The sequence below is a fragment of the Thunnus albacares genome, chromosome 19 (assembly GCF_914725855.1).
Source record: "Thunnus albacares chromosome 19, fThuAlb1.1, whole genome shotgun sequence".
NCBI classification, from domain to species: domain Eukaryota; kingdom Metazoa; phylum Chordata; class Actinopteri; order Scombriformes; family Scombridae; genus Thunnus; species Thunnus albacares.
The window spans coordinates 7,923,768-8,045,663 of NC_058124.1; the positions used below are offsets into that span (position 1 = coordinate 7,923,768).

The 121,896-nt window shown below is 40.2% G+C and overlaps 7 protein-coding genes and 1 pseudogene across 12 annotated transcripts; 5 read left to right on the forward strand and 3 right to left on the reverse strand.

Moving 5' to 3' along the window:
* Nucleotides 1–35,180: 35,180 nt before the first annotated feature.
* On the forward strand, nucleotides 35,181–38,991 carry cckb (cholecystokinin b). Its single transcript, XM_044335985.1, has 4 exons — nucleotides 35,181–35,265; nucleotides 35,945–36,065; nucleotides 36,195–36,350; nucleotides 38,550–38,991. The coding sequence occupies exons 2-4, from the start codon at nucleotides 35,945–35,947 to the stop codon at nucleotides 38,684–38,686; spliced, it is 414 nt and encodes a 137-aa protein (XP_044191920.1). The 5' UTR covers nucleotides 35,181–35,265; the 3' UTR covers nucleotides 38,687–38,991.
* Nucleotides 38,992–43,499: 4,508 nt separating this feature from the next.
* Nucleotides 43,500–60,895, reverse strand: LOC122969436 (trafficking kinesin-binding protein 1-like). 5 transcript variants are annotated; one of them, XM_044335097.1, is made up of 18 exons: nucleotides 60,702–60,895; nucleotides 59,321–59,515; nucleotides 54,314–54,390; nucleotides 54,022–54,138; nucleotides 53,591–53,691; nucleotides 53,254–53,359; nucleotides 53,083–53,161; nucleotides 52,865–52,995; nucleotides 52,697–52,771; nucleotides 52,437–52,574; nucleotides 52,279–52,355; nucleotides 51,308–51,556; nucleotides 50,923–51,200; nucleotides 48,172–48,290; nucleotides 47,250–47,457; nucleotides 47,015–47,120; nucleotides 46,171–46,296; nucleotides 43,500–45,877 (listed from the first exon to the last, which is right to left on the reverse strand). In XM_044335097.1, exons 3-18 carry the CDS (start codon nucleotides 54,362–54,364, stop codon nucleotides 45,283–45,285), a joined length of 2,556 nt encoding a protein of 851 aa, XP_044191032.1. In that variant the 5' UTR covers nucleotides 54,365–54,390; nucleotides 59,321–59,515; nucleotides 60,702–60,895; the 3' UTR covers nucleotides 43,500–45,282. The 5 variants fall into 5 exon arrangements, with proteins under 5 accessions (XP_044191032.1, XP_044191031.1, XP_044191029.1 ...); XM_044335096.1 differs by having other exon boundaries at nucleotides 50,923–51,203; XM_044335094.1 differs by lacking the exons at nucleotides 59,321–59,515; nucleotides 60,702–60,895 and adding an exon at nucleotides 55,527–55,979.
* A 5,144-nt stretch (nucleotides 60,896–66,039) lies between these two features.
* On the forward strand, nucleotides 66,040–66,187 carry LOC122970574 (annotated as a pseudogene).
* A 2,878-nt stretch (nucleotides 66,188–69,065) lies between these two features.
* Nucleotides 69,066–77,136, forward strand: si:dkey-166k12.1 (solute carrier family 22 member 13). The gene is made up of 10 exons (XM_044335099.1): nucleotides 69,066–70,215; nucleotides 71,299–71,402; nucleotides 71,918–72,072; nucleotides 74,333–74,501; nucleotides 74,698–74,812; nucleotides 75,378–75,484; nucleotides 75,593–75,804; nucleotides 75,909–76,017; nucleotides 76,136–76,348; nucleotides 76,741–77,136. The coding sequence occupies exons 1-10, from the start codon at nucleotides 69,877–69,879 to the stop codon at nucleotides 76,841–76,843; spliced, it is 1,626 nt and encodes a 541-aa protein (XP_044191034.1). The 5' UTR covers nucleotides 69,066–69,876; the 3' UTR covers nucleotides 76,844–77,136.
* Nucleotides 77,137–78,115: 979 nt separating this feature from the next.
* zgc:110239 (uncharacterized protein LOC550326 homolog) lies at nucleotides 78,116–89,622 on the reverse strand. Its single transcript, XM_044335098.1, has 11 exons — nucleotides 89,442–89,622; nucleotides 88,635–88,694; nucleotides 88,463–88,555; nucleotides 86,471–86,643; nucleotides 86,083–86,344; nucleotides 85,795–85,990; nucleotides 84,634–84,827; nucleotides 84,457–84,548; nucleotides 82,547–82,708; nucleotides 78,764–78,953; nucleotides 78,116–78,672 (listed from the first exon to the last, which is right to left on the reverse strand). Exons 1-11 carry the CDS (start codon nucleotides 89,485–89,487, stop codon nucleotides 78,485–78,487), a joined length of 1,656 nt encoding a protein of 551 aa, XP_044191033.1. The 5' UTR covers nucleotides 89,488–89,622; the 3' UTR covers nucleotides 78,116–78,484.
* A 2,787-nt stretch (nucleotides 89,623–92,409) lies between these two features.
* Nucleotides 92,410–105,798, reverse strand: LOC122970191 (SH3 domain-binding protein 5-like). Its single transcript, XM_044336259.1, has 9 exons — nucleotides 105,427–105,798; nucleotides 104,841–104,903; nucleotides 101,607–101,735; nucleotides 96,951–97,115; nucleotides 96,654–96,784; nucleotides 96,349–96,391; nucleotides 95,535–95,751; nucleotides 95,051–95,398; nucleotides 92,410–93,752 (listed from the first exon to the last, which is right to left on the reverse strand). Exons 1-9 carry the CDS (start codon nucleotides 105,508–105,510, stop codon nucleotides 93,577–93,579), a joined length of 1,356 nt encoding a protein of 451 aa, XP_044192194.1. The 5' UTR covers nucleotides 105,511–105,798; the 3' UTR covers nucleotides 92,410–93,576.
* Nucleotides 105,799–107,390: 1,592 nt separating this feature from the next.
* Nucleotides 107,391–114,871, forward strand: mturn (maturin, neural progenitor differentiation regulator homolog (Xenopus)). 2 transcript variants are annotated; one of them, XR_006399201.1, is made up of 4 exons: nucleotides 107,391–108,326; nucleotides 111,561–111,683; nucleotides 113,265–114,056; nucleotides 114,659–114,871. XR_006399201.1 is itself a non-coding variant. In XM_044336582.1 (3 exons), the coding sequence occupies exons 1-3, from the start codon at nucleotides 108,168–108,170 to the stop codon at nucleotides 113,370–113,372; spliced, it is 390 nt and encodes a 129-aa protein (XP_044192517.1). In that variant the 5' UTR covers nucleotides 107,391–108,167; the 3' UTR covers nucleotides 113,373–114,871. The 2 variants fall into 2 exon arrangements, 1 of the variants encoding a protein (XP_044192517.1); XM_044336582.1 differs by having other exon boundaries at nucleotides 113,265–114,871.
* Nucleotides 114,872–115,948: 1,077 nt separating this feature from the next.
* On the forward strand, nucleotides 115,949–121,659 carry LOC122969718 (E3 ubiquitin-protein ligase ZNRF2-like). Its single transcript, XM_044335652.1, has 4 exons — nucleotides 115,949–116,695; nucleotides 118,352–118,447; nucleotides 120,356–120,461; nucleotides 120,735–121,659. Exons 1-4 carry the CDS (start codon nucleotides 116,374–116,376, stop codon nucleotides 120,790–120,792), a joined length of 582 nt encoding a protein of 193 aa, XP_044191587.1. The 5' UTR covers nucleotides 115,949–116,373; the 3' UTR covers nucleotides 120,793–121,659.
* The last annotated feature ends 237 nt before the right edge of the window (nucleotides 121,660–121,896 follow it).

Sequence of the window (121,896 nt, forward strand, 5' to 3'; positions counted from 1 at the left end):
GTGAAATGCTAATAAACCATTCTTGACATATAGACCTAGTAATATCAGAAATATAATATGATTAAAATGCGTGTTAACTCTGACAAAAGCTTTTAGTGGTGGACTTCTAGACCTCAGGAAATGGTTCCCCTGTTTCAAGTTGATATATATAGGACTTTTTCAAAACATTTAACAAAAACAAAATGGTTCACCCCCATGTATATATTGTACACATGGATAAGCACACAGTGGGCTATCATCCCCACCTAGTGGAGACGACAGGAAAGAAAGCAAAAAAATGTCAAGTATATCCAGCTGCAGCATGAACGTGCAGTATCTATACAACACACCCACTTTACCACATGACACACCCAGTTGGTTAGGTTTAGGCATGAGGAGGGAGATGGTTAGGGGTCAGATGGGGTGTGTCATGTAACATGCCGTTAGGGTGACAACATCAGGGGATGTGTCATAAAGGGTTAGGGTGAGTCTGCAAGGCTGCAACTAAACCTTTCTCAAAAATGTGGTTGAGTCTCTTGGATGCCATTAGAGAGGTCAGAGGTCAGCTACACAAACTTCAGCTTTTTGCTCAACTTCACTTTAGCCGGGTATATAAGAATATTATGCTCCTGCGCAGAACCCTCTGATGCACAACATGGGTCAAAAGTGACCCGAGTGAATGACTTTGTTTAATATCTTTGCATTTTTTGCATTTTATTAGTCAATATTCAATGAATTCCTCAACTCAGTAATTTTTTAACATCACAATTACTTATTTTGATGTTATTTTATTTTATTTTTGCATAAAAAACATTTTTTATCACTATCCCATAAATGCACAACATGGGTAACAAATGCCCCGCATTAATATTCAAATTTATTTGATACATAGCTGAATGTTTCACTGTAATATCTTTGATGCAAAATCATGTCAGCACCAGGATTCTGAGAAATGATTATTTTGTTTTTATTATAAGTCATTATATAATTTTTTCTGTCTTGCTATGTAGAGAAAAAAAACATTGTTTACACATCTAACTTAAATTTGCAGACATTGGTCAAAAATGACCCACCGGGTCATTTAGTGTTTCTAAGTGTTATTTAACTGTTTTGTCTCATTTTACTGTTGTAAGACATTGTTAAAGGTATATATCACGGGCACATAGTGGTGGTTATGTCTATGATTACTTATGTTTATTCAAACTAAGAATAACTGTCATAGCACCAAGATCCAAAGTGCTGTCAATGTAAGACTTAATGCCTCAAAGCAGTGGTGGTGTGACTCAAAGCAGTATTCCTTTGAAGCTCCAGTTTTTTAAAGTTGAACTTTGCAGTATTTTCTTTTAACCTGCAATACTGAGTCTGAGACAAAACGACCTGCCACTTACGCAAATATGGGTCATGGGTCAAAGTAAATGCCCCACTGTCCAGTCAAACTGAGTCATAGGTCAGAATTTATGACCTCCCTCACATGTCAGTATCATTGACCTGTCAGATCAAACTGTCACAAGCCAGTGACATGACAGTTGACATGGCTGGTTGCAATCATGACAGGTTTTTGTGCGACATGGTTATAGATGTGCTTCTTGCAGGACAAGTACAAGTGTTAGTGGCATCTAGCGGTGACGTTGCAGATTGCAACCAACTGAATACCCCTCCCCCTCCCCTTCCAAGTGCAGGTGAATCTGGCCACTAAACTTGCGAAAACACAAAAGGCCCTCTCTAGAGCCAGTGTTTGGTTTGTCTGTTCTGGGCTTCTGTAAAAAACATGGCGGACCTGCTCCCTCTGTAGAACACAACAATTCTTATTTTCAGGTGATTGTACACTAATTAAAACATACTTATGGATTTTATATTCCTTTTATGCCAAGTCCATTCAGCTAGATGCCGCTGAATTCTACACACTGCTTTGCAACCTTTAATGGTTATTAAAATTGCTGTCCAGATCAATAACACTGTAATCAATTATGTGATGTGATATAGTGATGTGTATTGTAAAGGGAAAGTCACAAATGAATACATTTCAAGCACTAATTGTTTTGGATAATCAGAATTATTGTAAAAACAATAAATTTGAAACAAGTATGATTATGTTTTTTAATGCTCTTTGAAAAAAAACCCAAAACAATACTGTCGTCTTCCATCCTGACGGGTCATTTTTTACCCATGTGTGCAAATTTAACATATTAACATTTCTCTACATAGCCAGACAGTTTAAAAATGAATATAAAGATTGTTTCTTAAAATCCTGGGTGATGACATGATTTTGCTTCAAAGATATTACAATGAAACATTTAGCTATATATCAAATAATATTGAAAATGAATGTGGGTCATTTTTGACCCATGTTATGCATTAAAAGGTTTTGAATATGTTGTGCATCAGAGGTTACTTCAGAGTTATTTTGTAATCAGTTGTTTACTGTTTGGCTGTGCCCACTTCACCTCAGTCTGCTTTGCAAACTACTGCAGTGACTGATTTCCCACATTTCACAGGAAGCCTTTTCAACAACCCCCAGCATTTTGTGGCCTGTGTGGGAATTTGTGAAAGAGTTTTTTCAACTCAAAGACAATGTTGAGACAGAAACATGCTATACATACTGTGTCTGGTTGTTCAAGTCTAAAACAAAACACAGAAGAGATGTATTTCACTTGGAACTGATGAGAGACTGATGTAATTGTTCACAAGTGTAACAAAAAGGTCTGTCCATTTACGTGTCCCAGTAAGCCACATGAGTGATAAGGCCCAATTTCACATGTTATTAATTACACTTGTGCTTTTCTTTCTGTCTATGACATATCAAAATGCAATTTATTTTGAGAGCAATTATCTGCTTATATACAGCAGGCCTTTCTCACAGTGGGCATTTTGACTTGTCATAGTAGCAAAGGTGTTAATAATATTAACAGTGGCTCCGTTGTATTCTGAGTGTCCAAGTGAGGCATGACAGTGTGACAATGAGCCAACAAGCACAATACCAGGACAGTGAAACTGAATCAGCTAAATGGAATTCAGCCATCATTAATTTTATAATTTACACCCGTGCTTTTCCTTCTGTGACATGTCAAGATGTCTTCTGTGAAATCGGCCTATTGAGCATCCCTTATGATTCACATTCTTAGTGAGCTGGAGTTTGATTAATATTGACCAGACAAGTTTCCCCACATGGACAGTTAAGTGTATCAGGAGCAGACTCAGTTGTAGTTCCCTGCCTCCACAACTTGATGTCAGCAGCGCTACATTTCACATTCGCCCCGTGAGCTACATTGTGGGCTAATTATTTTACAAAAGATCTGTGGCACATTTATGCATTATCTTCAAGATCAAGAGGAGGATGGGATGAAAATGTGAGCTGTTTGAAATGACACAGTGCTCACATTTTGATGGACATCTTTTGCTGTGCAATGCATTCATTCAGCACTCAGGCAGAGAGAAGTTGGAGGCAGTGAGAGAAGTGTCGTGAAATGCAGGTTTGCACAATTACAATGACAAGACACAACACACCGCTGCTGATCAAACACAACAGCAGGCTGGTGGGACCTCAAACATCTCATGAGCACTGGGTTGAGAAAGCAGGAGCAGAGGAGCACCTGTATGTGAAAGCCCCCCCCCCCCCCAACAGATGGCTGGGAGGTCCTCAGTTGTGTATTTGCATGGATGTCTGCATCTCCTTGTGTGTGTATGAGGCTCTCAGAGGAGCCAATTAACTGTAGCAGACTGAGAAGGCACCACAGAGCTCAGAGATCCAGATTGTTTCATTTTGGTGGTGGCACAAACCCCGGCTGCTCTGCCAGAATTAGCCGAGAGCATCAGTCACCTTTAGTCACCAAAGAGCTGGATTACGTGTTTGTAATTCGTTTGTTCGTGCTGAACATTGAGAAGGGGCCACAAAAGCATCTCAGAATCTTTTTTTTTCTAAATAAAAAGTGAATAAGTCATGTGAAATATGTGACACCAGTATGCTCCAGCAGGTCTTAATGAGACATTGTATGTTTTTTGACCTGTAGACAACTTGGAGTAAATACTACAGGTATGTTTTAACTGCACTGAGAGATTATACTTTTTTTGGACTGAGAAGTAGAACGGAAGACCTCGCTGGCTGTCTTAGCGTTCACCTGAGATACCGAGGCGTAGGCGGATTTGACTGGCCTGACGTAAAGAGCTGAGCGGGCTGCTGACGTCGTCTCGATGTTGGGGTGACGGAGGCACGACGTAGTCGAGACTCTAGCAAAGAACGTGATTCCCCGAGGGTGCCTTCACATCCGATTCAACTCTGGTCGTGAGGAGAGTCATTCCTCAGAGTTGAGGAGGTGTCAGTAGGGCGGGAAGAAAAGGTTTAGATGTGTGGCGGCAGCAGAAGGGAGGGAAACAGGAGGAGAGAGACATTGATTTTGTCTTGTATCTCACACTCTTCAAAGACTTTTCAAGCATATTGACTCCAACTCAGAGCTAAGAGATGTTTACGCTCCGTCTCATCACTGAGACAACCAGAAAACAACCCAGCACTTCAGATAATGAGGCTCTTCACCCAAAGTGAAAACAACTTTTTGTTCTTGAACATCTTGCCAGCCATTTTTGTTATTTCACTTCACATAACATTTTTCTTTTCTATTTTTCTTATATCAGCTTGACTTCACTCACTGCCATATTGTTATTGAGTCCCCCTCTATGGTTTGGTATGTGTAGAGTCATGTGATGTGTGTAGTGTCAGTTTTTTTGGTTACCTCCTTCATGACTGTTGTCACACCAAGAACAGAACTGTGGACAGACACGTACAGACAGATTCAGCTCTGCAGGGAGCTAAAGATAAGGTGTTAGTATCATCCTTATGTCTTGCAGTGACTGTTGTTTATTCTCTTTTGCTACTGCTGGGCTGATTTGTTGCAAGCCAAGGAATGAATGTACATCTCCCCTCCTATTATCCATACTTTTCACATGTATTCTGATCTTTTTTCTTTTTTTTTTTTTTTACCCATGATTATACTTTTATCGGCATGGGAAAGCCTTTAGAAACACCTGCAATATTTTTCTATTGGTGGTAAATATCAGAAAAGAGTACCCACTTTTAAGCCAATCCATTAGTCTCAATCACATGCGCAGACATTCACACTCATACACAACCACTTCAACAAACATCCTGAATGCACCTACATATGCATGCACCCACTTTCCTCCACGGGCGACAATGATACTCAATGGAGGCAATTGATTCAACTTGAAAGATGATGCCCACTTTTCTGCTGAGGCAGATCAAGGTGACATGCTGAGTCATACTTTGGCTCATTTTCTTCCAGGAGACAGGAGCCCTGCATGATAGTTTTTTGGTGAACCCCTTTGAAGACGAGGAGGGGACGGATGAGTTTGGATGACATTGTATTGATGTAGCAGCAGCAGTGGTGGGACATGTGGTTACTTATAGCCATCACATTACCTGATGTCCTCTGATTAATTTCTTCCAAAGACGAATTGGATCATGACATCTTTGTCTTCCTCCCTTCCTGTTAGGGAGTCATGGCAACCCCACTATAGCAGCGTTGTCAGGCAGAATGTGATTGAATGTGAATAATGTGAGGGGGTGGGGGTGGTGGGACATAAACCAATGACAGGATTACAGACTCACTGTGGCCTTGTAACCTCAAGTTTTATCTAGGCTGACCAGTACTCTACCTAGTCATAATGCATCAGAGAAGTTTATTAGACGCATACACACGCACACACCTGAGCAGGCCATTATAGCGAGCAGTGGCCTGATAACCATACAAAGCGACAGATGCAAGATGGAGCCATGTAAGAGCTCATTGACCTCTGCTCTGTTCTAGGCGCTGTGTTCGCTAGCGCAAATTACCTGCCCATCCATCCCCTGCATCCTCCCAGCAAAATGAGACCGACTGTGGATCATCTCCTGCATAGATATAGCCCTCTCCTGTTCACAAATTTGAGTCCTTTCATGCATGCGTGACAAAGAGAGAAAAGTAACCACAGAAGAAGTATGAGAGAGAGGATAAGAAGAGTGAATTCTAATAAAAGACAGCAAAGCGAGGAGATATCTTAATCGTCTTTGGAGTTTTTGCTGCTCCGATGTGTCCTTTCTAGGAACTTTGTTTTTTAAGTGAGGGGGGGGGTTGTCTTGTGGTGATGTGTGTATATTTCTTGCTTTCCCATTGCACTGTGTTGCTTTGTCTTATCTGTCCGTGCGCTGTCAGTGTCCTCTTTTTGGCATTTCAGCAACAGTACAATCCTACTTTTAGCTGATTTAAAGTTTGGCTGAAGTGCTATGCTATCCTATCTTTTCCCACATTCTGTTTTTCAGTCAATGATCGTAGTTAAGCTAAATGACATGTTTCTCACCTTTGTAAACAGTTAGACTCCTGTGTGGCTTGACAGACTGTGGTTGACAGCCAAAGCATACTGTGGCAAACTATCAGCAACGGGTTCAACTCAAAGGGTGGTCCAAAAATGTGTTATTTTTTATTACTCGTTTTCATCAGTTGCTGAAAATAATAAAATGATCATTTCTGTAGGCTGCTTAAATATAATCACCTGATTGCGGAGACTGTATGATGATACATTTATTTTTTCAGACAAAACCATAACTTTGTTCCCCCAATTGAATAATGGGTATGCATTTGCTCCGTTTGCTCCATTGCTCAGGCGCCTATCATCATCAATAATACTTTTAGTTTAATGTAAAAATTAATATAAAGCTTTGTAATTCTCCTTTAAACTCCACATAGCTTGTAAAATAATTTGTAAAACTTAACTTTTATTTTTCAAGTAAAGGGTTACTACATTTGTCAGTTTTGACATTTGAAGTTGTAACAAGATGAGAAAAAACTTAATTATTCCAACAGCTTGTTCATACCTATGTGTTTTCATTTTAAGTATAAATATTCATATATTGATTTGTTCTTTTTTTTTTTTTTTTGGCTTCCTTCAAGAAAATCTCCCAGACTCTCCAGAGAGTGGTTTAATTTCCCCACATTTCTTTGTTTTTGACTGTTTAACCAGCCAATTTGTCAGTCACAAAACTCCTCATGTTTGTAACATCAACCTCCCAGAAGTCAGTCAAGCATAACAGGTGTGCTGCTGTCAATGTGATGATCTTATTATTTATTCATTGTGCATGTCTGTTTGTCTATCTTTCTCACAAGTGTGTCGCAAACTGAAACAATGAGGGGGAGTTGAACTTCTCTTAACATATGAAAAACAGATTTCCCATGTCGCCACGGTGTGAAAAGGTCGGCGCACACATACACACATACACACACACGCAGGTCATTACAGGAACATATTTTAAACACAGGCAACGTACTATATGTCACCCACGATCTTTCCTCTTGCAACATACTCATTCTCTACTTTCCTCCTTGTGTTCGTTTCAGTCTCTGCCTTCATCTCCCACTCATTCATAGAGTTTTCTGTTTGAACAAATGTATTTCTTCCACTTTGACGAAAGCAGAGGACCCAGTGGTGAAGCACATCAAAGTTTGTTTCATGTTGGGTTTCAAATGCTGAGCTTTTTATTTTGACTCTCTGATTGGCTTTGGAGGAATACATGAGACATTTGGAAGATTGGCATTCATCATTCATCCAATGCTAACACTTTAGCGACATGTTGAATGAACTACGGGCAACATGCATTATTCCAAGTTAAGGAGACATTTACTGATAAAGTTGTGGGTGAATGTGGTCTTTTGATTCACACATTTAAAAAAGGAAACTATAATCAATGCTGCATAGCTGATAGTGCCCTGCGTATTATTGGGACTGTTTCAGGTAAGCACTTTGAGTTTTACCTGAAGCAAAGCAAAATTTCTTTGCATATGCAAGAGGGGAACTGTCAAACAAAACTAAATACTTCTAGTTGACCCCATGCATGACCCCAGACTCTTGTTTGTGTTTTTAGCTCTTTAATTCATCAGGATGAAATTGAAAAAAACAACAATAAATCCATCTTTCCTGCAGTTGTAAATATTAATAAGTTGCTCATAAACAGATTTTGGTTCTCCAGAAGGTCAAAGGTCAAATGGTCTGTTGGAGCAAAAAGAAAGATGAAGCAAGTGTCATACTAGAACAAAACAGCAGCCGAAGGGAACCTAAAAGCTGTACTTATTAATTAAGCATTAGTAAATTATTTATTTACCAATAATAACATCATTAGTTACAACTTATAACTACTTCATTAAGGTGCCTTATCATAATTAGAATTATTTTCTTTAAATCTTCTCTCATTTCATACTTTTCAGTATTTCTAAAGCAGCCCAACACGTTTTCTGAAGTGTTGGCATGGAGCAGCAGTGTTAATTATTGACAACAGACACGTGGATAAGTCTGAAGTCTCATCCCAGTCTGCAGACAAACAGCACATTGAGCTGAATGATGTGTGCACAACATTTAAAAGTCATCTGATAGTGAGATAAGGGCTGGAATGGCGTCGTTGCTTCTGCTGGATAATGATTTAATCAATATCAATTGAGTACAGCAAACACAGTGCTATTGGCATAACAGATCACTGATCGATTAAGTGACAAGCCACCAGTTACTCTTTTGAAATTAAATGGGTGTAGGATTATTAGGTATTAGGTACATTTGTTGCATTTGGTCTATTAAGTTGGATAAAACTGGATAAAAATCAGTTTAGTTCAATTCTAGAGAAATTTAAGGGAAAAGAAATCGTTTCTGGTAGAAATTTAAAGCTGCACCTATAAATAATTTTATACTAACAATAGTTTAAATGACTGTGTGTAATATGAATGTTTGTTTGTAGTAAGAAAACCAGAGTGAATTATCACAAACATTACACATCCCCTGAGTTCTAAAGAGCTTTTTATCCTCTTATAACTCATTGTTTTGGTTTTAAGGCCTGCAGCTTTACTGGTTTTGTTCTCGCCGCTCTCATCAACCTTGTTTCAAGAGGTGGCAAGCAGCTGTTATCAAAGAAAAAAAATCCTTAAAAACTTACTGTACGTTACCTGCTCAGCACCAAACAGCAGGCAGACAAAGTGAGCGACAAGCTGGTGAACATGGAAGAGCCAGATATTTCCCTCAGGACTCGGGGGAGACAAAAAACAGCAAAAAGGAGAGTCAATATTGGACTTACATTTGTCAGGTGGACACAAACACAATTCCAATTGAATGCTAATGCTCTCTGTCTGCTCTGTGTGTAAATAAGGAAACTGTTTGCTCACACATTTGCCACATCAACTTTACAAGTTGATAATATGTCAGTGTTGTGTTTACTTGGTTAGAAAATTAGGGAGACACAACATGAAAAATGGAACATACAAAAAATGACAACAAAAAAAAAGTGGATCCTTATCTCTTGCCGAGAAAAAACAAGCACTTAAAGATTGAGACGTACACTTTAAAACTCTGGGATTTTCCCCAGACTTGTACAGCCAACATCTGTCAGCTGACGCCACAATATCTGTGAAGCCTCTCGGCTCATTAAATATTGAAGCGATGCACATTAAAAATGCACGAGGTTAACAATACTGTGTTTTTTCTCTGATCCTCCTCCTACTGATCATCTTTAAAGGACCTAGACAAGAAGCTGCTCATAGAACAAGCAGTGTCACAGACATCCATCAACAACCACATGGTTTCTAATACAGTTTCACTCATTCTATTACATTTTATGTTTGGAAAACATGAGGGTTTAAGAGGGTTTATAGCTTGCATTTTTTATCATGGAGAAGACAATATTGGAGGTACATTTCTACACTTCTTCCACTTTCCTCTACATCCTTGAAACATTTGACACTGTGGCCATCTCTCTGTGATTATCAGTTCAAGCTGCAGCTATAATTATACACTGCTGGTTTTATGCATATTTAAACATTACATGTCATTACTTGTACCTATAGAAAGCTGCAGTTCTCTGTGTTAAACGTGCCCACAGTTTAACAGAGTTAAACACATCAGTTCTTCAGTTTACTCTCAGACTGTATGTCATGTTTGAGGAGAATGACAGAGGTACATTTGAAGTGCAAATCTACTTTAATTTCTAATGTCTCTCTCATCTCAGCCATCTTCCTGTGTCCCCACCTCTTTCCTTTTCTCTCTAGAGTCCATTTCCTCTTTCTTTATTATTCCCTTTTCTCTTTCTCACCCTCTGCAACAAAAGTTATGAATAAAATCTCTAATGAAGACCAGAGAGACTTCATAATCGTACTCTGCTACAAAAATCCGCAGGCATACATGAAAACAGAGTGACAAGGACAGACTTTCAGCTAAGAATAAACTTCATTATAATGATGATTATTTGACTTGAGACATATTTTCAGAGCAGGAGATACTTTTGATGTTGGAAAATAACTGGGGAAAGGACCCACATTTCAGTTGCAAGATCCAGCAGTACAACTGTGGCAGAGCGATACCTTCCACTATACATGGACCCCTCTATCATACTGATCCCCCTGAAGCAGCACACTACCATATGCTGTTGTGATTTGTCTCAAGGCTGCAGTATTTTGACATGTGGTGATGGCGTGATGCATCCATCAAGCTGAACAGGACAGGGATGGAGAGATTAGAGGCTTTACTGCTGTCTTGGTTGTCAGCAATGAGGACAAGAGATTGTGATGCTGCCGGGGGAACTGTAGTAATTTTTAAAGATCCTGTTATGGATGGGTGTGTGTTATTTACATACACGAACACACACAGTTTTAAATCTTCTTGTAACTCTCTCTTTGAGCAGACTCCCTTCGGCGGTAAAATCATTAATCATCAGTGGCACAACAATAACACCACCAGCATGGAAATACTCCAGGGTAAATGTTAAATATTTAAAATGTTGACAGTGAAGTTATTCTTAATGGAAAGCTACAATTTGGCTTGTGTTTATCTGTGGCTGAAAGTTAAAGCATTTGTTTGTTAAGTGAAGTACCTCTGAGTCATACTGGATTTGTAAAGGACCACACCAACTTTGTGGAACTTAAGCTCACTATAGAAGCATTCAAGCGTGTCATATTGTCACTAAAAGTATGCAGAAATATTAAAATTGGTGTGGAATTGTATTGCAGTCTTATTATAGCTATAACTACAAAAACCTAAATTAAAAAACTTTATTATCATTAGATTAGGCATTTTGAACACCCCCCTGGTTGTATTAGAAAAGACATTGTAGCAGAGAAGAGGCTAAAAAGTTTGGTTTGGTCTCCATTAAACACTTGATAAAATATCTGGCTCTTCCGTTGCTTAATGCTCCAGGATATTCATCAGCTAGTCACTAACTTTTTCTGTCTGCCGTTTAGTGCTGGGCAGGTGGCGTACAGTGGGTTCATCACAGCTACTGAGCTGAAAACAGCTGCCTGCTGTGGCTGGAAACAAGGTTGATGAGAGCGGTGATAGTGAAACTGTTAAGTGGCAGGCTGTAAAACCAAATGCTGACAGACGCTAAAATGCTCTGTAGAGCTGAGGGGAACTGCAGAGACGAGTGATAATTCTCTGTGGGTTCTTCCACATTACACAACATCATTTGATTAATTAACCTGTGCAACAAATCCACAAAGCATCTCTAAGTTTTTCAGTTTAATGACAACAGGTTGAACAATTTGTGGCAGACACTTGGAGATGGGAGACTTTGTTGTCAAATCTCTTGTCATATGGTCACAAATTGGACAAAAGCCAGTGTTCCTTTGATGATCTGTTTGCTGTAGTATCTGTTTTCTCTGACAAACAGTACAGAACAAAAAAAAAAGAACAAAACAACAAGATGGGATGGAGGGATGGATGCTGTGCCAGACAGAGAGATGTTATCATCCCCTCTTTCTAATTAACGGCCCCTCAGACAGACATCGCTGCAGATTGAGTTTGGTCTTAAGTGCTCCAGGGTCAATTTGCACCATCTTGCCCTACATGGACTGATAATCAGCGGTGCTGAACGTTAACAGTATGAGGCGTCCACTCAAATGACAAGTATTCTGTCTAGAGAGGCATTCCTCCCCAAATAGCACAAAACATTTGAGACATTTTCTCATTATTAAAGGTATTTCAGAATTCTCCCAAAGGTGAAGCATGGATGAACCGAGTTCATTACAGTAATGTGAGGAAGTCTGGTTTACACTGACATCTGAAGGATTTTCATTGACACTGCATTAGATAAGATAGGGGATTTACTGACAAATTTAAGGGATTTATTGGCTCTCCCCTATGAATTCAGCAACTTCTGTTCATAAGTTGGGAGTTATCATCAATGTTGATACATACATTCAATTCAGGACAAGCTACAGTACAATATGTTTTCCTTTTGCTGTGTTTTAAATATCTCAGGAAGAAATAGTGCCCATTCCCAAGCTGCAACAGCACATCTGGGGGAAATTTACAGGTTTTAATTTTCTCCAGAAAAAAGAATGTTTCCATTTATGCAGAAATAACCTTTATCACTAAAACATCCAGATGTTCACAAAAACCATTTGGATCTGCACAAAATTAATTTCATAAAATATTGAGTATAAAATTACCTCTTATAACCATGTAGTTGAGTGTGTCATACAACTCGCCGTCTCTGGCAGTCATTTCACCCATGCTGTTCCTGGCCCATTACTATATATGAGTCAAATGAATGGGTCAAAGTAGAGAGCATGCTGTGAAAACTGTTGTTTTGGATTTTGCCACTCTGAGTGGAGGAACTCGGCAAACCTTCACAATTAGCAAAGCTTTCAACAACAAGTTCTAAGTTGAACCAAGAATATCATGTCATTTTAATGAATACAAGTGGGATAATACCAAATAATTAATTTATTTAAAATAGTTGAGGACAAAATCTGGCAATATCAAATGATTATTTTTCATACAAGTTACAAAACACTTCACTAGAGCTGCAACAAATGATTATGTTCATTATTTTTAGCCATGCTAGGGATGACAGTGTCGGTCTTTTGGTTTGTCGGTCCACTTTGGTCAAGACTGAGATATTCCAACATTGGATGGATAGCCATGAAACTTTGTATGTGCATACACTGAGGATGAATCCTATACTGATTGGTGATCCCCTGACTTTCCCTTAAGCATCACCATCAGGTAAAAATTTTACTTGTCCAAAACTTTTTCATTCTAATTGGCCTCAGTTGTACTTTGTGTTTAGTGCTAATTAGCAAATGTTAGCATGCCATCATGCTAAACTAGGACTATGTCTACTTTAAGCCGGCTAAAGTCTAAAATGTTGTTTAAATGGGTAATTCTCCCCCTACTGAGCATGTGTGGAGGACAGACAAGCAAGTCAGCCACAGAAAACTGAGGAAGAAGCTGCTTGCCATTGTTACTGATGTTTCTTCTTCCCCTTCCAATGCTATACTGACATCATCTGTTTTGTCACCGATATGACAGCATTTCTACAAAGCTCTGTTTCCCTGTACACACTACAACACAATACTGAATTGGCATTGTCAGATTTACACACTCTGGAGGTGGTTTTGGAAAAGCCTGGTTTTCAGGTGAGAAGAATGTTGTTTTAGTTTGGACAGATGCCCAAAAAAGAGAGAAAAAGATGTGTTACTAATATAGCCGGCTTAGCGTGGTCTAAACATGGTAAATATACCAGCATAACATTAGCATGTTAACACATTATTTTGTGCATGTTAGCATGCTGATGTTAGCATTTAGCTCATTTAGCCCTCACAGAGCTGCTAGCGTGGTTGTAGACTCTTAGTGTTGTGTGATTATTCGATCATATGTTTAAAGGAGTCTATACTCAAATGTTTAAAGGAGTCTAGTCTATAAAATGTCAGAAGATAGTGAAAAATTACAATCACAAATTACCAGAGTCCAAGGTGATGTTTTCAAACTGCTAGTTTTGTCTGACCAGCAGTCCAAAACCTCAAAATATTGCATTTACAACAATATATAACACAGAAAAGCAGCAAATCCTCATGTGTGTAAATCTAAAACCAGGGAATGTTTGGTGTTTTAGTTTGATAGATTACCGTCAGATTAATCCATCATACTTTTCTTTCATTGACTAATCAATGCATTGACTATTTTTTCAGTTTTACACTTCAGAAAAACAAAATCTGCAGCACAAGTCATAAAAACAAGTATAGTAATACAATATTATATATACACATATACATATAAATATATCACAGCAGCAGTCAAGTTAAAAATCATTGAAAAGTCAAAAACAACAATAAAACATAAAAGTAAAGTGGTATATTGGACAGATTGAAATGTAAAGGATTTAACTGTCTCACACTCTTCCACAGACCTAAGCCCCATCACTTTTAAAGAGGTTTTCTTGCAGCAACAGAAGCTTCATTAGTTCTTTAAGGAATTTTGAAGCATACACCCCCCTAACTGCTTGTAGATGGAGCCATCTGGGAGATGGGCGGCTTGGCTCCTCTGAAATCATCTGTCAACCTTTCGTGCAGCCTCTCGCATTTGGCTTCATATCTGTGGGATTCTCTGTCGATCCAGGTTGCTTTTTTCTTCTTTTTTCCTACTTTTGCATGCTGCGGACCACATGGCTGACTAATGGGATGCCCGTGGTGACTGACAATGACAATGGTGACTCTGCACAAGAATTTATCTCTATTAACAGCCACCCTGTGTCCACTGTGCATGTAAAGACAAATGGAGGTTTTACAATGACTTTCTTATATTTGACCTTGTAAAGTGGTCTAGCTCGAATGTCAAGGAAGGTGGTAGGATGGCAGACTCAGCAGAAATCTTGATTTCACAGAGGTAAATATTTATTTACAGTTCTCTCCATTACATGTTTAACACAGGCAAAATAAAAAAATGACCCCAACCCTGATGATGTATCCAAGTTACTCCACCTCTGTCTTGGCGATGTGACATTTTAGCATGTCGATGACCAGTCCAGCTTTCTGTTTCTGGATCTGTTGAAGGACATGAGAGAGATGTTGAATGTGGTCCTCCCATGTCACACTGAATACTACAGTGTCATCAATGTATGCCGCAACATAGCCATCAGCTCCTCTCATGACTTCATCCACCAGCCTCTGAAATGTAGTTGGAACTCTGTGCAGTCCAAAAGGCATTATTCTGAAACCATAAAGTCCACTAGGGACCCTAAACGTTGTTAAGACTCAGTCAATAGCACCTGCTGATACAGTTTACAAAGGTCAAGTGTTGTAAGATACTTGGCATTTCACAAATGCTCAATCAACTCCTTTACTCTTGGCATTAGGTAGGCATCAAAAGCCAAAACAGCATTCAGTTCAGAGAAATTTATACAAATCTCTGTTTTGTGTCATCTTTCTTGGGGACCAAGACCACCGGACTACACCACTCACCTCTAGATGGCTCAGTGACCCCCATGGCAAGCACGTCTTCCACCTCCTACTTCAGTGCAGGCATCAGCTTAGCTGGAACTCTGGAGGTGGTATCCCTAATGGGTTGTTGGTTGGGACAACAGAGCCGTATGTCATGTTGGATGAGGTCCATGCAACCTGGCGCAGTGCTGAAGAGCTCAACAGGCATGATGGCCTCTTGCTCCTCTTGCTGGACTACTGCAAGATGAGTCAGAAATGGGAATGACTGCTCTTCACCTGCGGAGGGAAAGAACTGCTCCTGTGGTTCCTCTTCTTCAACCACAGTGCAAGCCCACAACTATATTGATGATGCAGGTCTGTCACGCCATTCCTTCAACAAGTTAACATGGAATACCTGATGCTTCATGCAGCAATCTGGCATTTACAGTTCGTAGGTGACAGGACCTACTTTCCTGTTGATCACATAGGGCCCCTGCCACTTGGCTAAGAGACTAATCTCTGATGTTGGATGAAGAAGCAGAACTTTCTGGCCGTCTTAGAAGAACCTCCAGCGAGCCACTTTGTCATAGCTCTGCTATTGACACTGCTGAGCATTGATCAGGTGAATACTGGCCAGCGCCTAGAACTGTTCAAGCTTGTCTTTCATCTTCAATACATATGAGAGAATGCTTTGTCACTTTTTTGTAAATTCTCCAGCTAATGTGACACAAGAGTTTTGACTGTTAATCCACAAACAAAACTGGTGTACCAACAAATTAATCCAAGTAATCCAAGTGTTGCTGGCTGGATGTAATAATGGCTTCAATTCCAAAGGGACAAAGTACTTCATATTTTAAAGTGAGCCTGTCCTCCCAAGAATAACATCATTATAGGTTGTAATGTCAGTCACCAAAAACAACCGGCAATTACATATAGGTTGAGTGACAGATGCCATCTTGCAGCCGTAGCAATTATGATCTGGAGAGGAGGTGCAGTCCAGATGATGTCAATACAAGGTGACAAATTTCCATATTAAGAGGTGATGGTTTGGGTGGCTGGTTAGATCCCAATTTGCAAAAAATGGACTTTGCTGCAGGAGACTGCTGTTTGCTTCTAGCTTCCAACTTCGAGGTCGGGACAGAAAAACTTTTTTTAAAAACTGTAACTACGTTTGTCATGATGTTTACTGTTGCCATGATGATGAAGTTTGCCTAACTTTAAGGACGGACTGTGATCTGTGGGCCGTTCTGGAGTGCATGGTCAAACAACCTATTTGGTCATTTAATTTGGAGGACTTGTTGTTTAAGGTTTATATTTATAGGACAGATCCCATTTGAGACTGACAAACAAAATCTGGTGGATTTCGGGAAGCAATTGCGCAGCTGATCTCATGTTGTCAAACCAAACTAATCAGACTTCTCCTGTAAAGTGAGTACATACCATGGCTTCAGACAGAGACAGATAAAGAGAGAGAAGGACCAAGATAGAGGGACCAGACATTCTTAAATGCTAATATGTGAACGGGGTCCAGGTGCACAGGAGACAGGCAGAAGAGGTACCATCTGCTTATCCAGACAAGGCATGCCAAATATGAAATATTCATTATGATTCATAGAAGCACACAAGCGTACCATGCATACTGTATTTCAGCAAGGCCCGAGGCTGTGTACATCCATATGCAATAAGCTGGATGTACCTGTCAGCATGTGTGTGTGTGTGTGTGTGTGTGAGTGAGTGAGAGTGGTAGCATGTGTGCTCAAATAAATGACTGCCTGGATTTCAGTGTGGCTGTTGACATGGCTGTGCGACTAATTCCTTCATGTCAGGTCTGATTACGGTCATTTGGTATCATTGCCAAACTTACAGTATCTCAACAGTATGATTGGGTTGTTCCAGTGATGGAGAAATGTACAGTTGAATTTAAGGTTGCCCTTAAGTGACTTTCAATCAATTCTAATTCATTGGTAGCGTAACCAAGAGAATATTTAGTCAGTACACAGTAGGTTAGCTGAACATGCAAAAATGTGAAATTAGTCCACGTCCACGTTTCCAAAAATGAATGAATATTTACTTTACTTATACACTCCGCTGAGTAAATACTTACTAAAACCACAGTTTCAGACCTATGTATCATTTATATACAATTAGTACCAATTTAAACCGTTCTTTCCAGGAAACTTCCCCAAGGTAATTATGTGGAAATCACTCAAAAATTATAGACCTGTAATATAACGCATTACTATTCACTGCACTCAGCTCATGATGCTCTTGCTGAGTGGTGCTGGGGGAGAAAACTTATTAAGAGACATTTTGCACATGGCTAATTTTAGAGTCATTATAATAGGTCGGCAGAAATGCAATAATGTCCATGACAAGATTTTGTCATGGAGACAAGACCTTTGAAAACAGCGAGATGAAAGCAGAACGGGTCAACATCTGGTCAAAGAGAGACACAGATCCACCTGATCTGAGGGGATCATCATTAAAAAAGAAATACAGGGCAGTGAATTTAACAAGGTACAAATCTGGACATCGACTCTTTTCTTCACACTGAAATTCATTGAACATTCAACAATGAAAGGTCATCTTTGTTTCTGCACCTGTCAATCAAACAGTGCTCAGCAGTATGGCATCCATTTTGGGGGGTTTTCAGAAGTTTCTGTGGGTTGAGCTCTTATTGTTGTCTGTGTTCATGCTCTTTACCCACTACTCAAAGCAGATAAAAAAGTAGATTTTTCCTAAGAAACACATAGAGGCAGGTGTTTGAAACAGCATATATTATGAATATGAAGTTTTACAGGTTGACTCACTCATGTTATAGCCCATTAGTGCTAAAAAGTAGCAAAAAACACAGTCACTGATGTGAAAATGTCAGGGATGAATAGTCTAAATTATTACAGCTGTACTGTGGCACTGTCAACAGGTATGTCCATTTAAGAGGCACTCAACAGATTTTACACAAAGGTCATTTTATTAGTTGTTGGAGGTTTACTTAGCCTCAGCGTTTAAGCCAATATGGATGAGAAGTGCTCAGAAAAATGGAAATTTAAACATGTACTTTTCCATGACAGCAGGGGTACTCCATCTGCAGAGGATGATCATGTGAAACAATTGAAAGGTCCAGAACAGCTACCCAGATGTTATCCAAGTAATCTTGGCTTGGTATGGAAGACTACAGATCTTTATCAGATAGCATGTGTTACCAACTGGAAGATGGAGTATTAAAGATGTGGGCATTTATCAAACAGTAAACGCCTAACAAACATGCTTTGGGAAATGCATTGTGGGAAATGTAGGATCAGGAGTTTCTGGAGCTTGAGAAATAAGTCTGTATGTCTCAGGCACTGCTACTTCTTTTCTGTTAATTTGTCTCTTGTGAGTCCCCCAACTTTATGAAACTGCAATAACAAACTGCTGGAGTCTCTCCCAGTCCTCCCTGCGTCCATCTTCAACAATTACAAATGAGCCATGTGTTCAGATGCCACTTTTTTTTTTTCAACTTTATTGAGTAAACAACGTGCGCATTTGTTTGGGTCTGAGATGCTGTTACTCTAGCACATCTAGTAGGGCTGAATGTCGCATACAGTACCTTTAAAATGAAACACCTTCAAATACACATACACTGTTTGACGTTATATAACACCATATGTTTACCATACATCTCTGCACCCTCCTTATTAATTGCTGTGCATCATGTCTTTTTTCTTCAAAGGCAGCAGGGTGCTGGAGTTGGTACAAACATCCTCCTTCAGTGCGGGACTGAATATCTACCAGCTTCAGATGTCGTGCTGTGAAAGTTGCCCTCAAGCAAAAAGAGACTTTCCCCGGAGGGGATCATAAAAGTATAACATAATCAGAAGTAAACACACTTGGTTTCCTTCCTCAAACGGAGCCACAGTGACATTATATACAAGCTCTGAATGTCATCAAGGTTCAAAAAGTGTTTACTCCCTCCACAACCCAGCAGATCTTTTGGATTTGAAAGACTGAATTGATGCTAGTTAGAAACGCTAATGGCTGGTTTCCCATCACTCTGAGTTCCTCTGTAGCAGTCAAGAGCATCACTGACACCAGTAATCTACCTCACCACCACACACCAAAGCTCTCTCTCTCTTTGGACAGTGCATGTCTTCCCTTGGAGCCCGCTTGGACACGTTTCCTCTGGTAATTGCCAAATTCGTGTCACATTACAGCTCTCAACTCTCACAGAGCCAATGGCTGCCAAACTCCACTAACGCCTAATGAATTATACATCCTGTGGGAGGGAGAGAGGGAGGCAGTGATAGAGGAGAGGAGTGTGTGAGTGTGTGTGTGTTCAAAAATCATTAAATCCCCTGCTGTCTTCAGTATTCAACAAGTGTCTAGAAAATGGATGACAAGCCAAAAGAGCAATATAATAGATAAAGAAAGAGAAAAGTAATAGTGTATGAGGAGTTTAGAGAAGAGCTAAGGGAGAAGAGAGAGACGAGAAGGAAGAGGTTAGATGTGTGAATGACTAATACACAGATGTCTGACACTAATTTCTACAGTAACATAGGTGTGAGACATGCAAAAAACAGCAGATCAGGATCCTTCACCCATTGACTGTCTTCTGCTCATTCAAATTCATCAAAGCTGACAAGCAGTGTGATACAGGCCAGCAGTGACATAACAGAGCAGTCACAGGCTGCGATCTGCTGAAATCACACCTTCAGTCTGTTTTCTTTGGTTCAAACCTGAGACAGTTTAGACTCTGTCTTTTGTCCTTTATATGCTCATTCTGCTCAGTTATACAAAGCAAGGTTTTAGGACAAAACTGACATGGAAAGATAGCTTGTTGATTGGTCAGAATGATGACCTGTTGCCTTGCCAAACTGGATCTGGGCACACCGGTTACAATAACACTATACTCACAAAAGTAACTGCTGACAATGCAGCAACATTGTCACAAAGACAGGGGAAGAAAATCATATAAAAATGATTTACATAATATGAAAACACATCTCTCAGGTACATTTAGTATTTGCATCAAGAGCTCTGACAATCATCACCTCGGTTTTTAATTTCAATTTTAATTTTTATTCTACTGAAATATCTTTGCATGATTTACAGTAAAAAAAACCTCCTTATTTAACTCATACTGACCCTTTATACAACCCCTGAGTTCAGCCTCTGTCCGAAACAGGCTGTTTTAGCTCCTGTCTCTTTAAATCCCCCTTCCCCTCCAGGCAGGCGTCTTCTGGCTGCGGAGGCTAAATCAACAAACACTGAAACAAACTATAGTGGTAGTACTCCAAATATTAACTTCTCAAATACATCCGTACATGTTCAAGCCAAATCCGATACGAAATATGCGATAACTCAAACAACACATGGAAAAACCTTAGCAAAAACCTTAGCAACCAAGGCTACAGAACAGATGACCGTTTATGAGCATGTGCGATGCCTGCTGACATCAGCTCTTTGGTAAGGTAGAAAAAAACGTTGCAAATGAAGCATTTAAGGCAGATTGTTTAGCATAGATATCCAACAACATAACAGTATATAAATAACAGAAAACCACGAAAAGCATATGTCCTCTTTAACGTATATGTCAAGATCACAAATGTGGCAATTATGCAACAAGAACTGTGATCATATGATTAATTTTCTTTGTCATGTTTTCCAATAAAGACGACCTGTTGGATATGATGTAAACACCATCTTGTGTTTTGTTTTGTTTTGTTGTTGGTTCAGATTTCATTTTCACCAGTAACCAACTGCAGTGCACACCTGTTGAAAAATCCCTGAGAATCATTTTGAGGCATCCTGATGCTGTTACTGGGTACCACCTGAGTTTGATTAATGTTGTTATCACCTGGACAAACAAACCACAGTAAACACTCCAGTTTCAATAAAAGGCTCTAAACACGTATGGTGTGAACATGCTGTGATACATAACAAAGAGACAAAGTACATTACCTTCACAGAAAAACACTCAGTATTATGAATTTCCTTCATCAAATGAAAAGACCATGTCACTTGCAATGAATTAAATGATCATGTATCCCAAAGTGATCAATATTTAGTCATTTTGTTAAGATTATGTTTAATATTTGCAAATGCAGAGATCAATAAAGATTCTGTGAGGCAGTGTTATATCTGGGTAATGGTTTCCTAGAATGAGAGATAGTGATAGTTTATCTCCTTTTATTGGCCAATTCCTTCCTGTATCATAGATGTGCATGTGCATACAGCACGTTGTGTGTGCACCGTCACATACACGTATACACTACGTCCTCATCAATCCGAATGATGATTATGGCCTGTGTTTAATATTTAATGATTTGTTTTGTCTAATGGATTTGTACTTAACTGTTGTGATGTGAGTTATGGAGATACATTAACGTGCTAATTTCTTCTCAGAGGATCAGAGGAACATCATGAGGTGGGAAAATGTGAAAAAAACACCAAGCGCACTGAAAATATGATGAATTAAGTAAAATTGTTCAAAACCAAAGTGATTAGAATCAGAATCAGAGCTACATATACAGTACATCTGTGGGATTTTTCCAGTGGTGTGGTGGTGAATGAAAAGATGGATGACCTCTTTGAAATAAGGCAAAACGTCAACATTATAAAAAAGTCAGAAAAAACATTTGTTATCTTTTTTCTAAACAAAAATAAGCTTTGGATTTCTCGACATGCTGAAATTGTGTATATTAGAGATGTTCAGAATATGTACGAACAAATCTTTATCAACAAATCTTCAAATAGTGGCAGCTCAGCTGTGATTCACAGTACGTTACCTACTCATTAAAGCATATTAAAAGACTGAAAGCTACAGAAACATGCGGTAATGTGATAACTGTAATAATTAATAGTTTGCTGAGCTTTTAAACTTATGTGCAGTGCTAGTGTTGTACTGTACTGGAAGTGACAGCTTGGACTAGTAACAGACTGAACCTACTACTGAACAGAAGACAATCAGAATCAGTGCTGAACATCAGGCCATGATGAATGTTGATGAATCTGCTTAGCTTAGGGAAAACATGAATGAACTACATAGTCAGTGACAAAGTGATTTGTGATTTTCCACCTCTAGTGTGTATGGGGCTATAGGAGAGATACTCTGCATTTAAAGAGTTTGTAGTCCTGGGCGATTGAATTCAATTATTTAATTAGAATTTTTGCTTTTGCTTTGATGTGTAAAATGTCTAAATTGTGAAAATATACACAAAAGGGTTATTTTTTGTGAAAAAGTACTGTAGATCCTAGCTGGCTACATTAGCAGTTAGAAGTCACAACAGTCCCATATACCTTGATGTAATTTGTTTCACTACATGTTCACCAGTTTACAGGACTGTTGTGACTCAAGGCTGCTAGCTGTCTCTGGGTATCTGGTAGTGAATTTAACAGTATCTATGTATAAGAGAGGACTGAAAATGACTACATGCTGGCCTGCGATCTCAGTTTGTGTTTGTTGATGAAGTATCATCTCTGGTTACGAGAGTTTAAGTGCTGCGAGTTGACTGAACAGCAGTCTGCAGATATCAGGCTGATGTCATGTGTAGAAACACAAACAACAGCGGATCAATTAATGAGCGGACCTTTCTGCTCCATCTGTGCTGAAATTGGAGATAATTTTAGCCGAAGTTCAGGAGCAGCACCACAACTCAAACACTCCTCTTCCTGTCATATGTCAATAAAGGCCTTCCTGCCCAGCATACTTGTTTGTTCTTGTTGTCCGTACCGCACTCTCCCTCCCCTTTTCTCCGGCTCCCTCTATCTCATAGGTCCCCAGGGGGTCCTGAAGAAGCCTTCCCCACACTGTAGACATTCTTCTTGTTCTGTCATTCTCATCCACCAATTACCATTCCCAAGTTCATAATCATTAAACGATCATTTGCATTTCATTGAGGTTGTGGTCCTTGCTCATGAACTGATCATTAAAGTTGATGTCCATGCTCTACTTGTATGGGATAAGCTGTATTTTATGTATAATGATGACAGCTTTGCAGGTGGTGCAGGTCTTTTAATATTCTGGCGCAGCTGTCTAAAAATAGGTTAAAACAGTGAATCAACCCAAAGCTTAAAATGCTTTTTTGTCCATATCACCCAGCATTAGTTTGGAGGGTTAGGTTTTTTCTTTCTAGACTTTCCAAAACCAAAAACACAAAAGCAAAATTGTAAGAAATGGATTAAGCAGCTTGTTTATTTGATCTAACGTAAGTTGTAATCGTTAGCATATCTGGCTAACTAGCTTCTACCTACCCACAGTAGTAACCGCTGAGTTACAGCTTACAATAAAAAAAACAACAACAACAAAAAACTGGTTCACAACTAGCACCCACTGTGTAGTATTTCTCCATTGTGTGAGAGCCAGTTCTGAAGTTTGGGGTAATATTAGCAGCTCTGTCCTGCTCTTCATCGCTTTTGGGGAGGTTAACCCAGCCACTTACCAACGTTGCTTAAGATAGTGTTACATTTGCTGAACACACTGGTTAGTCTTCATCCTAAAAGCCAATTCTCTTGTAAAGTTAAAGTGATACAAATTGAAAATATAAGTTTGGAAACTTAGCAGTCAAACAGGACTACTAGGACTGACTAGTTCCATGCTGTAATACAAGAGCAATGCTGTTTCTTTATTTCCATGGATCACCAACTGCTAAGGATGCTGACTTTTTGCCTGGGACATGCTTCACAATATTATATATGTAGCCATGAAGTAACATTACATCATTAAGACCCCTTTACAAGATTTTCACTTTAAATTAAAACAAGCCAACTGGAAAGATTAAAAAGTCTGCCGCAGACAGCGTTTTTAACCAACCCATGGAACTAACAGCTTAATTAGCTAGGTAGCTACAGCTGATAAAATCTGGTAGTGAGTGTCCTTTCAGATGGCAAAACTATGCCGGCTGGCTGGAAATGAGAAGCCTTTTGTCTACATTGGTCTGAAATAAGGGACCCATTGTTTCAAAAATTACTTAACATTTTAGTAGAGGTAGTGTTAAATATGCCTCTATTATCAATGTACACTGCATATGTGCCCTGCAAGAACAGAAAGCTTGACAGGTGTAGTAATAGTAACAAAGGGGGATAGGAGCTAAAGTCCACCTAAAAGAACAAGATGAAATCTTCATTCTGCACATAAAAAGCTACAGTTGCGTACCTGATTAAGGTGAACTGTGGGCATTCTCTCTGTATTCATATTTGTTTTTCCTGACAACAACAAAAGGACAAAAACAGCATCTTCTTGGTGTGGAAAAAACACCCAAACAAGACTTTTCTGTCTTTATCACAGCAGTTTATTCATTTTGACATGAGGACACGGCCCTCAGCACGCAGCCAATGCCCCGGTTTGCCACCTGTCAGATGCCACCTGCAAATTATGCAACATTTTTGTGCCCAATGATGTAAAACAAACAACATGTAGCTATGGTGTCTGAGTGTACATCTGTTGTGGGCACTTGTCAGCAGCCATTAGATATGGAAGATAAAGATACTCTCTCTTATATTGAGTAAAATATTGAAAATCGTCTTGCAAAAAACCTTTGAATAATTTGATAAGTTGTAAAGTGACACCATCGCCTCTTCCATTCTTCTGATATTCTTTTACTGTGATCTGATTGCAGCTGGGGGGATTCAGATTTCAGAACTAGTGTTTGATGATGAGAATCAGATTGTTTAATTTATGTCTTTGTTGAATAAAAAAGAAAATACAGTTTCACAGCTCTTGCAAGCTGGTTTCGAAGTAAAAGTGAGGCAATAAATTCACCACGGATATCTTTTCCCTGTGTGATGCTTGTGTTTGCTCAGTGGGAGTAACCTATATCCACTCTCCTCTGTCAGCAGTGACACACCACAGGATCATTTATAATTCAGCATGGAGACCAAGTAGAGTCAGAGGAGGCACACGGATGGCTTTCCTACAGACAACACCGGAGTGGAGCTACAATTACCAGCCTCTCATGCCTTTCTCCACCCATGTATGCCTGTGCATAGACATGTAGGCACACATGCAGTTGATGATAGTTCCCAGCTTTCATATAAGAGCTGACACAGAGAGACGAGAGGGTTAACATCATTAGACCTCTCTGTCTCTCAGCCGCTGACTAGTGTGTTACACAAATGCACCAACACACTCATTATTGTTCATTTTACATGTTGGAAATATTTTGCTCACATGTGCAGGAGGCTGTGGCTCTTCACTGATAATAAGGTTTCAGCTTATGTTGTCATTGTAATCAAACCCTCGTGAATGATGAACTTGAGTGTTTTCTCTACAAGCCTTTCATATCTTTGTCTAACACTGCCCCTTCATCAAAAGCTTTTTAATTGCACCAAGTTTGGAAATGTGGCATGATTTAATGAACCCTCATCAACTTAATTGGATGCCAAATATTCACACACCTTTGATATAGCTGCTGACTGCACAAAAGTACACACACGTACACACAGATACACATGCCCAAGCATACAACATATACCAGGCAAACACAAATGTGCACACAAACATACTCGCACGATGGATCCGGCTTTTCCTGAGCAGCTAAGGAGATAATTTGTTATAGTGACACTGTGGATGTGCAGGGAATAACATCTTGGTAGAAGTCACACGTCTCTGAGTCCATAATTGGGAAAAATACATGTTTGAAACAGCAGCCATAACTTCAGCTCTCCTTGTTGAATGTCTTGTCTAACTGGCTGTCAAAGAAGTATTGATTAGTTAGCTATCATTCACTGAGAGCTATTCTTCATCTAAAACAGTGGCGGCATGGTTACTGGTTACTGCAGAGGAGAATGTATACTTTTTATTGGTAAGTTACAGGCCAAAAGGTCTAGAAACTTATTTATAAAAAGCGAGGCACAAACTTACACACACACACATTACTGAGCTGCTGAGATTTATTTGGACAAAAAACAACAGACAATGCTTCTTTTATCAGGGTTGCGTCCCCTGATACAAACACTTTTCTAAATAAGAAAGTGCTGGTGTTATACAACAAGTCATGTAGAGAATATGCCGGAGATCACAGCATGCAGAAGCAGTTTGCAAGAATGTAGCCAGGGGCAAAAACCTGGCTGCTCAGTGCAAATATAAATATAAAATCTGTGTTGCTGCACCTAAATTCTATCTTGAACAAATTACACTGAAGGAAAAAAGATATAGAACAGATGAGATTTCTACCACAGACCTCCATTTGAGAAGAGTTTTACCATTAAAGAAGGTGAAGATGAAATTTGTATTTTCCATTTATCTCTGTTTGATGTCATGTAATGTGACTGTTTAAGCAATCACAGACACATTTAATAACATTTGCAGGTGAGTGCGGTTGTATGAGTCGACAGCAACATTGCATCATGAGGACAATAAAGATTTGACCTTGGATCAGAAACATCAGTCTCTTTTAGTGCTAACCTCATTAAAGGACAGGTTCACAATTTTTCAAGTCCCTCTTAAAACAACAGTCAGGTGTCCATACGAACACTGAAAGAGGTTTTCCTCACTGTAACCATTCCTCCTGGCTGTTAAAAGATCCCCTTCAAATGTGCTTTCAATGTAAGTGATGGGGGTCAAAATCCATTAATCTGAAGCTTATATGAGGCTTCAGCAGTCCGAGTTCCTCATATCAAGTGGATATCTGACACATTTACAGTCTTTGTAGCATCAAATTCCCTCTTTGTGTTTCCTCAGACAGTTGAGCCCCGTTGAGCTGCGGTGGAAGTATAGCAACAAAAAAGAGGGACTTTGGCACTAAAAAGACTATAACGTTGAAAGAAATCTACTTGATTTGACTCATTTGGATGGCTGAAGCTTCATGTTAGCTTCAGATAAACTTTTAAATACATTTTTGCACAGAGAGAGGACTGTGGATTTTAATGGCCAGTATGAGCAGGAGGAATGATTATGGCAAGAAAAACATGTTTCAATGCTCATTTGGGCTCCTGACTATTGTTTTAAGACACACTTGAAATATTGTGAACCTAATTGAACCTATTGTAAACTAAGTCATATTGTTAGAGGCGTGTAATGAATTGAGCCTTTTTGAAGAATGTCTTTATATCTATATCTGCTTTATATTATTGGCTGGTTATGTGTGGGTTTATATATAGTATATTGGAGTGTAATATAAATATGATTAACTCCTAATTGCCCAATTATAGTTTAATGTTATGGTTTATTAATGTTTGCCCTTATATTATGTAAGAATGACTGATATGTGCACTTTCTGAAATGGTTCTGTGATCTAGACAACATATAAGCATAAAAGCTATCAGTGAAAAAGACAATAAAATAGGAAACACCATCAAATATAATAAGGTAATATAACCTGCTTTCATGTTATGTGCTGCAGTGTAAAAGGTGCCTCAGGCTGTAAATCTCCCACCCCACCCCCCACCTTCCTACAACCACTCTCCCTTTTTCTCACCATTATCCTTTGACTGTATGGGAACCTTAGCTAGAGCATTAACACTGACACCTGCCTGAGATGTGAGCGAACAGGTTATACGGTCAAGTGCTCATCTAAGCTGATATACTTTGGCGTGCAGATGGATAGCAAATCACAGGAAAACCTGAATAAATGAGTGTGAATGTTCTGTGACATGACATGTATTAAAACATGAGCAGGCCCTGTCAAACTTGACTTTAGATCAAGATGCTGAGAGGAGGAGAGGATCTACGTGACTTTTAAAAGGGGGTTCATCGGTGGGGCACATATGAGCCTCAGTCACAAAGACTGTTCAACTGGTTTGCTGCTAGTGTTGCAGTAAGAACAGTGACTAAGTGCAGCCCTGTCTCCTAGAAATTACTTTGATGTAATACTCATTTGTTTTCCCAATTATGTTGCAGTGGGAAATGTAATTGCTACCATGATTATGTTCTCAGACAATATTTTTGCTTGTGAAGGAAATGTTACATTTATTGCTTCTTGTTGTTGTGAGGTGGTTGAGGTGGATAGTGGGCGTAGAAGGTGCAGTAGTTTATTCAGAAATCATATTGCTGATGGGCAAAGAGAAAATCAGATGGGTCCACATCCAAGACTGTGAGGTAAAGTATGTTTGGGAAACTGTTACCATACTGGTTAGTTTAATTATGTATCAACTGTATGGCAAGAGTGGATATTGTAGGATAACAAATGAAATATCATATGTTCTCATACATTGTATACATTCAATATCAACATGTTTGTGAATTGCCAAATGCATTAATTTTAATGTAAAGTTTACTCATCATGTCGATAAAAAAAATGTAAACTGGACAGCACTATTTTTTCTTTAAGATGTATTTGCTTTTTCAAATTAGGAGTATATATGAATGTTATTTACATGCATTATAGATCTGTGGGGAAGACATAAGTAGTAGTAAATGGTTTGAAAATCGTGGTCGAAAGTGCATTTGTTGACCTAGATGCCCATGTGTTGCAAATGAGGGGAAATCTTTTGGAAACTTGAGTAATGAAGCTGTTTTGGCAGCTTGTGGTGGCACAGTGCCTTACTAACAAGTTTCATGTACTGCAGGTTTTCCTTTTAATTTGCCATCCATCTATATATTAAGTGTTGATTATAAAAATGTGGCATCTAATGTGCATGCCTGAAAAGTGTAACTGGACTGTTTTCAAAGGTGGCGGTTTTACTGGAAAACAGAAGGAAAAAGTGTGTTATTTAGATAAGACTTTATTGATGGTTGATTGACTGATTTGAGCCCATTAATGGATTTCTTAAGCCGTCCATCTGATGAGAGGGAATATGTGTTAGCTCCTTGGTTAGCACGACATCAACTAATCTGACAGAACTTCTTTTACTGCTTTACTACGACTATCTCACGTATGATACCTGACGATGTCTGATCAAATGAGAAAAAGGTTTCATGATCCCAGCAGCCTTCTGGAGCTCAAGCTGCAGAGAAAACCCCTAAAAGCAGGTGAGACAATGTTTTCATTACTGCTAATCAATAGTATCGACCATCCTGAGACGCTTTGAGTCTAACGGAGCTAAAGTTTCTGGCTTGCTGTTAATTACTAAGTGATAACAAAGACCAGTCACTCCCTCCCCTCCCCACCAGTCATCGCCTCTTCTCTTTTCTGAACCATCCTTCATTCTCTCCTCCTTTTCTTTTATTCACATCACACGTCCCTCAAATCCTCCACTGTCCACAATGTCTCCCTTTTCTCTTCTCTCCCAGCTCTTGTGCATCTTATTCTTAAATGCTCACAGACACACAAAGATGATCTTGATGTTGTTTCAGCAGTTAATTTAATTTCTCTCTGTCAATTGACACATGAGGGAGGAGGGAATCACAGATAAATTAAATAGTCTCTCTATTACAACATTTATATCTTCCAGTTTGCACATTTGTATGTCAGTCACAGGAGATGAGAAGAAGAGTAACACGGTGAAAACCCTGAGAACAAGAAGATTCGAGCAATTTGCACATGATAATATGTGTGACCATCTCCATCATAATGGGCCCATTGCTGCGGTGAAGCAAGTTCGGTCTCATCAACCCGTGTGTCAGAACAATTGATGGGAAGCACACGGTGTAATAGGTCTTCCTGTCCTGTCCATACTGGTGCTTGATCTCCAGGGAGATTCATTCACACAACACAGAGAAGTCGCCTAAAGCTCGGGAAAGAAAATGGAAAAGCTTCATGTGTGGAAATGACTCCTCCACATCCAGCACAGATAAAAAATATGTATTTTTTAAATAACTTTTCCGTCTTTTTCTAAGTTTTTTCAGAAGGTTTATACAAAATCAAATTAATTTTGACATGTGGAATTGAAAAGCGAGCTTGTTTACAGGTATGGTAATTTAAAGATGAGGGGAAAGAAAAGATTAGGAGCAAAGCTACTGAAAAGACATCTGCATAAAGATACTGTGTAATCAGTTTTTACTATTCCTAGCCATGCAGCATGTTTGTTACGGATGTATGGTTAGAAATTTCTTGATCGATTCCTTCCAGGTGTGTGTTTTTGCATGCATGTGTGTGTGTGTAAAAGGGTAAGCAGCAGAGGGTCCAGGTATCTTTTTCACATTGCACTCCAAACTGAATTCATTGGGATTCGAGTGCTGCTGGACCACCTCTGTACACCACCGGCACCATGCACACGTTGGGATTAATCAATAACAAGCGTGCGTGTGTTTGAATTGTATAAGAGCAAATGTACTTGCACATGCGTATACGAGTGCGTGACTGCGACGGTGTTGTGCTGAAGCAGCTCAGCACTTGAGTTGAGGACGCAGCTTTAAGGCTCCACATGGAGAGGGTCACTGACAGTGCACTTTGTCATGCATGGCAGCTGCTCTACATACAAGAACTCAATTATGAATGTGGCATTGGCATAGTGTGTGGTTTTTAGAAGTTTTTATTTTCATATTCATTTCAATTTCACTAGTATTTTGCTTTCAGTGTGTTTTGGTTTTTCCATTGTTTGATCTCAGTGTGCAGTTTGAAGGTATGTCAGACTGTTAGCTCAGTGTAGCTTAGCTAACTTAATGGAGGTCTATGGGAACAGTAGTAGCTCCTTATACACATCAAAGTATTCTGATACATACATTTAAAGGAAGGAATTCAACATTTTGGGAAATAACACTTATTCACTTTCTTTCTGAGAGTTAGATGAAAAGAATTCTGAGCACTAAGTATGGAGCCAAAACCAGGAGGTGATTAGCTTAGCGTGAAGACAGGAAGCTGGTTGAAACAGCTAGCCTGGCCCTATCCAAAGTTAAAAATGTGCTTACCATTACCTCAAAAGCTTAACAAACATATTAACACATTTTATTACATTTGTTTGTGCTACTATATACCTATTTCCTGGCAAACAACAGCTGGGCACATGGTGTCTTAATTATGCCAACAAATAAACAATCAGAAACAGGATTTTTACAGCTGTGGTGTAAAGCAGAGAAAAGGTATCAAAACTGATGGCGGCATCATTCTCTTTTTCATTCATCCCATGATCTTGAAAGCATCTTTACATCAATGTTTTTTTAATAAATAAAATTATAACAAGATAGCTTTGATCACTTTGAATTTTTTCACAATTTATGTCAACTTTTTGTATCTTAGCTTTGCTTTAAAATGACAGCCTTGATTTGTGCACACCATGACTGGATTGTCTTTATTGTCTGAGCACACACTCTCTCTCACTCTCTCTCTCTCACACACACACAAACACACACACAGCTATTTCTTATGGATACTGAGAGATGAGTGTAAAGTATGTAATGTTCCTGATGACATGAGGCTCCTGCTGAGCTTGAAATTGAAGCACAGTGACGTACGGACAACCACAGCTCACTGGGACATGTCATGAACAGTTCAACTGATTTAAAAAGTAAAACCATCAGTTTGCTAATATATGTGAAAGAGCACTTACCTTTTGGGCAAAATGGTCCTCTGAGATTGCTCTGAGTGCACGTTTGTGTGTGAGGAGACACTGAGACAGATGCATTAATTGATCTATGCATTATTTAGCATGTTTACTAACTGTATACCAAAGCTGGAGTGAATGCCCTCAGCAAGGGGTCTCTCGCTGTCTCATAATTGCAGATTTAAGTTTGGATTTTTGACAGAAATGCTTCCACTGTGTCCCCACTTAGACACTTTAAACAAACATTCAAACTCAACCTATCAGTCCAGATGTGTGTTACGTACATTCAGATATACATTTAGCCCACAAGAGCGGCAAATTTTTGCTCGCCTACACTGAGAGGTGAAAGAATAATTATGTCCAACAGGTTGCCTGGAGGCTGCGCACACACATATACACACACACATACATAAGGAGCAACCAAAAGTATATAACTCGAAGTAAAACTCACAAACACACACATTTCACACACATGCACGCCTCCCACACCACATGGTTAATTAATTCTAATTTGAACGCCCGTGGCCTCACCTCCTACACTCATGCCTTCTGATGGTGCCTGGAGAAAACGTTACAGCATCTTCAGTGCGCAGGGAAGACAGGCAGACTGAAGCAAAACGATGAATGTGAAAGTTTTTTTAAAAAACAGCCGGTGTGAGCTGACGTGATCGAGAGCGACTCATCGCTCCCCAGTGACAGCTGGGAGTCGTGGCCCAAAGTTCGCCAGGCCGCTTTGCATCTGGCAGCCAGAGGGGGTCAAATTGAATTTGAAGGATTTTCAATACTGTGAAATGCTGTAATGTGATCATCAGTAAACAAAACACAACAGGCACACAACCTTTTATCTTGTTCACATCTTGTATTACCGCAGAGATGGAACAATGAGTCCAAACTTGCATGGACAGAGGGCCTTCTCACTGCTGTTTGGGAAGAAACTTTGAATTTAAGTTTCAATATATCACATCCTGTTAGCAGAGAAGAGTTCATACCTCAAATCAGAATGGCATCTGGGCTGCTCTGTCTGTTCAGATTCATGCAACTGTGCTTCATAGAGATTCACACTGACTGACAATATTATTGATGTTCATGTGGTGTGGTGAAAAGAAAAGGTGCAGAGGTCGGGGTGGTGAATAGGCAGCCTTACTTGTCTTGAGTTGTTGACACATGAGCATTATAGGACTGATCGATGCCACATCAAGGGTGATCTGGTGTTCATTTGAAATCAATTTTGCAGCTACATTCAATAGGAACTTTACAAATATGTTGAAAGATGTCAAATCTGATAAGTATTTTTTCCCCAATAATGCAAAATAGCTGCATGTGAACATGATTTGATTTTAATAATACAGGTGTATTTTTACATAACAAATATGTGAATTAAAGGCCTAATCTGTATTTTTTTGATGACATGAACTAGATATGTTCACATGTTTAAACCTGCCATAATAGATTTTTGGCCACTAAGAGGCAACACAAGCTGAAAACACAACACTGACATACAGTATAATCAAATTATAAAGTTGATATGATGAACATGTCAACACAGAGCAACATTAGCATTCATTTAGAGTTGTGTGTCCATCCACCTGATGGATTTAAGTCCAATTTTCTCACTTTTCTTTTTGCTCCTGGCTCTGTTCCACTATGTTTACCAGTTACTCACTAACTGTGTCTGCTGTTTGGTGCTGAGCAGGTAGTGAACACTGGGTTTCTACCTCTTTATATAAGGTTTCTCAGTCTTTTGCTGAAAACAGCTACCTGTTGCTGACTGAAATGAGGTTGATGAGGATGGTTAGAGTGAGGCAAAACATTTAAGTTGTGGGCCGAAAAACCAAAACATTGAACTGAAAGACCCTAAAATGCTCTGTAGAAGACTCTAAGACTCTATGTAAATGGAGGTGAGGGGAACTGCAGAGTTCAAAAGTCTTTTTGGGTTCATCACTATATGAGCAACACCTTTCACATTACATGTAGTTATTTGAGCCATTGAGCCACATAATATATAAAAAATATTATTAGTTTATTAATCCTGTAATGAACATAATAACATGGACATAATTTGTAGACATTTGGGACAATAGAGATAATGAAGTCAGGAAAGGGGCCCCTTCTCTGTAACAGCCTCACTGTTTAGACTAACAAAACAGATACATTTCTATATAACAAAGTTACTATAGTGCAGCTTTAAAGTCCAATCTGTATTTCTCTGACCATATACATTGTAGGTATATTCACATGTTTGATTGGAGAGTTTTAGCTGATATAAAATGGGGATTTTGTGTGTTTCTTAACTGATTATGATAGAAAGTTTGGGCCTGTTTGGAATTTTTACAAACATTAATTTGTTATATTAATTTTTGTGTAGTGTTAGTTCCTGTTTTGAAATATCTTTCAGTCCATTTAAAAAGAAAGTTTCAATACTTTGAATTTGATTTTAGTTGTGAGGGAACCCCTCTCTTTGCTTTTGTGTTATGGATTGTGCCTTTAAACACTTCATTCATCTGCACTGGCAGCATTTGAACTCAATTGTCAGGGGAACAGTTACTGATTTTAACTGAAGCACTTCACGTACACTTTTACCTTTGTATTTATCTGGCACTTGATCCATATTTCATTGGAGCTCTCCAGGAGCAGTATGAAGTGCGTGTGTGTGTGTGTGTGTGTGTTTGTGTGTTTCTATATATATATTCAGGAGGCTCACTGAACAGAGAACAGCTTTAAACTCCTCTCCATTCCTGTCGCTCATTTATCTCTCCTCATTGGACTACAGCAATAAAAAGATGTCTGTATTCATCCTATGTGATTCCCCAGCTGATGTTAACCTTAATTAACTGCCTCGCTGATGCCACGTTTTCCCGTCCACATAATCTCAGCAGGTAAAAGCAGCTCCAGGGCCGTGACAGAGAGCTAATCCTGTCATGCAGCAGCAGGCTGTCTGCTTCATTAATAAAAACATTAACTCACAATAGCTGATCAATAGCTATTGACTCAGGCTGATTTGCTACATCTGCATGACAGATGAGCCAAGTTAATCCTGCGTGGTTGAGAGAGACTGTGGTGTGAGAGACGGTGGAGATGTCTCAGTTTGAGCTCAGTCACCTGTTAAATGACCAAAACTGAAGATTCTGCAAGTGTGAACATCCACTGACATTTAATACATGTGTGGGTATGTATAAATACACACGACCACGCATGCCTGACCACATAGCCATCCCCCTTCCCATCACCCACCCACCCACTCACACATACAAACCCATCCTCCACATGACATCAGCTAAAGTGGATTATTTTATCAGTAAACTGAATAAAAATATGCTAATTTCCAGCAAAAGTAAAGAACTTTTCAATATTTCAGCAGTAGTTTTAAGCTCTACTTTTGATCCAGATGATTCACTATGTGCACACACGAACGAACGCACGCACACACACACACACACACACACACACACACACACACACACGATGCAAATCAGCAAGACAGCTCCTGATGTTGAATTTTATGATAAGCAAACAGACAGTATTGATGAGGTTGGAAACAAATACTCACATTTGGCTTGTAAACACACAGAGGAATACACAGGATGTACACTGACACACACACACACACACACACACACAAACACACACAGGGCGCTGAGCAGGGAGTATAAAAGGGGCATCCTTCCCACTCAACAGAGAAGTGCTCTCCTCAGTCTCACACACTCTTCTAACACGCTGAACCTCTTCTGTAAAGGTAAGGAAAATACTTTTTTCTTTTTCATTATATGACAGAGTAGACAATATTATTGCATTTTATGAGTTGGTTTTTATTTTAAGCCTATAGTGAGAACATTTTTTACTTTCTAATCAGGCTGGAATAATATTGAGGATATTCTTATAAAAGAATGGGGGGAGGACAGAATAAATGAAATTGGTGGCAATTTTATCTTGAATATTTGATGCTACAGATTTACTATATCTTGTTCTAAAATTATTGATAATTTAGAAGTTAGATTAGATTTTATTCACTTGCTTTCATTGTATTACATTCATTTATTTCCAGAGATGTTTCCTTAAAGCAAATTGGAAATGAAAAATTCTTTCAGCTTTGACAATCGGGTCAATTTGACCTGCTGAAATGGGGCTCGGGATATTAAGACTAAACAGTCCACAGCGACCAAAGCTGTTATGTTGCGTGCTGTGCCCCGGGTTGACAGTGTGAATATGCTGCTCTGATTCATGTGCCTTCTCCGTGCAGCCAGAGTGATCATTAACTGTGAAAGAGCAGTCGTCTGGCAGATGACAGATGGTTGTAGTTTCTCAGTTTGGAAGATGACTGTTCAGTCAGGAGAGGAGAGCGCCGTAAGCTCAGACTGGACCGGATCTCAAAATTTCTCCTTATTAAACTTTTCCTGTGTGTCTCTTTGTTTCAGATGACTGCTGGGCTGTGTGTGTGTGTCGTGCTGGCAGTCCTGTGTACGAGCTGTGTCGGGCTCCCTTTATCCTCTCAGCCCCTAGACGAGGGCCAGCGCTCTGTCTCTGCTGCCTCTGAAGGTACGGGTTTGTCACCGCAGGCGAACACAAGCCCCATAATGAACCGGAGGCGCATTCATTAATATCACAGTGAGTTTTTTAACATCTGACATCTGCTCTGGTGTGTCTCTGTCTGTCCATGTTGAGCAGCTCTCCTTGAGGCTGACACCCACACCTTGGGGGAGCCCCACCTTCGACACAGCCGCTCTGCACCCCAGATGAAAGCTCTTCCTCTGGCTGAGGAGGATGCAGACTCCCGGGCCAACCTCAGTGAGCTGCTGGCAAGACTCATCTCCTCCAGGAAAGGTGTGTGTGCAGGTGTATATGTGTGTGTTTGCGTATGTTTGGGTATATATGTTAAGTACAGCTGTCATCCTTGGTCTATCTGCATCCTTGAAGTATATATGTGTATTGTGTGTGTGTGAGTATATAAAGAAAAGATCTGGCAACAACATTATTATTATTGCATTATTATTATTATTATTGCAACATTAGTTAATTTTCAGAGACAAGTGCTTTTTCCCTGCCATTCTCCTCCCCTCAGTCCTGCTAATTACTGGAATCAGTGCACAGCCAGCTTTGTAAAATGAATTAGTGGCTCTGAAAAGCTTTTGTGGTTTGAAAGAGCGTGCATGCCTTCCGGCCATTCCATACCCTCTTCACTTTTTTCTCCTCGTTTGAATCCCAGTTGCTTGATTTTTTTTCTCCTGCTACGCCAAGAGAACAAGCCGTGAACCCTGTCATAGCTCCTCATATTCAGCTCTCTGATCTCTCTGGCGGTGTGACAGGACGGGGGAAATATCTGGGCTTTCACAGTACACACACACTGTTAAGATCTGAATAATCAGCTTGGGCTTCCAGATGTGTGTCCATACACGAGGTCTCTTTGCAGAACAATTGCTGGAAATTTTAATGCACGTTTTTAGAGAGCAAAATGTTTCAGCGGTGGATTAAAGATTAGAAAAAGAAAAATGCTCTGAAGAGATGTTTTCTGCATCTTCAGTGGGTGATTTACAAATCAAAACTAATTATTTTCATGATTTGTTCACTGCCAACAGACTGGAAGAGGAACACTGAGAAAATAATTGAAAGTGTGCATTTAATTTCTTGGAAACAGGAACCCTTTTGGTCTATGTTTCATTAGACATTTAGACATTCACACACACATATATTTGCATGCATTAGAAATATTGTTACATGTATTCTGTTACATGATATTCAGCTCAAATTTGGGAACAGAAAAAAGGCTAAACAGACTTTGAAACTTTTCACTCAGACACTGAAGTGTATAAAATGTCAAAGGGCACACTGAAATTAACATGGAACATCTCAGGGTACGTGTGCGTGTGCGTTTGTGGGCGTCTGTGCTCGTGTGCTTGCTGTTCACTTGCATGTTGCGGTGTAGGAGGTGTCGTTGTCGAACCTTCTGCAGCCAATCTTCTCAGCACACCAGGGAACTGAAACACTGTGTTTATGTGTGTGTATGTGTGTGTGTGTGTGTGTGTGTGTGTGTGTGTGTGTGTGTGGATGTGTGTGTGGTGCGTAGGAGGATGTGGGCGGAGTGAAAACAGCATCTCTGTGAGCGATTTCTAACCAAATGGATAGAAATCTTGATTCACTTCATTTAAGAAAGATTCAGAGATCAGAATCTGATTTTTTTTTTTTGTAAAGGATGGGAGGTCACAGTGTGTGTGGGGGGGGGGTAAGGAAAATAAATGAGGGTTCAGTGATCCTTTCAAGGGAATGGACACACAAATTTGTGCACACATACACATTGAGAAATATATATGCATGAGTGCACAAAGGAAGAGAGGCTAATAGTACGTTGTCACCCTAAAGTCCAGCTGTTTGAGAGAGAGAGAAATAGAGAGAGGAGAGAGAGGGGATGGAACCACTACTGGGCAATTAAAATGATCACAAGCAAACAAGCTTTGGGAGGCAGAAACACCATGTCCATTAAAAATAAAGTGTAAAATGGTAATGAACTCAAGTGTCATTCGAGGGCAGAAAATTGGATCCAGAAAAAGTTGTAAAAGTGATGAAATTTTTAATATTAAAAGCATAAATCACTGAAAATGCATTTCAGTGCAAGTAGACTATCAAGTCCTTGGTTTGTGAGAGCATCGTTTATGTCCAATCTCATCCCAAATCTACTACATTTAATTAGATGTAACATTTCCAATAAAAATGTGATGTTTTAGTTATTAAAAAACACTAAATACATCATCTCAGCTCAGTCAGAGTGCCTCACAGAATCAGAAATCTAATTCAAGGCTCATTCTCTGTGTTATTGCAGCAATTTGCTTGCAAAATCAGAGCAGTGGTATTTCAAACTTTTTTCCACCATGCAGGAACAAAAGTAGGACCAGGTTTCTCTGAAAAATACTAATTTCCCTCCCGCTCTGTTTCTCCTCCACCCACTCGTTCTATCACTTCCATCTCTCCTCCTCACTCTCCTCCGTGCACACCAACAACCTCCTCTCTCCATGTCTCCTCTCCTCCCAGGTTCCGTCCGTAGAAACTCCACGGTGAACAGCAGAGGCAACGCACTGAGTGCCAACCACCGGATAGCAGACAGGGACTACTTGGGCTGGATGGATTTCGGCCGCCGCAGCGCAGAGGAGTATGAGTACTCCTCATAAAAGGCTCATAACCCTCTGTACGGGCACACGAGAAAAAGAGAAAAAAAAAAAAAAAAACCCACGCAAGCTGGCCCCTCACTGTCTCACAATAAGAGTCTATTTATGATGTTTTTGTTGTACATTTGTTTGTAAAACTGTAATAATGCAATATACATATGCCAAATTTTGCAGAAAAGCTCTCACTGTCCAATGGTTTGTTTGTTTCTGGTTTTCTCTGGTTTCTTTCTCATTTTTGGGTGGAAAGGATCGGTATGGTGTCAGGGTCTGTTGAGAGTAACTGGACTGAATAAAGATTGAAAATATCACTCTGTGCATACGAGTTCTTCAAATGCAGTGCATGCCATTTAAATTAGATCCCATTCATTAGGTTCATTCATACAATATGTATGTCAAAAAACAGGATTATCTGCTACAATCTCATGCATTTTTATTGTAGTATTATAGTACTAAGAATACATCACAAAACAGATTTGGGATGACAGCATGAGCTGGTCTACAACTGAAACTCATCACATATGGATAAGCAAACACAGCTGCTCTAAAAGTAATTTTGGTGATAGTTTATGAGGGTTAAGGTCTTCTGAGAAAAAGAGGATTTAAAATAATCCTTAAACATTGGACTAAATATTTGATTATGTTCCAGCATTGTTCCATATTTGATAGGGATTTATGTAACACATCCAAAAATTTGTGTCAAAGTCCTTTTCTATTGGATTCATTTTTTTTCATTTCTTCCTTTTACTCCACAAAGTCAGCCAGAATATCAAATGCGAAAGAGCGAGAGGGATTTTGACAGACTGGTAGCTGACTGTGTTAAGCACAGTCTTCATGAGCATGCAACTGAAGGGAACTCAATACAAAATTCTTCATAGATTACATCTAACTCCCTCTATGCAGAATAAGACAGTTTATCATCTCTGTGTGTAAAAGGTCTCAGAGAACGAGGGATTCATTTTCATCTTTTTTTGACAGTGTAGATATATTTCGCAATTTTGGAACTGTGCAGCCAAAACTCAAATTAACAAAGCTCCTGGGCTCTCTTTGATGGGTCTACCCTCTGAAGACTTCTCATTTCCTTCTCTGAAATTTAAATTGCTGGATAGATTATTGTTTTTATTGTATTTTGTTGGAATAGATTAAGGAAACACCTTCCGCTATTGCCTTGTGGAACAAATAAATCTTTAACATGAGGATTTGGATGCCAGTTCTGAACTATCTCCTTCCAGATAGTTTTGACATATGATTAAAGGAAGTATGCGTATTAAAATGCAATCGTCAGGACTAAATACTGTCACTGATGTCACTCATTTGGTCACTTGCTGAAGGTGGATGAACTGAAAGACTGGATGTGAAAGAAGAGGTTTATTTCTTCTTTTGCTTTATATTTAAACTAATAAACACATTTGAAAAAATAAAGAATTATATGCTTTGTATGTTTCACCATGAAAGAGGAGACCACAGTCTGCAGATTGTCCCAGGGAACTTATAATTCATGTATTATTATTATCATTATCAAGTTGATTTTCTCCATTATTAAATATTAAATGTGAGATGTACTGAAATAAAAAGAAATCACTGTCACCTTGCTGCTATTCAAATGACAGAGGTGTGACATACAGTTGTATTGCATAATCCTGGCAAATTCGTGACAATATCACAGTCACGCAAACAAACACATTGAATCAACAATTTTCTGCAGTGTCAAAGGGCAGCATTTTTTCTGATGCAAAATGATGAAAGCAAAAATCATACACATAAGAAAAAAAGTGTCCAACTATGGATTATGGTTAATGATGCTGGTTTTAGAGTATGATGAATGTATCCTGGGAGAAAGGGACAGTGAGCAGACACACAAAGGAGATGAAAGTCAGTCAATGCATCATTCAGGGTGCAAGCCAGAGAGTGTTCAAGAATATCTTCAAAAGAAAAGCAGGATGATTATGAGCTATAAGTTCTGTGCTAAATATTGAAAGAGCTTGAAGCGTTTGGAGAAACTGATATCGATTAAATTATTAAAGCAGGCTTAAAATAAATCCTAATAATTGCTTTTGGCTCCACTAGAGAGACAATAACAGCTTCTAGAGAGCAGAGTATATGTTGGCATTATGAAGACATTTTGTGTTATGAGAAATGTGTGATTAAACTTGGAATTGACACATTTTGAGCTCAGTTAGAACCCTTTTATTGGGATTATCTCATAAGCAGTAACTCTGACCAAAGCCAGCAGTTACAAAAGGCTGCTAAGTTCAACCTGATGAAGGTATTAGTAAGGGCTTTCCCTTACTAATACCTAAATCCACCGTGGTGGTGAATTGTGATGAAGCAGCCAATTATGCTGCTCCTGGCCTTGTGTGTTAAGTGAAAGATGTGTCTGTGTGAGTGAGAGATGGAGAGAGAGATCGATGAACAAAGCAGGCTCGGTGAATTATTCAGGGAAGTGGTTTTGGATGCCTTGGGGGAAAAGAGAGAGTTTGCTGTGTGTTTATGTGTGTGTGTGTGTGTGTGTGTGTGTGTGTGTGTGTGTGTGTTGGGCATTGAAGCCACTGCCTTGGACTGAGGTCGCACTAAATAAATCAGGAATTTATTGATACTTGAGATCCTGAGGGGGCCATGGGAATTGACTCAAACTTTCTGTTTAAAGAGCCGAGGCCAAAAGACTTCAGAGTTAAAGGCTCTGGAATGGTTTAAATATTTCTGTGGGACTGCTAGTTAATGTCTCTACTGTGTGTATGCACCATCAGATGTGTGATTATGTGTGTGTGTGTGTATGTTTGGACCCCTGTGAGTGAAGATCAAAAGGCAAAGAAGGCCAAAAGGTGAAGGCATGTGTACGGCTTCTTGCATGGTGAGATTCAAGCTCTCATACATGCATAAGTGCTCTGGTTTTGTGTGCTAATGGGCGAAGCCACACACTTATGAAAGGAACATGAGCTCCAAGAGTGTGTCTGTAATGAAGATCCAGCAATAGTGTCGAGCAGATGGTCCTGGTCCATCTATGGAACTGGCTGGACATACTGTCTTTCATTCTCTGTCCTGTCTGTCTCCAACATTGCCTTTCTTTCACTTCAAATAAGCTTTAGACAGCTCAAAGATATGATCCATCACATCTTTGATGCTATGGACTGTACTCTAACCAAATAAAACCCTGTAATTTCAAGCTCAAATGCGACTGTGACCATGTAACACAACAGCAATTCTTTCAAAGACAGCCATATAGGAAACATAGCTACACTTTTTAAACTCCAACCAACATCCATTATAAAGTGCTGTGAGTATTACTGAAAACGTGAAACACATAGCTATGTGTATCAGATAAATGGTTGAAATGTTGCTCTAAGAAGTGGACAAATTTAATCACACCTACAGAAACAAGACTATAAGAGTCTACAGCCACGCTAATGGCTCACTGAGGCTGCTAACTTCAGGTCAACATGCTCACAAGGAATAATGTTTACCTTGTACACCATCTTAGTTTAGCTTGAAAGCATTCCAACATTCCCTTCTCAGCGCTAAACACAAAGTATAGCGGAGGTTGATGGGTATAATTTTGCTGTTGGTCATAAATGAAAGTATTGGACAAATCAATCGATGATTGGAGCTAGATGGAAAATCAGGGATCAATAAAGTTATTACAATTCATCCTGAAGAGAACATAAGTGTAGTTGTACCAAGCTTCATTGAGGGTCCATCCAATTGTTGTAGAGACATTTCACTCAACTGTGGCGCTGCAGGAAAAGTAAGAGGATCACCGAAGTAATTGAGATTCATTGTCTGTGAACCATGAATGTCTGCATACATTTTTGTGTTCAGGCGGCTCAGCAGCCAGTCTTCAATCCCGCCTGGCTCCAACTCAGATACTCTGATGGCCATAAGCAGCCCAGACCACCCCTGGGGCCCTGGGGCCTTAATGGTCATGCCCAACCATGACTGGATAACTCCAGTTCCTCCTCATTTCATCATGACCAAAAGGGGAACTGAACCTGCACAGCTCACACTGTGAAACATTCATGTTTAAAGAATTTTGTGCCAATTGATGTAGCAGATGTCAAGCTATTTCACTGAATCAGTGAAAACTTTGACCTGCTGGTGGAGCTAAAGTAACAGTTAGAGGATCAATAAAGCCATTAGGAGTCATCCCAAATTCCAAGGCAATCACTTTTATAACCGTTGGGATATTTTGTTCATTCCAGGATCACTATATCTTGTATAACAAATAGACAACATCCCTTTTTATGTAATACATTTGTATATTTGTAAAACTGTTAAATAACATCCAGTTTAATATCGACTTTAATGAACAAATTTAGAGCATTATGTGTGGTGTTGATGAGGGGAAATAATTCTATTTATCTTGTGATAAATAAGATTATCCAAATGCTATTCTAATACGACCAATATCCAGAGGGAGAGATATCACTGACATTTGAAACAGAATTCAATTTAATTTCTTCTAATTAGACTCTTTGGCTGACATAGTGGCATTTTTTGGTTATTGCTCACCCCTTGTTCACCCCGTGGCTAAGAGAAGTTTAATAAGCTGCTCCCATCATATCCCTCATAGCAGAAGAGATAATGGATAATGGATGGTAATAGATTATGACTGTGCCAATGTGGACAGACGGATAAACGCAATGTACTTCACATGCTGACATGCTGAGTTATTCGTGAGCACCATCTGCTGGAGGAGGTTAAATTATGATTTCCTGTCTAGAACTCTTGTCATGATTGCCCCAGTCTTGAATGAGTCATGTTTTTATGTAGAGATAGAAAAATAAGAATTTTATGATACCACACAGAGAGGAAAATTACAAAATTATTGTTTGATGGCTGATTTTTTATTTGGAAAAATCCCTGATTACATGCTCACCCCAATACTTACGTAATCTGTGGTTCTTGGTTACGCGCTACACATAATGATTTCTTTATAAGTCATTACTGACATTTCAGTGACAATGAACAGTATATACAGTGAGCACATGAGACAACATCATTTTTCATGAAAAATAGTTTCAATCAAGATAAGATCTTCAAAATAAATAAGTGTAACAATCGACAGCTCCTTCACACCCTAAATCCAACACATGAAGAACATAAATCATCAATGGTTGAGGCACTATATTGCTTCATTTCACAGATGAAACCAGAAGGAAAATGTCCGAAAGCTTCCGAGCACAACGGCCGATTAGCCACAATCATTCCTCTCATACCTCTCTCTGTCCTCTTTGTGAGCTGTGGCTTCAGCATATTGATCTTTCATGTTCTGTGGAAGCATCATCATCATCACTCCCCTTGTAATGGCCAATTAGGAAACTAAACCAAAGCATCTTCAATACTGACATAAAATCTATTCAATGACTTGTTGAAAGGGACTTGTCGGACTCACACCCAATCACTTCAGGAGGGATATAGGAAGGGGTAAGAGAGTGAGAGTAGGGAGGACATACAGTAATTTCACTTATTTGGTGTAAATGTTTAATCGGTTATAAAATGTGGATCTTAATCCAATAACAGAGAGGAAAGGAAGGCATGGTTTAGCGCTACAGTGATACAAATAGCCAACTTGTGTGATGGCAGATTTGATAGAGTGCACCTGTCTGGATGTGTGTAGGATTTATGTGGATGTGTTTCAAAAAGGCAAGAGTGGGAGTACTACATCTAGCCAGCAGAGTCAGTCTCCAAAGCAGGGATCTGAGTGGACAGCAGTGTGAGATATTTGCAGCTTTCACTACATCATTCTTGGATTTCTACCAGACAGAAATCTCAATAGCTCCCTTTTTAAGATATTCTACTTTCCAAAGGGTCAGTTCACCCAAATTACATAAAATAGTTTTTTTGTGCCCAGATTTTAAGATTTTTGTCTCTGATCCCAATGCAGTGCTGCAGTTACATTACACTAGAACTAGTGTCCATCCACAGAACAAACAGTTTGTATTTCATTTAAAGAAATAGTTTAACAATTTAGGAAATACACTTTTTCTTGTTCTTTTCGAGAGCTAGATGAGAAGGTTGATACCACTCTAAGACATGAGATTAATATCAATCTTCTCATCTCGGAAAGCATATTTCCCAAAATGTCAAACTTTAATTGGTAGAAAGAATTATAAACTGTTCATGGCATGGTCTGTGGAAAAACAAAGTAAATAGAGCTTTATATCTTGAAAAACAAGTTACTGTTTAAGTTTCTAACTGTAATTTTTAGGCTGTGAGCAATATGAGTCAAATTCCATTCACCCGCATCGCATCTCAGAGATATCTAAAAATCTGGGCACATAAAACCACAACTATCTATCTGCATGGCGAGATACCTTTAGTGGCCAGTTGGAAATGTTTTTATTTGTATTTTGGGTGAACAGATCCCTTTAAGTTACTAGCTGCTTTTAATTCAAGCATGAGTCACCACCTAAAAGCACTGGAGAGTGGATCGTGTCAGTGTCGTACCACAGTAGTGATTAGAAACTGTTCAGTAGTGCCACGTTGTTGTTGTAGAGTATGAACAGTGTCAGTCAGTGTTTGGGCTCCAGGTGACTGCTCAACAGCCAGTCCTTGGCCCTGCCTGGCTCCTATGTGGATACCCTGATGGACAGAAGCAGTCCAGACTACTCCGGGGGCCCTGGAGCCTTCATGGCCATGCTGGCTCCAACCATGGCTGGATAACTCCGGTTCCTTCTTATTCCATCGGGCCCAAAAGGAGAGCCGGATCTGCGCAGCCCGCCCAGAGGCCCCAGGATGGGGCTGGGACTCACTGCTCTGCCCCCTTGAGCTCCGGCCACACCCAGCCGCTTCACCTTATCCAGGAGGTTGAGGTTGTGAACGGTCACGCTAACGTCCGTCTGGCTTTCGCAGTCCCTCCCTCTCTGCCTGCCCCTCATCCCTCCCGTCACTTCTTTCAGAATGGAACGGGCCGGTTTGGAAGCCAGGAAGTTGTCATAGGAGGGGCTCTTGAAGTCGAAGCCCACGGATATTGGCACAGCTGAAGCTCCCCGCCCTGTGGGGGAGTTTGGAGGAGTAGAGGGGCGCAGGGGGTCAGGGTTGGGGGCTCTGTTGGGAGTGATGGACGTGCTGAATAAAACCCCTTCGCTGCTCTTTCCATGCTCCAGGCCCTGACTCTGGTGATACATTGCTGCTGAGATCCCTCTCTCCTGGAGAAGGCGCACTAACCCCAGGGATGTGCTGGTGGTACGTGTTGCATCTCTGCAGAAACATGAGAAACAAATGAGAGTCAACAACATATTAACTGGTAACTCCGTAAAATAATATTCCTCTAAAAAAAAATCTTGAGTCTAAAAAGTTTACTTGATCCTAGCTGTGCAAGCTGATCTTTTGCCATATTTTAAATGGTCAGCACCTTTTTGTAAATAACCTCTGAAGAACTTGAGACTTTGTAGAAGCAAGTAAACAGATTTTTTCCACAGTAGTAAGAAGAAGAAATATTTTTAGATATCTGCAGAAGATTAAGTTGTTTCCTGGTGGATTTGGAGCCTTGCCTGAGGTTAGTTGAGGATTCAGAGGGCCTGAGACTGAGCCTGCGGGGCGTGCAGGGTGTAGCAGCAGGAGTACCCAACAGAGTGCTGGTCATCACACAGGAGGACGACGCTGGGACTGGGTTTAGACTGGAAAGAAAGTGAACAAGAGGCAAGAATAAAGAGACTTAGAAACATTGAAAAAAATGCTACTTCTTGCTGATTTCACCAACTTAAATTGTTCTTTCATGATATTGCATTATAATAGTGCGAAACTGGAATGTATTGTGCACAGGGGATGTTGTTTTTTCCAACCATAAGCACATGCATGTATTATTTAGCGCCCTCCGAGTATCTAGCAGACAATATTGACTAAATGTTGTTGCTTGGACAAAATCCCAGCTCAACAACAGCTGTTTTGGTCTTATTCGTCCTCTGGGATTTAGTCAAATTCAGACTGAGTGAGCACTGCAGGCTTCTCAAAGCCAAACAAATCTGAACAACATAAACACATTTAGCTGCATCATATGTCTGAATTGCATTAATGTTTATATGTGAATTTTCAGTGTCATTGCAATATATGAAAAGTAATAAAAGATGCTTTTTAAAAAGCAAATTCAAAAGAGAAGAAAATGTTTATCCTCAGGGAAAACATCTGAGAGTTAAACATCATTTTGTCATTTTTTTTTGTTTCATAATAGGTCCCATGTTTTTAAATGGCTGCTCTGAGCAGAAAAAAAAACCTTTGGAATAGTTTAATAAGAAATAATTGTGGAAGATCAAAGAGAAAACTTCAAGAAACTCAAGGGGACAGGCCACAAAATGTTGACTTTGATCAGACATTTTTAAGGCACACCATGTTGCCTACCTTGGTGTGACCCGCGTCTGCTCATCAGTTGGGTGGAGGATCCGACAGGTAGTGAAGGTGTAAGTAGAGCTGGTGTGAGCCATGCATTTACCTGGGTAGTATGCAGCTGCAACACACACACACACACACAAAACAGATCATTAAAGAGGCCATGATACATTGTAGGTGTTGTAAACAGTTTTAACAGTATGAAGGTTTACATATATGTATGTACAAATGTACAGTATGTCCTCACCCAGGGCGTCAGTGTTGCTGAGATGTGGCGATGGGGATGGAGAGGGAGGAGAAGGTGGAGCGAGGCTGGGCGGTGGCTGACCGAGGTTGGTGCTGCCTGTGCTGGAGGTGGAGGGCACGGCTGGGGAAGCGGAGGCCGTGGAGGTGGGCAGATTCTGGAAGTACTGCTCCCCTGGTTCATCTTCTTCAAAGCCACCCCATGGATACACCTGCAGACAACGCAGCAGAGAGATGAGTCCACAGAATTATACATGCACACCGTACAAGTGTTACTAGTGTCACACTAATATTACTACAAGTAATTAGTAATTAACAGTTATTAGGAGTAGGGTAAGGGTTATTTTGCAAGTAACAAGTCAAATCATACCATATAAAGACACACAAGGTGTTATTTATCACTTTTCTCCAAATATCAATATAAAGTTGAGTTATCCCAAACCTATCCATACAAATTTCCTGACTCTTCTCTTCAGTACGTATTTTATTCATCACTGTCCTCTCCAACTGAACTAATTGAAATGGGAAATAGCAGATAAGATGAAGCAAGATGGACTGCTAATTTGATATTATCAAGGAAAAGGAACATCTTGGAGTATCTCACTGCACAACACAGCAGTCTAGTTACATTGATCCTGCTCATAGGTGTGATGTTTTTGCCCCTACAATAAAAGAGGACAGTAAATTCCAATTTTAGGGATGCGATAAAAAGTTAAACATTTACCAGTGAAGCTAATTACTGCTGCCACGGTGAGGTAAAAACTAACATGATTTTTGAAGTAATCTGCGTAATAAACCCAACACAGTTGTACACACAGTAAAAATCCAGATATAAATTAAAATATATATCTATCTATATTATAAAGGATGACCATATTGTGGATATAGATATGAAATCTGACACACAAACACATACACACACAGACCTGCTCCAGCTCCAGTTCGAGGGGTCTGTAGCCCTTTGACACGACTCCAGGCCTGGCGTCCAGAATCACACCGAGGTGAGGCTGGGCTAACTGCTGCCAGTGGTGCAGGGTGGCAGAGCCTGGTGGGAAAAAACGAGTAAAAGTGCTGTGTACTTGTGATTACCCTTTCAATATCTTCAAACACATACATATATGCTGAAGTCAAAAGAATGCTTTGATATTTTCAAATGGGGCAAGTACATTCATCAGAAACAGCTTGTTAGCAATTCTTACTTACTTTTTTTTACCTTTTCTTCTTGTGAATGGGAGTGCATTGTGTTATTCACCAACTATAATAAATGTGTATGAACTGGTCTTGTGACATCGGTACAGAGACAAAGTCACAACTGTAACACAATGTAATAACAACAACCAGCATATGAGAATATACGAGATGACAGACAGGTAACATTAACAATAGCTCTGTTCTATTTAAGTGTCCCAGTAAGTCATGACAGTGTGATAGTGAGCCAACATGAACAATAGCAGCCCTGAAACTGAAGCAGCTAAATGAAAGTCAGCCATCATTTATTTTATTATTGACACTTGCGCTTTTCAAATGTCTTCAGTGAAAAAAGGCTTAATATGTGACAAATGCATAAAATCATAATATGTCTTCAATGCTATTAAATCTAGTGTGTAATGTCGATCTAAAAAGCTGAAGTTCAGTGACAGGTTGTGTGATCAGTGATCAGGATGAGCAGAAATGGTAAGTTGGAAGTGGAAAGTGACATAAAAAAGCAGCAGAAGGAGACGTAAATGAAATGAAATGGAGAAGAATTTAGAATGAGAAAAGTTTTTTTTATTGGTCAGCCACATTGAATTGAAAATATAGATAGCAAGAAGTGATAGAATGAACAAACTCAAAAAAACAAAACAGAGGAGGACAGCCAAATATAAAGAAATACATAAAGACAGAATAATACAGATAGAAGAAATGAGAAGGTGGAAATACAAATAAGCAAAAAGAAAATGTGTGTATGAAAACAGAAGCAATAGGAGGATATATATATCTCCATGATATATATCATGGAGATGTTTGCTAAGATAACAGTATAAATTACTACCAGCAGAGAGCAGCACAGGCAAACAACAACAACCTTTCAGGTTAAATCAACACTGAATCATAAAGGGGATAATAAAACACTGCTGTGACTCTCTCTGGCTTCAAACTTAAGCTAAATGTGAGTAAAACCAAAGAGATATTTATAGACTTTCAGAAAAATAGGAACAAGCTCAATCCCATGGAGATAAACAGGAAGTGGTTGAAAGGGTGGAGAACTTTAAATTCTTGGGCACAACAATCTCAAACACCCTGAAATAGGAAATTAATATGGACACAATAATCATGAAATGTCACCAGAGATTACACTCTTTATGACAACTGAAGTAGTTCAGGGTTTCTAAAGGGGCCATGAGGCTCTTCTATAAGGCAGCGGTGGAGAGCGTTCTGACGTTCTCTATCAGCGTCTGGTATGGGAATACAACAGCACAGGACAGGGCACAGTTGGAGAAGATAGTGTGTACTGCAGCCAGGTTAGTTAGCTGCGATCTCCTCTCTGTGTCCTCTATCTTTTACTCCTGTATCCAACGCAAGACCCTCAAAGTGTCCTCTGACCCCTCTCACCCAGCAAATTGTCTTTTTAACTTACTCCCATCAGAAAGAAGATGTCAGTACATCGGTACCAAAACAAAAACAGTACATACCCTGTGGCAATTTGTATACTAAACTCTTAACGATTCTGTGCCCCCCTCTATTTGGGGTCCTTGCACTTTATATTTGCATTTTGCACCGCAACTTTAATTGTAATATGCACTTTATTTTGCACTTTCACTTTTCTGCATTCTGTAGCTATGCACTGTGCACTTTATATTTGCACAACACAACTGTCCTTTTTAATCTATGTCTGCGATTAGGTTGGCATGTAATGACTGAGGTCAGGACAGGATGTGGGAATATTTTAGATAAAGATATTATAAGATATTATATGTGTATGCATGGACTGTATTTTATTTTGAGCTGCACTGCACTAAATCCCAATCAACTTGTTGAAATGGCAATAAAATATTGAATTGACACAATACTTGACCACAACCTGATGTAACATCAGTAAAGGTGAAGGTCTGTGACATCACTAAATCTCTATGCATATGTGGTAAAACAAGTATTTACAATTAAATACTGGATAGCTGTCATATGTAAATTGTAATTTTAAGTCAGTTTTCCCTCATCCCAGAGGGAAGTCAGGATTATTTAAATATCAGCAGCAAATAATTTGGATGCATGGCCATCCGCTCTTGTGTTTGTCTACAACCAACCTCTGGGCTGTGTCTCTTTGTAATATGAGAGTGGAGAGGCAAAGCTGCCTGACTTGTGATGGTGCATGAGAGACCAAAAAGAGCTGAAGAGCATGAGTGATAGAGGCCTGTCATTACTCTCTTCTGCTCCCTTCTTCTTCTTGCTCCCAGCCCGGTCTCTGGCCCACCTCCTTCCTCTCTCCCTCTCTATCCCTGCTCCAGTCTTCCTCACCCAGCCCCATCCCTTCTCTCTTTCCCCCTCAAGTGTCCGCCAATGCCTGCTCTCCTTCCTCCTCTCCCCCTCCGTCCCCCAGCCTCTCTTGCTCCCTTTCTTTGTCCCGACCCCTCGGTGTCGATCGACTTCCCGCTTCCTCCCTGCCTTGCAGCTCAACCCGCGCTCCCGTGCTCCCTCACCTTCAAGCGGTTTGACGATCTGGAGTTTGTCAGGGAGGTAAGGCCCTCTCGTGGCCCACAAGTGGAGGTTCCCAAGGGACATGATGCTTTCTGAGGGGGTCATCGCACTCTCCTGGCCCAGGGCATCGTGGAGACCTCCATGTCCTCCCCGCCTCCGCTCCCTCTCCTCCTCAAAGAAGCGCCTCTCACTCAGGTTGTTTTGTCTACGCAGAGACAGGCGGCGCAGGGCCAGCCGCAGGTCCTCAGCCCCACTCGCCTTCTTCTCTCGGCCCTCTGCACTGCTGCCAGAGCAGAAAAGAAACAAAAGAATTATGAATTTTGAGGATTTTCTGGTCAAAAAGGCCCTCTTATTGACTATAACTCTGTCAAGGCCACTCCTCCTCACCTATCTTGATTGGATGTCGTCTCCATCAGGATGCTCTGTGTCCGGTTGTCAAGGGCAATACTGTCTGCGTTGATGTCACTTCCATATATGCTGGAGCGAGGCGTGGAGAGGCCGCTGGACTGTGGCGATGTGCGAGCTGACAGAGACTGGTTGGAGCCCGGGATGTTGGCGCTGGTTGGAGTCAGTGAACGCTGACGGACAGTCTGATTGACGTTCTTGACTGTCTCAAAAACACGCTTACGATGGATCCTGCACAAAGTCAAACGCAAGTGTTTTAATTCAATGCAATGTCATTAAAATGTAGTTATACAGAAGGTCTACTGTACTGTCTACTATTGTTGCTGTTGTTGTTGTGACCTATTGTTGCTTCTTTAAAAACATTTTTTTGAATGCAATTTTTGGAATTTAAAATTATACAAATTTCTTGTGGGCAGAGCTGTGCTGTTAAACTTATATGAATGACACTGGAGTAAGTAATACATGTTTGGTTAGCTAATTAGCCTAGCTGATTTCCACATCTAAACTAGCCAAACATGCTTTATTTGGCCAATGAAGTTAGCTAACTTGCACTGTTTCTGGCTAATTTCTTGATTCTTAACTGGCCAACTGAAGTTGGCTAACTTACTGTTTTTGGCTCATTTTGTCATTCTTTCTTGGCCAATGATGTAAACTAACATTCTTTTTCTTTCTTTTTTTTTTTACTCCACCCTCGTCAACTAAGACTTTTTCAGAGCTGACAGTAAAATCCACTAAATTCTTTTCTCTAATTTTGCTTTTTCTTTTCTTCTATTTTTCCTAGCAATAATTGATATGTGTCTATCACACACTGAAAATGTTACTCTTAAACCAAACTTTGGTAAAATGTCAAAACCTAATGGGAATCATTATAAAATTGAAACTTTACTTTCTGAAATTTAAATAAGATTGTAAGACTATGTTTTTGAGTGTAATATGAAGCGCGTAATCCATACTTCTGTTCCTCGCACTCTGGGTCGTCCAGACTCAACTCCTTCCTCATTGTTCCCTCGATCTCAGCTGCCAGAGAATCCTGCAACACACAAAGTCATGTGAAGGAACAGATGATTATAATGTACACACACACGCTCTCACACAGCACACACTCCCTCACCATGGGATACAGTCCCAGGGGATGGTAGCGTCGGGGGGTTCCTGCGGGGTAGTTTCTGTTCCTCAGGTTCTTCAGCTCCTCCTGGGCTTCATGCAGCATCTCGATGCACTCCAAGTACTTCTCCTCCAACTCCTGGAGCTGTTGTATTACAGACATTAAACTTAACTTTTAAAATCAAAGTGAAACAGTCTGGTGTTATGATAACACTAAGAGAAATACAGTCTTCACAGTGAATAAATTATGATTTGGAGACCTCTTACCTCTGCTGTAAGCTGCCTCTGGGCATCTTTAGCTGCTATCAGGTGCTGAGAGAGCTCCTCATTTTCCACCGCATACTGGACACACACGGTTTGAATGAGCAAAATAAACAGAGCATTGCAGCGCTAATCTGTGAAGCTAAACAGATAATAATTTACATGTGAACTCACAGATTTGGCTTTCTTTTGCAGGTCGACTATCTGAGAGAGGAGGTGTGTGATTTCCTCTTGCTGCCGGGAGGCATCCTCAGTCTTACGAGCCAATTCCTCCGCTATGGTAGAGATCTGGAGACTTGATAACCCTGAAAGTAAAAGGGGAGAATGAGTTTAGTCAAGTTAGTATTTTAGTAGAAAATAGAGGGAGGAGTGAAGATTGAAACAACACTTACTGAGTTCCTTCACACAGTCATTAACAAGCTGCTGTTCCTTTTCCTCATATGTTTCCGTCTCTGACTTTAGATGGTTAGCCTGCACATAGACATCCATGATTAAACACTACACTCCAAGCATTTTCAGTCTCCTAAATTGTGTGTGTGTGTCTGTAGTGTGTGTGGGAATACCTCTGAGCGGAGCGACAGGTTCTCTTCTTCCAGCTCTTTGAGTTTCCTCTGGAGTGTGTCACTCACAAAGCCTCCTGAAGCTGTTTCTATTTTACTCTTCTTACCCCTTTAAACAGATAAACAGAACAAGCCTGAAACTCCAAACTCATAGCCAGAAAGTCCACTGTTACTCTCTTATTCTCTGCAGTGTTCTAGTTAAGATGGGAAACTGGTGTGTTATTGCTCACTTTTGCTTATGTTATAATATTTTGCATCATCAAAAACATATAAATCATTGACAATTACTTACAGACTGAAGAAGTGATATAAATGTAAAAAAAACAGGAAAGATGCTCACGTTGGCGAGCCACTGGACTCCTCCTCACTCTCCTCAGCTGCATTGGTGTAAAACTGCAGCAGCTCATCCTTCAGGTTCAGCTCATGGTGCAGCTGGGCCACCTGGAAGAGGAGAGATAATGTTCACTGCTCAGTGTAAATGTGTTTACTTTACATATTACATATTAGATAGACATATGTGTGGTGTATATATGCGGCAAAAACATTGACCCTAAGTCATATCCCATTCCATCATGAAAGGTTTTTTTTATACAAATCAAAAATAGCAGCGTGTGAGGTCATTGCACTTGCACCAAAAGTGCCAAATCTGGCAAAATAGCTATATATAACTAATAACTGATATAAATCCTAAAAAATCATCACCAAAATTAACCAAATAAAACAATTATATGAGTCAGCGATTGATTAATCTAGATTTATATGTGTGCAGACCTCCTCTGTGATTTGTCCCACTTGTTCCTCCAGATAGTCATTCTGCTCAGTCAGGGTTTGGTTCTTCTTAAGGAGTGACTGGCCGATCCTCGCAGCCAGCTCCAAATCTCTCTCTTTCTACAGGAAGAGAAGAGAAGAGAAGAGAAGAGAAGAGAAGAGAAGAGAAGAGAAGAGAAGAGAAGAGAAGAGAAGAGAAGAGAAGAGAAAGGAAGATTTAGCCTGATTAAAAATCCTCTCTAGTGCAGCCTTGAAAATTACACTGATAGAACAGACAAAAATAGACCCGTCTCACCTCCTCCAACAGACGTGTGACAGCATCGATGTCATTGTACGTCTTCGTCATCTGGCCCACTCTGTCTGCACATAGCACTGTGGAAATATCAAACACACAAACAGAGTGAGGAGAAGGAGGTGCGGAGCAAGACTGAGAAAGTTTTCCTGCAAATGTCCCACCCTGTCATCAACTCTAGTGTTACACATGAACACGTACAATGGCACACACGCACACACACACACACACACACACACACACACCCACAACATTACGTAATGGAAGAAAATCATCCAATCAGAGGGTGTGGATGGGTCATGTTTAGGATGCAACACTTCCATCACCAATGCTACAACGTTAGTGCATGAGAGCAAAGTTAAAGGGGGAAGGGTTGTTTTCCATAGCACACTGCTATCGCCTCTGTTGCCCCCGGGGCGATTTATTGACTTCAGTGCTCAAAATCAATGATGTACTGTACAAGGTTACTGAATTCATTATGTTAAACCTCTGTAATCCAGTTAGTATTACAACTAGTTTCTTCTGTGAAAATGATTAAATTGTTGTTTCATTCAGGCACCTTTCTGAAAACAAAGATTAGCAACAATGCTCAAAGTATTATCCAGTCTGTCTCACACAGGCACAACAATGAACCATGGCAGTGTGTGTGTGTGAGAGAGAGAGCTGAAATGTCAAAACCATTAATCAGAATAGAGCTGTAATACAATAAAAAATATCCATCATAATAAACCGGGCCACAAAGTGACATCTTCCAATGTCTTGTTTTGTCGCATCAACAGTGTAAAACCCAAAGAAATGCAATTTACTATAATGGAAGACCATGAAAAGCACAAATTCCCATATTTGGGACACCGAAAGCATCAAATGTGACTTAAATGTTTATCCAATCATCAAAATAGCTTCTTTTTTGATTGACTACCTAATTAATTACTTCATCTCTAAACCAGAATACACACGAAACGGTACTGAAATGCTGTTTTTGTGTTGCTTAAGATTCTGCTCAAGTAAATGTTAATACTCTGTAATCTAATGCACTTATTAAATAAACTGTGAGAGAAAAATCTCAAGCTTCAAAAGTCAGCTTGCATTTCAGTCTGCTGTGCACAAAAATCAAATCAAAACACTGGATAGAAATGAATTCGACAATCAAGCTGATCAAATATATTAATCACATTAGACACGTCTCCCTTTTCTGTATTCTAGATATGTGCTTTACCTTTATCATTCTCGTTATAGTACCAGTCATCCAACTCACATTCATCCCCCGTTAATCTCTCCATCCTGCTCTTGTTGTCCATCTCCTCTCTGAGCTCCACATTGACAGACAAGCAGAAACGATAAACGGTCCAAACACCGATCCGTTCACTTTCTCACACTCACTCCCACAGCTCAGCTAGTGTATAACAGGCCCGGAAACTAAATTACCCTCCGCCCACATGCCCCCGTGAGTGAGTGTGAGGGAGGTGGAGAGATGAGAGTGTCCATCCGCTTTGGAAAAGCTCTGCATCTGCTGAGGTGAAATGGAAGTAGAAGCTGTATTATGATTGGAGAGAAAGAATTAAGAATGAAGTGAGAGTCAATCCGAGAAGGCGGGCTGCAATGTGAACTCCCACATCTCTCTCCTTTTCACCTTTCTCTCATTCCCTCACTTCCTCTCTTCAGCCCCGTGCAAGGCCATTGAACATATACCTGCCTCCAGAAACAGTTGCCATGGTGATCCTCATCCACAAACAAAACTGCTGACACATGCACGGGCACACACACAGGTAGAGGCTTATCTTTGGGGCTCAATAACAGAACACAACAGACTGGGAAACAATAGTCTGACTTTTTTGTAACATACTTCCTCTTGACTCCATAGATTACTCACAATATTGTACAACGCTCAAACTAAAACTGTAAAATGATCACTACACTCAACCACAACAATAACTCATATTAAAGCAGGTAATGTTTTTAAATGAAAACAATAAAGGAAAAAGTGTTGAAAACTAAAAAATGTACATTAGAAAAAATAATCTTAATTTTCCAATGTAACTTAAAGACTTACAAAGGGCTCATAAAATTGTCCAAAATCATTAGACATACAGAATTATGTGCAGGCAATGTACACAGAAGAAATGTAGTAAACATTTTTTTTAATGTATGAATTAGAGCGACTGTGTTGCAAGAGATAAATCTATGAAGTTGTAAGTATATAAACTAAAGATACAGCATGCTGACAATACTGTCTATACAATAAGAAACACTCAGACTAAATCAGTTCATTACAACTTCAAGGAGATACAGTGAAATTTGCAAATGTAGGCCTATGAGACGACACTCAGTCTAACAACAAATAAAGACAAACAAACAAGTCTCCATAACTCTGAATCTACCTACTATCACAGAGAAGATAAGTTAGTTGCAGAAATCACTGAAGATTGTAAGTATGTAAGTAGGCACCACCTTGTGGAGGGAGGCTACAATCTCAGTTATATCACAACGGGGAAAAAAGAAAAACTAGATTGTAGTAAATAGTGAGAAATATCACTAGATTAGAAAACAGACACACTTATACTTGCTAAGGGGAATAGAGAAAAATCTTACTGAATCTTATTGATAAGTCATTTGGTCTATAAAATGTTAAAAATGGTGAAAACTGTTTCCCAAAGCCCAAGGTGATGGTCTTTAATGTCTTGTTTAACCGACCAGTCCATAACCCAAAGAGGTTTACATTACTGTTGTGAATATTTTGAGGGATGGTCAGCACCTCAGTGGAGAAAAGCGCACACGAGCCTTTGATGTCTTAAAGCTGAAAATGTTTATTGAAGTACTTGATCAAGGAGAACTGAAATATGCGAACATCGAAGTCATCTGCAACTCAGATGCTGTCTCTTTCCGTTCTGGCCCCTGAAGGTCTGAGTCCTAGTCTTTATCAGCCTACAATATGAAAAATGAGTCTAATTGGTTCACTAGTTTCTAAACAAGGAACTGCAATTTACCCGTGACAGTTTAGGTCACGTTGCATGGAACTTCAGCTGTTTTGGTTTGAATGTCTGACTGTGTCAATAGAATCTACACATCCACCTATCTGTGTTGTCTAGGAAAGCCTCCTCCGACCTTGGTGACCATGGCAATGCTGATTTACCCTCTATCAGAGAAGTTTCTGCTTTCCCCAAAACATCACAGACAGCTGGAGTCTCAAAGAGAGGAGAATATGTCCCCTTCCTGCTTAAGAATTACAGTGTGACCTCAAGGCCCAGACTTGACCCAGTGTAACCCCAATTTGTAACCCCTAAAGATGGAAAATTCCATAACAATTACTATCACAGAAGACTAAATAAACCAGAAAATATTCACATTTGACAAGCTGGAATCTGAGAATTTTGACATTTTTATCTAAAAAAAATGACTCAAAACAATTAACTGATTATCAAAATAGTTGGCGATTAATTTTGTGTTGACTGACTAATCAATGAATCATCGCAGCTCTAATTGTATCAAATGCATGCTGCATATTATGTGTCCCATACAACAGAAAAAAAACACTACTTATGTTAATGGATTTGAGACTTTGAGTTCAGTTCAGTTCAGTTCAGACGTTCTTAGACAAATTTCATTTCTACATTAAACTGTCACAGAAGAATTCCAACACTATATAATAAACCAACAGCAAACATCAATATTAATGGCAGCGTTAGAAAATTGTTTATACTGGCTATTGCTGCAGACAGGGCTGTCCTCTCTCCCCAAGCCTCTTCTCTCTACTCACTGAGCCTCTGAGCCAGTGCATCAGGCAGAGAGGTGATACGGCAAGAGGAGAGCAAAAATTATTTATTCATCAACTATTTATTGATCTTGCTGCACCAACCAGCAGAATCATTACCTGTTTTAATGTCGACTTAGGAGAAATATGGTTCCGTCTCAGGTTACAAATCAAGCATTTCACAAGGTTTTTCATTTTTTAGTACGACCCACTGGAGGACTTCAAAGACAGATATGGTGCCAATTAGGGAGAGTGGAATCAATGAAATACTATTTCCCAAAGATATCACCAGATTATTACATTTCAACCACTATTGAAGGATTAAATATAAGATGTTTCAAGAAAGTCAAGTGGTGAGGCATCCATATGTTGCGTACCACGTGATCGCAATGATCCCAATTCAATGTGAACAGAAGTGAACTGTGGAATCGCCTCATTAAAACAGCAAAGGACAGAATAAATAGAAAGGTAGTCACACAGTTCCCCCTCGACAAATCAGCTCTACTCAGTTTTTGAACATGCTGTATGATATGCTGTATATTTATAAATATTTGTGTTGTAATGTTAGCTCTATTAAGTGTCTATTTAAGTTATATATTACATATTGCGTATAACATACTGTATATGCATATTAAACTAAAGTATGGCCATGGAGCAAATGTTACATCTGGTTTATTTAGGAGCCAAAGATGTTAAGATGCATTTGAGACTGAGAACTGGTATTCTTCCTCTGGCCAATCATATTACATGAGCTGTGTGATTTGGGTGAATTGAAAAGTGCAAAGTATGAAACTGTTCAATAAAACCATGAAATATTCTGTTGTACGGATGATCAAAAACTGGAATGGTTGTTTAATTTTGATGTGTTTAAGTTTGCTAACTTAAAAGAAAAGCCTGGATAAGAAAGCAAGTATTTACCCAGATTTCTCGAGTGTCATCCAATATTATATAGTGCATGTTTTTGCCAGTGACTTATGTATTTTGTTTAGATAATACAGGTCTGAACTCCGGTTCTGGCTTATATGAATGTATAGTGTCTTGTGAGCCTGTGTGTGTTGTATGCATGACACAAAATAAAAACTTCATTCATTCACTCAGTTTTGGCTGGGGACATATGTTGCATGTCATCCCCTTGTTTCATGTCTAACTCTACTATCAACTTGCAATGACAGTCACATCAAGAATATCGGCGGCAACAGGAAACAGACATATACTGTATATAATCATGTCACTGCTGTCAGCTGTATGCCAGGTAGACTTACAGAAGTATTTGAGTGTCTCTTCGATCTGCTCAGTGGTCAGGTCGAGCCGGGTGTCCGGTGCGATGAGGGGAGTGTGCAGCCAGTCATCGTGGTCGTAGCCGTAGACAGTGTCAGCCCGCAACCGGTACACCGGCAACTGCTCCTCCAGAAGACTGATGATCTCAAACTCTGGCAGGTCGGTACTGTTGCACACATCTGAACATCAGAGAGAAGAAGAGGGGAAGAGGAGATTAAAGTGAATATACTACAGCCTGGTGGTCTGTATAATGTCAGAGTGCTGGCTCACATGAGATCCCTAATGAGAGCTCACTGGGTTTGGTTGAAGGTTGATATTAATACTCAAATCAAAATCAAAGACAACAGCACACATGGAAGCTAATTTGTGTTAAAATTCAATATTCATATGTACAAACTCTTTATCTGATCACTCTGCTTTCTGTACTTTAGAGTTGATGTGAGCCTGTCATTTGCAATCAGGAGGATGATTATTTGGATTAATAACTGTCCTGCAGCATGTGACTGATATTGTACCTGTGATCCATGTATGCTGTTATGAATGTAAAGTACATTTTTACATGCAAAAACTATGATCAGCTCTAAAATATGAGGCATTGTTATATAAACTACCCAACAGAATATAAAGTAGTTAGTTCCACCTCCACCTGCTACAACATTTAAATGCTGCTTACACATTAATGTATCTGCATTAAAAATCCAACAATGGATGATAAAGTAACATCCACAGGAGGCATTTTTCTGCATAACATAACAACTTTTGATACTTGAAGTACATGTTTTATTGCTGGTACTTAGAACCTAGTGTCCTTTTACTTAAGTTAGATTTTGAAAGCAGGACTTCTACTCACAGAATATTTTCACATTGTTGTATTTCCACTTCCTAAAGGATCAGAATACTTCTTTCGCTACTGGATGTATGGTTGCATGGACATGGTGGTCTTTGTAAAAACTATTTTTTACTTAAACAACAACTGTTAAAACTATATCTTGTTTAGAGAATATAAAATGATGCCAGTAAGGACATTAGGTCTTTGAAGCAGCTTCACTTTGAAATATAGAAAAAACTACTGGAAAAAAAATTATAATTCCAACTAAACACATTCTACATAATACATTCATTACATTTTTTTAAATGCTGTATATGTTACTCACAAGAAATAACGGCAATTAATACACTGTAAACTTAAAACATCATGTTTTGAAAAATAAAATTCTCTATCTGGAGATTTGTATGTTTTTTGTTCAGTTGAAGACACATTTCTACTCTTTCTGGGTTTATGAAACCATTTTAAAACCCACAGGACACTCAACATAATACAAACTAAAATCAAAACACAGCTGACTCTCACATGCACACATGTACCTGTGATGGTCTCGGCGTCCCTGCAGTCGGGCGGCGCTGCTTGTGTATCAAGCTGGCTGGACTCCCCCTCGCTCACATACTGCTCCTCACGAATGTGCTGCTGGTGTGGGTCTGGGTCTGGGTCTGGGTCCGGGTCCGGGTCCAGGTCCAGGTCTGGGGCTGGGGGCAGGGAGGGGGCCGGGGAGGCCAGCTTGGCTCACCTCTCACTGGTGGAGAGAAACAGGGGCCATGGGCCTCTGGAGCTGGAGCTCCACCTGGTTAGCAGGTCCACCTGATAGACTGAAGACAGCAGATAAAGCAACCTGGAGAGGAGAGAAAGAGAGAAGTAAGGAAGGATGGAGGGAGAGAAACAGACTTTTGCAGAGCCATACATACTTGTGTTGATGTAACCTAGAATCCACACTAATCAATGCAGCTCTCTCTTTCCCTACAGAGTCTTTAACTTAAAGTGCTGCTGCTGACTCGGCAGTGTGCTGCCTGCCAGCAAGCTGCATAAATCACAGCCTATCCACTGCAGACACCACTTTTCATCTGTCCGGAAATGAACAAGAAGGCAGATGGAGGTTAAGGGCAACTCTTGATAATGACATAATATCACGACAGTGTACTGTTTAATTGATACACACATGGGAAATACTTTTTTTTCATCGTGGGAGGCCAGATGGCAGGTTATACTATGGAACAGTGGCTCTAGAGCTGCAAGGAGGTCAGTTTAAAGGCCACTTCAGCGGTTAAAGAACAAACTTTTTAATCACTAGCCAACACTGCAACACTGAGGAGTCTGGTAGGACTGGAGTTTGAACCTGGTCCCCTGTGTGAGGTAAATACAGCAGTGCTCATGCATAACAACCTTGCAGCACTCTGTCTTTATTCTGCAGGCCTTCAGTGTGTCACTGCAGATGCACACGGTGCTACAGTCACACCACAGATGTGAATCATCCAGATCTGTGGTGTTACAGATCAAACAGCTAGTGATGAGACTCGGGGAACAGATTATAAATAGAAGCAGAGAAGAGGTGTGTGCATATGCATGAATGTTTGTGTGTCCTCTGCAGCCGGATGCATGAATAAGTGGTCATCTCCCTACTTGCATGAAACACCTGGTGAAAAATGAGTGCATCTATCAAACCTGGCGTAAAATATGTTTATAACTAACAAGCACATGCATGACCACACTAATGGGGAAAGGTACACAGATGCTTTTGGCACACACTCTGTTCTTTTAGCAGCACTACAACCTTGAGGCGTCTTTCCCATTGCGGCAGTTAGAGTTTCCTACAGGAGCGGAAGAACAGACCACACTGACTCACACATGTAATCTCTCATTACTGTGTTGGACCAGTGTTCTGTAGGGAGTTCATTAACCCCATATAAAGCTTTTCAAGAGGCAGCTCCAAAATTACGTAATCTGTGAATGAGACATGATTTCAGATTCAAACTGCAAAAGTGAACAGCCAAAGTTGGGATTACAAATCCTGCATCCTCAAGCTTCCAAATCACTGTTCTCTCCCCTAAACATTATACAACCATACACTTCAATTTGTAAAGCAAGTTTCCTCCTCCATAACACTTCAAAAAGGCACCAAATTGATGACTGTTAGCTAGTAAAACCTATGATTTAAAACACATGTTTCTATGTTTAATATCTCTATAGAGACATGCATTAGATCAGGCCTCAATGATTCTGATACTGTCAAGAATATCTGGTGTTCGAGGATTTAGAGAAGAATTATTGTTGGGAGAGAGAAACCTCAAGTCAGAGTGTTGTTCCTGTACTTTATCTACTAGAAACAGTAAAATAAAATGTGTCTAACACAACTTACTGGATGTCCTACAGTGAAACATATAACAACTGTCCTGCAGTGCGTGCTGCTACAGTAGATGCTGCTGGTATATAGGCCAGGGTTCATTCATGCATGTGTCATAAACAATGTTATACTGTTCGAGGGTGTGGCTTCATCTTCATCAGCATGTCGCGTCACGGCGCGGATGCTGATCAGGGGTTTTCATAAATAATGTCCTTACAGGGAGACAATAAGCAGCGGAGGATGATCAGCTGATCTTATGATGCATGTCAGCGCCATTGAAATGATGTATTAGTGAAAGCAGTGAAAGCGGGTGCAGAGCAGTACTCACACTCGGTGATCCAGATGCTGTTTTCTCTGTCAAAAATCCAAAAAATGGGATTCTGGTGCAGATCAGTGATCCTGCAGTGAGGAAATCGGCAGATATAGCTGAATGTCCCTCGGATGATCTGTCAAGACAGTGTGTGTGTGTGTGTGTTTGTGTGTGTCCAGGCCGGGAGGAGCGCCGGGATGTTTCTGCGGTCTGGACTCCCTCCACAGCTCTGACAGCTCCGGATGATCAAGGTCACCTCAGGGAGGTTTGCAAGGTCGCTGCTGACCCGGTCCAGTTTAAAGCTCTTCCTTCTCTACAGCCATCTCCCTCTGTCTCTTTTTTTTCTGTCTCTCACGCTCTCTGCAGCCTCCCTCACCAGCATCGAGCACACTGGAGGACTTCTGGCCACGATTTTCAAAATAAAACCCTTAATAATAATAAACAGATTGTAACCAATCAAAGAGCCAAGATGAAGATTTCTCTGAAGGATGATGATTTATCTGAAGTCGTGCAAAAACATGTTGTTATATCCTTTTCATAGCATGTCTTAGTCAGTCGTACAAGCCTGAGTATATGATGTGAAAATGTGATACTTGCAGTTTCTGAAGGATGAAGATGGCACTAAAAACTATAAAACAAAATCTCCAGTTTCTATACAGGATAAGACTTGAGCTGGATTATCCATATATGGCATCAGGTGAGACAACATTTATAAAGCACTTGATTTATTATTTATCATTATTCTTATTAATAAGAATATGAATAATAAGAATAAAAAACAGTTGAGTAGCAGCTGCTGTGAGTCTTTCAGCACCAGAGAGAGAAAGAGAGAGAGATGCTGTTTATTTCAGTAATAACAATAGTGCATTTTACTGCTGATAGAAAATTCTGTTCAAAGACCATTTTACTGATCCAGCCTCCTGTGTGGAACAAGTACTCCTGAGTGCTACTGTTGCTGCTGTTTTACAAATGCCAGAAGGAAAATCAAGTCCTTTATAATGGATTTATATATGTTGCATCTGCTGTTTCTGAGCAAGAAAATCAAAAATGCCTTTTTGTTTGTGGGTTTTGAAAATCAAATGAATATTGTTTTCATTCTTTCAATTTCTGTTTCTGAAAAAAAAATCAAATAAACAACATACCAACAAAATAATCATCATTTCTAATATTCTACATATTGCAATACATTGTCTCAATGTGCTGTTACACCTTCACATCAGCTCACTTGGCGCTCTGTGATCATTCAGCTGTTGAAACGTTTGCTTGCAACAGAGGTTATTGGACGTGCCTGATTTGTTCTATGTGTGTACTGATTTTTTTTAGACATATTCTTTAATAGTTTTGCATTTAGTCCTCATACAGGCTCATTTATGATGGAGATAATGATATTTAGCAAGACGTGTTGCATTGGGATGTGAGTTGCATTCAGATTTGAGCATCACTGTGTGTGTTGAGCCTGTACTTCAGCAATAAGTTGATGTAAATCTATGGTCTTTATAGCAATAGTAAATTTCAGCTTTTCACGGGTAAAGTGGGAGGAGGGGGCACTTTTAGTGTGCTCCCCCTAGACCACCACACTGTGTTAATCTGGCCCTGCATAACAAATAATAATGCATCTGCAGATTGATTAATATCTTCATCTTCATATCATATGTATTGAAATGGTTATTTGTTGTGCACACTTCAAGATGTCTTTGCTATTTCAATATTTTACTTTATTTCATTTTTGTAAATTTATTGGGACCTTTTTGTGCTTTTAATTTTAAAGCAACATTTTATTTTTCACTGCATCCTGAAGGACTCTGTCTGACTTGACAGTTTTTCTCTGTCATCCAGACACCCAAACCCAGCACCCAGTCCCTTCTGGATCAATCATCAGTGACGTCAAGAGCACCCACAACAGGAAGGAGGACAGACAACAAGGCATATAACAGACATATAATGTAGGAAACTTATCTCGATGTCATCCAGTAATACATTTCCTCTAATTTGGATATTTAAATCTTTCACCATTTTTACTAATTTCATTATTTATCTAAAGACATTATTCTATAAGTTATGTAAGGTCAATTATTATGCATAAAAATATCAATCGACCCACAATATTGCATGAAAAACAGACTTTTAAAAATTGAATGCTGACTAAACAGAAGTTAAACTAATTCCCACGACTCTGCTGTGCTTCCCTCCCACTTGACCAGCTGGACTGAGGAGAGAGGAGCCATTGTTCTCCAGAGAATAACGAGATGTGACTGAGTCTGCAGTTCTAACTGCCATTCCTCAGCCCCAGCGCTCTGACCTGACACTGTTGTCACTGGCTACATTATTTTACAATATGCAATGCAAAGTATAGGTTTAAGAACAAAACTCTAACATTAATAAACACTATTACATTTCAATAAACAATTTTATTCTGTCTCAAGGCGAAATCAGGGGAGGCCCGGTGATCCATATTACTCAATACACTACACATCATGGTGAGTGATGCCAAGTGTCATGCACAAGACCTTTCTTAAGAGACACCTTCAGTGATTAAGTGATGCAATCTTGTCAGTGTTTATTTCATATGGCCTCTTCATTAATTGTAACAATTACCTACTGTGTGTATTTATCCAGCAGTGATTTTTACTTGTATGCGCTCAGTCATCACCAGCCACATGGCTGAAATGCCAAAAATTCTCTGATTTGTGCTTCGTAAATGTGACAATTTGTTTTTTGAACAGTCAGATAAAACGAGACATTTCTTTTTAAGACGACATCTTGGGCTAAATTATAGCCTGAAATTATAATGGGCATTTTTCCACATTTTAAAAAATATTTTATAGACAAAATGATTAACTGAAAAAATAATTAGATTAAAATGATTATTGTTAGTTGCAGCCCTAATATCCATAATTTCATTAATACAAGTGTATATTTATATGTAAGAAAAAAAATGCACAAAGGAAAAAGGGAAAGAAAGAGATAGAACAACTCGAGAGGAAGGAAGAGTGTGACTGAAATACAGGACTATGAGTAAAAAAAGGTAAAAACTGTATGTAGTTTCATCATTAAATAAATATATGAAGTGGAAGAAAAGTTCAAAATTGTTCTTATTTTATTATATTTTCCTTTATTTTGTGAATTTTGTGTTCAATTCCCTTGAACAAAGCGACCCTACATGCTACCTCAGCTGTGTGGGTATAAAATACTGGTATATGGTATGAACTGGAAAGGGTTATTCCCTTCTCAGCCTTTTAGCTAAGATCAAGTGTTCTTATCAGTTTAATATCTGTTATGTCCCCACCTGGAGCTGAAAAAGGGGCTTACTCTGTTAACTCCACACATCCACCTGGTGTTGCAGTGCCACTGGGAATGGTGTACAAAGACAAAAAAGAAAGGATTATTTTTGATGTAACACATTAGTGGTATTGGCAGGGAAAACAGAGGAAAGAAAAAAATGATAAAAGTAGACATTATGGTACCCCATCACAACACTGCCGTATTTCAACACCACCCATTAGTTATTTTTGGATACATTAAATCTAAAGAGTTTCCAGCCTGCAAAGTTGGAGTCAGAATCTTGCTGGTGAACATGAAGGCAGCACAAGCAGTCAGATTTCAGCACCACATGGCCGGATTAACCTCCTTTGTTGCCCTGGGGCAAAAATTTATTGTTGGGCCCCCATTGACCCCAACTATAGAACCAATCACAATGTTTGTTTACAATAACCACCGAGTAGAAAATCTCTGCGTCATATACATACAATTTAATGGTGTGGAGCAAAAGTAAATGTCAGTTTAAGCAAGTAAAGAAGTAAACAATGACACGTATGTAAATAAGTATAAGTAAAAATAAGCAGTAAGTAGTAAAAGTAATTAAAATGAAGCATACATAAGTATAAGTATAAATGAGTAAAGCAGTGGTGAGGCGGCTTCCCTCTATAACAAAGGCAGCCACCAGTTAGTCCGACCAGTGGTGAGATGTCGCTGATGGGTAGATTTGGTTTATCAAAGGCACTAGTAGAGAGACACAGTACATAGAATAATCACAGCAGAAACATCAGATAGGTTGGACCACTGTGTTTAACTATATATCTTTAAAAGTTATGGCTGAAAATGACAACAGCAATAAAAAAGTTTGCTTTTTTGTCACATATCTCCTCAATTGAAATCAACCGCCAGTTGTCAACCAGGAGCTGACTGTTACCATGACATCACAGTGATTCGGTCTATAGGCTACATGGTAGAACTTTACAGCTGAAATGATTAAATGGGAAATTAATTAGTTGACTGACAGAAAATTAATTGGCAATTATTTTGATGTATCTTATAATCTTATAATTGATCAAACTTTTGTCATTTTTCAAGCAAAAATCCCCAAAATTCACTGGTACCAGCTTCTCAAATGTGAATATTTGGTAGTTCTCCATGATAGTAATCGCAACATCTTTGGGTTTTTGACTGTCAGACAAAACAAGTAATATTAACTTGGGTTTAAAGGAATAATTTCCTGCATTTTTCACTATTTTCTGACATTTCATACACTGAACAATCATTAAAGTAAAAATGTAGGGGAGAACGGGGTGACATTAGCCACTTTTTTGTTTCAAATAATAGTAACTATATATACCTCAGGTTGTTGTGTACCCATGGAAATTAAAACAAGTTATCTAATTATTATGGTTTAAGAACAATGAGCCATCAAAAAAAGTTAGTCCAATGGCACAACTTACCCAAAGGTAAGGGTAAAATGAGCATGGGGATGGGGTAAATAGTGCTACTATCATATACTGATATAAAAATTACACCAAATCAAACAAATTACTTATAAAATTAGAAATAATTTTTAACTTTATTAATGCCATCAATTTAACAAAGGCAAAAACTTGTACTTTTAAGTAAAACTGTATGTTTGTGTCTTGTTGTTCAACATGTTACCTAAACATTTTCAGTAGAGATTAATTTGTGTGCTTTTGTGTATACAGACGGGTGACAAATTAAAGAAAAAACCGGTACAGGTCTGAATGCTGGACCCCTACAGTGAGGGGATCTGGTGGCTCTGCTATGCTGTGGGGGGCATTTTGTTGGTATGGTTTGGGTCCACTTGTCCCCCTTAGAGGGAAGGGTCACTGCTAATCAATACAAAGTTGTTGTGAGTGATCACCTTTATCCTGTGATCAAACATTTCTATCCTGATGGGAGTGGTTTCTCCTAAGATGACAATGCCCCAATTCACAGGACACGAGGGGTCACTGAATGGTTTGATGAGCATGAAAATGATGTGAATCATATGCTATGGCCTTCACAGTCACCAGATCTCAACCCAATTGAACGCCTACGGGAGATTTTGGACTGACGTGTTAGACAGCGCTCTCCACCACCATCATCAAAACACCAAATGAGGAAATACCTTTTTGAAGAACGGTGTTCATCTCTCCAGAAGAGTTGAGAGACTGTAGAATCAATGCTTAAGTGTATTGAAGCTGTTCTGACAGCACGTGGTGGCCCAACACCTTACTAAGACACTTTATGTTGACTTTTCCTTTACTTTGTCATCCGTCTGTATGTACAGCTTGTTTGTTTGTGGCAACAATTAGGTATTTATTCATCAACATTGTAGCACTTGTAACATGGATCAAACATGAACAGTGTCTTTAGCCTCTAGAATATCAGAAAATAATTTTTGGGGGTAAATTGATCCATTGACTCAACTTGCCCCAACATGTTTTACCCCACAACCTCCATTTTGACAAAACTGTTTCACACAGTGGCTCAGATCCGCAGTTATGCTAAGTTTATGACCTTGTTTTATAGCTTACACTGACTTAAATTAACATGTAATAATGTCCAAAACTTATCTTTTTTAATTAAGATACAAGACTGATAACTTTAGTAACATGATGAATTCACTTGGCATGACAAAAATATTTTTTTTTGCTCTGTTCTGCTGACCACTCTCTCCACATGCTTGAGTCCAAGCTTGAGTCCTTGAGTACTTTTGTTTATGGTTACCTAGATAAAGGGGGTGGCTCATTTTACCCACTGGCTCTATTTACCCTGTTCTCCCCTACTTATTAATAATGAAAATAAGTGTTTGTTGCAGTTTTACAGCACTCCTATGATGGAGTAATACTAGATTTGAATTAGGTGTTCTGTGTGCAGTTTGATAAAAACAATTTTGGAGGTGAGGAGGGTCTGGATTAAACCTCTCTGTACTTCAGTAATCCAACAACAGATGGCAGCAGAGGGCCTCTGAGGACAACAGTCTCTGTTTTTAGAGGCGTTTGTGTTGTGTGTGGGTTACCACAAAAACAATAGACTATTGCATGTTGTACATCAACATGATGAATGGAAGCATGCTGACTGATCGTCGGTTTCCTTAAAAACCGACACTATTTTTAATCCAGGCGGATTACAGTGCCAGTAATGTGGTGTGATTCTTGCATTGGAGCGGTTTTTTTGGGATTTTGTAATGATGCTATGGCCCTGCCCTTTAAGTAATGGATACATCACACCGTACGCGCTCCCAGCTGCCATGAATTAATGTGGGTTTCTTCAGATTGCGCGCCGTGTGGAAACATCTAGAGCATCTAAACAGCATTGGCGAGTGGCTGGATGCATGATTTTTTTGTTCACTTCTTGCTTTTTTGTGGCGAAAATAAACAATGGATAAAGAAAGTTGATGCATTCACTTGTCCGGTTTCCATATTATTTTGGGAATCCGTCGGTAGATAAACTAGACATATGATTTTGGAGCATTTAATGGACCTGTCTAACCCCTCGTTTGGAGAGTAAAGTGCAGCTTGCAAGAAAATGAGAAGTGTCGGCGGTGGGAGGATATCAGTTAATGTTTACTTCAGGTCATTTCAGGACTGCTGAGATAGGTCATGTTGGTAGACTGCACCTCGATTGACCACGAAAGCACGTGGGAATATATGTACCTTGTTTACCTCCTGAACTCTGCACCGCATCACTGATTTATTGTCTGCTGGGTATTTATAGCCAGCTCACCACCTCCTCCTTTTCATCCAGCTGGAGAAGAGCCAGTCTCCAAATTGGACTATATTTCCCCAAAATGAATTTCGACCAGATTCTCTCTGCCATCGGAGGGTTCGGCAAATACCAGAAAATTTTATACATATGGATTTGTTTACCCCAGGTCCTCCTCGCCTTCCACATGATGGTGAGCATCTTTACAGGAGCCACGCCGCCGCACCGCTGCCGGGATAGCTCGAGCTCAGCAGCCGGGAATCAGTCCTCCTCCCCCGGTACACTCAACCTGAACTTCAGCCTGTCGGACTCTTCTTGCTTCTCCTCGGATGTCCTCCTGCAGGGTAACCGCACGGAGCGCGTCCCATGCGGCCACGGATGGGTGTACAGCAAGGAGACTTTCCAGAGTACCACAGTCACCGAGGTACGCTGATGTGCACATGAAATATTACATGTTTAATCAGGGATTCAAAGTGTGCAACTTAGGTTAAATTCACTCTCGATACAGATGTTCCACTTTCCCATGTGTTTAATATTTGGCTAAAATGATAAACATTCAAATCTCTATATTTCTTATAATAGGCCAATAAATTAAAGAATAAAGCTAAATAAACAAAATATCACTAAATGTTGTCAAGGCCACCACAATCCTCACTACTGATCACCACACATACTACAGTATAGGGACTATAAGTATCTATATTGCGGTAAACAAAGTATTATATATGGCCCTATTAACCTGTTAAGGGGCCTCTGGGCAAAAATGAGCTATCTGGCTCCCATTAACCCTTCCTCTTCCATCTGTACATTCTGTACAGTATTCTGATTAAACACAAATTAATTTAAATCTATCACAGGGCCAGTCTTCAAGATTAGAGAATAAAGCAGGACCTGACTTCAAGTATTCCAGCAATTTGGAATGACACCTCTATAAAATTGGGGGATTCATGAGAGATCCTGACTTTTAGTCCCTGAGAGTCATGCTGGATCATATGTTTCCAATAATGCGACTCTTTTGTTAGACCTTCCCCGTCTGTGAAATTCCCACGTTTCACACTGCATGCCCCACATTTGTAACGCAGGTTCTCTGTTAAAAGTTTTAACCCCAACTGGAGATAGAGAATGTTTTCTCAGACGTTCAGAAACTCTCCTAGACCCACTGAAGACATGATAAACCTGTTCTCACAGGCACAGTGGTAACCATGACGATTAAACTGACTTTTATAAGTAAAATTGGAAGAGTGCCACTATAAGGCCCTTATTGCGCTTTAGTAACAAACCAGTTGCAACACATTGCAACCTGGGGCTTTTGGGAGCCCCTCAGGGTCTGGGAAAGTTAGTAATCCAGCCTTGTTATCAGACCAATATGAACTCTTTTAAGTAGCACAGACACAATTGATTCCAGCTTGGGTCCACTGCACAAGTACCCATCAGTAAACGAGAAGTTCAGTTTCATGTATTCTCCACTGACACCCCCTCCCTTCTGTGTGCTTTTTCCATCTACCAGTGGGACCTGGTGTGCGACAAAGCGGGACTGAACAGTATCGGTTCATCTATCTACATGTTTGGCCTGTTGGTGGGATCTCTGGTGTTTGGAGCCATGGCTGACAGGTAGACTTCTCTCTCATAGCCTTTAACCGCTGACTGTAGAGATACAGTCAGATCCTCAGCATCAAAGCATGGCTGCAGGGGCCGACCCAGCTGGAGTCTTTGGCACCTGGTAGCCATGTGTAAGTAGGGCACTTGACACATGAAGCTTAGTTAAGGTGCTCAAGTTAGGTTTGACTGATTTATGCCATATCAATACCTTTACTGTGGTATTGCTATGGCATAAATCCTGGAGTTTACAAAAAATCAATGTGGAAATATGACTGAAACAGCATTTAAATATTCATGGGGAATTGAAACTCTCCAGTGAATCCCATACTGATGAAATTCCTGAGGGTGTGTTGGCAGGGTGCAGTAGTTTTGATACACTACTGGCCTGTATAGACTGGTTTCACCTTGTCACTATCACACTGGTGCATTTATGCACTCATTTATGCATGTGCTTAGAGAGCATACTTGTGTCCGCTCTCTCTCTTACATGATGCTTTAAAAAGTGTGTTCTAAATTGTCTGTGCAAGGTATGGCCGGCGTTTCGTGCTGCTGCTGTCCATCGCTCTGCAGACTGTGTTTGGAGTCGCTGTGGCCTTTGCACCCAGTTTTCCCGTCTACGTGACTCTTCGTTTTGTAGTTGGTGCCACAATATCTGGAGTCATCATCAATGCCTTTGTGCTGGGTACTAACGAAATACAGACACACTCAAACACAAACATAATCAGTATGTGAACTCAGTTTCATTCTACATAGTGATATTTTTTTTCTGTGAAAAATGAAACAAAATTTTAAAAAAAGATTAGATGAGATGTGAGGAAGAGGATTAATGAGTTTATCAATAGTGTAAAAAAAGATTTTCAGGTTGTCACAATGATTTTGCATTAGATTTGACGAGATTCATGGAGAGTTCTTTTAAAATTCTTCTCCCTCTTAGGCTCACAATATTCTTTCAAAACCCATGAAACTGTTTAAAAATGTATTGTCACCAAGCTTAGCTAACTTGTTGGTCCGTCAGTCCACCACTTTGTACCTGACTGTCATGTCTCACCAACTATTGCATGGATTGCTATGAAATGTGGTACTCACTTTCATGTTCTCGTCATGAACTGTAACAACTTTTGTGATCCCTTAACTTTTCATCTAGCACCATCATCATGGTCAATATTTCTGTTTGTCCAATACTTTTGGTTCATGATCAAATACCTGCAAAATTTAAGACATACCCATCAGCCTCAGCTGTACTTTGTGTTTAGTGCTAATTAAAAAATGTTAGCATATTATAGTAACAGGCTAAGATGGTGAACATGGTAAACATTATACCTGCTAATCATCAGCATGTTAACATTGTCAGTGTGAGCATGTTAGTATGCTGACTGCTGTTTAGTTGAAAGCACAGCTGTGCAGCCTCACGAGTTGCTAGCATGGCTGTAGACTCTTAGGGCCCTATTTTCCTGAAATAGGGCGCAGGCGCAGATCCAAATCTTAATTCCTAGTGTCTGGCACGTATGGGTGTGGCCAACACATTTTTTCCCAACCATCAGCACTGGTGCCATCTGGGCTCAGCCAGGCACAAGGTGGAGGAGAGAGTGAATACATTATCAGTGGCTTGAATGAATGCATTATGTGTAGGTGGAGTCAGGGCGGGCTTCAATAATGACCAATCACATGAACTCCTCTCATTCCCTTTAAAAACTCAGCAATAGGTGAAACGGGAGAAAGGCTGAGTGAGAGGGAGAAATGAGTTAACCTCTGTGAAGCACCAGAAGTTCCAAAATATACATTCAAGACACCCGAATATTAATATACATCAATCCAAATATGCTGAAAATTGTAGAATGAAAATAGAGCTGATGTGTTCTCATATGTGCTGCCACTTACTTTGTGCAAAAAATTAATATAGGATAATTTAATATAGGATAATGTAAATAGTTCAGTTCTACTCTTCCTCTGGGTATTGTATATCTGCCACGTTGCGCCTGGCTGAGCCCAAATGCTGATGGTCGGGAAACATGCAAAAATGTGTTGGCCACACCCACATGGTCACACTCCAGGAATTAAGATTTGGATCTGCGCCTACACCCAATTGCGGGAAAATAGGGCCCTTAAAGGTACAATATGTAAGAATCAGAGATTCTCTCTCATTAATGGCACTGGTAGCCATTAAGTGAACTGCAGTCAGCATCCTGTTGCTCACGCACATGATTGCACCCTGTCAGCGCGAGCAAGCAGCAGTGCTAACATTAGCCAGCTAAAACCACAATATTACAATACATTTTACATGCTTTGCAGTAATGTTAGCTTACCTGACTCTGTGTTGTGTTGGGTGCTGATCATTTGTTGACATCAGTGGACTCCATTACTAAGCTAACATCAGCTAGTTTTGCACCCTGTTGGTGCTGTAGGGGGACGAGGGGGCAAGGCAAAACCGTCATTCACACCTTCATGTAGAAATCAGTCCTCAGGCTGTTATAGCCAACCAAGAAAGTTGGGGAAGGAATTTTCTTATTTCGTCAGATTCTGTTAATTTTTGATTTTAAACTAAAATTGCCAAACAATTTTAAACTGAAATTACATCATTCTTACATATTGCACCTTTAAGTTAATCTTGTTACTGAACAGCACAGATATGTCACTGAATACACACAATAAGTACTATATTGTAGGAAGTTTGGATTCCTCACATATGGATTATGGAAACTGGTTAACAAACAGATGTTAGTAGCAGCCAAAATTTTTCAGTGTCAGTCAAGGACAACAGTGGATTGATAAAGTCATATTGTTCTTTAAGTGTATTAATGTCTCATACTGTTTTGTGTTATTTTTCCCCAATCCCAGAACACAAACCCTTGCCACTCTTTCCTCAACCTCAAAGCTCCAAACCACCACCTCAATTTAACCCTCTCCCCATGACTCCTCCTCTCCTGCAATATTTCTCTCCATAGGCACTGAGTGGACGTGCACCAAAAGACGCATGCTGGCTGGTATCATCACCGACTACGCCTTTGGCCTGGGATACATGCTGCTGGCAGGCATAGCTTATCTGATACGAGACTGGAGAAAGTTACAACTGGCTATATCAGTACCAGGATTCCTGCTTATCTTCTATATATGGTGGGAGATTCAAGGGGCATCAGAACATTACATCCACTGTGTAGGACATGAATACATGAATGCCTTCTTTGTAATCCTCATTTCCCTCTCTGCCCTTATTTCTGGCATCTTCTCTTGCTTTTGTCCACTTGTTCTTCTCTACTCTCCCTTCTCTCGCTCTCCATGTCTGCCTTGTTCTCTCTCTAACTCTTGACAGGGTGGTTCCTCAGTCTGCCAGGTGGTTGTTGGCCAACGACAGGAGGGAGGAAGCCATTGCACTCCTCCGCAAGGCAGCACTTGTTAACGGCCGGGTCTTACCTCCCGCTGTACAGGTGTGTCTTATGCCATTATTGTATTATTTACGATGTACTGAAATATATTTCTCTCTGTTGCATGCAGTATGACCTGTTGAAAACTAATATTTTTGTTAAAAAATAAGGTTGTCATTATTGTATATATAATATAATAGGATATTTTGTCTATATTGTGTCTTTCTCTCGATACTTTCTGACAGCACTACCCTGTCTGTAGCTCTCAGCCCCGAGCCCATTTGTCCTATTGTAGATCTTATAAAATGGGCAACAAATAGTTTAATTTTTAAAGGCTTAGTAAGTCTCTTAAACAGTTGGGCAGTGTAGTTTTAGCAAATATTACTCAAACAAGAAGAAATAGGACATTTGTTTGGGGACTATTCTCAGCTGCGGATGAGTACACAATTATTTGCGGTAGCAGAACGCTTCCAATGGGATTAATTTAAAATTAACTACAGTCCTCGAGATCAGTCTGTAGCAACAAGGCATTACCTGTGGGATTCGTTACCAATAAGAAAAATGCAGAATAACACCAGTACTATTCTTTTAAAATGTTGCTTTATGTGTGTGTCCATGTGCACATAAGGTTGAGAAGTGTGATATCTTTCGTGGGGGGAAGCAAAGTCACTCAGCAGTGGATCTTGTACGAACACCTCAGATGAGAAAGAGGGCCATCATCTTGTTCTACCTCTGGTAAATGGTTTATGTGTGCATGAATGAACATATGCTTTTTACCAACATCAGTGGCAAATCAATTTTCCTTTCATTACATTTTTTTTCTCATTTTTTCTTGCATCCCAGGTTCGTGAATGTGCTGGTGTATTACGGCCTGTCACTGGGTGTGTCCAGGTTAGGGACAAACCTCTATCTGACTCAGTTTGTGTTCGGGTTGGTGGAGATCCCGGCTCGCTCTGTGGTCCTCCTTGTGCTGCCCTGCAGTCGACGCTTTTCCCAAAGTGGCTTTCTTGCTCTTGGAGGACTCGCCTGTTTGCTAATGCTTGCTGTCCCTGCAGGTAGGATGGATACTGTGTTTTTGTATGCACAGAGTGTTAAAACAGGCGTGCATAAATTCATTTTATCACTGGGATAATTATTCTTACCTGCCCTCTGGCTCTAGATCATCCCAGCACCCTGAGTGGGCTCGCCATGGTCGGGAAGTTTGGTATAACAGCGTCCTTTGCTGTAATCTATGTGTACACTGCTGAGATATTCCCCACTGTGCTACGGTAAGACGTGTCCTTACAATTTAAATTACTTTTCTCAAACACACATAATCCCAAAGTGATTTTTTAAAAATCTCTGATGGCAACAAATACAACAATTTTTTTTCTTGCGTCCCCTCAGGCAAACAGGAATAGGTGTATCTAGTATGTTTGCGAGGCTGGGCGGTGTGTTGGCTCCCATTATCAACATGCTTCATAACCACAGCCCCACTATACCACTGGTCATCTTTGGTACCTCCCCACTGCTGGGCGCTGTCCTGGCCCTGGCACTGCCTGAAACTGCCGACAGACCTCTTCCTGACACAGTGGACGACGTAGAGAACTGGGACATGAGGTACGACAGACAATATGACCTCTGTTTTTCACTGGGGTGGGGCTTTTTGAATGTTCTTTTTATTCAGATTAGTGGTGACACTGCAGTTTGTGGTGAACTAAAATGCAGAGGAAAGCTGCATGCTTGAAAGCAAAGTACAAGAAATTAAATGGGAAAAGCAAGTAATTAAAAATAACGCTCTGCTCTTCGCACCAGCTGTTGAAGTGTTATCACAGTTTATATATATTCTGTGCTGCTTCTGAGCTTTGTTCAGCATACTGTTACTGTGCCCTTGCTGCTCAGTGCCCATGATCCCAAACAGGATGGAAAATCTCACTTCCTTGTTATTTCCCATGTGAAGACACAACCTCTCTGACTAGCTCAGTGTTTACTTTGTGTTTTGTCTATTACAGGTCACCTCCTGACAAGGAGAACCCTGAGAAGTGTGAGGATATTAGCGGATCAGCCAGCAGCACAGAGGAACAGGAGCTACGCCACCTAGCAAGCCAGAGCTAACCACATGTACACATGGATGCAGACATTCCATTATTCACACGTTATACAGCCTCGACATAACATCTTCTATGCAATTACATGTCAAAGATCTGACCATGAGCTCTATGCAAAAAAACCCCCTAAAAACAACATATATCCCCAACCACACTAGCATGCGTGTGCGCATGCACACATGCACAAAGCAGGCATTCATATATGCTGCCAGGGCAAATCAACAGCCCTCTGTTTTACCAGATGCAGGTAAACATCCGTATAAGTCAGGAATAAATGGTCGTCGTTTGCAACCATGTGTATTTTTCAGAAGTGTACACCTTTATTCCAATTTTGAGAGTTGGTTTGATATGTTTTACTTATGTGGGGAGACTGTGTGAATAGATCCTCTTTGCAGACAAACAGATTGCATATTTGTATATATTTATAAATCTGAGGGCATCAGTGGAGAGTTCAGATTTCTAAATCAGTGCTTTGAGGAATCAGACTGGACAAGAAGACTTTAAAGCAGCACTCCAACCTACTTTCTATTTCAGTACACACAACCATGCAGAGCAGCTAGTTTTGGGACCTCATATTTTTCAGGACTGAAGGTTTTATTACATTTTGTGCATTTCATAAAAGCACATGCAATATTTTTGTATAAAAATGGACCATGTCTGTAGACTGTTTGTGAAATATCTCTGTTGTATCTTAATGCTGTACTGAACAAGCAACAAACTTTTCTTTATGTTCTCCTTCTTAAGCCAAGAGAAATGAAACTAGTCAATTGAGATTGCATGCACTTGTTACCTTTATTATACCTAATGTAGCCTTTTGTCAGACTAATGTAGTGAATTTTGTAGTTTTGTATGAAAACTATGTGGGATGTGAATGATCAGCATGTGGAGATTTGTTTTCAACTTTGTAGAAATTTGTTTTCTTTTCATTTTAACAAATCATACTCATGTAAAATGACTTGCTATGGTAACTTCAATCTGTGAAATATCTAGTACGTTTTACAAGGGCTGTTATTTAGAATTTAAATTAATGATGCTCCAGGCATGGGTTGATTGAAAGCGTAGGTCATGTAATATGTCATGTTACTCAGGCTAAAGGAATTTGATTCTTCAAAATCTATTATTCCTAAAAAATAAGACATTTCAGGCCAGTATGCTTTGAATGTGCATGCATATGGAGGGGATAACCTGTAATTCCCCTGCATGAATTTAGAAAGCATACCTTATTGCTAACCACAGCATGTGGGTGTGCTAGATTAACCAGAGATGCCACTGAAGCCAGTAAATGGACAACTTTACAATGTTTTATTGTATTGATTCAAGCCTAGTGCATTTGAATGCATCATATGATCAAGTACAAGAATGAGTGGAAATGTGTCACCAAATGTACTTTGTACAACTGAAATGAAGGCACTGTGCCGATGTGCCACCAGCAATAAAATTGTCAAAACCATGTTTGAAAAATAGAACTTGTTCTTGCGCTAGTTGTGCAGCATCTTAATTCTGTACCATATAACAGCAACATTTAACACATTATTATCAAGCATTGATGCAATAACCACACCTCAACACATCCAACAGTCATTCACCCTCAGGCACTCACATAGTGGCATTAACAGAAACTGAACAGATTTGGGTGACACAAGCACATCTATGCCAGTGTAACATATGTAGCATCAGTGGTGACGCCACAGTTGTTATCCTTCATAGACATGAGGATGTAGCCATCATTGCCCCAGTAGGTGGACCATGAGTTCTTGACTAACCAGTATGGCTCCCCGCTTAGGGTGCCGTATCCCACTGCAAGCACAGCATGGTCCAACGCGTCAGTGGTATTACCTGAAAAACCCGGGAAACATTCTGTGTTACAGCAAGAGAAGAGTTACTGTAAAAAGCTTTAAAACTGAACACTTGTGTAAAATAAACTTACCACAAGCAGGTTCATAGTAGACACCGTGGCTGTAGAAAACAAAAGATCGATGTGAAGCGTCAATACTGACAGCCACTGGCCCGTTTTTAAAAAGCGCCAACTTAAGGGCCTCTTCATCACCGGATGTGACATTAGTGTAGCTCTGTACACGTGCAGTGAGTTGGGATGTGTTCAGGTGGCAAAATCCGTTCTGTTCAGAGAGAGAAACAGAAAATCCAAAACTGAGCCAACAGTTATCAAATATCATGTTTCTCATGCCTACTGTGCTGGTCAGAGCTTTACCGTTGAAGAAATACAAACCTCTCATAGATTTTAAACAAGTCTGATCTTAACATACAATAACTATGAAAAGCAGTTATTTTGGCTGGTTGAACTTTGAAATAACTGACTGGATAAAAATCAATTTTGCTTAAAAGTTGTCAAAAGCTTGTGTGTCTGTATGTTAGGTTGACTGTGAACCTGAAGGTAATTGATGGCATTGAGATCATAATATTACATTCATTGGGACACATTGTACTGGTGGGAACATTTCATAATGTGCCTCAGTGACTTTTTCCCCAGACTAGGCACAGACAGTTGGAGTCATGTTTCATAGGAACCAGTCCTGTTTTACAACTGAGCCTTGCTTAAATGTCAAAAATTCTCATGATTTATTTTGACAGTTATACCCAAGTTGATCTACAAGAAAGACTTCCAAAAGATTGTTGGATCCCCATTTTGTCAAACAAACGCCTTCACAGTTACCTGCCATCCTTGACAGTGGTTCTTTGAGCTAAGTGCTAATGTCAGCATGCTAACACGTTGATGTTTAGCAGGTATAATGTTTACCGTGTTCATTATCTTAGTTTAGTATTAAACACAAAGTACACCTGAAGGTGATGGGAATGTCATCAGACAAATTGAAGACTTTGACCTGATTGTGGCGCTAGATAAAAGTTTCAGTATCACCAAAGTAATTACAATTCAACCTATTGGGGGAGTAAATATAATTTCTTCGCAATCCATCTGTTACACATGGCCCTGCATGTATATTATAGCACACAGTCTGAGGGTTTTGTTTTCCGTCTCTCTCTCTCTCTGGGGCTTTCCCTCCCCTCTACCTGGCTTCTTCTGTAGGAGTGGAGCACCTGAAATCAATTAACCATCAGAGAAGAAAGGCAGACCTGATGGGCAGTGTGTGAGAGACACACATGTGCCTGCAGCACAGCTTTTCCGGAATTTTTCTCCCCAATTGTTTTTCCCCAGCACGTTTTAGAGCGTTGAGATTTGTTATTCTAGTTTGGGTTGGAGATCATCGGTTGCCCAGTTATTGGGTTTTGTTTTGCTCCAGTTTAGTTTAGATTTTTCTTTTGGTAGTTTAGGGGGATGAGCTGGGTGCAATGATTCATTGCGTGGCTGGCTCAGTAGCTTCCCATCTTTTGCTCCTTCTGGCTGGGATCTCCACCCCCTCCACAAAGTAAAACATGTTGTAGTGTAGAGGTCATCTCTTTTGTTAGATCATTTATGGTGGTTGGTGCTTGTTAAGTTTTGCTTTTGATTGGGTAACTGCCTCAGTAGCTTGGAGTTTCAGTTTTGAGCACCCTAACTAGTTAGCCACTGGGCTGGTTTGAAGAGCTTGCCACTTTGTTGTTTGGCTTCTCTTATTTTTGGTGGTAATCCTAAGTGGGGGACACACTTCAGTGTATTGTTGTCGGCTACATCTCTGGTCTTAGGTGATGCACTGAGTTCAGCATTTAAAGTCGCCTCAAGTTTGGCAAGCCACTGAGGACTAGCTCGGTTAGTTAGCCATCTCAGTAGGCAGGTAGGGGTTGGCGTGCCTCTCTACAGTATGTTCCCCATGTTTTTGCACTTTTCACAGCAACTTGGCTGTGAGATGACCCTACTTCTTGTTTGGTCACTTTGTCTTGTGCAGCTGTAATAATACTTTTGTGTGCAGTAACTTGTGGCAGCTTTGTGTTGTGGTAACTGCACTCTACATTTGTTGGGTCACTTGTGGGTTGCTGCTTAGGTGTAAGTCGGCAACATTTGTGTGTAGTCGTTGACTATACTGTGACCACTTTGTTGTTGTTGCAGTCCACTTTGGTTTGGTCATTTTGGGTGTTACTGCTTTTGTGTATATTATTGTAGTTGTGACCTTTTTGTTTGTGGGACATAGTCACTCACAGATCAGTGGATCTTACTCTAGAGCAGGTGGCCTCAGAGTTCGTCAAGTCACCTTGTGTGTTGCTGATTCCTAACATCAATCACATCAACCACATAGTGTCTATTTTGTGTTGTGGTAGTAGCAGTTCACTTTTGTTGGGTCTTTGTGTGTTGCTGTTGTTATATGGCAGCGACTTTGTAATTGGTCTACTTGTTGTGACCCTTTTGGTTTGTGGCTGTTGCACTTCCCTTTTGTGTTGGTCACCTTTTGTTGTGTGTGTTGTGGATAAATGCAGTAACTTTGTTTGGTTTTGTGGTGTCATTCACCTCATGGTGGTAGTCAATTTGTGTCTAGTGGGAGTGGCACCCACTTGGATTGAGTGCTGCTCACTCAAGCAGGAGTTCTTAGACTCAGTGGTGGTAACTTTCTTGGCCCTTAAACACTTTGACGTTTATGTTGGCTCTGCTAGTACACCAACCGTTGTTCATACTGACCACCATCCCCTTTTATGTATTAATCGAATGCGGAAATCAAACCAAAGACTTATGCGCTGGGCATTCTTCCTGCAAGCCTTCAAAGTAAAGGTCAGGCATTATAGGGGAAGAGAAAATGTTCTTGTGTTGCTAGTTTTAATATGTGAATAACATCCGTTGTACTCCCGTTATTCATCATTTTAGGGTGGGGGTGTTACGTGTGGCCCTGCATGTGCATTACTGCACACTGCTTGTAGTGTGTTTTGTTTTCCCTCTCTGGCACTCTCCCTCCCCTCTACCTGCCTTCTGTAGGAGTGGAGCACCTGAAATCAATTAACCATCAAGGAAGAAGGGGGGCCAGAGGAGCAGTGTGTGAGAGACACATGTGCCAGACAGCCTGCAGCACAGCTTTTCGGGAATTTTTCTCCCTAATTTTTTTTTCCCCAGCATGTTTTAGAGTGCTGGGTTTTGTTACTTTGGTTTGGGTTGGAGATCACAGGTAGTCCAGTTATTGTTGTTTTGGTTCAGTTTAGTTTAGATTTTTCTTTTGGTAGTTTAGGGAGATGAGCTGGGTTTGATGGCCCATTGTGTGGCTGGTTCAGTAGCTTCTCCATCTTTTGTTCCTTTTGGCTGGGATCTCCACCCCCCCCCCCCCTCCCTCCCCTCCCCTTTTTTTGTTTTTCACTTTTCTTTGCACAAGGCTTGTTATTTTCATGGTAACTCAGAGGTCTCAGTGTCCTTTTTTATATGTTTTGGTGTCCAGTTGAGCCTTTACTTGTTTGGAGAGGCCATAACACCATCCAATAGTTAAGAGATTTCACAAAAAATATGGTTGCACTAGAGGAAAAGAAAGTCTGGAGATCACAAACCACCAACGATGGATTTCTGTACAAAATTTTGTGACAATCCATGATGTAGTAGAAGTGCAGATATTTCACTAGATATGGAATAACTTTAATCTGCCGGTTATGCTACAGGAAAAGTCAGGAGATCAAAATATTTCAGTTTGGACTGAAGAGGTGGACTGACAGACTAACCAACACTGCCATCCCTAGAGCCATGTCGCTAGTATGGCAAAAAAAGCACATGATTGGGTTTTTGATCAACTTTGACTTTATGGGTTATTTTATGTCAACAGGTACATGCATCACATCTTAATCATCTTACCATTCCCATATAAGCTCCATAGGTTTCTGTTGTGGCGATGCCTCCATGTTTCATGATCCACTCATACGCTCTCCACTCCTCCCCTCCATCACAGCCGTTATTGCCAAAACCCCAGGAACAGTCCACCAGCATCTGCTGAGACAGAACCTGCAGGGAGCCCGTCTGAAAGACGAAAGCAAAAACATGAGCATACTTGTTAGTAACCTGTCCTGCTCTGCATGAATCACATTCTCTGAAACCCAGTACCAACAGTTTCACCAGCTTTGGTATCTTATAGCAACATGTACTGTGGGCCTCTGAGGATCTTAAAAAAAACTAAGGGATTTAATTGACACACTTGGTGACTAGAAAAAAATGGGTTAAAAGGGGAGTGAAAAAAATGAAACAAAAGGTCATATGTCCAAAAAAAGACAACTAGACATACATTAAGGCTTCTCACAGGAACATAGTGACATTTATAATGAACATTTTTAAACCAGCTGTTATCTACAGGTTGCTAGGCAGATGCTGTGAGATCACAAAGTGGTAAATTTAAAATTGGCCCCTGGGGAGTGGCCCTGTTTGTGAACCTGCCGATGGGGACAGGGATGCTACATCATGCAGGTCACTTCCTGCTGCTGCACTGCATGCTGGCAGAGGTACAAAGACGGACTGCTGGGGCTTCACAACAGTACTTCCCCCCCCACCCCCGCCAAATCAAACTGTTCTTGCAAACACTGGGAAACAATTAGTCATAATCTTATAAGCAAAACTGCCAAACATTGTAATGGTTAAACATTAAATGGTGGTATTTTTCCTCTATCTCATGTTAATCTCATCTCATTCAAAAAAGAAGGCATCGTTTTGTTGTGCTGGTACACTGTACAACAACTCTAACTTATAAACTTGCTTTCATCAATTAACAGTAGCCCTGCTTCTCAGAAACTTCTTACAAACACTTAACAACTCTGCACACCCCTTCTGAAGTCAAAACCATCATTTTTTTAATAACATCCCAAATGTTTCTCCATTTTTCCCTGCTGTGTGCCAATTACCTCCTTAGAAATCTCCCTTATCAGCCGATCAATTAGAAAACTGCAGGCACAGGGCAAGAGACATCATAAAGAGTGTGTGTGTGTGTGCGTGAGAGAGGGAGTCAAAGAATTTGGTCATGTCAATGGGGTGCCATCAAATCCCATAATAAAGCGGTCCAATGTCTGAATCGAGTTGCTCGGCAACACAGAAAAAGGAATGCCTTTGAGCCTTTGCCTTCTATGAGATGGAGGCAGGCCGAAGTTGACACTCGTTCAGTTTTATTTATTCACACACACACTGTCAAGTCTGTCCAACATGAGTGAAAGTCACAATGAATCGTCTTGTGGAGCCGCCCCTACTGACTGAATATAGACGGTGTACTAGGAGCAGCGCCTCTCCACGATCAAAACCTTTTTTTAAAAGTCCAAAACATCCTCAGTTCACCCTGCTTACATCTTTATATATATTTCAGACTTTTAAAACTTTTTGTATTAGGAATTTTTCCTTTCCATGACGTTCTACTGCTGTTTTTGAACAATGGCAGAAGAATGTAACACATTCCTCCTCAAATTTGCTCCATGTTAGTCATTTCTACATTTCAACTGAATGTTTGACACATTATGCCCTTTGTTCCCATTTGACTCTGCTGTGTCTGATCATTTTTAACCCTGAATGACCCACTACTCTGCCAGGATTTTTCAAGTTACAGCTTATCAGTTCTTCAATATTTAGAAAGGTGGCAATAATTAAACATTACTGCAATGCAAATGAACCAAAACATAAGCAAATGTAGTGCCATGCTGAACATCTGTGGCTTCAAAGAGCATAAGGGAGTAGCTATGCTACTTGCAAACACTGGATCAGGGCTAGTGACCGTGACAAAATCTGCTTTTTACCTTTAGGAAGAGAGCACCCTCTACTGCTCCAGTGGTGGCAAAGCTCCAGCAGGAGCCGCAGATGGCCTGGTCCTTCACTGGGGTCACAGCACCTGCAAGGACAAAGTTGAGGTAAAAACTGGATCACCTGCCAGACAGATGCATCTTTAGTAAACATTTCAGATTCTGTATACGTACCGTAAAGCCTCCAGTCAAGTGACTCAGGTACTTTCACTCCTTCGTAAATCTTGGAAGGGAAGGGGAGGCCTCTGTTTGGAGTCTTTCCTTGTCTTCTTCCCCTCATGGTGGCCAGCTCTGACATGGTGCGATCAGACAGTGAGTTTAGAGCCAGAGAGAAAGACAGCCCTGCTCTGTTCTTGGAGTGGACGTACCTACAGCAACAGACAAGGAAAAAGTCACAGTTAACCCAAATCTTTCAGTTTAATTAATCTATATTCAAAGCACTTTCTGAAATTCTTGCATGGCTATGTCCTAAAAAGAAAAGAGCATGATGGTCATGCTAAAATGTCACAACTCATCATCATTTAATGTTCCTCTCTCCTGAGATTATTTTTTTGTGATCAAATTTTTATTTTTCAGTACTGGAGGTTAGATTGAATATAACAACAAATCATCAGCCGCAACAAACATCTGTAATACTGGACATAGATTATTTGAACATAACAAACATGATACTCTTGTTTATCCATGTACAATATGACATTCATCAACTGCCTGACAAGGGCTCTTCTTTGATCCTCCAGTCTTTAAAGTTTCCCCTCTTCAACAAAACTGAAAAAATAAATGAATAAAAAAACTGCAAGGATACAGTATACAGTCACAGACATTATTTCACGATCTGGGTTACGTAGATTAATTTCACTTTATACAGTGCCTCGGGCAAGGTGTCAATTGTATTTCCATTCCCACCGTTGGTTCGAGCTATCAAGAGTTCCAGTCAGATGATGTCTAATAATGAGAGAATCCATTGAGAAATCTGAAGTTAATAATAATACTAACAATTTCTAGCAGCTGTCAGACTTAAAAGAAGAAGTCTTCTCTGAGATTTGGTAACATTAATTACTGAATCATCATTTAGAAGTAAAGCATTAGGTAGACTTGGAAGTTTTGGTTACATTAGAGAGCACGTGTGCAACTCTAAACCAAAAATACTTCACGTCTGGGCAATTCCACATTGTGTGTAAATAGGTTCTCACTTCATTATTATTACATAGTGTACAAATGGATTTGAGACAGAGCTGGAATTCTAAACGTTTCCTGGGAGTCAAATAAAATCTATTGGTGAATTTAAACTTAATCATTTGATGATTAAAATTTCAGGACGAGAAGGGCTCTCACCTGAGATTCTGAACAAAAGCATGCTCCCTTTTCTCATGCTCCGTTTCGTCGCTGTACTGGCGCTGGAACTTCTCCTTGAAATGGTTGAACATGCGCTGCGAGTGGCCTGAAGCTGATGTGTGGATGAGATCTTTCATCGGATTGGCCAATATGTGGTGTTCAACTCCTGGACCAGGAAATCCTCCACAGCTCATACCTGTAAAAAAAAAAATTAGACCAAACAGAGAAGTGTTTTCTCTCCTTTAATTCCTCTAAAACATCTTGTAACTACAACACTACACTACAAACCTTCAGGGAGCGAGAATACTTTGGGGTCCACGTGAGTGCTGAACTCCTTGTAGTCCACCAAGTATTTGTCATAGTGGGACCCCAGCAGGGTGTTATATCCCATCATCTCATAGTGGAGGGGTGTGGCGGGCTCTGCCTTGCCATCTGCACCTTTCTCAGAATGGGTCACCCACAGTGTGTATGTGTTCTTCTTGTTACCGATCGTGGTCACATTCTGCCAGACTTCACACAGGGAGCCTCCGTAGTACTCCATCCTGAGAAACTGCAGGAGAGATGAAGTCTTTAAGTGACGGCCTTGTTTGGACGGTGACACTACTATGCTAAACATCAATCTAATAATGATGTTTTGATGTTAAAATACTACACAGAACATTTTACACACACAGACCTGGAATCCCTGAACATCAGGCAAAGATGTTTGTGGTGTGACGGTTTCATCTTTTGTTCCGTTGACCTGGAAGCACTTCATCACATTCAGCTCTGTCTCTGTGGTCTCTGGAGTGATTTTATAGGAAACCCCCCACTGCTGCTCCGCCCCAATCTGGTATGTTGACACTTGGCCTGTCGATGAAAATGTGAAAGAAAAAGTTAGACACGGCTGGCTCCTTAGCAGACGTGCAAGGAGCAGAGGTGATTCTGCAAAAAAAAAGCTAAAGAATGATATAACTTTAAGGGCTATCATAGGCTTTTTGTGGTAATTACCTTGAACTTGGTACAATCTGTTAATGCTACAGAAATCAGCTTGGCGAGTAGAGTTACTAATGAAGTAAAGCATTACTGAAGTAGATAATTTAAGGGCTACACTATTTAATAAAAGGTCCTAAATCTCTGATAAATTTTTCTAGACGAACTACAATAAAAAAAATACTTGAGCTATGTTTCAGGAAGGCACCTTTTGTGTGGCTGATTTTATTTGTGGAGTTTGTACAGAAGATAAAGTTCTTTGCTTGCAATGTAATGTAAGAAGTTCATGTAAATGGTAAACGGACTGTACTTGTATAGCGCCTTTCTAGTCTTCCAACCACTCAAAGCGCTTTTTACACTACGAATCACATTCACCCATTCACACACATTCATACGCTGAATGGGTACAGGGGCTACCATGCAAGGTCCCAACCTGCCCATCAGAGGAAGCTAAGCATTCACACACATTCATACACTGATGGCACAGCCATCAGGAGCAATTTTGGGGTTAAGTATCTTGCCCAAGGACACATCGGCATGTGGACTGGAGGAGCCAGGAATCGAACCGCCGATCTTCCGATTAGTGGACGACCCACTCTACCTCCTGAGCCACAGCCGCTGTAGTGTTGTAACATTTTTATCTATGTTTGACAAATGTTTCACCACTGCAACCATATTGTGGTGTCTTGTAAGTTCATGTGGGTGTAGCATTTATCTGTGCATTACACACTAACTGACTGACCAACTGACGTTTTCACTAAATACTATAGATTGGTATTTTCCTTTCTCTTACTGAAGGTGTTTTTACTACTTTTATTTACAAGTAACAATAGGCCTCCTATACAGTGTCAGTCTACTCTTTCCTCCTCTGGTAAAGATGTTACTATTTTGATGAGAGACATACTTTTTTACTTGCTTTGGTTATAAGAAATAAATGAACAAGTAAGGTTTTCCCTCTCCTCTCTTTTGTCCCCAGGGCCGGCTGTGTCTCAGAGGTAGAGTAGGTTGTCCACTAATCAGAAGATTAGTGGCTCCTCCAGTCAGCATGTCCAAGTGTCCTCGGGCAAGATACTGAACCCCAAATTGCTCTCGTAAGCTGTGCCATCAGTGTATGAGTGTGATGAGCAGGTTGACACCTTGCGTCTACCATCAGTGTATGAGTGTGTGTGAATGGGTGAATGTTGGCATGTAGCGTAAAGCACTTTGAGTGGTCAGAAGACTAGAAAGGTGCTATATAAATGCAGCCTATTACCATTTCCCTCTGCTCTCTCCCCTCTATATCCTTACACACTAACACACACACACACACACACGCATCCAAAATTGTATTTATTTATTTTAATAAACATACACAGAGGGGGGTCCAAAATAGTTTCTATTTATGACTGCCTTGAGATAACAAACACCAAATGTAAATTCACAGAGACAACATTTAGAAAACAGCTTCAAAAAGAGACTGAAAATATGATTTAAAAAAAAAAAAAAAAAAAAAAAGTACAATAAAAAAATCACGAGTATGTAACATGAGTCAACAGAACAAGTTCCCCAATTGTGCTTATTTATGCTTTTTCACTTCCCTGTTTACGCACTGAGTGATTTACAACAGGCTCTAAGTTTCACATCACTAAACACACCAAGCAGGGAGAATACAGAGTCCGGTTTCAGAGAAAATACCACAGGTGAAAAGGTTTCTTACCATGGTAGTAATCTATTCGGCTGGACTTTGCTGTTAGATCTAACCAGGCCTCAAAAGGCTCCTTGATCTCAGCATAGGGCAGAGAGATCACTCCTGTAATGGAAATGTGAAAGACTATTGTAATGAGGCAGAATTATAATGACAAAGAAACCTAAAATGTTAAACTGCTTACCTTTGACATGATAGGACTTCCCGAAATCTGGAAGTGAAGGGACTGCTTTTCCCTCCGTAACTGAAAACAAAACAAAAAAGGTGGTGAGGGTAGGAAGTGGTGAAAGGGACTTTTCAGTAGTTTAGCTGACCTCATCTATTCTTGTAAGGACAAACAGACAAAATGAAACCTTTCTCTGACGATAGATGTAACTCGATTGCTGGGAATATTGACAGCTGTCCTTGGACATTTACTCTTTGTCACTTCCAAAGAGATAAAGTCAAGCCAAATATCTGCTTGAAAAACTGGATATTTAGAAAATGTGTTACAACAATAGCAGAGAACTAGCTATGGCCTTTAATGGGTCACATTTCTTACTACAGCTCACAGTGTGTTTTGTTTAGTACAGAAATAACTGAAGGAGTATTAAAAAGAAATGGTTGAAGTTAAAGTGTTAGTCGATGAAGTGCTATTTCATGTATGACGAAATAAAGTTTCAATAGTTTCGTCCGGGTTCATAAGCCATATTTAAGGATGCATGTGGCTTCCTGATAAGCTATTCGACTCTAAATTGGAGGATTTCTGACTAAAGTTTGGCGTGAAAATTTTCTGCGTACGTCAGCATGTCTGAGATAGAAGCCGTCTTCATTGTATTTGAAGAAATCGATCATCAATATCAATGTATTCATCGCTGCAGCCACTTACATCTGAAAGTATGAGTTTAGCAAATTGAACGATAACGTTGGCTAACAAGAAACAACTGCTAGCTGCCTTCATAGCACGAAGCTAGTTGGAAATATTGTGTCAATTTTAAATGTTGTGCCTTACCTACGACAGTCCACAAAAGCACAGCTGCAATGTACCAGCACCGCATTGTTTCTACTGCGCGCTCAGAAAAGCAGGAAAGATAGTCAGTCAGACTTAACTAAAACAAAAACACATGACTCTGCAACCTCTAACTTACAGCTCTCGAAAACACATAACAAACCACAAACAAAGTCACTGATATCCGCTCTCAACCAATCACACAGTGGCGTGGAAGCGTGTCCTCCAATCAGATACAAGAAGTAATTGCAGGGATATCATGTGATTAGTGTCATATGACCAAGGTATGACTATGGTATACCATGGTTCCCGAACTGAAGGTCGGGACCCCCACAAGGTGGATTAATCAAAGGGGTTACGAGATGACGGGACAGGATAGGATACAGACAAAAAACTAAATATTTTGGACACACAAAATTGTGATTTTTTTTTTAACTTTATTTCTTGTGGATTACTGTTTTACCTCCTCATGCCTCTAAAAGTAAATAAAACAAAATAAGTCCTCTTTCTAGAGCTGCAAGGTTAGTTGATTTATCAGCACCTCCAGGTCCTTGCTTGACTGTTCAGTTTAAAAATTAATTTGTGAGTCACGTGTTAGGTTTCTCAAACTCATAAACATATTTCATCAAAAATTCCCTCTCAAAGTGTTCATTGTACGTTATAGAGTTATTTGCAGGACTTAAAGGGTGAGTTCACCCAATTCACAAATAACAAACTGCATATTTTCTCACTGAGTTCCAGTGTCCATGCAGACAGTTTGGTTAATATGCTGAGGTTTTCAAATATGTTTTTGAGGTTGTTACTATGCAACAATGATGCTCACAGCTTTAAACATTTACATTCAAAAAATCAGCAACTTGTCTGGATAATTTTGAGTAACAGGAACACTGTTTCTGAAAAGATGTTGGTATTGACATTTCTAAAGATAATTGTTAAATGCTGTGGGATCCAATGAAGTGCCATTCACTACCATTGTATTGGGACGGAGGAAGATATCTTGGAAATGGACATCTCTAAACCTGGAAAAATAAATCTGCATGGCAACCACCACAAATTAGTTAGAGAATATGCTTGTTTTGTTTGTTTATTTTTTGGTAATCTGGGTGAAATGACCGTTTACAGGATGTGGAGTTTTTGACCTCTAGTGGCACTGTAGATTTGATCTACAGTGAGATGAGTGACTTTGGATTGTTTGTACCAACACATGGGGATCACAGCATGTAGTATGGGGTGATGTGATACACATTTCTGCTGACTGCAGAGAGCAGAAACAGCTGGTAAAGGGGAGCAAGCAGTGTGCCAACAGGAAGAGGGGAAGAAGGCCACAAGCCGGTGTAAACAATAGATATCAAAACATACAAAACAAATCTTTAGTAAGTTTTAAACCAAACGTTTACGCCAAGATGGACAAGAAGTGTTGTGGATGAAATCATACAAGTCTTTGAGGAAAATGATTTTGATAATAAATACCTTCAAAGTTCCTAAGGTAAGCTGATGATTTGAATCACTATATTTAGGGAGCAAAGCCTGCAAACTTGGGCCTCAAGTGTGCTGCTACAATACACATCATAACTTCTACCCACTGAAACATATTTATGACATACCTTTTGCAAAATGGTAATTTATTTAAAGGATAAAGTTCGTTTTATTCTTGTTTTATATTATTTATATTTATTCTTGTTATATATTTATGTTTTATATACTTGACTTGGAAATCAAAACCTTTGCCCACAGGCTAGAACCAGTACTTTGACTCAACTCTTAAACAGACAAGCTCCACCTGAAAGCAACAAAACTTGTTAACAATTGACAATTATATATAGCATTTTTAATCCTACAATGAGTTATATAATAAATAAAGTTCAAATCCAATCAAAAATCAATGTCCCGTCCGTTCTGCACTTTCAAATGTCTCACAATCGTATTAAGATACTGCCATAAGACTGATGAGGGCATACAAAACCCAAACCTAGCACTAGATGTCAGTATTTCACATAATATGGTCACAAATCCACCCTATTCCGGCATGAGTTTTAAAATCACAGGATTTTAGGAGCATGTGAAGACAAGCAGAAGAGCGTTAGACCAGCAGACAGAGTTTGTGAGCAAAAGAAGCTGTGCGGCACTGAACTGTGTCAGGTGGGAATCTCAGGGCACTAAGTGAAGTCATGAGATAACACTGCAACAGCTGAGCAGCCAGCAGGACATTAAAACTGTCGGTGTGTGTGCTCAGTGCACAATAACAGCTGCAAGAGAGAGAAAGACAGTCAGCAGGAGAAGTGCTGGAGTGCATTTATTAATGGTCACCTCAGTGGGACTGTTCGGAAACTGGGTGTTAATGATGAATATTGTAAAATACCATAATATACAGCTCATGTGGAAAAAGTTCATTCTAAAACTGAACGGTGTGGGTTCAAATGCTTTGTCCCAGTCATGGAAAATATTTATTTTCAAGTGAAAAACAGTCACAATGGCCATTAACTCTTGCATTAATTACATACAATTAAACCCCCATAAGTGTCAGTATACCTTACATTAAGGATGTGGCAGGTTTAGGTTGAATAAAACTGACCTAAAGGGCATCAGAATTTGCAGTTTATATGACATAATGCTCTTTCAGCTACATTTAATTCCAGTTTTAGATTTTGAAGCTACCTCTTCTTTGCATTATAATCAATATATTATGATTGCACAGGTGCAGGCTTTCAGTTCCTTTTTTCCAGTAATTCTGATTCAGAAAAGCTGATTGTTGTTGCTGTTTAACAATATCCCTAACAAGTTACTGCTGGGCAAAACTGATTAGATAGAACTTTATTCATCCTGAAAGAAATGTATGTGTCAAAGATGCCCAGATTAACTAATACTGACTTATAGTTAAAGGAAATATACAACTCTGCCAATGTCAGAAGAAGCGTTGATAACATTTAAATCTATAACATCAAATGCTAACAGACATTGTCAGACACAGATATCAAATTAATCTGTTACGTGAAGCACATGTTTATTGCTGATTTTGTGTTAAACATTAACAACAGTAACCACAAAACACTGTTCATATACAAGAATACAGGAGTATAAATATAGAATATCTGTACTACAGGATATTATTTTGAGCATTTCTCAAAAACACATCAGACACACACTCAAAAACATCATTCACCTTTCACTCACACAAACACTAAAGCTTCAGAACACATTCACTCATTCATCCACAAATCCCAAGGGAAGACCATTTGTGTCTTAAAGGTTTAAACCTGATTAAAGAAAGTCTCTTTTTCTGTTTAGTGCTGTTGAGTACTGTGTGCACTCCAATTTACTCCTTCACAACTATTCCTCTAAATCCGACATTTCAAATTGACATCTAGGAGTTAAAGGAGGAGTTCAAAAATCAAGGCAGAACAAGACGTAATCCGTCATTTGACAGCTTGTTTAGTCCCATTTTGATCCTGTACTCGCGTTGAGACTGAGAGCCAAAAAGGAGGCTCACTGTTCACATTAATACAAAATGTTTCTTAGTGGCACCAGCTGTAGCATTTTAACATCAATAAAAGGTAACCACATTAGCTCTGACACATCACTATAAAGCTGTAAACAAGCTACACGATTGCTGAGAGGACTGACAGCCTCTACACTATGGACAGGAGATTTGCTGTACAACACAAAGAGATTTTATGGCACAAAAGAAGAAGAATGCAGTCTTCTTTTAGCACATACAGAGCTATGAAAATCGGGAAACATCTTTGCAACATGAAGCAAGGAGGTTTATGGGAAATGTAGTCTTTTGAATAACACTAGCACTAATAATACCCACACTAATAATACACTGGTGTGAAATACAAATCACCAATCGTCCAGTTCCTGCTCTTGTTTGTTTACAATACATCCACATGGATTTACAGTTCATCTGACAATGATATACTGATGTTTAAATACACTACGTATGGCACCTTTAATGTGACGCCATCTGATGAATACTGTGACATAATGTCAGGTTGGTTGGAGCTGTGGGTGTGCAGCTTGTTCACTCATTGCTCCAGTGAGCACTTTAGCTTGCTCTGCTCCACATCTTCTGCCATTGAGTCCATTCTGAGGCTTGAGGATGGGCACAGGAAGTGTTTTTAAGCATGACAGACGTTCATTAGACACTGTTGAGTAGCAGAATGGTAGTGGTTGAGCTCGGAGAAGAGATTTCAGGGCTCATGTATTGGGGGTCTTGTTCATCCCCTGAGTCCCCTTCTTGTTTTTGTGCTACAGTCAAGGTCAGCTTGTTCAGACCGGCTTCTAGTGTTGCCTCTGCTCCCTCTGCTCTGTCACCTAAAACACACACACACACACACCAAGAAAGGAGGCATGCAATGGTGAATAAATCTGCAAGTTAAATGAAACCAGAGATACACCAATTTTTATTTACTTAAAATTGGAAACCGAACATCTGCCAGTTAATATCATCCACCTCTAGCATGATGGATATGATGTTATTGTCATTGACTATAGAATTTATCTATACTGTATTACTCTGGTTGACTGTGGGCAGCCCTTCATCTGAACTGTTCTCTCTGGATGGTTCAGACACCAAACAAGTGCAGACAAACACACTTTTATTATTCTTATAGTAAAACATTTAGCTGACATCGTTACTGTCTTGTTATTAAAAAGCACTCTGTGGTCTTGCCATTTTCCCGAGGGACAAATTAATACTTTTTTTTTTAGAAACCTTGGAGGGATTGTGCCTGACAAAGATCACATTTAACATTGTGCACTGAAATAGCTCTATAGCTTTTGGCAATAAAAGTGGTTTTTTTTGCAGAATAATGGTATCAGCTCCACTGACAAGATATTACATTTTTGGGGATATTTCCTCGTATCTGACATTTTCTTTAATGGAATAGTTAAAACATTTTTGGAAATACACTTATTCATTTTCTTTCCCAGAGTGAGTGGAGAATATCCATATCAGTTTCATGTCTGTGTGTCCAGTACAGAGCTGGAGTCTGGACCTTATTAGCCTAGCTTAGCATGAACAGCTAACCTGGCTCTTTTTAAAGTTAAAAAACAACTACCAACGTCTCTGTAACTCATTACTTAGCATATCGTATGTAGTATGTATGCTCACTGACTGTATCTAGCAAATGCTGCTGTAGCTAGAGACGCTGTGCAGAGGTGCTGAGTTGATAGCTAAATTGTTCATCAAGAAATTTTTACAGCATGCATCTCCCCCTAAAACCACCAATTGTTGTTTTGACATTTGTGTTTATGTAGGAAGTAAACAAACAAGACACAACATGTTAATTTGTGAGCTTCAGAGTTGTTGGTAAGTGAATTTCTGAACTTTGGACAGAACCAGGCTAGCTGTTTCCCACTGCTTCCAGACTTAATGCTAAGCTAGGGTAACCATGTCCTGACTCCAGGTCTGTCCTTAACGCATAGACATGAAAATGATATTGGTCTTCTAATCTCACTCTCACAAAGTAAATGAATAAGCATATTTTTCAAAATGTTTAACTATTTCTTTAATGATCTACTACAAAAACAAAAAACTATTTCAACATACAGGATGAAGCATCACTTCACAGGTCAACACACATGTACACACTGATGTGATGGAAACACACCTCTCTCCCGGTCGCAGTCTGGAGAGGAGGCACCACTGCACTGGCTGCGAGGGCCCAGGAGAGGTGAGGCATGCCCAGAACCGCACACTGAATCCGGGTCATGAGAGCTACAAGGGCTCACCAACTCCAGATCACCAGGACAGGAGGAGGAAAGAGTGGAGGAAGAGGGGGAGGAGGGGAGGTAGGAGCAGGGGGTACAGAGCGAGGAGGAGGAGGGGTAAGGGCAGGGCATGTCGAGGGGGTTGGAGGCAGAGGAAGGTGAGGAGGGCATGGCTTGGGGTGAAGAGGTGGAGTGAGTGTCGGCATCTTCCTCTGAGCTGCCCTCTTCGTCAATCGATACTGACACCACTGAAACACACATACACACACAGATATGCACATTAAGCATGCAGACACACAGATGCACCAACAGAAAAAAAAACAAAACTGGATGGGGATGGATGGAGTGGATGATTATTTACTGCTGAGCTTCAGTTACACTCACTTGACAGACCATCTGACTCCATCTTAAAGTTGGAAATGTCCTCATGGCCCCCGTCTCCCTCTGCACCAACACCTTGCTCCCTGGTTCCCATGGCGAGGGAGCGCCGCTGGGCGTGAATCTCCTCAGAGATGCTCTCTAGGTTGCGTAGCGCTGCACGGTACTCGGCCTTAGCAACCACAAGTTTGGCCTGACGCTCGTCCACATGACGCTTCAGTTGCTATGAGAAAACACAGCTTCTTAGTAAAGCTGTATGTGGATTATTTACTTTTTGGCATAGAAGAAAACTTCCCTATGCTTAGTGAGCATGGCATTGATTTAATTGATTGTTTAGCTTGGTTAGTGTTAGTTTAGCATGTAAGCATGCTAATAGTTGCTAATTAGCACTAAACACACAAAGTAAGGCTGAGGTTGTATTGTAGATATTTGGTCGTAAATCAGTGAATTAAAATTTAAGTGCTTAAAATCCTAATGGCAGTGCTAGATGGACGGTTAATGGACCACCAAAGTTTTTACAGTTCATCCTGAAGGGGACATGACTGTCTGAACAAAATGTCATGGTAATCCATCCAAAAGTTGTTGAGAAATTTCATTCAAAACCACCAATTGTCGTCTGGGAACGATGGATGTTTATACAACATTTTGTGACAACCATAGTTGCTGAGATAGTCTGAACCAAAGTGGTTGACCAACAGACTACAGGGTTTTGAAATTGTTTGGCTAGTATCCACCAAATGGCAGATGTAGCAGTTATGCAACTATACTAACATAATAGCTTTCAGAATTGTTCAGAAACCCACTAATGTAATATACATACCTCAAGCTGGAGATAATACTTGGCTTTCAGTTCAAAATACGGTCTGCAGGGGGAGAAAGAGAATGAACTGTCACTGGAGAAATTGCTGGAAGAAAAACACTCCTCTGTGAGTAGTCACATTCCTTGGCTCTTACGAAGGGAGCACACCCCAACACTACACAATCAACGCAACCAACATCTGGACTGCATCAAATGACATAAGCTTAGCCCTCTTTCTCTCTCTTTCTCACACACAAGAGGCTCAAGCAGGGTGAAGCTCATGAGCGTCTTTTAAAGTCATTCAGAAAGGAAACAAAGGCACAGACCTGGATTTGTTGATAGAGCGTTTGAGTTTCTTCTCTAACTGCCTCATGTGGCTGATACACGAGTTGTAATTGGCTGCTGTTTTCTTATGTTCAGCTTCACTGCGTGTTCTCGCCTGCTCGGCCTCCATCACCTGCAACAATCAAGATACACGTTGTGTTTTAATGTATGTTCTTGTACGTAAAAGGCTGCCCACATTAATCCAGTGCTGATTCCAATTCATTCATATAAACCTCAAGCACCAATGACTTGTTAGGATGGAACTTTTTAGTTTTGGTTGTCTTGCTTCAAGTGCGTACCCTCTGTGTGGCATGGTTGAGCATTTCCTGCCAGGCCGAGTCAAACTGGCGGCTGTCCTCCTCTAGCAGCCTCTCCTCGGCCAGGGCAATTGTCTCCTTGGCTGCCCGTAGAATTTCTACAGCCCGCTGGAACTCCTGGGTGGCTTTTTGGGCTTCAACCTGGGCCTGGATTTCAGAGACAGGGAGAGGACAGTTATAATTCATTCACGAAAGATGGGAAACAATGTGGTAAATATTAACACTGAGAAGCTCAGGGTTTCATGGCAAAGCTGACAGAAAATTTAGATCCTAGCACTGTGGCAGCTTTAAGATACACTTTTTGGTTATCAGTTTTAAAAAGAATGTCGGTCCAGGGATTTTTCTGACATGGTATGAATGCAGCAGCAGACCTTGTGCTGCCTCAAGTGTGTGTGTGTGTGTGTGTGTGTGTGCGTGTGTATGTGTGTGTATTTTATGACCTACATTTGCTCTGGAAGAACTATGATTGATTCCTTATGACAACCATAGAGGAAAGAAAAGATTTTGTATTACACACATATGGGCGCACAGAAAGACAACCGTGCCTTGATCCAATAGACAAACAGAAGCTTTGTCAGTAAGGAAATCTGACACATTGTCAGTGGGTTCTTCCTGCCCACAGTCACAGTCAAAAGCAGAATTATATTATTTCCATCATGCTGGACATTTTTGGACCCACTCTCTCCACTCCAACAGGCGTGACTAAAAGGTCAGTGTGTTGGCTGACTACCCAGGATTAAGCAGTTACAGTAACTCTAATCCTATTCCTTCAAAAGATAAGAAATAATCAAGAAAATTTGGTTAACTAGGCAATTCTTATTTGTAAATCTAATGGAGACCTTTATCTTGCAAAAAGATAAAAACTTCACATATCCAGCATTTAATGTCAACATTGGGAACTCCCAGATCAAAAATGTCCTGAACATAACAGGGTTAATCGACTGTGCTTTCTGGAGGAAGCAGGGTGATAAAGGTATGAACATAAACCAAAAACACTACATGCTTCTTTCATAAGGTCTTGTTTCTAGAGGGTTGTGGGTTGGGTTGTGTTACGTACTGTACATTCATTATGATATCAGTTTTTGGTAGGCTCTACCTCTCTACAGTATATCAATCATCAATCACAAACAGAGGAAACAAGACAAATTCTTTCTCCTAATGCCCCTGTTGCAGATTTTAACTTTAGGAAACACAATCAACTTAACACAGACAAAAGGGGTCACATAACAAAACTGTGAACAGCTATTTATTTTAGAACTTTATGGCGTAAGAGTACTTTTTGTTCAGTGCAAAGTTTAATTGCACAAAGTTGAATTTCCCCTAACACAGTAGGCAAGTGGTATGTAACCCTTTTCACATTTTATTATATACTCTGTCAATCTGTCAATATACTCCTTGTCCTATTTTAGCTGTATTGTCTGTCTGTGCTGTATAGTGTTTTTCTATACTTGTGAATTTTGAATAGATTATTGTCTGCCATTGTTGCAGCTAAATGAGATTTTAACTATGAAACAGATCCATCCATTCATTTTAGAACTATGTATATAGACCATTTCACTGTTTCAAACATAAACACTCCAAATTAGTCTAAATATATTTTCTATTGGAATGTTTTCCAACATCAGTAGCTGACTGGAAAGAGATGTGATCACAAGCTGCAACGCAATGGTCTATACAAATATAATTATCAGCAACTTTATTTTTAGGCTTCAGTGGATATGTCAATTGAATGGATTGTCAGTTGCATTAAAACACCACTACAGTATGTTATCTTAAACATGCATTATTTGATTTTTGGCCATTTGTGGGCACTGTAAACACTAAATGAAAGCATTATCACCATATAAAGTTAATATGGTGACGTGCAAGCAAAGAGTCGATTATTTACACATTCAGCAGAGATGGAGCCACATAGCTTTCATGTGTAATCATGTTTCTAGCCTTCCAGCAAATTTAAGTCCAACATGCTGCTAAATGCTCCATTATGTTTACCAGCTAGTTGCTAACTGTGTCTGTCTGCTGTTTGGTGCTGAACAGTTAGCATACAGTGGGTTTATCAGAGCTTTTTCACTGAAAACAGCTGCCTGTTGTGTCTGGAAACAATGGAAAAAAGCTGATGAGATCAGTGAGAGTGATCTAAAACAGTACAATTGTGAGCTGTAAAATCAAAACAGAGCTCAAAGATGCTAAAACACTCCATAGAGCTGAGGGGATCTGCAGTCGGCCGATAATTCTCTGTGTCATTACCAGCAACTTTCCGCATTACACAGCTTTAATATAACAGACTTGCAAAAGGTCAGTGTAGTTCATTCAGCGGTCTCACATTTTGTTCTCACGGCTTTCCCTGGCTCTCTGTAACATGACCCCCTGCCACTGTCAGTCATGTTTATGATACAGGCTCCAACAGTGACGTAAGCAAGCACAGAACTGCATCCCCTCACACAAAATGCAGAAAATACAAAAGCTGCCATCTTGGTGTGGGTATTGTCTAGATATCTGAGAGTTGCTGTGGCTAGATATGCTATCCGGGGTGGCGGAGGCCCCCTCAAGAAGGTGAAGAGATAGAGGAAGGGAGTGGGAAGATACCAGTTGCTGTTTTACGTGTAATCTGTGAGTTTGACAAACTGGCAAAGATGAATCCCTCCTCTTTGTCCCTTATCATGACCCACTTCCCAGGCCAGGAGAAGAGAGGGGGTGCAGGGAAAACAGAAGGAGGATGATGGATATTTGATGAAGAGAAACCAGGAGCGTGGAACAGAAAAGGAACTCAGACTTTAATGCTATCAATCAATGGTTTTTGTCGAGATAGAGATAAAAGTGCCCGCCCTTCACAGGACTTCCTTGACTGAAGCAGCACACTTCCTTTCTCATGGAGGGTTAGTGTGTATTCATACAGCTGTTGTCATTAGCTAAGCTACCCATTCTTTACTTTTGCAGGAACAGTCAAACTGATGACAAACTGATCTTTGGTACTCTGCTGAGTAACAAGCAGAGGCGGAGGACACAATTTGCCACTATCTTTATGGCACAAAAGCCTGCTGCGCATAAGACAGCATGCAAATACTGTCAGAGCACTGTTATCGGTTAATTAACTTGATGTCACAGAGCCCACACAATATGACTGTCTCAAAGGCAAACAATACAGTGTTTTTGTCTGAGATGCCATGACTTACTGTAACCTTGTGATATACATAACGCCTGTATGCCATATCATCCAACCAAAGGGTGTTTTTGACATGTGTAGCCATGCACGTGACTCATTTTTAATTTATGTCTCAGACAGTCATCCTGTCTGACATCTTTGTCTCTTGGAATTCACCGCGTTTACAGTTTCGGGAGGTGAGAGACGAAGAGGTACAGAGAGGTGACTGAAACAGAGAGGGAGGGTGAGAGAGAGGGGTGGGGTACAGGAGAAAGACAGCCAGACAGACAGGCAGTGGTGCAGAAGAGAACGGTGGGTAAAGGACAAAAGATAGGACAGTACAGGCAAATTCCTACACGCAGCCCCCCAGTCTGTTGGAATGTAAGAGGAAAAACATGGGGGGTTGGAGGCTGAGACTGGCTTATGGGTGGGGGTAGGTGCAATATAGTGAGTGTGTGTGTGTGTGCACACGCTGATAGGGTCAGTGAGGGTAAGCATTTGAATCCCTTTAATATAGGTCATGTATTAAATATTAAATATTCATCCATAAATCATGACCAGACAATACGCCAGTTTAACCCAAGGCCTTCATCGGCTTTACTCTATTTAAACCACCCAATCACACACACACACACACACACAGACACACACATGCAACACACACATACACACAACACACATACAAACACACACAAAGCTGGGGAGGGCTTTTGATCCTTTCACGTGAACATAGGTCCCACTTAAAATTCAAAACCTCCCGGTAATCCCCGACTCTCACGTGTTACTGTCATAAGCAGATGCAACTGGCAGGTATTGTGTCATATTGCAAGAGAGACAGATATACAAGGACAGACACACACACACATACACACAGATACAAATACACAATCTATTTCAGTTTGACAGCTCAGCTCTGACACACAAATGTCAGCCTTCTGATGAATGACTCATAAGCTCCTTCCTTATTGGCTGGGACGAGGGGGGCGCTGGACTCTTAAATTTCTGGTGCTATCCAGTCAGATCAAAGCCTCAACAGGCTGGAGCAATGAGACAGTAGAGGACATGACCCGCTGAAAACGGAACAGCACAGTTAAATGCACTAACCATTGGGGAAGTTAGTATTTTGCATCTACCTGTAGCAACAGTGTGCAGAGACCTTGAAAAAAGAAGAAACACTGATCTGGAAAAATATGGCAGGCCTAGGATTTTCAGTGCAGTTCATACAATTTCCTCTTCCCCAAGGATTTTGTGTGTGTGCGTGTGTGTGCGTGTGCGCGCGCGTGTGTGTGTGACACTAGCCTAACGAACAGAGGTGTGACTAAGTTAAAAATAGACATCACGTGACTGTGCTCCCTTTAAGTAGATATAAGCTGAGCTCTTTAAACTTCTCATCACTAATCCTCAGTAAGCCTGCCCTCACACTCTCTGTCTCCTGACCTCAGAGTCACTTCAACTCTCTCCTGTGAATGTGTTTGTGTGTGTGTGTGTGTGTGTACCTGTCTTGCCACTTTGCGGGCTTCCCAGTACGGTTTGGAGTCATCCACGGCTCGTCCGATCCTCTTAACCTGCTCATCCAGCTTCACTGTCGCTTCCACAAGCACTGCGCGAAACCGCTGGCGACCATCCTGCACACATGTACATACACAGTTGTGGGCTTAGAAACATATCAATCAATATACAGTCATAACATTATAAAATTGTTGTGAAGGTGGAAACAGTGCTGTGAGAAGTAAGGAGGTGAAATCATTTTTAGACATGCTAATGGAGCGGCTGTAGGGATAATGATAGTCTGTCGGTTGGTCCACCACTTTTGTCCAGACTATCTCAACAACTATTGGTTGGATTGCCAATAAATGTTGTACTGATATTCATGGTCCCCAGAGGATGAAGCCTACTGACTTTGTTGATCCCTCTAGCGCCACCATGAGGTTTACATGTTCAGTTTTTAATGATATATCTCGACAAGTGATGGATGGATTGACGTTTTGTACTGATCAAAATTTTTCAAAGCAGGTCAGAGTTTTTACTCATCCAATCAAATCTCAACTTCTACTCAATGGACTGGCACCAAATTCTGTAGAGACATTCATGATGAGGATGAATCTTAATAACTTTTAAGATCTCATGACTTTCCATCTAGTGCTGCCACAAAGTAGACACTTGTGTTTTTGAGTGAACTATTGGATAGATTGCCATGTTATTTGACACACACAGTCACACACCCCCACAGGATGAATTGTCATAACTTTGGTCATATCAACTTTTCAACTAGTGCCATCAACAGGTCAAAACATCAAAATTTCACTCTCTCCAACTCTGTAGTTCATGATCAATAACTGCAAAACCAATGCATTCCCATCAACCTCAGCTGTAGTCCATATTTAGTGCTTATTAGCGAATGTTAGCATGCTAACACACTAAACTAAGATAATTGCCACTTAGCTCAAAGCACCGCTGTGTCTAAATAAAGCCTCAGAGCTGCTGCATTCGAGGCACTTAAATACTATCCATGTCCAACCATTTAGACAGACGGTGAAATTCAGTCGGCTTGCCATGTGGCTCATGCTGTCCTGCTGGTGCTGATAAGTTTGGCCTTGTGCCTCCAAAGCAGGTCTCCTAATTCAAGTCATCACTAAACCATTTTACCAAATACAAGCTCAAGTATCTCAGTTTTAGTTTTTTGCTTCAATGGCCCTCTGTGTTGTTGGGCAAACCTAAAACCTGCATTCTTTTGGTGGTGCAATGATGTAGCAAGACCCAACATCCGTGTGTATGCATTTCTATGCATAAAGCCCAGGGCAGCACTTGTGACAGACTTGTTATTTGTAGATGAAGTCTCACTTCATATAAATGGCAGGCTTACAGAGGCAGGCCATCTGTGTATGCGTTCATATGTATGTGTGTGTCTATATGCTGTCATTTGCAGAAAAGGGGTTTAAATGGCAGCAGCACCTGCATCCTTTTCCTAAAACTGACGAAGGAATAAAAGAGGGGGTAAAGCAAGCGGGTGTTACAGGAAGTACACTTCCTATGACATCATTACGTTTCCTGACTTCCTGTTCCTGCAATGAGAGAGTGACGCAGCAGCATGCTGTCTTAGAGATAAATTATGTATCCTACCATCCAAGGAGGGTTGAATCGAGGGCAGCTAGACTTGGTTGTAGATACTTAAGATGTTACTTAACGACCCCAGAGAGATTAAAATACCTGGGACTCAGTCAGTTAGAACTGAAGAAGCCTCCTCCTCAAGTATCTACAACCAAGTCCAGTTGCCCTCGATTTAACCCTCTTTAGATAACCATGACCTGGATGAGAATCTTCACAGATATCTATGTATGCTACTGTTTATATATTGTAGGCAGTTAATGACAGCACAGTTTCACTCCTGACCTTTCTGTCTTAATCTCTCTCTGACACACACACACACACACACACACAGTCTTGTATCTCTTCCAGGGTATATGAGAGGTTTAGCATTATGTTGGCTGAGTTAAGAAACTCATATCTGAGCATGGATTTAGCCTCAGTGCCTCTCAGCTTTCCTTGAATCCTCTGAATCTACTGTACATCGCCCTTAATCAACTCCAGACTCTGCAGGAAAACGGCCTCAAGCCTGCCAGCAGTAATTCCACATTCCTCAACCCCTGACTTTCCCCCTGCCTCGTGGCTTATTACCCTCTATCTTTTTGTGTTTGTTTATGTGTCTTTGCATAGATGGAGATATGGTTTTGAATTGTTCTAATAGGAGACACACGTATACTGTATGTGTTCTTCTTTCTTAGTTAAATGGAATTCTTGACACAACTTTTTTCTTGAAATATAACATAAAAGCAATGATCGAAATACCACCCTAAAAAAATATGATCAACAATATATACTTTATTATAACAACTGATTGTCTGGTCTTAGTTCCAACATTGGGCGTACACAGATCATGTCTCACTCTCTGTGTTGTTATATCTATTCCAGTTCAGATTTGTGGAGTTTGGATGTAAGTGAAGGTCTAATGAGAAACAGAAGAGGCCTACTTTGAGGAAAAGAAAAACTGTGGCCTAGCTCTGGAATGTTTTTACTTTTGCTTAACAGTAGTCCTCCTGCCACACATTTAAATACAAGTGAGCGCTGTAAAAAAAAACAAACCTTAGCATACCACCCATCTTTCTGCTGTTTCTTGGTGCATTTTACAGCCTTTTTCCTCTTTAAAAGTATTTGGTTTGTTTTTAAAGAAAGGCTGAGTGGGTTGCGGGGAAACAAGGAGAGCACTTGGGATTCAGAGTGCTCCAGAGTGCCATTCAGATATTATATTTAACAGTCAGATCACAATTATGCCTCTTGTAGCACTTAGGGTTCATACAGTACACTGTTATTTAACAGGAATGGCAGCCGCTGCTTCTGTTTTTTTCCATATTTCCTCCAGAAGTGGCTCCTACATTTAGAAAATTTCCATCTTTGCAAGGCATTTCCATTTTAACTTTTTCAAAGGCAATGACCTCGTTGCTAGGCAAATTCCTGAAACACACCAAACCGTATTGGAAACCAGATGAATTATCTCACAGCGCTGACAGGATTTCTCACTCTTTTAAAATGCAGGATTTGAAGTCTGATGAATGTGAGACTAAACGGCTCCTTGAGATGGGTGTTTCTGCAGCACAGGCTTGGCGTGTTTATCCTGGCAGGGAGAGGCACTAATGATGATGATAGCGGTGTTGGTGGGTTTTGTTGTACCTTACCTCCAGTTCACTCTCCCAGCGGTTAATGTCATCTGTAGACTGGTTCAACTTCTCAAGTTCTCCCTGTTTACAGAAAACATGGCATGCATGGAAAGGCAGAGAGAGAGAGAGAGAGAGAGAGAGACAGAGATGGGTGGAGCACACTTAGAGCAGATTGTGTATCTGAAGGCTAAACTCAGTGACTTCTGTTTACTGAATTACTGAGACTGGAGCCCTCAGTGTGTGTGTGTGTGTGTGTGTGTGTGTGTGTGTGTGTGTTGAGGAAATGTTAAAGGGACAAATACTCAGATACTAATCTTAAATCTTGTGACACGTTGAAACACCTTAGAACATTGTATTGCATGACTGGACTGGTTGACTTTTAAATAGCACTATAATTAATAGAATATACTCGTTATACTGTATAATAGTAATACTTCACATTTAACTGGCTACAAGCTTCTCCAGTAAATTAAAGGTTAATATTTCTAAACATTATTCTAACATTATGTCCTTCTAAATAATTCTTCACATTATGGCTTCCCATTTTCAGTTCAATGTCACTTTCACCGGTGGCCACATCTGGAACCATTTCAAAACATCTCACCTGGATTCTTGGATCCACTTCTTCTTCCTCCTCAGCACACTGCGAGTCTTCCTCACAATTATTCCCGTTTTGTAAAGAATCCATTTTCAGGATATCTGGAGATTTTGGCAACAAATAAAAGAAAAAAGGAGGGTCTTCACTACAAAGAAAGCGCGACCCCGGGGTGCTGGACAGCAGTGGTGTCCAGCAGTGATCCGCCCTCTTTAACCTTTACCACGTTGCATGCTTCAGCCTTTTAAATGCTTCACTGTGTTTGAGAAGCTGAAGAGTCACGCTTTCTGTGGAGGAGTGCGTCTAGACGCGGGGAGATCCAAAACGCACTGTAGCGGACCACAACCTCAGAGATCGACCTGGGGAAAAGAAGTGTTAACTTCTCTGTAATGAACAGAAAGACCACTTCTGGTTGCGACTTTCCAAATAAAATCCACGTGTGGCGCAGCAGTAGGCTGTATAATCTTATGGGGGGAATTTGGGCAGGCTATGGTAAGATAATATAGCCTAGCTCTAACAAAAATTGCACTACTAAAACAATTATTTCAAACAAAAGCTTAAAAAAATATTTTCTAATCTTTTACAATCCATCATATACATAAGACCATGTAAGTGACAGATACATCTACATCAGTCATTTTGATGAGTATATGCAAACGTTGCATATTTTTTTAGTTTTTCCAGCTAATTGTAATTGTAATATGCATATAGATTAGACTGATTGCTGTTTACAAACATTATTGATGTAAACTAACCTTTAAACCTATCAGACATGAATAACTTTTAAAAAAAATAGTTGTCTGTTACTAATTTCTTTACTAAAATAGTTGTCAGAGGTTTAATTAGCACATTTCAGTCTCGTAGTTTCCGTTGTGGATGATTAGGTGGTGTCTTTTTAAGCCTGTATTTGAACCATAGACTGTGTATTTAATCTAGGTAGCCTATTGTCACAATTTTGTGTCTTCTTTTCCCCATATTACAATTTTCACGGTTTTTATTTGTAAGGTAAACTCGTCCATGTTTTCCGGTATTGTTAGCGTTACTTATTTCCAGCTTGACAAAACTCCAGCATTGCATTGAGAGTTGGTTTCACTCGCCCTCTGGCGGCGGAGACTCCAGGGAGCAGACAGGGCGTTTAGTTCTTGAACTAGGATCGGATGTAGATCAGTAAGTGATTCCCCCGGGAAAAGAAAAAAATGAGGAACAATGTTAATTTTACAAATCATTTATTCAGTAAAATCAAACATATAGTAGCCTAAAGAAAATTTCTACCAGAACTTTAAAGGTCCCATCCAGACATGTTTTAAGATGTATATAAAACACTACTTTAAATAATCATTTGTGTCTGATAAGTTAAATTATCCTGTTAAAATCCTTAAAATGACATCACCTCCTTCCTGCTCATTAAAAAGTCCTGAATATGCAAATATTTTTCATTTTATAAATTTAATTGCTGGATACAAGAAGTCTCCTACTTCACTGTGAAGTCCATTTACAGTGTTTGTTTACTGGAGGTTTCAAGTTTCTACATCACATTTGGGTAAGTTGAGTACTGGCTCACGATTGGCCCCAAACTAGTTGTGTAGTCACAAATCCTGCACGTAGGTACATGCCTTCAACTCTAAATTTTCGGTAAGCGCAGAGAAACTTTCCACTTTCAGCAGATGACTGTGAAAACCAAGTTTGCACACGCATCATTCTGCACAGTGAAGCTCAAACATCCAACTGTAGGAACAAGAAGAAAAACATATTTTTGAGTGGAGACGGACTTTAATGAGTTTAATATCTGGCTTCCTGTGATATCCATCACAATAAATGATTATTTTTTGTTATTTAAATGTATCATTGTAGCTACTTCCATACTGATAAAGGTACGAGGATAAATGATTGTGAAATTATGATTTCACACATGTTTTATTATTAATGTTTTTATTGAAATATTACAATATGATTATTATTATGAATTTGAGAATGAAGTTTCATTATTGACCTTGGAAATAGTTCCCAGTTGAAGAAAATCACAAAAACTCTTTGGCGGATGGATCAGCTCTGTACAGTAAGTGGACCTTATCTGTGTTTTGTCAAGTTATTATATTACCAACTGACTGCAGTTTAAAGTTCATGCCTATAGAATGAAGTAAGTGGAAGTATATGCTTTTGGTAATTGGGGTGAACTGGTCCTTTAGTGACAATCTCGTATATAGCCTATATTCTATTGCAGGACTGGTCTTTAGAGGCTCATTTAGGCTATTAGTTGATGCTGACCTATAGCTATAGCATTCCTATACATCTGTACCATATTCTATAGTGAACATTTCCAAAATGACTCCGTTCTTTCGCCTTCTCCATCATGTCAGCAGGTTGAAATGATGAAGTGATTTGCCTACAGTGAGAAAGTTGGGAGTAGGCCTCAGATATGGACGGCTGCCCGGCTTCACTGTTCGTCATCGCGTTGTTTCCAGCGTCCTCCTGCGTATGCATGTATGCGACCGACGGGCTGATTTCATAACGTGGGGAGGAAGAGAGGAATGGGGGTTTGAGAACGGATGAGCACCAGACCCGGTAGGATCTTCTATGCACCAACAGTGTTATCTATCTTCCCGAGCCATGCAGGCGGTGCACTAGGGGAGATGCGGTAAAGGAGGCTGCTGATGCTGCTGTCCGATCAGCTGTTATTTGCGTCTTGAGCATCATCGCCGCGACGGCCAGAGAGATCGAGATCAGGGACACCGCAGACCGGATAACGGAGGATGGAGTTTAAGCATCTGGTGGAGGCGGCGGAGAAGTGGTGCTCCGGTAACCCGTTCGACCTCATCTTTGCCGAGGAGGACGACGAGAGGCGGCTGGACTTTTACGCAGAACCCGGCGTCTCCTTTTACGTGCTGTGTCCCGGCGGCACCGACAGCTTCGTGAGTGAGCTTCTGCGGGGCCTTTAGCTCCTGTGCTGTGTGTGTGTGTTCGTGCGTCTGTGCGTGCGTCTGTGCGTGTGCGTGTGTGCGCTCTTGTAGGTGTGTGGGTGCGTTGGAGGTGGGGTTGTCCCGGTTGGTCCCGGTTTTCCAGCTGATGGATATGGGAGGGAAAGGGGGCTGGTGGGGGCTTTTGGCGAAGAGTGAAGTGGATGATGTCATTTTTGGTTGCACCCCCCCTCCCCTCTCCTCTCCTCTCCTCTATCATAATCAACTGCGATAACCCTCTGAACCTAAGCAGCGTCAAACCAGCCAGGTTATAAAAACAGGAAGCTTGTAACTTTCAAAATAAAAGCCCCATAAACTATCATGTTAAATTATCTGGAGAACAAAGTACAAAGTAGCTGATTATAATTTGAAAATGACATATTTGTTGAGATATAAATAGCAAATTAATGGAGAATGTCATATTCATTATATTAATTTTATTTCTAGCTATGAAGGCCAGTGCATGCTACCAAAAAGCTCAAGCTAAGATCTTACACCAGACAAGTGTGCAGATAGTTGGCCTCATAGTTCATCCACTGACTTACATGATTCACAAGGTTCTGCAGACATACAGTAACAAGAGGCACATTTTCTTATTTTGAAGGTACTCCTGGCTCCTCTGCTCAGACCGTCCTGACACAGCTGACTACATATCCTATACCAGTGTGGTGCAGTGGGGATGTTATGAGCCCTAAAGCTCCTGAGGCCAGACCCGCCCTGCTCCCTCCTCCTCCTGCTCAGTGACAGGGGCAAACAGGGCGGGCGGGGAGCAGATGGAGATGACCCAGGAGCCGGGGCGTCTGTTCAGTCAGTCAATAACACATTGTGTCACAGTGACCGTGCCTGTGTTGTGTGTTCGCAGGCCTCGCTCTGGATTGTTCCCGCAAACAGCTGAGCAGAGCTGCTTTAAACAGGGGCTTTCCATGGTTGTTAAATGGAAAAGAAAAAAAAGAAAAATGCCAAAATCCAGCTTCAGATCCATATTATTACATAAAACACATAGCACAAGGCTGAGCAAACACACACTTTTTTGTTGTCTCTCTGCACCTACTTTCCCCCCCATCTTCCTTCCTTCTGTCCCTCTTTACCTCACTCTCAACTCTACATTTTTCTCCGCTTTATAATCTAATGCATGTCAACTGCTGCAGCCCTGCACACACACATACACACAGAGTCTTGTTTCCATCACGTCAGAGGACATTACATAACCACTACATGCCTAACCCTAACCCTAACCTTAACATAACCCCAAACATAGCTTAACTTTAAACCAAGTCTTCACCCACAAATGAATGATTTACGTTAAGAGGACTTACTTTTTGTCTCCATAAGGGAAGCGAGGCCCCACAAGATGACTGTCTAAACAGACTTAGGTCCCCACAATGTGAGGAATACCTGGACCTCACGCACACATACACACACACACACACACACAGAGTTCTCTGTCTGCTATGCACTCTCAAATCAGCTAGAATAACTCTCTGTCTCTGCAGGACTCTAGAGATCTATTTACTCTTGCTCGATCAATACTGCTATCAGCAGGGTGTCTCAAATGCTCTCACTCTGTCTCACTCCCTTGCTCACACACACACACACACACACACACACATACACACACACACACACTTCTCAGTTTATCTTATTTTTCCCTCATAACTGTGGGCTTCCAGCACATCATCCTGTCCTTTCACTAGAGGGCACTGTACAATCACTTCCACCATAACGACACTACAGCTGCTCATCAAAGTGCTCAGCTCTGTAATTTCCCTCTGGGTATGTCTAACTAGTTTTCAGCCATCCAGGTCAGGTGATAAGGTGTTGAGCAGCTGAAAAACAAGAGACGTTGGATTCACTTTGTAGTCTTGTAGATGTGTCACTGCTCATCTGAGTGGCTTTGCTGAAAGGTAGGGGTTAACCTGCGCAGCAGACACACGCCCTCATGTGAGAGTCCATCCATTAGTGTCAAGCAACCATCCCTGAACAGCCAGAAGGGGAGGATACCACAATACCTCTGTCTGTGACCCTGGTCACAGTTTTATCCATGGCTGTTTCATGTCTTTTCACATGACTCTCACATGACTCCTAAAACTCACATATGAGGGTGCGTCTCTGCCACATATGTTAAGATGCAAGGTAAACACTAACATAATATCACCTGCTTTTGTTTTTAACACATGTTTGTTATTTCCTTTTGGTCATTCCGCATACTTGGCCGGACACTAAAAGTCATTACCTAATACATAACCTAACAATACGGCCTTTAGACTCCAATTAAACAACACTAAAAGCAGGCCTGACCTGTCTCTAACTGTAGCGTTTATCTAACAACTCCTGTAAGTGTTTTGAGGTAGCCAATAACTCTGACCAGAAGTCAAGCAAATACAACCTATCATTTACTAACTTAATACTCTTTTATTGGCCATAAGGATGCTAATATTTCTGACCCGTGCACCCACCAGACCAGTGATGTTAAAATTCAGGTAATAGTTAACAAACTGTTCCTGAGTAACTGTTTCATTCATGAAGTAACGACACATTCCTTAAAAACTACAGTGGTGAGAATGTGAGACTCAAAAATAGTAAGTGAGGTTAAGGTAGCAATGAAAGAAGGACGCATTCCTAGTAACAACTCGGTATGATGCACCACTTTTCAAAAGTGTAATGAATAACAGTAACTTTCATTACTAACCAGTTAGTTTCTTACTGATCCTACAGTAACTATTCAGGACTCTGTGTATCTTATTAAGTGTCACCATTGTTTGTGTTATTCACACTCTGTCAGCTGCATGTCCTTGAAGAACTGCCTCTTTATCTGGTTTATAATTGCTTTGTTCTAGTTTTTCTATGCTGCATTGCCCCTGACCTGGCTTTACTCATTTACTCGTTAAGTCCTGCAAGCCTCCTGCCACTATATAGCACACAATAGGCTGCACTGGATGGATAAAAGTGTGGCAGTATCACATCACATCATATATAGTGTGTTAAACCAAGTTCACCCACAACACTACATAGAAGAATAAAGTTTACCCTCATGACAGATTTAGCCATGAGGGACTCCTCTTTTATATGCATAAGTTGAATTATGAATGTTTTTTACTCCCATTATATCCAATGTATTTTGTCACTGTTTGGGAATGATGCCTTCTCACATTGATATTTGTCCATCTCTGTATGTGTGTGTTTTTGTAGCATGTGTGGAGCGAGAGTGAGGACTGCCTTCCCTTCTTACAGTTGGCCCAGGACTACATCTCCTCTTGTGGGAAGAAGACTCTGCTGGAGGTGCTGGAGAAGGTCTTCACATCCTTCAGGCCTGTAAGGAAATAAATGAGACTTTCTGGCAGTCACAGTTTTCTTTTTAACACACTTCATCAGTCACGGCACAGTGACCTCCGCTTGCTGTGTCTAGATCTATTACAACCCTGATACATACTGTTCTCTCTGCTACGCACAAAGCATCACGTTGAACTCCGTTTAGAAATCTGTCATTTTAGTGTTGCCTTGCTCATCGGCAAAGGATACAAAACACATGAATGACGTAGAACATAATTGAAGGCCTTTTTAATGAATTCTTACAATATTCTTTATTTGACATTTGAAGAGCCGATTCACACTCCTTGTCACCATCTTCTTCCTTAGACTTTTTTGGTGAATAAATTGTAATAAAGACAACAATTAACCAGAACTTAAAGATATTAGTTTAAATCAAGATCCATCCTGCTTGGTGTAGGTAATCACTATGAAACTGAATCTCTTAATATTTTTCCTTAAAAATCCCATTCACTCATCAACAATGATATAATGTTGGCATTTAAAGGGGATAATTAATGAGGACATTAATGGATTGTAATATAGTAATTATATTATGTGTTTTAAAAGGGTTAATGTCACAGTTTTAGATCCCTTTAAAAATCACCAAATTACTATACAGTATACCTTATAAATGAAGCAATTTGATTGGCTGCATGGAAACAAAAGTATTCCAATGAATTAATGCAAAGATGAGGGTCATGACAGAAAATTGAAACAAATGTGAAATACAAATGTCCCCTTTTTTGTTTCTGATTTTTTTCTCAAAGAAGAACACAAATGATTTACCGATCACATATGTGTGCTGTAGGAGATGAAAATAGCAAATCCTTTCAGTTGGACATTAATTTTTCAGTTAAGGTGAAAGTTCAAGGATGGCTCTCATGCTTTTACTTTAAGGGATTTTGACCCCTTAAACTATGTTGATAATCCATTAAAACCCCTTAATATATTACAGTTCATGAATTTATCCGTTAATTAAACCCACATTTGTGGTGAACCCTTGAATCGGTCATTTAAACATACAAATTACTTAGCCAAATCCCTTAATTACCCCGTTTATTTCTGGGCTAAGCCTATTACATACTTGAATACTGAATAATAATCCCTCAAAAATTCATTAATTTGCATTTGAAATATATACCAGACCCCTAATGTAAATCAAACATCCAACTTTAATAATACCTTAAATTGATAATTAATGGTTGTGTAACCCTTAAAATGTACATGCTCTTAAAACATAGATGCTCCTACTGGGTTTATCAAACAAACAAACAAACAAAAAATCCTGGATTCTCTAGATTAAGGTGTTTGGTGTGTTTAAGGGATTGTTGTTTAATAGTTTATTGGATGTACAGTATATTGAACTGGGAGGAACGTAATGGTTAATAAAAGGCTGGAGGTGTTCCGCCTGTTACTGAATGAACGTATGTTTGTCGATAAACACGGCGTCATTAAACTGCCTCCGTACAAGAGAGAAATAAATTGTATTGCGGCTTTTTACACACACAAACACACAGACACACACACACACACACACACACTTGTATAACCTCTGATGCAACATTCTCCCTCTCTCCCTGTCAGCTGCTGGGTCTTCCAGACATAGAAGACGACAGTTTTGAGCATTACCACGCTGACATGGAGGGGGAACCAGGGCCCGACCACCAGCAGATGGGGGTCAGCCAGCAGTGATGAGCCCCAAGAGGAGGCCTGCAGCTGGGGCGGAGCTGCTTAGAAGTCCCTGGCCTCCTTCAACTCATCAGCCCAAACACTTAACAAGCAGTCTACACACTACACACACACGCACACACACACACACGCACACACACGATACGGCCAACTTGCTAAAATGCACCACCATGTTCTTGAATGTCTCAGTGGCTTTGCTTCCCAAAGAGTGCACTCTGTTGCACTTTGTTGACCCCTACCACACACACATACACACACACACACACACACACACACACACACACACACACACACACAGGGCTACGTGAGCAGTAGCTTTGTACAATGCAAGTATCATAATCATTCACCTTCTGGTTAGTTAAAGTTCCACAGCACAGCAATATTACATCGGCCTCAGCTGGCTTTGTTATGCAGAAATACAGTCAGATGTTACCGCAATACACACCTCCCCTGTGGCTTCGGAGACGAATGTGACAGATAACCTACTTTCTCTGCCAGTCTGTTGACACAGAGGATACACGAGAGCAACATGAAAGATGAATGGATGAAAACTGACAGGTTGTGGCTGCGTCAGGCAACTGGAGAGACGAGAGAGGCGATGAAGGGAGAGGAAAGCGGTTTAATTTTCCACTTCACGGAGGGAAAGAAGGAGGGAATCGAAGATGTACAGTTATGACGTAGATCCAGGTGGGGCCGGCTCTCAAACCATACAGTTTTAAACACTCCTACTGACACAGTTTAAATAGTTGTATAGGTTACAGTCAGAAGCATTTCACACATTCGCTTCCCATGTGGAAATCAAAGTGTGCAGCTTTACAGTAGCATGGATCATTTCTTGAGGTGTGTCACTTAATGTTTCCAAGGCAGTACACCTCAAAGAGTTGAAGTCACTTTATGAGGACGTTTTTAAACCAATGTTACTATCATATGACCATCACAACAAAGGCCCATGCTGCAGCTTAAGCCCTTCCCAGTTTGGGTGTCTCATTGTCACATGGCACCCAGTTTCTTCTGTTCTGTAGTCTTCCTGGTTGTCGGTGGTTCACACTTTGCCCTCCTTTCTCAGCACAATCTGATGAGATAGCTTCCTAAACTTAGCCCGAACCTCTTTACGTGTGTTTTTTAAAAGCTTCTTCTTTTGAGGTTTCTCTTTACCACAAGTTTGATAAGTGCACACCCAAATCCCTGAGTGATATCACAGGGAAGAGAAAATATTTGTTGTCAGCTCAACCTCTCTGCCTACCCTGTTATTTCTAATCTCACAGTGTGTTGTTGTATGTCACATCCAGAGCACTGCAATGCTTCAGGCTCCTGCCGCCTTCAACCACCCTACCCTGCAGCCACACACATGCAAGACTGTTTCAGAGGTTTATCATTAGCCTGTTTACTTTGGCTTGTAAATGTATGTCTTTTTATTGCCTATTTGAATGTCTCTCATGTAGTGTATCTTCTGTTTGTCCTCTGATGTGTGTGAAATTGTTCAATAAACCGTGTGAACAGAGCGCAGGCGTTTTTTTTGTTTTTTTTCTTGTTTTTTTTTTTTTTTTTTGTTGGCCTGAAGTTAATGGAACACAACATGGAGGGCTTTTCATATCACAAAGTGGACTGGTGACCTGCTGCTGTGCCAACAGCCCGCTGGTGTTACTGGGCTTGACGTCACACGCCACCTGACGCGCCCACTCAAGGCAGTGTCAAGTAAAGACTGGAAGATAGTTATATACAGGAAGTAAGGCTCTGGCCTTCAAAATTAAAAGATCAGACGTGTCTGTTGAAGAGCATTTCAGTTGTGGCTTTTGCTGGTTGAGTAAGAGCAGATTACTGAAAAAAGACTTACTGTACATAAAAAAATGCAGCATTAAACATGTCCATACATTTCATTGCATGGTGCCTTATGTGTGAGCCCTCATGAATTAGTCTACATCCTGCAAGCACATGACATTTCTTAGTAATTTTGGTAGACTGACCCTTTAAATTTTCCACTTTTATAATAAATGATCAGACATTTTCTCTCTTCCTGGGTCAACCAATATTAGCTTTTAACTTTTTGAGGCACTTTTTCATGATGAAACGTCACCGCTCACATGTAGTTCACACTCAACATTTGTAACAATTAAACTGAAGTGGATGATAGAGCAAAACAGCCAAATACACTTGCTTCCTAGATGATAATATAACAATGATAAACTTTATTTCTCTCATATATCTCATACATAAAATGCAGGTCAACATGTTCTATGCAAAGTTATAAACATTTTTTTTCTCAAAAAGGAATCAATGTCAGCCAAAGTTGAAGCAACCAAAAAACTAAAGTGCAAAGAGCAGCAGCCTACTACATGTATCTGTGGCTGCAGAATGATTCTGAAAAGACAGATCGTTAAGGTGGAGGTTGGAAGGAACAGACAACAGCTAAAGAGAAAGACAGAGAGGCATAAATACAGAGTTTCAATCTCTATTTAGCAACTTCACACAGTTTGTCCACAGTTTCCATGAGTGGTCTGACCGCTTTTACATTGAAGGCGAGTTGGCGTTGTTCTGGTGAACTTTGGGTGTTTTGACAGAGCTGCCTCACAGGGGGGAGGAGGGCGATCCCTGCTTTTATTTTTCTTTCCAGACGGCCACGGTTGAGCACAAAAACAAACTTGAACCAGACGGGCTCTGGGTCAACACTTGAGCTCATGTCCTCGTCTGAAGAGGAGGAAGTGAAGATTTGTCACTGAAGAGATTTTATCTTAATATTTTCTCCATTGTTGAAAAAAGGGGAAGGGCTCTGCCAAGAAAAAAACAACCATTTGGAAATTAAGTTATGCGTCAGCGAGTGCGCACTTTACGCACAGCGCGCACCATGAAACTTTAAGATGTTGGATCACTTCGCCGGTGTTGTTGTTCCTGTGTTAGACTGTATTTCCTTTGTTGATGTCAGCTCTTCAAGACTCACTGTAACCATGTGTCGTGGTTAAAAACTTTACAGCGCGCACAAGCTTGAGGAGGTTAGCCCTGAAATAGCATGGGGGCCAAACCGAGCAGCACGGTATTTGATGGCAGAACTCGGGCTTATTCCAGCTCTGATCTCCCATCTGGGAACCCCAGCGGAGGGGACAGGATTGCTGGGTTTAGGTACACCAATGGACCCGATGGCCCCAGGATCCGATACACGGGAGGGGGGCCAACCAGCTCCGGGCTCAGTATACCTACCGGCGGTAGGTCGGGATCACACGTAGTTAATCAACGTACCGATGACACGGATGGTGACGATGAAGAGCCACCTGAGGGCCACAGGTTGCTAATAGGGTCCCTACCTGCTCACCTGTCCCCTCATCTGCTGGGAGGTAAGACTTTAACGCAGGAGTTAGTGCAAATGCATAACAGTTAACCCATGAAACACCAGGAAAGACCGCTTTCACATTAACATAAATTGTTGCTCAGTGTCATCTCTGATTTCATTATCTCGTTCCTGAAGTACAGCTTGTCTGTGTCACTCAGTGAACAGACCACTCTATGCTACTTTATCTCTTGTAATATTGATAGTGTGTTCATTGTTCTCACTACAGAGTCCTTATCTTACTCAACGACCATTTTTTAATCTCATGTGGCATAACTGTAATATATCTGGTCTTCATACTGTGTCTGTGCTACTCAGTTCAGAGTCAACATATGTTACTTCATGCAGACATGTGTATATGACATTCCTACAAGGTATTATACATTACAGTTGCTGTCAAAGTTGCTTAGTATTTTTCCATTTGACATGTGATACCTGGTATATGGTAATAGCTGTCTAATGACTGAGCCCTTTGTTTAGCACTTCTGCTCTTATTGTAGCCACAGGTGGCTCTACTGAGTCTTTAAGAGTCTTTCTTCTTTGCCTCTCCCTTGTCTTGCAAAACTGGCCTGTTTTTCACTCTGGCTGAGAGGGAAGAGCGCATTATGTAGGTCAGCAGATAAGAGCTTCCTTCTGGTTACACATTGGCTGACACACACACACACACATACACACACAGACACATGCACACATGCACACAGACACACACACACACACACACTCATACACATAAACTTCCTGAATTTGCAAGTTTTGCTGTATATAAACTGTTGGGGTGTGTCTAGCCCAGACCACAACAAAACAAGGCTCAAACTAACATAACAGGACCGTTACAACCTCTGTGTCATTGAGAAACAAAAGCTCCTAACATTTTGTAGTGTTTCCTGAAATGACGCATGCTCCAGTTTCCTCATCTTTCACAATGTAGTCAGTGAAAATACAGCCAAATATAGTTCTCCTGCTGATCAGAGGCATAAGTAATTTCCCCAATGAGGAAGTCTAATGATGAATCACCTCATCAATAACCTTTGCTCGTCAGATACGTGCGATTGCGACTCTGCTGGCCTGACATGGTGTCCACAGGCTTATCCTGTTTCCTCAACTCCCATACAAACACATGACACAAACATGAGGTTCACAGCAGACTCTGAGGTAATTACTGCCTGCATATATGATGCATTTGTTGCCCTTTCTTGACTGAGGTGTTATAATGTTAAACAGGAGACTAGCTTATCTCAGGTCAAGCGGCTCCTGCTCTAATAATCTTTGTGCGGCTGATAGGATGCACAAGGTCGGGAAGCTGTGTGTATGTGGGTCAAATTATGAATTAATAAATCACTTATTTATTTCAGACATGCAGTGCAATAAATATTAAAGGCCCTCAGCTTGAGAGTGTGTTTCCAGTTAGTTCGGAAAGAGCAATTACACCTAAATGCACAAACACAAAAAAAAACAGTAAAGAAGAAAGTTTGATTGCAGATTGTAACAGATTGTTTACTGAGAGCTGGTAGATGCATGGAGATGTTGGGTCATGTAAAAGATCAGGCTTGTGCAAACAGTCCCACGCCTCTCTTGTGTACATATCAATAAAAGGTTATGAGAAAGATTTTGGCACATCCGGGTCCTCATCTAACTGTCTTTGTCTTTGTTTTCCTCCTCCCAGGATTCCACTGCCCTGTTTGCTCCAAGTTTATGGCATCGGATGAAATAGAGAAGCACCTGCTCATGTGTTTCAGCAAAACACGCCTCACCTACAACAGTAAGGAAGTCAGGGGGTTAAAGTACAAGAGGGCGTAGGAGATACTGAAATACTGTATGATGTGTGGTGTTACATTGGAGCCACAGCTACCATTTATATACATTATTCCATATTTTACTTTGTTATTTTTTGCTCAAAATAGACACACAAAATTAACATATGAAACAGTGGTAAATAGACCAAATTACTTATGTCCAGTAAAAGTAAAAGAGGCATTACTGCAATAGTAAAAAAAAAAACATGCTTACCACAAGTGAAAGTCCTTCAAAATGTTACTTAAGTACATGCCTGTAAGTACTGTCAACAAAATTCAGAATAATATTTCTTTACACTTATATCAGCAATATCAGCAACAATATCAGCAACTGTCTACTTGCAACCACTTGTCATAGGTTATACTTAAGCATGAACTTGAGCAGTGAGCAGTTCATAAGATTGTTTCATTTGAAGGATTTTTAGAGACCTGAAGAGATAAAAGCGTCCTGTATTTCACATGATAACAGCAAACTTTGACGCCTCAGATTTATCTTGGGACCCCCACGTTTAGGAACCACTGAAATATTATATTACTGGATTATTATTACTGATGCTAACTGCTTTATTTACTATAGGGGTAGTTAAATATATATCACAATACATCCTATTTTATAATATAATCATATATTTTATATGTAAAGTCATAGCCTGCAAAGTAACTAAGCTGTTAAATACATGTATTAAAAGGTACAATATTTGGCTCTGTAGTGGAGTAGAAGTATAAAGTAGCACAAAATGGAAGTATTCAAGTAGTACAAGTACCTGAAAATTGTACTAGCACATTCTACCACTGCTTCTGTTTTCCCTTCCTAAAGAAAAGCCTTCTTTTTTACACCAGTTATTGTTTCTACAACTTCATCATGAGAGTTATAACAGTTTATACAAAGTCCTGCATCAAATGATTCCCAGTTAGACTAAAGATAAGACAAATATGCACCTCTACCTGACGTTAGACAGTGCAGCATGAAAAGATCAAAGCAAATGCAACTATGTAATGCATCTGCATGTCTACACAGTGACCCATATGCGTGTGAGCACCTGTGCAGCACACAAACACACCTTACATGAGCATGCACAGGAAAGGTAAACAAGTCTTGTCTGCAGACACACGTTCGAAAACATGCAGTTGTCAATACACACACTTTTTTCACCACAAGCTCGACAGAGTTGAATACATTCTAACAACAGTAGATTATCTCTCATTTTTAAATATTAATACCGTACATGTTGGGAGACATGCATGCATGTTTGCACACACCCACAGCAGCATGCATGTTACTGATAAATATACTGTTCATATGCAGCTGTCTTACTGTGCAGTGTGTCTTCGCTTATCACAGGAGCACAGCTGTGTAAAACATATTCAATCATGCCTTTATCCCTCTCATAACCCATGCAAATATAAAAACATTTGAATAAATATCTTACATGTTCTATAGAATTCATTGTAATGTGTGTGCTTAAGAAGCTAGACAGTCCCACTTACTCCCATGCCTCAGGTATTGACATTAGGCCATCTCATATGAATATGCAGATAAACATGTGACACAAACGAAAACATCATCATGTGTTCTTAAGATGATCTCACCAGTGCGTCTCTATTTTCTCCCCATGTTATTAAAAATATATATATCATCAAACTGCATTCCACAAAAACCTATTTCCACTTGAGTTTGCATATTTCCCCTGTTTGAACACCAGTAGAGGGATACCAGTTCTTATCTGGGCACAGATGATGTCTGGTATTCCTGTAGCAAAGGTTAAACAGATGGTTATGCAGGATCCAGTGACTAAACTGAACATTTGATACAAGGTTTGGTGTGTGAGGCTGCATTTTTCTCAGTTTCTCTGTGTCCATATTGTCTTTCTCAGAGGACATCCTGTCCAGGGACTCTGGGGAATGTTCCATCTGCTTAGAAGAGCTGGAGCAGGGAGACACCATTGCCAGGCTGCCCTGCCTCTGTATCTATCATAAAGGGTAACTAACAAACACAAACACACATGAAGAAAGAAACAGATTGTAGGTGGATTTACTCTAGCTGGACAAATGCATAAAATGCACCAGGTGTAAACATTTGTGACTTCCAGATGTCACCTGAAATGCATTTTTAGAAGAAGTTCTGATTTGTTTTGGATTTTGTTATGTGTCTGTAATCAATAAATAAATAATATCACTATCATTATTCTATCAACTAAATGTAATCCAGTTGTTTTAACTTTATTTAATCACATCCTTTTCTACCTGTTTCAGGTGTATAGATGAGTGGTTTCAGGTGAATCGCTCGTGTCCAGAACATCCCGCTGAGTAGAAGCTGCAAAAGTACAGTTTCAATCTACTGTACGTCTGTCTGTGGTCGACTGTGTGCCCTGACCTCATCCCAACACTGTCTGTTCCAGCCGAGCATCAGCGCTCATCAGGGATTGTTAAGACATTATTGTGAACAGGATTATTCAGATTGTGTCATGGGACCGCAACGGACTTTTGACATTTTGCTCGAGGCTTCGTGGGATGTTCAAAGAACCACTGGTGGAGTCAGTTTGTCTCCAGAAAATAAGTGAATGTTCCTTACACCCCCTGCTGGCTGAAAAGTGTGCCCATGCAACCTGGGATCTTGCTGAACTGAACTGTTTTGCTGAACAGGGTGTGTTTTTTATAGCAGAGGACTTGTGTACCCAATATAGTGGAAAAGTAATGTCTCTTTTCAGTAGAGATTTCTGTTTGATGCCTGTTCAGAGACTTGATCAGAAGGCTGAAGGCTGATGGTGTGCAATGTGAAGCCATACAGAATAAAATATGCCTATATCAGCTTTAAGGGATGATTACAGTGTTGATGATAGTAGATTGTATTTTGTCTGTTTGTTTTTGCAAAATCGGCTATCAATATTGTTTGTTAAACAATGATGCGTTTTAGACCAAATAGTCTAACGTGAAATAGTCAAGACTTTGTTAATCACTTGGCCATTCAGAACCACAGTAATGTGATTGCATAGTTTAGTGGTGGAATTAAAGATAGGCTAAAACATATCTAACAATGATTCATACTCTCTCTAAGGAGTGCCATAATATGCTGCTATGTCATAGACTGGAAATATTTCCTATAACCTTTGAACCTTTGTTTATTGTACTTGTTATTTGTACTGTAATGAATTGCACAACAATAAATGTTTTGTCTTTGTGTCTCTTTACTCCAATACTGTATGAACTATTAAATATCTTAATGTGAAAAGCTTAATTTATATACTTATTCGTATCCAATGAAAATTAGATATTTCCCAAACTATAATTGGTAGAGAGAAGGCAGTGAAGATAAGTAGAGAACATGTCTCTTTCTTCAGAAGTGGGCAGGGACATGGATTACGTGGATAAATTGTTCTTAATCTTTGTTGCTAAATGAGCAGTTTGAGGAAATGTC

What these genes read in the sequence shown, in the direction of transcription:
- cckb (XM_044335985.1), top strand. Translation starts at nt 35,945, where the DNA reads ATGACTGCTGGGCTGTGTGTGTGTGTCGTGCTGGCAGTCCTGTGTACG. An exon ending in TGTCTCTGCTGCCTCTGAAG is followed by an intron (nt 36,066 to 36,194) that starts GTACGGGTTTGT and finishes CATGTTGAGCAG; the next exon opens with CTCTCCTTGAGGCTGACACC. An exon ending in ACTCATCTCCTCCAGGAAAG is followed by an intron (nt 36,351 to 38,549) that starts GTGTGTGTGCAG and finishes CTCTCCTCCCAG; the next exon opens with GTTCCGTCCGTAGAAACTCC.
- LOC122969436 (XM_044335093.1), bottom strand. Translation starts at nt 55,608, where the DNA reads ATGGACAACAAGAGCAGGATGGAGAGATTAACGGGGGATGAATGTGAG. An exon ending in ACCTGTCGCTCCGCTCAGAG is followed by an intron (nt 53,162 to 53,253) that starts GTATTCCCACAC and finishes GTCTATGTGCAG; the next exon opens with GCTAACCATCTAAAGTCAGA. An exon ending in TGCAAAAGAAAGCCAAATCT is followed by an intron (nt 52,772 to 52,864) that starts GTGAGTTCACAT and finishes GTGTGTGTCCAG; the next exon opens with TATGCGGTGGAAAATGAGGA.
- si:dkey-166k12.1 (XM_044335099.1), top strand. Translation starts at nt 69,877, where the DNA reads ATGAATTTCGACCAGATTCTCTCTGCCATCGGAGGGTTCGGCAAATAC. An exon ending in TTTGGAGCCATGGCTGACAG is followed by an intron (nt 71,403 to 71,917) that starts GTAGACTTCTCT and finishes TGTCTGTGCAAG; the next exon opens with GTATGGCCGGCGTTTCGTGC. An exon ending in ATCATCTTGTTCTACCTCTG is followed by an intron (nt 75,485 to 75,592) that starts GTAAATGGTTTA and finishes CTTGCATCCCAG; the next exon opens with GTTCGTGAATGTGCTGGTGT.
- zgc:110239 (XM_044335098.1), bottom strand. Translation starts at nt 89,487, where the DNA reads ATGCGGTGCTGGTACATTGCAGCTGTGCTTTTGTGGACTGTCGTAG. An exon ending in GAAGTCCTATCATGTCAAAG is followed by an intron (nt 88,556 to 88,634) that starts GTAAGCAGTTTA and finishes TTTCCATTACAG; the next exon opens with GAGTGATCTCTCTGCCCTAT. An exon ending in CCGAATAGATTACTACCATG is followed by an intron (nt 86,644 to 88,462) that starts GTAAGAAACCTT and finishes TTTCATCGACAG; the next exon opens with GCCAAGTGTCAACATACCAG.
- LOC122970191 (XM_044336259.1), bottom strand. Translation starts at nt 105,510, where the DNA reads ATGGATTCTTTACAAAACGGGAATAATTGTGAGGAAGACTCGCAGTGT. An exon ending in CCCGCAAAGTGGCAAGACAG is followed by an intron (nt 97,116 to 101,606) that starts GTACACACACAC and finishes TCTGAAATCCAG; the next exon opens with GCCCAGGTTGAAGCCCAAAA. An exon ending in TCAACCATGCCACACAGAGG is followed by an intron (nt 96,785 to 96,950) that starts GTACGCACTTGA and finishes TGATTGTTGCAG; the next exon opens with GTGATGGAGGCCGAGCAGGC.
- mturn (XM_044336582.1), top strand. Translation starts at nt 108,168, where the DNA reads ATGGAGTTTAAGCATCTGGTGGAGGCGGCGGAGAAGTGGTGCTCCGGT. An exon ending in CCGGCGGCACCGACAGCTTC is followed by an intron (nt 108,327 to 111,560) that starts GTGAGTGAGCTT and finishes GTGTTTTTGTAG; the next exon opens with CATGTGTGGAGCGAGAGTGA. An exon ending in TCTTCACATCCTTCAGGCCT is followed by an intron (nt 111,684 to 113,264) that starts GTAAGGAAATAA and finishes TCTCCCTGTCAG; the next exon opens with CTGCTGGGTCTTCCAGACAT.
- LOC122969718 (XM_044335652.1), top strand. Translation starts at nt 116,374, where the DNA reads ATGGGGGCCAAACCGAGCAGCACGGTATTTGATGGCAGAACTCGGGCT. An exon ending in AACACGCCTCACCTACAACA is followed by an intron (nt 118,448 to 120,355) that starts GTAAGGAAGTCA and finishes TGTCTTTCTCAG; the next exon opens with AGGACATCCTGTCCAGGGAC. An exon ending in CTCTGTATCTATCATAAAGG is followed by an intron (nt 120,462 to 120,734) that starts GTAACTAACAAA and finishes TACCTGTTTCAG; the next exon opens with GTGTATAGATGAGTGGTTTC.